The following is a 144,179-nucleotide window of genomic DNA, read 5'->3' as shown; positions in this document are numbered from 1 at the left end:
CCTTAGATCTCTCTGGTTTTTTCAGCCTTCTTAGAAGTCAGACCTGTCATAAAGTCTACCTGTGAGAGCAACTTACCTTTGAGTTGTTTCTTTGGCAAATTTCGAAGTGCTTGTTGATTGAGTATTGAATTCCATTTTACAAAAAGAACAAAAAGATTTGAGTTTTGTTTTGACTAGTCTTTTGATTCTGCATTGGCTGGTCCTTGACTTGATTTTGGTCAAGTAAAACATCTTAGAATCATCTTTGTAGGCTTTTGCCTCGTTAGGTTTGCTTAGAGTAAATTTCTTTTTGGCTTGCTTATGAGTCAAGTTTTCATAGATTTTATAGTTTTTTAAGATTGATTTTCGTTAAAATAGATTAATATGCTTTATTTAAAAAGAGAAAATACAAAAACATCTCCTTTGAAAAGTTTTGTTTCAAGTAGCTTTGAAGAGTTTTGAAAGAAAAAGAGTTTTTCGTGCACGTAAGGAGTGGTTTTGTTTGTATGCTTGAAAAGAAAAAGAGAATTGTTTCTTTGATTGTCTTTCCTAAGAAAGTTGTTTTCTATAAAATTTGCATCTCTCAACTCTCTTAGTTAAGAATTTCATTGAAAAAAGGAAAGTAGCATAAATCATCTTAGGTGCATCTTTGTAGTGGTTTGAGTCGAGTCTACACATCATTGGTTTCACTTCCGCTACCTTTTGTCTTTAATAAAAACCATAAAATTAACGCTTAAAGTAAAAACAACATAGTAACTTTTATTTACTAGGGCTCTGAAACACCAATTTAGATCAGGCTAGTGTCTTGGAGTAGGTGAGTAATTAACTCTCCAAGACAACAAAACCAAACAAGTAGCTTATCTTGTGATAGAATAAATCCAATTGTCTCATTTGTACTCTGGGAAATCTCCTCTTAAAGGAGAAGCACGAGCTCGTGTCCAAACCAGTGAGGGGATCAACCCCCCCTCGTTGGGAACGACGCCAGACATGCACGTATTACAAATGGTAAACCTCGGATTAACCATTGTCGAGGAACCAGGGGTCACTTGTTGGTAAACCTTGGATTATTGTCAAGGAGCCGGCAAGGGGATTGAGCTTGATACTCTTCCCTTGCGTGCTGTCGGAGTGTAGACTATTCCCCCACGTGCATTTGTTGCGGTTGGTAACCTTAGTGACCATTATCTTTAGGATTCTACCGAGGTGACGGTGGAGGGAAGATCCCACTGTACCTGGAGCAGACGTCGGCTAGACTCACTTGGATTTTCCGGGGGGTTCACTTCACTCGAGACGGTTAAAGTGGAGGAACTTATGCCGGTCTATTCATTAAGCAGGTTGCCAGGGTAACTGTTCCACCCGCCACTTCTGTACTGAATCCGGCGATGTTGGGCTTCATCACCAACTAGCGCTTTCAGTCTGGAAGGCTACTGTTTGTGCTTGGTTTGACGCCCTAGATTCTTTAGGCGTGTGATTCAAATTTGTTTGGTTCTTTAGAGACTTTAGGTGGTTTGATTTGAAATTTTACTTTGTTTTCGTGTGTAGTAGTTAAAAGTTTTTAACTGTGGCGGAATTACCGAGACAGTCCCATAGACTTCGGGGCCAGTCTCCTGAAGTTGTTTCTGTGGCCGAATTGTTGAGAAGATCCCGTAGACTTAGGGGATCACCTCCTCGATACGACCCCAGTAATCTAGAGGGTTTGAAGGTCCTTGTAACTCCTCCTAGTGGCAGTAGAGTAGGTTCACCTGAAGAAGGAGAATCTTCCTTGGTAGTCCATTCAGATTACCAAGGCTTAGAGACAGGTTATAATCTCGAAGCTGTTACAGTTTCTGAGCTTGTTGGTAGTTTTTCGTCTACTAGTGATACAGGCGAAGAACCTGAAATATCTGAACCTGTTACTCCGACTTCTAGTGTTCCAGATTCACCAAGAGTAGAACGAGTTATCACCAAAAATCTTCCTACTGGTCTGATTGCTATTGAAGAACTTGCTCCAGAGGAAGAAATAGGCGTCTCTAACCTTGAAGATCAACTTACTATTGAACTCAGGGAGCGTGAATCTATCTTTTACAGTCCTCCTAGGAGTACTACTTGGTACCTTTCGTTAACCAATTTGTTAGACAACTCAGGGGTAGGTTTTTCTACACCTCGTACTCCATTTCCACCTGGAGGTATTTATACTCCTGTCAATATGCCTGGTCCGTCGTCCGTGTTTACTCAAAGTTCTGAATCTTTCTTACATGGCGGTCCTTCTGTTCCCACTGGGTATGAATCACTTTCTGGTACCTTTGCGGGGGCATCTCCTCAACCCATTGATCATGGGTTATTAGCTGGAAACAGTGGTAATGTACCATTGGGTGTAGGTGACATTTACATGATGTCAAGTTCAGTTCCTGTGTCCCAACCTCAAGGTGGCCAATTACCGCCTGGGGGGCAGCCTCAGTTAACGCCTGGGGGGCAACCTCAAGGTACACCATTCGTGTCTGGGGGGCCACCTCAAGGTCAGTATGTACCTATGGTGCAATACATGCCTCAAGGTCAACCCTAGCCTCAATATGTACCCCAGGGTCAACCTCAGTATCAATATCAACCTCAAGGATGGCAACCTCAAGGGTATCAACCCCAAGGGTATCAACCTCAAGGGTATCAACCTCAAGGTCAAGGTCAACCCCAGTATCCGTATTTACCTCAAGGTTATCAACCTCAAGGTCAATACTCAAGTCAAGGTTATCAACCACCTCAAGGTCAATCATATGTTCAAGGTATGGGAACTGCACCTTACAATTATCAATCCTATCCTCAATCCGGTTATGGCTCTCAGTATCCTCAACCTGTTACAGGTCAATACCCCGGAATGTTAGTGTGGGATCCATCACAGGGTCAACGGGTGTCGCAGCCAAGTTTACAGTTGGTACCTCAAGCCGGACAACCCGTAGTTTCTGGTCCACCCCAGCAACCACAACCTGTCCAGTCAAATGTTCAAACTTCTGTAACTTCAGTATTTACTCAGCCGCCAATTGCACCTAGTGCTCCATCTCAAACGGCTGCTGCAACTACCGCTACGTCTGCCACACTTACTTCTGGAGTATCGACGGCTCCGGTTTCTACTGTCTCTGTAACCACTCCTCAGACATCTTTACCGTTGTCCGGATCTACGATTCAAACCACGGTCCAGATGCCTATAGGTCAGCCTGGTATAAGTACGGTTGTCACTACTCAACCTCAATTTGTTCAACCACCGTACCAGGGACAGTACCAACTTGGGCAAGCTGTCCAACAGCCAGTTTACCAGTATCAACCATATCCTGGGTACACTTATCAACAACCTCAACAACCCCAGTACGGTCCGGTTAATCCTGGTTTTCCAGGAGGATATAATATCCCTAATGCAACTCCTGTTCCTAGTTATCCTGGATATCCTCCTCCTGGGACTGGTCTTGTGACCCAGAGTTTTAGAGATCCTAACCAGCAGTTACCGTTTATCGCAACTTTGGATTTACCAGACTTGACGCGCCTAACGAACGATCCAATTCAATATCTTCCGTTCTGGCCGCCAATGCCAAATAAGTTGCCCAGCGATATACCTAAGTTCGAAGGTAAGTCAGGAGAGGATCCGTCCAATCATGTGATGACTTACCACCTCTGGTGTGCTTCAAATTCTATCTCAGATGATTCGATCCGTTTACATCTTTTCCAGCGTACGCTCATTGGTCTCGCGGCCAAGTGGTACATTGAGTTACCACGGGCCTCTTTTTACAATTTTAGCCAGTTAGCTACCTCTTTCTTAACTCACTTTCAGTTGCCGGTCAGATACGATAACGACACGGAGTTATTAACTTCACTAAAACAATCAACGTCCATGTATATTTCTGATCACATTCATGAGTGGAGACGTCGAAGAAGGCTAGTGAAAGTTTTTATCCCGGACCAAATCTTAGCTGAATGGTTTGTTAAATCATTATTACCGAAGATTACTGAAGATGTAGCTAAGGCCGGAGTAGTTACTGAGGATCAAGTCATTGCTCAGGCGCAATACCTTGACTTAGTTTATACTCAGTCGGGTACGTTACACGAGAAGATTCCAGATCTTCCAAAGTCGAATCAAATCGCTGCTGCTCCTTCGGGATCTCATGCCGCTGATGGTATGATTGGTATCGTGAATACAAAGAGCAAGAAGAAGTCTTCCAAGGCTACAACTGCTCCTATTATCACTTTACCTGATTCCCCGATAGGAGAGTCTTCTCCCGAAATTTCCGCCGATATTCATGCTGTAGAGTCATCTACGGCCAAATCAAAAAATGGTGGGAAGAAGAAAGGAAATAAGAAGGCTAAAGCAGACAAGGCTCCGAAGGAGAAAACGGAAAAGTCGGAAACCAATGACGAAAAGCGCAAACCTCGATATCCTTGTCTTATTTGTGAAGAGGATCATTTTATGTGAGATTGCCCTCATCGGGCCGAGGTTGTGAAAATAGTTAAAGGTTCTCCTACTCCTGCTGTGCTAAAAGATCCATTTCCTAAGCAGGAAAGCAAGATGATAGGTTCTTCCTCGACTGCCAGTGAAGAACCCATTTTGATGATGTCTCATGTGAGGATTGCGACTCGATCGCAAGATTATGGTAGTAAGGCTCCTGTTGATGGTAAGGAAGCAGAATCTTCTCATTCTATTCCGTCAACCTCAGCTCCTGGTTCCGATCCACTACAGATCGAAAAACCTAACCCAGACTTAGTAATCAAACCGCCTGCCAAGGGTGTACTTCGAAGGTCTGCTTTCAATCCACATGCGAGAGCGGCCCAGAATTACAACATTGTTGAGGACTTAGCTGTTTCACCCTCAGCAATGTCGGCTTTAGAAGTGCTGCAATCATGCCCAGCACAGCGAAAATTACTTTTGTCGGCTATCGGAGCTGTTGATGTTCAGGACCCGAACCTGATAATCTTCGATCTAGAAAATAGTACACCGCGTCTACCCCATCAAATGTCTTTCCAAATTCCAGTGATAGTAAAAAACAGGCCTATTCATCGGACTGTGATTGATGAGGGAGCTTCTACGTGTATTATGTCGATTCAATGTTGGAGATCGCTTGGTTCTCCTTCGTTGAACCAATCCCCGACCATCCTTAAGGCCTTTGATGGCCGTGGGTTCTGTCCGTTTGGTATTCTACAGGAATTACCTATAGGGGTAGAAGGCAAAACTGTTAGTCTGGATGTGGAAGTGGTTGATGCCCCTCTAGACTACAACCTTCTTTTGGGTCGAAGTTGGTCATATGCTATGACAGCAGTCGTTTCATCGGTCTTCAGAGTGATTAAGTTTCCATATAACGGTAAGATCGTGACCATTGATCAGTTGTCATACTTTTCATCCGACCTAGCCTCTTCAGAGAGTATCCAGCATGTCGGTAAGACGACAATCCCTTATAGGGACGTTGGCGTAGGTTTAGTTAAAGATTCCGGTTTACTGGGAACTTTTCCTTTCCCTCCAATCAACGTAGACCCTTCATTCGCATCAATTCATATGATTACATCAGAAAACATTATTTATGATGATCCTTGGATCGTCCCATCTGAATCTGAGATAGACTCGTTCAGTGATGCTATGCCTTTGAGTCCATATGAAATTGCTTATGAAGCTGTCATGTCTTTTACCGACTCGCGTTCAACCGAAAGCGACCAGATGAATGTGGTCAGTGAAGAGTCACTTTTCACATCAACCTTGGAACGGATAGCGTTTCCCGAAGTCGTGTCATCTGATGAACAACTTCGCGAAATCCTAAGTGTAGATGATCTACCATGGGAAGATCTTCATCACAGATCTTCATTTTTACCTAAGGATGATGCTTTTGCAAATGATTTTTCATCTATCTTTACCGCTGAATATGTCAAAGACGCTCAGAATCCAACGAAACATTCTGATTCAGAGTTGAATTTAGGAATATTTCTCGTACTATTCCCATTGATATTTCAGTGAAGCCCGGAATTGAGGAGAACATTCATATAAGTGCCTCATGTACAGAAGATGAAATCCAAACTTACAAGGCCCTACTCTAGGAATTTCGCGATGTGTTTGCCTGGTCTTACGAGGAAATGTCGGGAATCGACCCTGCCATTGTTGTTCATGAAATAAAAACCTACCCGGATGCTAAAGCCGTCCGGCAACGGTTGCGTCAGATTCACCCTCGGAAAGCGGCTGCGATTAAAGCAGAAGTCGAAAAGTTGTTGAAAGCAGGTTTCATTTATCCAATACCGTTAACGGATTGGGTATCGAATATTGTTCCGGTCAACAAGAAACAAGGAACAATAAGAATCTGTATCGACTATAGGGATATAAATCGAGCTTGTCCAAAAGACAACTATCCTACGCCTTATATCGATCAAATTATTGATGATTGTGCCGAAAGTGAAATGTTTTCCTTTATGGATGGTTTTTCAGGCTATAATCAAATCAATATTCTACCTGCCGACCAACCAAAAACGACATTCATTTGTCCATGGGGGACATTTGCTTATTGCAAATTACCTTTTGGGCTTAAGAATGCCGGGGCCACTTTTCAACGGGCGATGTCTTATGCATTTCATGACATCAAGCACATTGTGCAACCGTATCTCGATGATTTGCCTGCTCATTCTTTACATCGAGCTGATCACCTTGTCCACTTACGAGCAATCTTTATGAGGTGTAGACATTATCAAATTCGGTTGAATCCCCACAAGTGTGTTTTCTGTATAGAGACAGGTCGATTGCTGGGATTTGTTGTTTCAAAAGCTGGCATTCACGTCGATCCCTCGAAGGTTGAAGCTATCATCAAATTGCCTCCTCCTTCGAGTTTGCGCCAACTCCAAAGTTTGCAAGGGAAAGCGAACTTTTTATGCCGATTCATTGCAAACTACGCCGAGGTCACTAAAGGTTTTACATGGTTGTTGAAACAGAACGCTCAATTCTTTTGGGATGAGATTGCCCAACAATCTTTTGATGCACTTAAAAACGCGTTGACCCATGCACCGTTGTTGCATCCTCCCAACTACAACCAGGACTACTTTTTATACTTCGCAGCTTCGCATTCCACCATTGGAATGGTGTTAGTTCAAGAAGATGAATTCGGAGCAGAACATGCGATATATTATCTTAGTAGGACCTTAAATCCCACTGAGCTAAAATATTCGCATGTGGAGAAGTTGGCCCTGGCAGCCGTTCAAGCTGTCCAGCGTTTTCGTCACTACATCCTTCTCCGTAAAACTACAGTCATTTCGGATTGCAACCCTATGATTTATATTTTGACAAAACAATTGCTAGGGAGCAAGTACTCTAAATGGATTGTTATCCTGCAAGAGTTCGACTTGGAGTTCGAGAAGTCCAAGTCTAAGAAATCTTTAGTTTTTGCGGATTTGATGTGTGATTTCTCGCATGCTGACACAGAGACTGTGGCAGAGGAGTCCATTGCGGACGAATCTTTGTTTCTTATCAGTACATTAGATCCGTGGTACGGGGATATAATCATCTATCTCCAAACCCAAACCTTTCGGCCTGAAGCTTCAAAGTCGGAATGTCGAAAAATTCGGTTTCAATCCCAGCAATACAAGATTATTGGAGATACACTTTATCGCTGGGGGGCAGACTTAGTTTTTCGACGTTGTTTAACTCACGAAGAGGCTGAAAAGGTTTTGAATGATTGTCGCTATGGAGCATGTGGCGGTAATATGTCTGGGTATGCCACAGCTCAGAAGGTGTTGCGCGCTGGCTACTTCTGGCCATCTATGTTTAAAGATTGTATCATTGCAGTCCGGAAGTGCCACAACTGTCAAGTGTTTGATCGCAAGATGCGCGCACCACCTGCTCCTCTCCACCCTATAATTGTCGTTGGTCCATTCGCCAAATGGGGTATCGATTTTATTACTTGTAACCCTCACTCGGCCGGGGGGCATGCGTATATCATCCTCGCGGTTGATTATTTTACTAAATGGGCCGAGGCGATGCCTACATTCGACGCAAGCGGCAAAACAGCTGCAGTTTTCGTATTCAATCATATTATAACTAGGTTTGGTGTCCCACAAGCAATCATTACTGACCATGGGAGCCATTTTCGAAACATCATGATGACTGAGCTTACAAGCCAGCTTGGTTTGCGCCACGATAGCTCTAGTCCTTATTATCCGCAAGCCAACGGTTTGGTTGAGTCTATCAACAAAGTTCTGGTTATCATGATCCGACGAACCATTGGTATTCATCGGTCAAATTGGCATAACATGTTATTTTCGGTGCTATGGGCATACCGAACCTCAGTGAAAACTTCAACAGGGTTCACTCCTTTCCAGCTAGTTTATGGCTTGGAAGCTGTGTTACCCATTGAATGCAAAATCCCATCACTTCAAATGGCTGTCGAATTACTTCCAGCTACTTCCGAAGAGGAGAAGCGTTTATTATACTTAGCTAAATTAGATGAGACTCGACGTGACGCTACATTGGCAATCGAGACTCACGCGAAGTGAATGAAAGCTCAGTATGATAGAAATGTGACCCCTCGAAGTTTTTCAGAGGGAGACCTAGTGCTATTATATGATCAAGCTAACGATAAGCTAGGTGCTGGAAAATTCGTTCCTATGTGGCATGGACCCTATATTGTAAAGCGAAAGCTAGCAAAAGGGGCTTATGAGCTAGTAGATTTTGATGGGGACTCTTTGAGTAAACCCAGAAATGGACTTTACCTAAAGAGGTATTATGCTTAAATGCTGGGTATGGAGAATTTTTAGTTAGGTTAAGTTTTCTTTCTAGCTAGTGTGTTTGTTAGTTTAGTCAGTGTGCTTAGCTTAAAGAGTGTGTTTTTCGTCGTTATTCTGGCTTATCTTGGTTTTACTCTTGATATTGCAGATGTCGACGCCTCTCCAAACATACATCGGATTTGCTGATGGTGCTTGTCGTAGTACACGGAATATCTCTTCCGCAGCCTGGGTTATTTATTCGCCCTCTGACGAGTTAGTTTCTATGCATGGGGTAAGCCTCGGTCAAACAACGAACAACATTGCAGAATACAGTGCAGTGGTTGAGTTATTATCCGAATCTATTTCATTTGGAATTCGACGTTTGATAGTGAGGTTAGATTCTGAACTTGTTGTATTACAGCTTAATAGAGTATATGCCATTAGAAATCCTGTGTTATTAAGGTTGTTTTTGAGAGTTCGTCTCTTGGAACGTGAATTTGATTACATTGAGTATCAGCATATTCCAAGGTCTTTAAATACATTAGCAGATGCAATTGGTTCTCGAATGTTGGACAGACATTTACGATAATCATGCAAGTAAATTTAAAAACATTTCATCACATATGTTAAACAAGATAGGCCGGTAATAGTGATATATATATAGATTGGAGTGTGTCAAAAAATATACATCGTCTTCGATCATAGGTTGAAAAACACCTTATGATCGGCAAAATGATAAGTACAAAAAGTCAAAAATGTCACATGTGTCTACAAAAGTGGCTAGCCAATCACTGGTGGTGCTCCCTATACGACACCACTGCACGGGCTACCTTACACAAAAATCTCCTAAACGGTCCAGGGACTGCGACTACATAGCGCTGAAGTCTGATAGGAATCTCATCTATGGTAGTCTCAGGTATATCCACCGTCAGACGCTCTAGATCCTGCTCCAACTCAGCTAGTGACTCTACAACCGCGTCCTGTGGGGCCGGTACCGGTGCAACTGGATGTCTCCTCTCAAAAGGCCGGAGGTTCGCTGGCCGCCGTGGACCAACATCTGCATTTTGAAAATTTTTACTGTCATTTTTGAGACGATATATATAAAAACAAAAAAAAATACATAATTTGAAAACTTGTGAAAAATAAAGTACCTCTGTCATCCCATTGTTCTCCTTGTGGAAGAACCATGTCCGGATCACCTCGAAAATCTACTCCGGCATACGGAAAGTCCTGAATCGAGAAAACCTGGTCCTCTAACCAGTGAAAATAACTATCAGGGAATCGAACAACCGTCGCGCCCTCGTCAGGATGCCGGGCCATCACCGTAACCCATCGTATCAGCTTTGGCTCCCGAGGACCCAAGATTTCAACAGTGAGTTGCTGAGGGATCAGCATCGGAACTCTCTCTAAGGCAAAGCTCACAACTAGAGGCCCATATCCAAAGGTCTTTAGTTGTCCGTTCTTTGCCCTAGTCAGTTGGCCCTTCATATTGGCCGACACAGCATCACACCAGTTGAAAATGGTGCCTTGGAAACAGTCAATCACCATCTGCATTTGGGACCCGGTGGCAATATGTAAAGTGGCTGCACCGCAAATTCTGGTAACCGTGAAAGCTATAACCTTGAGTTCACGCAGAGAGATGTGCTTGATTTCCACGCCTTTCGCATGGTGTGCATTAGGTGTGCACCAATCTGCCCAGAGACTAGCAAGGGATTGGCCACCCGGCCTAGTCCCCGCTAGATTGAGTTGCTCACCCCTATTTGGCAAGCCAGTGAGAAAGTATATATCAGAGGGCTCTATCTCGAGCTGGTGTCCTCCGATGTAAAAGCATTGCTCATTAATATTCCATCTCTCAACCAGCCACTCCAAGAATCTCACCTGAGCCCTCATGCCAGGTATGGCCCAGTATTTATATAGTCCGCATGCTTTTAGGACATTAACGGAAGGTTGATGATTAATTGCGGCTCTAAATCAACGTCCTCGTGCTCTCTTTCTCTCCAATCCAACATGGTGAGTGCCCTACACACCAACAAACAAAGATTAGAATTGATTTGGGAAATTTTAAATGGTTTTTTGTGGAGTTTGGGGTTTCAAATTCCGCCTTTTGCGGGGGACGCACCCTGCATTCAGGACACAGAGCGTCGGGACGCAGCTGGCCTGAAGGTGAGCTGCGTACCCTGACCTTTTTCCTGTGTGGAAAAAAGTCGGGGGACGCAGGTTACCTTAAGGGCGCCTGCGTACCCCGCAGAGCGTTTTTTGAAACCCAAAACCCCCCAAAAATCAAAACTAAAACCTTAATCAAACTTTTAATCGGATGAAATTGAAGAGGAGGATGTTGTAAAATACCTGGAAGAGACGGCGTTCGATTCTGACGGTCGGATTCTCCGCAGCGACCACGGGAAGTTTCTTGCCAAAAGCCCTTTTTTCCACCTCAACAGTAAAATGGTAAAATGACATGGTAAAAAGTCTTTTTATAGGTTTTTTGGATGAATGAATGCTAGGTTTGTTCATTTTTCACCATGGAAGGATATTTTTCAATGTATTTTTGCCTATCTTAAACAGGTATGAGTAATGTGTCGTTTTTGTGCAGGACAAAGGGATTTAGAGGGAAAATTGTCATTTTTCACGAACCAAAATATCAGAGTCATCTTTTAAGCCCTTTTCTGACTCCTAAAATATGAAAAGATTGCCGAGCGTTTCTTTTACACTCGTTAAAACGGAATTAAAAGACGGTCCCCTTATAACTCTTTTCTGACCGTAAAATCAGGAAAAGATTGCCGGGTTTTTGTCGTTTCAAACTTGATATGGAAATAAAAAGACGTGTCCTTGATCGCTTTTTACTTTTCAGGTCAGTGGCACTAATTATGAAAGTACTCCTTGGTCGCAAGATCAAGCGGTTCCCCCAGGTATTATTTTATACTTTTTCGGGCTTGAGGGACACAAATCTACGAAAAAGTTCAACTTGGAGTCTTTCTAAGTTTTTCAGACTCTCTAAAATTGAAAAACGCCGAGTTTCTCCTATACTGGACTCGTTAAAATTTCACAGTAAAGGACCTGTTCAATTACAAACAGGAACGAACCACTCCTTCCTAGGGTTCGAATCAAAACAAGGTTGGACTCATCCAAAGGATGAGCTTATAATCAAGCATATGTTATCCTCCTCAAGCTTGTTAAAAATAAAGAGGTACTTGCCAGAAATGGTGGGGGAAAAGAGAGAAGAATGAGCCTATTTGTTATCTTTTGTCTCAGAAGAAACTTTATTACCACTCTTGGACACGACACTTTTCATTCACCTGGGTTGGGAAATCCTTTACCTCACAGTTGATCAAACCACTTTGAATGTCTTCAGCCGGGTTCCGGGGATTAACTTTGAGTTATTCATCACCAAGCCATCTGTCGTGTCGTTATGTGTTCAAGAGGTCTGCAAGCAAAACTTTCATCTGCAAAATACTTATCATCCATTTGACCATCCCTGATTCAGTCCTTACAGCAACATTTATTCAACTTGAACAATGATTTCGTGTTGTGGGCTTGCCTGCAACGGGTCGCTTTCTATCGACATCAACATGTTATCTAGAGAGATGACTTAGAAATCGTCAGTACCTTGAAGTCTGCATGCATCAATGGCAGGTTTCTCGCCTTTGACGTCAGTTTACATCATTGACTTTCGATCGAAGGACTCCGTGAAATGTTCGACATCAACTCATTCATTCACATCTCATGGATTGTACTGGGTACTTTCAGAACCATTGACATTACTGGTGGTTTCTCTCACACTTGTTAACAGTTTACATCATCGACTGGTAATCAAGTGGTTTCTACCATGTTCGACATCAGCTCATTTATTCGCATGGCTAGAATCGTACCAATTCGGGAAGTAGAAATGAAGACCCTGGATCTAGTTTCCACCATCCAGGCTGCGAGGAGATTTGTATTCATTATCTAAGTAGACTAATCATAAACAGATGGTTGCGCCCATACTGTGTCTACAAAAGTCTATGATTATGATGTACTGCAAGATCATTCCTGTATCAGAGTAGTTAGTCTGTTAGTTAAAGTTTTAATCTGAGTATGGGAATGCCTACCTCAGTGATGATATAATCTTATACATGTATTTTGTGTTGAAAATTGCAGGTTCTGACCAGGCTCTCCACGAGATAATCCTTGAAATGATAAAGCGCTTCACCCTTCCTAGATGATACAAAACCCTAATCTATTTCAAACTTCGCACTTTAGGGGGCAATCTGTTACACTAAAAAATGTCACCATGACTATTTACAGTTAGTATGGCTCTATCAACAGTCATGCTATCCTCTTAGGCAAGTCTTATGCCTCTGCTCTCCATGTCAAACTCCAAAAAGAGAGAAAGTCTATGTAAATGTATTTATCTCTGGGTACGCAGGTTCTCTCAACCTTACCTGCGGGTACGCATCCAATGTTCACAAAAACTGCGTCTTTGGACGCTCTGTATGTAAAGGGGCAGGTGCGTCCCCTTGTAAAGGTCAAAATGCGCAAGTTTCATCTTTAAAAAGTTACTTGTGGTCATTTCTAGAGCATTCTAGAAGGTTGTTCGACGTGTATTGAGCGCCTCCAGATGGTTCATGTACCCCTACCAAAGAGGAACTTATCCCATCAATAAGGGAGCTATCCCATCCAAAGAGGGGATTATCCCATTGATGGTGGACCTGATTAACTTCCTCTTGAACACTATAAATACAGGCATTGGGCCAGAAGGAGGGGAGGTTGGAAGCTATACATTTGTAAGGGTAAATGCTGCAGGAATTAGGACTCCCATTTAGAAGCTTGTGAGGAGAGATTGCCATCTTTGCTTGTTCTATTTGGAAGTGGGTGAGCTTTGTCAAAGTAAAGGAGAACTCTTGATGGACCCTGGGAGGGACTTGCACAACACCAAGGCTCAGGTTGTATTTGTTCCTTTTGTTACCTATTAATGCAAATGAGTCCATTCTTCTCAATAACTTGTTATTTATGAGTTGTTTCCTGTAATCCTTGGTCTATGTGTTAAATATGTTTTATTCTATGAGATTATCAAGTGATATTTAATCGTTTGATTGTTAGTGGACGCAGGTTTCAAAGTGAAGGAGGAGCTCACCTGGATCAGTTGAGCTGGACTGCTACAACAGCGCTGGACTACAGGTAGGATCTAAACACTTGATTTCCCATATAGTAAATGCATGTTTAGAGAAGGATTGCTCTTGTTTGTCTTGTTTGTCACTAGAGAGTCTTAGGCTCCTAGGGAGGTTGGTTGTGTCCACCCAATCGACTCTTTCCGCCTGACAAGGAGCAAACTTGAATTCCTGAAACAAAGGTCACTGTGAAAGATATATTCTGAAAGTGTAGCAATTAAGAATTACACTTATCAAGATTATAACTGAGGAAAACATTCATTAACAACATAGATTGAGCCCAGGGTATTCCATGAATAAATCCTGAAGGCTATTCTTTGTCTTTGCTGCTAAATACTTAGAACTTAGAAACATTTATGGGTTGTAAAATATTGAAACACAAAACGAAGAGAGTTACAAAAAACTTATTGTATATGAGATGCACAGGGATCCTGCAAACTTCAACAAAACACCATGAACGCATTCAAACAACTTAGAACTTCAGAAATTCCATCAGTTCTGTTATTAAACTCTGCAAAGATTACAGCATAGGAAATTTCTTCAAAAGAAATCAACAACAACCCCTGCAAGCTTCTGCGAGGGGAAAATATATACAAACGGAAATACAAAATATCTAAGGCGTTGAGTCATCTGAGAAATAAATATTTCACCAACTTTGTACAGAACAACAGATAAAAATTTATTGCTGCCTTTAATACAACATAAATGCTCATTTATATCAGTCAGAAGATATTTTGGCCTTTGGAGGCCATTGAGTCGGTTGGAATGATCTGCTTTAAATGCTGGAAAATGCGCTGATGTGGCTGCTCTGCTGTGACTTTTCGGTCCTGTCACCTGTAGCTGTCCATCTTGACCTGCTGGCCGAGAGTTCTACTGAGTTTGCTCAGCTTTCACCTTTTATGCATGTTGATTTTATTAACTTTTCCTGTGCATGCCACCTTGTATATTTGATGAAAAAAGTTAGTGAATGGCTTCCTGGTCTATAGGATTATCTGTATTGCCTTTGTCCACCATTCCTGTGTGGGTAGTTGATGCCTAAGAATTGCATCCATAGTCTCATCTGCCTCTGTGTATTTATAGAATTTAGGAGGCACTTCAAACAGGTGTGTAATTTCATTCATTATAAAGAATAGATTCTCCACTCTGTTGTAGAGACTTTGCCCTGTAGCTGGCCCTGTTTCTTCTGAGGTGTTGGGCCTTTCAGTGATCTGACTTGTGGCGAATGTATTGACCTTCTTGGCATACTGCTCATGGGTAAGCAGTCTTCCTACACTATTCAGTAAGCTAGGGAGACCTTTGTTCTGTAATACCACAAATTTGTCCATAAATCTGTTCACCTCGGTCTGCATGTCTTGGGTCCTTCTCTCTAATGTTTGCACTAAGCTTCTCAGTGTAAGGACCCTCTTTATCAACAAAATAGTCTCAGTCCTGTTAGAAATTCCCATAGTTGCTAACTGAGCACTTGTTCTATTATTGAGCACATTGATCATCCTGGTGGCAATTTCAGGCATATTGCCTAGAGCTGCCCTTGATCTCTTAATTTCCTTCTGTGCTTTTGCAATGAGCTCCAACTGCTCATGGATTGTCTCAATATACTGCCATTGGTCAGTAATAGACTGGCCAATATTGGCCCATAGCATTGTCTTGATCTCAGCCACTACTTTATCCAGTTGGAGCTCCTTCTCTAGCTCCTTTATCCTGTCTTTGAGGGCTTTTATTTCCTTGCCCTTTTCTGCCACAGTCTGCTTGGATTTGTCATATCTTTCATTTACCTTGGCTAATTTCTCCCTGGCCTCATTTAGTTCTGTCATTTGTGCTTCCAAGGCCTGAATCTCATTTCTCAGCTTTTGCATGTCCAGGCTTTGGGCCTGCTCTGTTGTTGGTGGTGGTGCTGAGGTGGATGGTGTTGCCTGTTCTGTTTGTTGAGGAGGAGGAACAATAGTTGGAGCAGCTTCCTCAAGGTTTATTATTTCAGGAGGAGGCTGGGAGGTCTGACCTTCTTCTTTTTGCTTCAAAGCTGCCTGTAATGCTGCCTATGCAGCCTCCGATTCTCCCAGCTTTTTTTGAGTCTGGATTAGCTGCTTATATAGAGATACCAGCAAAGCTGTGGCATCCTGATCATGCCTCTGCTGGGCAACTTCATCTGTTTGAGGGTGAATTGTGGCTGGAATTTTGATCTTTCTCCTCAAAGCTGCCATGTCTGCATCCCTCAACTTCAATATTTCTTGTATGCCCTTGATATCCTTGGGATCATGCCCAATCTCTATGATTATATCTTCTAAGGACCTAATTTTGTTGTCCTTTGCTTGAGAGGAGGCTCTCTCCAACTCAAGTTGGGCAGCTGGATTGTTAAGGCTATTTTCTAGCCTATAATTATCCAATGTCTTGTCTGCCAAGGAGGCATACACCATCTCGCCCGTTTGCTTATGTAATTCAATTTTGTCCATTGGGTGGATGTCCTTGGCAAGGACCTCAAGATTGGTCCTTATATAATCTACAGGGGACTGGGGCTGTGCTACAACTGGCATAAAATGACTCATGTTCATTTTCCCTCCTGTACATCATAGGCAGACATTAGTCTTTGCTGGTTGGTAGGAGCCATTTTCAGCAGATGATTGTAGAGCTGTATTTTAAGTGGCTCATTTTTCCTTTTAATATCAATAAACTGCTATTTGATTCCTCCTTCAGCTTCTCTTTGGTGGCTTGAGGAGCTGACTTCTCCTCCTATTGTTCTGTCTTGTCCCTGCTGGAAGGAGCTAGCAGATGCTTCTCTACTAGGTGGGCCCATGCCCAGATACTGCCCTATTGGCATTTCCTCCTCAGAGAAGGGATTCATTCTGTGCCTTTTCTCACCATGACTTATTGATGTGGTTAAGGGAGTCTCTCTATCCCTTTTCCTGCTTATATCCTCCTTTTGTGGAGTTTGGAGGACCGAGGCTTCGGTAGTAACTTCTTTCCTAGGAGGCACCATGTTTTGTGCCTGCTGCTCAGTGAAAATTGGGGCCTCAACTGCCCCTTCTTGCTGTGGGGGCTGCTCTTTGTCATGTTGCCCTTCTTCTTGCTGTAATTCCTGTTGTTGTTGTTGTTCTACCTGCTGCTGTTGTTGCTGCACCTTCTCATGAGGTGGCTGTTCGGTTTCCATTTCCTTTTCCTGGCCTTTGCTTGATATATTCTCAGTGGCTTTGGCTGCTTGCTGATTTGCAGTCGAGGAGGATGCAACTGCTCCCACTTGTGTGCTTGGAAGGGAAAACACCTATGAACAAAGTTCAAGGTCAGCCATCTTATTTAGATTCCTCACCGCTCTTTGATTCAGCTCTTCTTGTGTAACATGCTCTTCTAAGGTTCCTCTCCTCCATTTTACTTGGTTTGCATATTTTTCAATGTGAGGAATCTTCACATGATCATAGCCAGACAGCTTATATTTGAGCCTTCTCAAAGTTATGAAGTGGTTGGGGTCATAAGGTTTCCAAAAGAAACTGGTTTGAAGGCCAAGGGATTCTAACATGTTATCCGCCTCCTTCCAACCTTCCTCCCTCTTATTATAGACAAAGTGGCCAAGTTGGTTCCTGACCTTCAACTGTGCTTTCTTGCCTCTGCCTGAAAAGTGAAGCACATCAACATTGCCAAACTGCCTGAAGTATTCTAGGGCAAACAACCTCATAAGCACATATTTGGGTAGTCTGTAGGGAGGCAATTCACACCCATAGATCCTGATGACTGTGTGGTTCTGGTAGAAGTACCAGTCCCCAATGCTGTATGATTTGGATAACTGAAGGATCCTTTGCATGTCATCAGTGAGCCTTGGAGGAGGTGAGCTCATCAACATAGACATGGCTGGGTGGATGAAGAGATCTATGAACTTACAGTAAGTGTATGGAGAGTGAGATCTGTAGTGGAAGGTAGAGGACCAATAGACCACTGATCTTGGATTGCCTTGGGCATCCACTCTTTTGATTGGAAAAGAGAACTTCTGATGTTGATGATATAAGATTAAGTGGTAAATGTAAGAGGTGTATCTGAACACCCTTTCTCTTGCCAGGTTCATCAATTGCTCATGTATTTTGTCTGATATATAGGTGGCATAGTCATAGCAGATAGGAGACTTGCCAGGGGCAAACATAAGCATCATTACTAGTACAGTTTCATCAAAAAACTCAATTGAATTGTAGCCCAAAGTGGGACTAATCATGTCTGCAAGATCTCTGCCCAATTGGTTGAGGTATACTTGATTGATAGGAGGATACTTCACAGAGTCAGAGTCAATGTACAGCTAATTTAATTTGGTGACCTGAGCATCTGTCAATCTGGCTCCTTGATTTATCAAGTCTATGAGTGATAGAGGGACCAGCTTCTTCTCAGTCCTGAAGTAGAGCATCTCTTTGATAGCTTCTGGAGTGATATAGAACACAACTGAGCCTGAAGGGTCAAGAACTGCCCTCTGAGTAGGGTCATAGTTTTCAGCACATAAGTGGATCAAATCAGGGAACTGATTGACCTGAGGAAGCTTGAATATAGGGAGAAAAGAGTCCCATATGCCCAACACATCTGTTCCAGTCTCATGTTTGGCCTTCAATTCATTGAGCAGGTGGATGTGGAACTTGGTTCTCATTAGCATTTCCTCTGAGATTTGATAGTCCATGTCTGCCAGAGGTTGCCACTCCAATTCTCTCTGAGGGGAATTCAATGGAGCAATGTTCAATGCTACAGGAGCTACTGGTGGATCCATGGTTTCTTCTAGGATTATAGATGGGAGTTGCTATGCAGAGCAACACAAAGGAGTTTTCTTTAACAGAGAAATGTGAATTATTCAGGGATAAAGGATAAATGATCAGCTGCAGCAATTGAAATACTGCTTTAAAGTGCGGATAAGACTAATGTCTGGTCTTAATCTCTCTCTTATAGCAAGTAGGTACAGTTTGAGTAACAGGTTCGCGATTGCGCGAACAGAGTGCAGTTTTTTGGTGAAAATTTAGGCAAACAAGGCTTAGCTGATGATTTTCGACCTTACAGTTGCAAATGGGGACTAGGCACAGGGATTTTGCCGGTGAATTGCAAGTTTCTTTGTCTCTTAAGCTTTTTGAGGGAATTTACAGACAAATCAGGTGTATGAAGGATTTACGAGGATAAATACCTGGTATATAGCGAGCAACGGTCATGAATGCAGGTAGAAATGACACGCCGAAGGTCTCCAGGTCGAATTCGGCAAGGTGGTACACGTTTGAACGTAAAAACCATGCATAGAAAGCAACAACGTTTTGGCAAAAAAAAAGTATAAAAAACGCACAAATTCGGCCAAAATGTGGATTTTTTGGACATTGGCGCCTTTTTTTGGATGACGTCAGCATGACGTCATCGGGTGGGGTCAAGGCCGGATGACGTCAGCATGACGTCATCGGGTGATGTGGCGAGCTGTGATTGGTCCACGGGGATAATGAGGTGGCAGGCATATTAGCGCAGGGGCGGACAAGGGTCCTGACGCGACGGCGGGGTGGCACTGACGTGGGTCTGACGTGGTGATGACGTTGGCCGGGCGGATCAACCGAAACCGGAAGTGGTTAGCGGTTTCTCATCGCACTGCTTTTGATACGGAAGCAGAATTGTCAGGCGTACCTCCGATACGCTGTGGGGGTGACGCGTGGCAGAGGCCTGACGTCACCCTTTGACAGATATCGGAAGGTATCTGTCGGATGTCGGGGCCGGTCCAATATGGATGAGGGCCGTCGGATCAAAGGGGTCCGATCCGACGGTTTACAGATCAGTGAGGTGATCGGACAATACGGAAGGGGGGCGGGATTAAATTAATATTTCTTTCGGGATTTGTGCTCGGCGGAAACCTTTGGGATGTGGCGGATTGTAATGGTTTTTCAATGAATTTTAAAATAAAAATAATATGGCACCGATACTTTGGATAAGTCAAAAAAGTGGGTTTTTGTGCGCTTTTTGCAAATGAAGCGGGTTATGGGAAAAAAGGGTTTTTCATAAGGTTTTCTTAGCAAATAAAGGGTTTAATGGGTCAAATGGATTCAGAAGGGGGAAGGGGGGTAAGCCTTAGGTTTCTCAAGCTGACCAGATGTCAATTTGATCCCTGACAGAGAACATATGGCTATAATGCCAAGGGGAGGGATATGTATACCATGTTTGGGATTTATACACCATGGTGTTATAATAGTAGGGAAAGGGTAACATAGGGGAATTATATAATAGATGTTAGGGGTTAATATAGATGAAAAGGGTGGATGGGGAGTGATAACACTAAGTTTATTTGAAAATCACTTAGCTTAGGGAGTAGATCAAAATGAAAAGAATTTTAGACAAGAAATGTGGCTTTTAAAGGACTAAGAACCACCATAAAACCACCAATTCTTCCATGAATCTCAACTGATGAGGGGATGTTAGTAATGAATGGAAAAGGGGAAAATTGGGAAGTTAGACATGCTTCTTTGCTTTGCTGCAACCTGATAGAGAAGAAGAACTTCTCAATCCATTGATTTTGCTTTGTGAAATAGGTTAGCACACCTTCAATTGTAAGGAATGACACTTCTACAACCCCATCTGCCTACCCATCTATTTGCCTAGCATTCTTTTGTTTCTTCTTGGAGGGTGCACTTAGACTTGCAGACCCTTATTTGCCTTTTCTTTTCTCTGGCTTTTTCCTTTTGATTTTCTATCTAATGCTACCCTTATTGCTTCCAAGGTCCCAGATTAAGCAGTTGGGAGCCTTACTTCTCTACCTAAGCCACTTGCATGCCAAGATTAAACAATTTGGACAGACTTCTTTCTCTATTCTACAACTGAAAATTTAAAACATGGCATGATCCAGATTAGGCTATTGGACCATCCATCAAAATTGAGTCTATATCAAGCTATATGCACAGCTTGTCTTCTCTTGGAAATATGGGATCTTTGCATCATCAAAGCAGAGCATATTTGGAACTTTCCTTGCCAATCATGAAATATGAAACCTATTGGTATAGGTAGCTAACATAAGGGATCTCATTTCCTCCATCAATAGAGCAGGTACAGGACAAGGGCAAGCGGAAATTACATGATGAGGGGCCTTCAGGAGGGCAGGAGATAGATTTTATTCTTATTCAGGATGATGACACCTATTTGGCCTCAAAAAGCTCAAAGCTTAGAGAGATCATTCAGGAGCAAAAAGATGAAATTTAGCATTTGTCTCTCAACCTAGAAAGAGCCAAGTGGATCATCAAATATCTAGAGCAAAGAAACAAACAACCAGAGGATCAGCAAACCATAATTGAGCTACAAAACATACAAGAACACTGACAAGCTGCCAAAAGGAGGAAAGTCAAGCTCACAACACTTGAACAAGAAATCAATGTTGATCGTGAATCTTGGTTGGAGAGGGAAAATATCCACTTGGAAAAGATGCTAGAGAAGGCCAACTGAGAGAAAAATATGTTGAGGCACATGGCCCATCATTACTTGGCGAGAAACAAAGTGTGCAAGGCAAGAATCAGAAACTTGAAGGCCAAGTTGAAGAAGGCATCAAAGAGGCGAAAAGAGAAAGATAGACTTCAGATCTTGGTTGAAGCTTTTTTGGCCCAACACAGCTCTTGATGGAGGACACTCAGCCCAAATTTCAAGAAATTTGGGACACTTTTTGCAATTTTGGAATTTTTTCCTTAAAAAATAGGTTTTTCTGCCCGATGTGCCGCGCTGCCTGGCACACACTTTTGATGGGGACCTCCTCTTGAGGAAAGCTCAAAATTTTTGGATTTTTCATGGAAACATATGCATGTTCACACATGGCCAAGAAATTTTGACAGCTTTTGAGCTTCCAAAAAGGTCAAAAACACCTCAAAAATGACCTTTCTGCCCCTTTTTGGGCACACAGGAAGTAGTGTTGGGAGAACTCAATTTTAGAGGGTAAAATTGAGGCCAAATTCAAAAATTCCACTTGCAATAGAAATTACACAGGTAGACCTTTCCAACAAGCCCACTTGGAGAAAATTTGGACACTAGGAAGGCCTCCAAAATCAGCTACAAAAAGGTGCTATGCATAGGGAAATCAGTGTGGCGCATTGGAGGAATTTTGCTCATTTTTGGCCAAAAACTCTGTTTTTCACCTAGTTTTTTCACAGTTTGACTTTTCTCCTTATAATTGTCAAACTCATGATGTAATTTAATGTGACATGATGGATTTTGATGTAAGTATTCTAAATTTTCACTCATAGAGGTATATTCATCCATGAAAAGGTAGTTTGTAACTTAATGAATTAGTTCCCTAGTTTTTAGAGGCAAGTTGTTCCACTGCCTACTTTTTAGTTCTCAATTTAGACTTTGTTGGAACAAATCCTAATATTATGATCTTGGCCCCTAGAGGCTAGGATGAATTTTTGGTTGCCTATATCTTGTAATTTTTCAGTCATTAGCATGGTTGGACTTTTGGGAAAGCTTGGAGCTTCATTGTATATTCATTTCAGTAGTTTGGCAAAGGAATAGACTAGGGTTTGCAGCACTTTATGGGATTCATGTGGCATCTTGCTTTGTTATTGTGTTTTCTTCTGTAATTGTAAGCTTACATGTGTTTTTTGTATGCCATTATCTCTCTTTGCTTCATCTTAACTAAATCAAACAAGGATACATGTAGAATAAATTGAAAGTGCAGTGCTCTACCTAGGGTTTGTATAGTTATCTATGTTTTCAGCTGTTTGAAATGTATCCCTGAGTTTTTCATGCATTTATCAACTCCTCACCTGTCTAAAAGCTCTCCATATCACTCAATTTGAAGTACCAAATCAATTGCCTACCTTGCCCCATAGAGATCTCTGCAAAACTGAGCCTCATTCTTTGGACCCAAATCTGCCTTTCACATTTGAGCCAATGAAACATCATCAAATTCAATCAAACACCTTTGTACACAAACCTAGCCTAAAAATCAGTCATTACATCAGCCATCTCAAGCTTTCATTGGCCATCTTTTCTGAGATTGACAAGGGAAGAGCCATCTCCCGACCTGGTAGGGCTAGCTACCAAGTGAAGCATGGTTTGATGTTACCCTAGATCCTACTTTTCTCAACCTAAGGTAGATTTAGGCCCTAACACTAGAAAGAATACATCTAATAAACACTGTTTTGAGCCATACTTGTGTACTTTTGGATCTATCTTTACTTATGAAATTTATGTATATTTGCTTTGTTATTCTATATTTTTATATAGTAATGCTTAATTGATGCGTGAAAGTAGCATATATGCTTATTTACTTACTATTATGAACATTTGAAGCATTTCATGAAGGGTTAGATTTTGTTTCTATGAGTTTCTGCAATGATCTATATTTTAGGGTTTAGGGTTTACGAAGATTGGAAGAAGCCTTAGGAATTGGAGGAACGCATCACACTAATTGTTGGCTTGTTGGGGCTAACCCAGGTTCAAAGTTAGTTGCGCCAACCAAAAAACCCCTATATTGTTGGCCCTTTCGGCAACAAACCATGTAGCGTATGCTATAGTCTCACCTGAAGCAGTATTGGGGGGTGACAGAACTAGGTTTTTGTATCCAAAGGCCTATGTGATAGGTTCCTATGACCCCTAGGGCTTAGCTCTGTCTTCTTGAACCCTAACCCTTACGAAATAGATAATTATAGTAATTCATTTAAATAGCCTCTATACCTTCGTGAAGGTCATGCAACATTCATAACACGTATAAATTGTACAAATCCACCACTTTTGTGTATAAGATAAGCATTCATTCATATAATTTGTAATACAGAGCTAAAATAAAGAAAACTACAGAACTAAAAATAGATACTCAGATGCAAAATTATTTGATCAAATTTGCCTTTATTAGATGTATTCGTTCATGTACATACTATTTTTCCGTACGAACTCAATTGCAGGGGGCCACACACTCAGCCTACAGACTTACCAAGGTCTCTGTGCACTCAGTTGCAGGAGCCTTCCCCTTCGCCTAATTACAAGAAACATACATTTCCTACATTATCTTACTTGCCCAATAATGATCTTCTATCAATCGATGATCCCTTAGACTCGCTATGAAAATTCTATTGATATCCTTTTCTTTTACAATACCATGGTCCACAAACCATGGGTGGGTCTCAAAACCTTCGTAACACCTAAGCACCTAAGGGACTAAAGTCCCTTTGACTCTTACCATCTTCACGCTCTGCTTCCATAAATCACAAAGACTTTACATCTTTACAACAAAAAATTACAAATTTTGACAAAAGTTAACCCAAGGGTCCCAACACAATTTAGTGACTCATCCTTGAGTCACTTAGCCAGTGCTACAATCTTTGCTTAGAGTTTGTGGAAATCTAACTTAAAAAACCTGTAGATTAGTTGTGTCCCGCATAGCTGCCTACTGTACTTCCTCGATCAAATTCTCTTTAGTGGGCACTTCGACCACGAGGCCCATGGTACTTTGAGTTGTTGCATGACATTGAGCTTGCTCTACACTGACAGTGTTAGTTAGTTGGCCTCCTCTATCCAAGGCTATGTTCTTTCCATAAGAATGGCCTCTTTCCAGTGCAACTCTTCAAGTTCAGTCTAAAGCTACTTCCCTTCTTGTAATCTCGTGAACCGTTGTACTAGCACCAAAGTGCATAAAGTCAACCCGATCTCATCAAATTGTTGTTGTTTTTTTCTAAGGTCAATGTCAATACTCTATAGAGTGGTCTACTTCTACAGAGACGTTCATAGCTCCATGGACTGCTCAAACAATTTTTTGCAGTCCTTGAGTGCTGCATCTAGAGTGGCCATTCCGTCCTTGATAGCAACTTCACGCTACTCTCGAACCTCTGGCAGAGTCGTCAGATTCAACTTCAATTGTAGCTCTGAAATTTGTAGTTGTAACTCAAATCGAACTTGGCTGATTTCATATTTGGACTCCTTGACCACCACAACCAGCTTCTGGATCTTTTCTGTGGGCTCCACATCAACTGCAATATTAAATTTAGGTAGCATATTACATGCCTTTGTAATCGTTGCTTCTAAGTGCTAACTATGCGTAGAAATTTCTTCCTTTTCCTTCAGTACACGTGCCTTTTCTTCAAATATTTCCATGTTTTTGGTTTTAACTTCATTAATTACCAACAACACACTCTTCTCCTTGACCTTCATCTCGTCCGATACCCCTTGGTGTAACTCATGCAGGGTTTGGATAGGGAGTGTCGCGAGGTTGATATCCAAATTTTTAATCTATGAAAGCTAGGCATGGGCCTCTTCTAAGTCGACACGTAGGGCCCCTTCTAGTAACTAAATCACACAGTGATCCATAGTTCGATCCATGTCCAATACTATCATGCTTGCTTGATGTAGGCTCGCCTTGATTCCACTCGCTTGACCAACGCTCGCTTGCAATCGGCTTGTCTGGATCTATAGATTGTGCAGATCCTTCTACAAATTTCCCAATGCGTGCTGGTACTACTACTAAAACTAGGTCCATAGGTCAGTTGTAGTGTCCTAGACCTTATCACCTATTCTGTTTAAGTCCCCTTTAGTGATGACTAATGGATCCACAAGGAAAAAGAACTTAAAGTCGATTCTCAAAATGAAAAGTGTTCTAATGCAAGGTGGCATGCCATATTTATAGGTGAATTTGAATTTGAATCTAGTTGTTCCATCCAAATTTCTATCATTAATGCATCTTTGGCGACAAATATCCAAAGTTTTTCCCTAGAAATGTGACTTCCCTACTCCTCCTAACGGAAAATTTGTGATCCAATCATCTACATTGCATCAAAATGCTACTTTTTGACCAGGCTATGTGGAAACAACCACTGTGGCACAACCATCTTGGCGCCCTAATTTCATCCATCACGCAACTTTCTTACTTCATCTGTCTGATTTTTGGGCAGTGCAGTTTATAGTCTCGAACTTCCTTACAGCTCCCTAGAGTACTAAGACTATCTCACCATCATATAGTCATTGCACAGGGGTGGGATCACCCTTATATAACTTCAATCGACTTCCATTCACTCTTCCTGGAAACAATTCTCCATTCAGCTTTGTGAATTGAATTGCGCTACCATCTATAATTTCTTTTACTACATAGGGTTCAAGCCAATGAATTTGAAAATTTCTAGGAAATTTCGTAGATTTTTTTTCATATAATAGGACAAAATCATTAACCTGGAAGCTGTGTTGTTTTATATGTCAATCGTGCCATGATTTTTGGCTCTCCTTTTGCAGTTGTTGGTGAAATCCTGCTAAAACCGGGTCCTCCTCCAATTCTATCAGCTACATGAGGCACTACTCCATAGAATCGTTATGAGCTAGATCGGTCAGTGCTGCAATCCGTAGACTTGGCACAATATATTCCATGGGCATCATAGCCTCCTTCCCATAGACCAACCTAAAAGGGGTTTGGCTTATCAAATTTTTACAAGTGGTTCTATACACCCACATGACAGCTGGTATGTGCACATCCCAGTCATTCCGCTTTGCATTGCAAACCTTTGTTAAAGTGATTTCCAGGATTTTATTGAAATCTTCTATGGTTCCATTAGCTTGAGGGTGGTAGGGTGTACTCTTCTGATGATAAACCTGGAATTCTTCAAGAATCATGGAAATCGTCTCATTTAAGAAATGTGTGCCCTTGTCATTCATTAATATCTTAGGGCAACCAAATAGGGGCAAGACAAATTTAAAACTAAAATTTGTAGTGGTAGTTGCGCTACAATCCTTTACTAGTTGAGCCTCCAGCCATCACATCGAGTATTCAGTTGTTGTGATTATATATCGCGCTTTAGTCTTTTTCCCTGGTGGCTAGATTGGACCCACAAAATCAATCGCCCACTTATCAAACACTTGTAAAGTTATCTGTGGATTTAAAGTAAATGCATCCCTCCATGATGGTTTCCCCATCATTTGGCAAGAATCACATGCCCTACAATACTCTTTTGAATCCTTATGCCCAGTTGGCCACAAAATTCATGTGTGCAAGATCTTTAGCGCAGTCACTCTTCCAACATAGTGGCCTCCCACTACTCCTCCATGTGCTTCTACAAGGATTCTTGGTCGTTCAAACTCTAGGAAATGTCAGCGTAGTATCTCATCGAAGCCAATTTAATATAGGTTTCCAATGATCACAGAAAAGTCAGTCGCACGAACCACCAACTCCTTCCTCTGCTGTGTAGAATATCCATCTAGGGTTATGTTAGTTGTTAAGAACTGGATTATATTAGCAAAGTGATTGTCTGCAACATGAACAACAAATAGTTATGCATTAGGAAACCCTTCTCAATATGATAACACTTTTCATTAGGAAACCAATCTCAATATGAGAGAGATGATTAGGAGGAGCATTCAATCATTTGGGCTTCACAATCACCTCAAAATCGTACTCCTAAAAGAGCAATAACCATCTGAAAATCTTGCTTCCCAACACAAGCTTATTGACCAAGTATTTTAGAGCAGAATGGTATGTGTACATTTTGAAGTGCGCGACCCACAGATAGTGTCAGAATTTCTGTAGTGCATACACCATTTCCAGTCCTTTGCACTCTGTAGTCGAATAGTTATTCTCCAACTTTCACAATTTCCTACTTGCAAACGCTATAGGATGATCAATATCGCCTTCACCTAGTTGAATCAGAACCACACCTTGTGCAATATAAGAAGCGTCCACATGAACATGAAACTCCTTTTTCCAATATGGGAACACCAAAATGGGTGTGGTGACCATTTTATCCTTTAGAATGTCTAAATTATTCTGACACTCTTCATCCCAATATAATGTCGCGTCCTTTTTCAATAGTTTCTCCACTAGTGTTGTGACTTTATGCATATGCCTTGATAAACTTTCTATAATACCCCGTATGGCCCAGTGGCGCGCTTAGATGTTTTACATTCTTCGGGGTTTCCAAATTGATAATAATAACTATCTTCAAGGGGTCTACCATCAATCCTTGATTGCAATCCACATGACCCAACAATATTCCAAAAGGCACACAAAAAATTCACAACATGAGGCGTAGACTTGAAACATGGCATTTGACCAAACCAAATACAGTATAGTCATCAAATTAGACTTCTAAGAACTTATGGATAAATTCCTTAAAATTACAATTATCACATGTGAGAAGATCGTAGGTGCATTCTTCAATCCAAATGGCATTACCGTGTATTGAAAACATCCCCATTTCGTCACAAAGGTGGTCTTGTTGCGATCCTCTGGTGCAATATTGATTTGATGGTACCTCGAGAACCCATCAGTGAATGAATAGTCTTCCTGCCCTCCAACATTCTCCAGGACTTCATTGGTAAATGGTGTATGGAACGGGTCATGGATGCACACATCATTGAGTTTACTCAGATCTACACATATCTAGATTTCATCTTGTTTCTTCTTTTCCTGGACTACGATAGGACTTACCCAGTTTGACTCCACCGTCTCAATGATCCCAGCTTCTAGAATTTTGTCTAACTCCTTGCATGCCTTTTCCTTATATTTGGGATTCAAATTCTAGGGTCATTTTTTTACAAGCTTCACTTTTAGCTTCAAAGTAATTTTCATCATGCCCAGGGCCCCTACTATCCCCTTCAGATCTGAGAACTTAGTGGGAAACAAGTCTTGCTATTCACGCAATAGTTTTGTGACCTTATCAATTGTATCCCAAACCCAATAGTCACCTATCTTCGTAAACTTCAGTTGTGTGTCTGATCCAATGTTTACCTGTTTGGTCTTCAAAGACTCTATTATGTTAGGGATTGCTGATTTTGGTCCTTCAACTTTGCATTGTCCCTTAGACTCCAGAGTGTTGATATTCCTAGGGTCATCCTCTTCTTCTCCTGCGGCCATGTTATATAAGTCTAGCACATGGCACAACTGCATTTTCCAGTTTGGTTGAACCCATTCTACTAGTTCCTTAGGCATTCAAAAGGTTTCAAACTTAATTTCTTGGAGCGCTTTATCAATATATTCAAATCCATCCTCAAAGATGAAAGTCAACAGAAAATTTTCCTTGAGGATATCCCACTCGTCTGCCCCATGGCGTAGCTCAATTTCCAGGTACCAATATATCGGAATGGTATCCAAGGTATGATAAAAGATGTTCACCCATTCAAGTTGAGGTTCATCTCCCCAAGCTTTCGTCCACATCGCCAAATGTTCACACAGATCGTATTTTATATTGTATTTCTCTATCATACGAGTATTGGCATACTCGAACCTTAGCTTAGTCATTCATCAGTATTCCTTCTAGTCAGCGAAACTGGCCTTATGTGTACCCCACCAACAAGCAGGCGTAGCACACAATGCCAGATCTAGTGCCTCGAACGGATGTTCTTCTGGAACCTCCCTTTCAAAGTTATTCAAAAGAAAATTAACATCATCTAAACCATCATAATGAGGTAGAGTTCATACCTCTATGGATATGCAGTGAAGCGATTTTATCGACATGTTGCAGCATGACGTGGAGACTTCGTCTAATATGTTCTGCCAATGCTTAGGATATTCATCAGAATCTCAGGTGCAAGAACTATCTCTATCCCATGTAATTCATCTATCTGTTGTAGGATTGATCCAATCCTCATCTCACACAGTGATCTTATATATCTTGTCCACATCGTCTTCTTGTTCTTCATAATCATGGACTCATTCTGTGTATCGCACACCTTCATTTAGATCCAATGGAACAATAACTTAGAGAGCCTTTCTCTCAATTGTCATATTGCGCTTCTTAAGATTAATGGTCAAATTCATGTAAAAGGCCCAATCAATGCCTAATAGTGCAGGGTAGGGATTACTATTGTCCACTTTCTTGATCACTTCAAAGTCAGCTACGACGCTCACTCCTTCAATATCCACCGTAACCCCATATAGGCATCCCATAAGAATGAGCTTCTGTTGATTTTCCATACGTAGCTGGATAGGAGACCACTGTAGTGTAGGTCTTCCCATTCTTTCCCAAGTTTGTTTTTCTAGTACATTCGCGTAATATCCTAGATGAAGAATTACTTGATCCATTCCATATTCTCCAATCTATGCAATTAGCCTCATTTCACGACCTGCTCATTTCTTTCTTTTGCCCACTTTTCATACAATGCACTATTATGGAGGAATCTTGACCTTACCTGTACAATTATCAATCAACTCTTGGAGCCCTTCTACCACTTTTCTATCCCGTAACAGATTCAGAAAACTCTTTAGAAAGGTAGCTAATAGTGAAGGATCTACATCCTATGCTTCGTTGTTTCTTCCTGACTTCTCCTGACTTTCAGAGGTAGAGGCCTTAGCAAAGCTCTTTTTGGCTTCCATAAAGGTTTCCTTTTCCCAAGTTAGATCATATCCAATTTCCTTCTCATCAGCCTTGCGTACCCATCTGTCAATTTTCGGTTGCCTTCCTTTATCTTCTCCTATGGAAATGCCACTTCACGTTATGATATTAATACTAGGCTCTTATTCGTGAGGCTCTGCTCTCAATATATCAATATTCTGCTAAGTTTTTTGAGCCTTCTTCTCCACCATCTTGGCTATTAGTACCAGGCAATCTTCTATAACATGATTAGACTATCGGAAATACTGATAGGAGGGATGCATTGGGTTCTAGCAGTCATGTGCAAAATGAGCTAGTTCTCCAAAATTATAACAAATGACTTTTCCATGACCCTTTCCAACCCCTCCTCCTTGTCATCTTCCTTGGCCCTGAAACCCTCCATGCACTACACTTGCACCCTAATCCTAAGTTCGATTTTACACCTACATTCTATATGTAAGGGTTTGCTCCATCATCGCTTCGTAGCTTTGACAATTGTGCTCATCATGCCCTATTGATTTACAAAAATTACAAAAAAATTGTTGCAGAGTTTGTCCGAACTTCTGTTGAAGATGACAGTTGTCAGTCACATGTTTCCCAACTATTTGACAGATAGTGCACCACAAGGCTACTGCTATGCTTGGTGTGATGATGTTTTCTAGTTTTAGGGGAACATGACCTCCCCCTATTAGGTAATTTCGATAAACAGGATAGTGGTCCTTGTCATCACACTCGCCTTTGCACTTCAGGAACCAAAATTCTCTGTGCACCTCAGCCTCGACTTCCTTTCCCTTCTTCAAGCTCTATAATTTGATGTGCAAGCTTACTAGCTACAATTGAATCTGTTGTACCCCTACATTTTTGTCCTGCACTGGTGAAGCTTCTAGCCTCATGGTGATCTCCACGACTTCTTCTTATGTTCCTATTTTACGTTGTGACAATGGTAATCTCAGATGAAGTAGGAGTGAAGCAATGTACCAGTCTCTATGTTGAGTATTTGCAATGTTCATATGAGCCTGTTGAATCAGATAATTTAATATTTGATCAAAGTCCCATGTAGACTCATTTACCCTCTGTTTAATCTATGACTAATTGCGCTTTCTTCATGTTATCATCATAGATTTGTTGTGCCTTCCATACAACATTTGCGACGAACCAAAATTTTTCAAGGTCTTCAGTTCCCACACCCTTAAACACAAGCATTTTCATTGTATTCACCATGTTAAATGATGGAGGTGGAGGTGGAGGCAGAGGTGTAGGTGGAGGTGGAGGTGTAGGTGTGTGAGGCAGAGGTGGAGTTAGAGGTGGAGTGGATGGATGAGGTATCCCTGCGATACCTTGACTTACGATCTATAGTGCACTTTGTGATGTTCTCAGAATATTAACTTAGTCATCGCTATTAGATGATCTTAACAGAGGACTGTATTGAAAGCTTGATTCTTCGTTCCTTCTTAATTCTCTCCCACTTTGCATAGTCCCAAACATAAATTTAAGGGCATAACCCATTTTTCGCACAATAGCATTTTAATCTGGGTCTTCAAATATTTCAGGTACATACCTCTTGGTCCCTTGAAGAACCTTCTCTCTGCTTCACTGTAGCTGGAGTACATATCAATCATGAACTTAGTGATGAATCCTCCTAAAATACAATTGATCTAGTGGTCGACAGCTCGTGCGATGTTATTTTCTGAAGCCTCCAAGCGCTTCACTATTTCTAGTGTACACATAATAGGGTCATCAACCTTCCACGTACCCTAACTATCTTCAAATTTAAATAGCCACTCATGCAATTTATAGGGGAAGGCGCAGAATAATATTTCATGTTCATCTGTGAATAGGTACCTATTCATCCACTCTTCCTTCGATAAAGGTGGATTTCTGTTCTGCTGAGATGAAAACACGTGCAAATTCTGATCGATCCACTTTTCGATCACTTTCTTTGTGGGGAACAACTTATCACACATTCCTCAGCAAAATCCTAGTTCCGGCAATGGAACCATTTGTTGGCTTTTTGGGGCTTGACCTAGGTTCAAAGTTAGTTGTGCCAACCAACAGAACTCTAAACTGCTAGCCCTTCTGGCAACAACTTGCATAGCACATGCTGTAGTCTCACCCGAAGAATTATGGGGGATGACAGAACCAAGCTTCTACATCCAGAGGCCTGTGTGATAGGTTCCTCTAGCTCCTAAGGCTTAGCTCTGTCTTCGTGAACCCTAACCCTTCTGAAATAACAATAATTCACTTAAACAGCCTCTATACCTTCTTGAAGGTCATGCAACATTAATAAAACATACAAATTGTACAAATCCACCACTTTCACACATAAGATAAGAATTCATTCATATAATTTGGAATATAGAGCTAAAATATAGAAAACTGGAGAAGTAAAAATAGAGACTCAGATGCACAATTATTGGATCAAAATTGTCTTTATTATATGTATTCATTCAAGTACAGACCCGTTTTCCCTGCGCACTCATCTATAGGGGCTCGTTCACTCAGGCTACAAACTTACCAAGGTCTCCAAGCACTCAGCTATAGATGCCTTCCCCTTCACCTAAGTATAGGAAACAGACCTTTCTTGCCTTAGATTACCTGCCCAATAATGATCTTCTACCAATTGATGATCCCTTAGACTCATTATGACTCTTCTATTTATAGCTTTTTCTTTTACAATATTGTGGTCCATGGATGATGGGTGGGTCTCAAAACCTTCCTAACACCTAACCACCTAAGGGACTAAAGTCCCTTTGACTCTTACTATCTTCACACTCCACTTCGAAAAATCGTGGAGACTTTACATATTTACAAAAAGGAATTACAAAATTTGACAAAGTTAACCCCAGTGATCCCATCCCAACATTGACCTTTGGATGCACAAAACCTAGTTATGTCATCCCCAAATACTGCTTCGGGTGAGACCGCAGCTTGCGCTACGTGGGTTGTTGCTGAAAGGACCGACAGTTAGGGTTTTGCTAGTTGGTGCAACTAAATTTGAACCTGGGTTAGGACTCCTCAAGCCAATAAATGGTTATGTTTCAGGGACCAGGAACTATATAAGGAATGTGTGAAAAGTTGTTCCCCACTAAGAAAGAGATCGAAAAGTGGATAGATCAGAAACTACACACATTTACAGCCTAGGAAAATAGAAATTTTCACCTGTCAAAGGAAGAGTGTTTGAATAGATACATATTCACAAACGAACACGATATATTCTTCTGCTCTTTTCTATGCGAATTACAAAAGTGGTTATCTAAATTGGCGGTGTCAGCACAGTTCTAGGCTAAGTCATGATTAGGTTTTAAAATTTTTATTTTTTAAGATTAATGTTGTAAAATAAAAAAAAATAAAAAAAAAACACTACAAGAATTTTCGGTAGTGCCCGATTTTCCTATTCAGATAGTCTCCCCTATTTTTCAGACAGTCTTGTCATTCCTGTTTTATTTCCTATTTTTTTTTTTTTTTTTTTCCGATGGTACCAGAATTTCCGGTAGTGTTTCCCGTTTCAAAAAATAAAGTTGAAAATGCAACTGTTTTCAATTGTTCACATGTCATAATGGTGAAATATTTAATGGAAATCATGAGATTTCGTGATTGGATAGGTCACAAACTTTGGGTCAAGTCAAGTGGTAGTGGTTAATCGATTTGGTTGATCGTATTAGCTAGGTGTCAGTCATAGCCATAGCCATCCATTTCTTACCCCATTGATCTTAAATAAACCCATGTTTCCAATGTTAAAACGTGTTTGCAATTCAATCCTAACCATATGTTTAAATTTCAATGCTCGTTCTTTCTGTTTCGTGTAATGCGCTACCAGAATTTCCTTTAGCACCTATTTTAACAGAAATATACAGATGTCAGCAGAAACCTCCAGGCCAGTTTTGGAAAGACAATAACCCATAACAATATGGATAAGGAATATGATAGATATGAGATAACTATGACGTTTTTGAAGGTTGTATTTAATGAAGCTATATGGTCATTTAATAGTCAAGACCACAAAGAGAAAAATCAGCAGCAAAAGGGGCAGCGAGTCGGTTTTTCCAGCAACAAAGTGTCATTTTTCCTCTTGTTCTCATCTACACTTGTACTTTTGGTTGCAATTTGATGGGAGATCTTTTTAATATCTAAAAGACACCCATGTAACAAGGAAATAGTATAACCACCAATTTAGGAGAGTTGGAGTTGGTGCCTCTCTCTCTATATATATATCTTTTGTAAATATCATTTCATGGTTGGATTTTGGTTCATCTGAAGACTCAGCTTAATAAAATAGCTTTTTTTGCACTTCATGCTAGAGGATTTTTTGATTCATGTTATATCTAATGTGTGGTTTTTCTATTTCCTTATTCCAATTTTCTGAATTATAAATTTGCAGTAGCTAGTATAGTATGAATGAGAATCATTAAGAGGATCTGATGATGACTTATCTACTATCCAGTTTCTTGTAAATTGTAATATAGGTTCAAGTAGAACCTGTGAGTGAAGGTTTCACAAAGGATTTGTGAGATACTTTATACATGTTTTTACTTTCTAGTTGTGTTACGATATTCCAACACATAGGAAATAGTTAAGCATAACTTGGTCTAGTGTAGAGTTAAGTAAAGTGTGTTTCCTTACTATGTACTTTTGTAACTTACAATCCGACGGTTCATTCTCTCCTCGATATTACCAACACTTGATCCGTGCCTTAACACCCGATTGGTCCATGATCTCTATTTAAAGAGCATGGAGGGTCATTTGTAGGGTAACCATTCATGAGAGAAGCTTATCTAAATTTTCATTCTTTCATTAATAAATTTCCTGAAGTGGCTGCATTGGCTCAGGTTGTGGACTGCTTCCCTCTTTGAGGGTTTTCACCACGTCAAGAATACTGGTGTATTGATCTGTGATCTGTTTGTGAGTAGTGTCCTTTGGTGTTTTTTCTAAGGAACTTACCTTGTAAATTCCTACATGGTATCAGAGCGATTTGAGGGCTGCATCCGTTGGTGATCCAAATCAGAAGCCGGTAGAACTGCATCCCACTTTCATTTCTTAGATCTACTATTATTGACTGCTTTCGGGCCAATAGGACTGCTCTATTGTTTTAGGAGCATCTGTTCCAGTGAGGAACCCCTTTCGTTTGACGTGAAAAGGTTTTGGTATCCCTATCTATGTCATTTTTAAGATCTGGAGGTATACAATTTTTATTTGTAGTTTTTAGTTATTCTCTCTCTGATTATTTCAGTTTATTTAGCTCTCTATTTTTTATTAATAGATCTGTACTTTCATTTCTACATATGCTCTTTTCTACATGACTCTGTGTGATCTAGGAAAATTAGAAACAGAATGGAATGATTTTTCTCATGCGTATTCTCTTTTCGCCGCACCTTAGTGTGATCTCAGAAAATCAGAAACATGGAGGAAAATCGTTAGTTTCCAGGTAAATCTAACTTCAAACCATAAGGTTTTTATTTGTATGTCCATTTTGGGTTTTGTGGTTTTTGTTTTGTATGCAAAAAGAGATTTCTCAAGTAAGCACACAGCCCAAAGCTTCGGTGATTTAAAAAAAAAATACCCTTCCTCTTTTCCAAAAATTACTAACCTTCTAAACTAGTTCATTTGGTCCAAAGTTACTTTATGAGAATAGAGGTCTTGAGTTCAAGTCTTTCTTTTTTTTGAGCTAATTAGATTAAGTTTGGAAAGGGAGCAGTTTTTTTTTTTTAAATATAACATTATTATTCATTTCCGCACATTCTCGCACTTCGTCGACTTCTTCAACAATGTTTCTTCAAAAAGCCATAACTTCTTCATCCAAAAGCTGGTTTTATAGCTATTTTTTTTAATCAACCTAATTTTTTGAGATCCTTCCATTGGAACACTTAGTTTTAGTATCTATATCTTCAACTTCTGTTAAAATGGAAAGTCCATGCCAAGTTATTATTGATAGCACCAACTACTTCCAATGGTGGTCCTACGTTGTGGATTTACTTAGAAGTAAAGGTTTTTACAGAATAGCCTCAGGCCAAGAAACCAAACCGAAAGATGAAGATAAGGCAGCCAAATGGGAAAATAGGAAAGATCAAGCACGTGGGTTGATAGGGATGTCTATTTCTCCAGACCTTAGACTCCATATCAAAAAACTTGATACTCCTATTGAAGCAATGAAACATATCACTAAAGTTTTTGGAATTAAAAATGAACTTAGAGCCCATCAACTTGAAAATGAGTTGGTTACATTGGACCCCAATAATTTTTCTTATCAAGCCCATTTTAATCTTTTAAATGATAAATTATAGCAGTTAGTGTAGTATGAGTGAGAAATCATTAAGAGGATCTAATGATGACTTATCTATTATCCAATATTCTGTAAATCATAATATCAGTTCAAGTAGAAATTGTTAGTGAAGGTTTCATAGAGCATTTGTGAAATACTTTATACATTTTCTTACTTTCTAACTATTATTTTCCTTGCCAAGAAACAAAGTTTGTTACAAGGAAACAGAGTTTGTTACAAGGTTGTTTATGTAGTTGAAGTGACTGTCTTAAGATACTTAGTTTTCTTGTGATATTTATCAGCTACCTGTTATCTTTCTTCTACTCCCCTATATTACTCACTTAACCATGTAATTTATTCTTGCCAAAACTTTCCAAATGCATGAAATTTAAAGAAGAACACAATCATTTCAAACTCCTTCAGAAGCCATCCCACCACTAAAAAACCCTTTTAAATTTTGAAATGAAATCATGATATGTAAGGCTTACTCCCTTTGCAGTCTAGGAGTAACTCCTTGTGCTAACATGTGGATAGTTAGGGTAATTGGAAGCTTGACGACCCTATTGTGTGGAACCTAGAGCTAGTGAAGCACTTAGAGGCTTCAGAAAACAAAATCGCATGGGTTTTATATTATTGGATCAATAGTATTTTGCGAGTACTCATTACCGAATTCAAAATCGATATGTCCACTAGCTATACTGAAGCAGAGTGTAGGTTTTTCAAGAGGCCAAGAGGTAAGTACTGTTGGAAATAATACTGAGAGGGGGGGTGAATCAGTATTATCACATTAATAAAACTTTTTCATTTCCATAATCAGATTCATATATGCTACTTCCACAACTTCTTATGATTAAGTTAATTGATCTTCAATGAGTGCATTAGAACATTATCAACCATATTATCAGATAACAGATGCCGTAATAGAGAATAGATCATCACACATAAGGCACACACATGAACACCATGATATAAGGTGGAAACCCAATGCGGGAGAAAAACCACCTGCTGCAAGTCATCTCAATCTTCTTCTTAATAAGAAAATCTTTTTACAATATTTGTACTGGTGCAGTCTTATACCAGTACGGGAGCTACAACCCCCTTTGCTCTTGTACTAGCCGATCCATTTACTAGTACGCAGGCTGCTACCTGCTACAATGCTCCAAAGATCTCCCTTAGCTTTTTTACTAGCTTAGATACTAGTACATAGGCACTGGCCTACAATATTCTCTCCTCCAGGTACCACGTTTCATCAATTTTCAGACTGGATACACTGAAGCACAACACATAATCTGAAAGGCCACTTTTCATCCAATTTTCATACTGGACCCAACAACAACATTGAAGCTCATAATCAAACAACCTTCTGAATCACCCAATCACTAGATCCATACATATACAATGATATTATGAGAGTTATCAACCAGATATAGTACATAAAGATAAGTCATTAATCATGCTGTTATCTAAACTCAATACCAGTAACCAAACATCAGTTATGCACCCAAAACCCTGCAGCATAGTCAAAGGCAATTAAAACAAATTTTAAGCAGGGATCACAACTTCACTGGTATAGATCTGCGGATATCTGTACTACATCCGCACCTGTGCCTTTTGTGGTGCGCGACCACCGCACCTGCGCCTTCTGTGGCGCCTCCGCACTGCGCCTTCTATGGCGCCTCTGTGGCGTCTCCGCACTGCGCCTTCTGTGGTGCCTCCGCACTGCGCCTTCTGTGGTGCCTCCGCACTGCGCCTTCTGTGGCGCCTCTATGGCGTCTCCGAACTGCGCCTTCTGTGGCGCCTCTGCACTGCGCCTTCTGTGGCGCCTCCGAACTGCGCCTTCTGTGGCGCCTCTGCATTGCAGCCTTCTGTGGCGCCTCTGCACTGCGCCTTCTGTGGCGCCTCTGCACTGCGCCTTCTGTGGCGCCTCCGCACTGCGCCTTCGGTGGTGCCTTTGTGGCGTCTCCGCACTGCGCCTTCTGTGGCACCTCCGCACTGCGCCTTCTGTGGCGCCTCCTCACTGCGCCTTCTGTGGCGCCTCTGTGGCGTCTCCACACTGGGCCTTCTGTGGTGCCTCCGCACTGCACCTTCTGTGGCGCCTCCGCACTTCCGCAGCTGCAGCGCTCGAGAGATCACCCTTCACATATTCGCTTTCAACTTCACTTTCATAGATCAAACTTTCAAAACAATAACCCAATATTTCAGATCTTAAGATATTCAATTGCAAGGATGAATTAGCCAAGTGATCTCCTTTGCTTTATATAGGCTTAGGCCTTTCACAATACCACGGGCCAAAACCATAGGATCAAAAAACTGTTGGAATAATACCATGAACCAACCATGAAATTACGTGAGATCAACACTTTTGACGAAGTACCATGGTCCAAAACCATAGGTTCAAATACCAAGGACTAACTAACATGGACCAAAGGTAAGATCTCCAACATATACATGCTTTTCCTCATAGGTTCAAATACCAAGGACTAACTACCATGGACCAAAGGTAAGTTCTCCAACATATACGTGCTTTTCCTCATAGGTTCAAATACCAAGGACTAACTACCATGGACCAAAGGTAAGTTCTCCAAAATATACGCGCTTTTCCTTGCATGAAAGTGCGTGAACTTTTTCTCTACACTATAATTTATTATCTGAGATGAGTGGGTTGCCATCAAGTACAACATATGTATCATAAGGGTTGCCATCAAGTACAACATATGTATGATAATGCCAACAATCTCCCCCTTTGGACTTGATGGCAACAACAACCAATCACTCTCCCCTTTTGACATCAAGGGCAAAGGGTTATGCTCCCCCTAAGAACATGCTCCCCCTGACTATAAACCAGATCTGCAAAGAAGAAACATAATCCACCAAACACCATAAATGACCATGAAAGAGATAGATTGCAGCAATAATCAGACCAGCATCCAAGATCTCCTTTTGTACGTCCTCCATAATGCCAACAATGCATTATAAGCTCCCCCTGAGTACCTGTTGAAATCTCTGAATGAGCTCCCCCTTTGTATATGTCATGGTGCACCAATCTGATCATGCTCTTTCTGAGAACAAGCTGAAATGTCTTCTCTGCTATATAGTGTTGTTCATGCTCAGGCTCCCCCTGACTGTAAGCAACGTCTGCAAAAGGATGTTCTACATCATAAATGACCTTCCTAAAAGATTCAATACATACATCCATCAACCAACCAAGTGGGGATATATCAGAAAAATGAAAACCAAATACATTACATCTTCATCCCAGGCATAGTGGGGAAACCAACATAGGTCGTTACATGACCTGAAGAGAAGACACTATTACATCATGAGTCTTGATATGACATCACCTAAATAAGATGAACATCAGCAACAACACTTTATGATCTGCTCCATAGTATCTGTCAACAGCAACTAGACCAGCAACTTGTATTAGTGCATGAATCATCAAGGTATGTCCGCATCAACAGAATTTCACATTCTATGTGAGAAACATCATAGCCATCCAGATCTACATGAATCAAGTATCATCAATTGGGAATATCTGCATTAATCAACATATGTATGAAACAATCCTATCATCATATAGATAAGAGCTCATTATCATCATGTCTCCAACAATGCAACTTTGAATAATCATCCCTGTATCCAGCCAACAATCTTCATCCATTTGTGCCAAGAATGAAAGGAATCATAATTGTAATATATGATCTTTATGCATATGACGACAACAACATATGAGTGACTCAACATCAAGAAGATGTGAATTCAAGCTAAGTGCTTCCCATGCAAGCATCATTAGAGAATCAACCATAAATCTGATCCAAGAACCATGTGAACAACTCATAACCATAGCAAGATGAATCATTTATCCATATAAGTATCATCACCAAGGACTATTAACCATAATGCCAATAATGCATTAAGTCCATATTCTCCCTCTAAACCTGTGCCATCTGTCTGATCATGCATATCAATAAGAAGTATGAAGACATCATCAATATCAAGTTAGAACCAAAACACTTCTAACCATCATATCCACACATCATTATTATTAACTAGAGCAAAATTGATCCTTCTCTTGAATCTGTCCCTACTGACTTTCTTCAAACAATCATATATGCGACTGTGCAGTAACTAACTCGCGTATATATGCAACTTTCTTTTATGGAGTTTGCATATGAGATTCAGGACACTGAAGTTTTGTACTTTCAGCTCCCTCTGATTCTGGTATGTCTGTACATTGTGCAGTGCCGCCTTTTTTTGACTGTACTTCCTTTTTCCTCCATATCTTCAAGCGTGATGATGACATTTTCTCCTTTTGATATGGTGCCCACACTTTGTTCCTGCATTCCTTAGCTATATGTCCAAGCTTGTTACATGCATAACATCTTACATGTTTCATATTCCTCTTGTAACAATCAGCAGCTTTGTGACCAAACATATTGCAAGTAAAGCAATATCCATAAAAGTACCTTGAATGTGATGATCTTTCTGCATAATGGTATTGAACCCTTCTTCTTCTACATCTAGCTACAACATGTCCAAGATTATGACATACATAACATTCAACATTATTCATAGGAGGAGTAAAGGATTTTCTTTGAGGAATCTCTTTTCTTGGTTGATGATGACATTGATCTTTCATTTCTTCGTTGATCACTTTAGATTTCTCTTTAGAGTTCCTTGCCTCACCTTGTGAACTAGATTCACCTTCAACAGATTCATGGAAACCAAGACCAGTCTTTATAGCAGGAGACCTTTGACTACTAAGAATATCATCCAAGACTTTAGAACTATCTTGAAATCGTAAAAGCTTATCCTTTTCTTCTAGTTTACCTTTCAAGATATTTACCTCAACCTGAAGCTGTTCTTCCTTTTCAAGAGATTGATTTTTCAAATCTTCTTCAGCTTTCCTTCCTTCTTCCATTTGTTCCTGTCAGGCCAGGGTAACTCCAGCAATTAATGAGCGCAAGAGAGAACTCGTTCATTTTATTCATTAGCCAACTATTATTTATACATACACAAAACGGATCAGTTCATCTTCTAGATGACTGTCCAGCTTCACCTCATCCGTTTCGGATTAGGTGTCAACATTCCCCCCCTTAATCTGAAGGGATGTTGGTGAGTCCAAGCATAGTTCTGAATCTTTCATGCTTTTCTCTTCCAAGCGCTTTGGTGAAGATGTCTGCAATTTGCTCGTTTGTGGAACAATGACGGAGATGGATTGTTTTGGCCTCAACATGATGTCGGATCAGATGATATTTAGTATTGATGTGCTTAGTACGATCATGGAACTTTGGGTTCTTGGCCAACTTTATTGCAGAGGTGTTATCAATCATGAGTGGAGTTGATTGTATTTGTTTTACCTGCAAATCTTTAAGAATTTTCCTGAGCCACACAATTTCTTTCATTGCTTCAGCTGCTGCCACATATTCTGCTTCTGTTGTGGAATCTGCTGGTACTGATTGTTTGCGTGATCTCCAGGAGACAGCTCCCGATCCAAGACTCATAGCATATCCTGAAGTAGATACCCCAGTTTCTTTGTCTCCATCGAAGTCTGAATCAGAGTATCCAATCAAGTTGAATTCGTCCACCTGTGTATACCTGATTCCAAGGTCTTGAGTTCCCTTCAAGTACCTTAGAACTCTTTTTGCAGCAGATCAATGTCCCTCACAAGGCTTTTGCATAAACCTGGAGAGGATTCCAACAGCAAATGAAATGTTTGGTCTGGTAGTAGTGAGGTAGATGAGACTTCCTACAAGCTGTCTATACTTTGTTGCATCCTCAAATTCCTTTCCTTCAATAGATGTGAGCTTCAAGTTTTGTTCCATTGGAGTAGAAAGGGGATTGCACTTTGTCATGCCAAATCTGTTTAACAAATCTCCAATGTATTTCTTTTGAGAAAGAAATATGGACTTTGGGTGTTGGGTTACTTCAATTCCAAGATAATAATGAACATAGCCCAAATCAGTCATTTCAAAAAATTTTCCTAATTCTTTCTTTATGGATGCAATATAGCTTTCATTGTTCCCTGTCATTAAAAGATCATCTACATATACCACAAGATATACAGCTGTTTTGCCAACTTTCTTGACAAATAAAGTTGCATCATCAAGATCAAAATGATTGAAGTTGAGTTTCAGAAGATGCTCAGTTAGTTTTTCATACCGGGCTCGTGGTGCTTGTTTGAGGGCATACAAGGACTTCACAAGTTTGCATACTTTGTGTTCATGTCCTTTCACAGCAAATCCTTCAGGCTGGGTCATAAAAACATTCTCTTTTAGATCTCCATTCAAGAATGCAGTTTTTACATCCATTTGATGGACTTTCCAACCGTTCTGAGCAGCTAGTGCAAAGAGTGTCTGGATGGTGGCCCATTTTGCTGTGGGAGCAAAAGTTTCCTCATAATCGACCCCTTCCTTCTGTGCAAAACCTTTTGCCACAAGCCTAGCTTTGTGCTTGTCAAGTGAGCCATCAGCTTTGTACTTGTTCTTGTAGACCCACTTGCAGCCAATTGGTTTGGTTCCAAATGGAGGATCAACCAGCTTCCAAGTGCCATTCTTTATGAGGGCATCATAATCTTTCTGCATCGCTTCTTTCAATTTATCATGAGAAGCAGCTTCTTTGAAGGAAGTTGGTTCAAAATCTGTAGACAAGTTCAATTCACAATCATAAGTAACATCCATATCAACAGGTGAATTAGAGTTATCTACATCACCTCCATCTTGTCGGTTTGAATTTCGGGTTCCTGTTTTTCCAATTTCATCAGGATGAACACTTTCAAGTGTCTTTGTCAGCCACTTTGGGAGACCTTTCTGAGATGGTCCAGGCTGTTCTGTTGATTGAGTTGGGTCTGAATCAAGATTGAGTCTCCCAATTCTATCAATTACATCACTTAAAGCATCATCCGTTGTTGGAGTGTCATGCAGGGGAGATTGTTCTTCAAAAGAAGATTCCACATGTTGATCTAGTATAGGAATCCCCCCTTCAAGATGTGGAATCTGATTATCAAACTCTTGGAATGATTTCGGTTTTGTGAATCTATCCAAGCGATCAAGTTGCCGCTCAACAACACTGTCAGATTTGGATGATTCAAGAAAAATGACATCTCTAGATAAAACAAACTTTTTATTTACTTCATCATAAAGGCGTTATGCTTTAGATGTGTTTGAATACCCCAGGAAGATACACTTACGACTTCTAGCACCAAGTTTGTTTCTATGTACCTTTGGTATTAAAGCATAACAGGTGGAACCAAATATCCTGAGATGTTTTACCGAAGGAACATGTCCATACCACAATTCATAAGGAGTCTTGTTTCTTATAGCACTAGATGGACATCTATTCTTTATATATGTAGCACATAGAACAACATCAGCCCAAAACATTGTCTTTACATTTTTGAAGAAAAGCATGGATCGTACCATATTCAAAATTGTTCTGTTCATTCTTTCAGCTACACCATTCTGTTGAGGATTATAAGGCACAGTTGTTTGATGTTTAATCCCATGTTGGCGAAGATAGTGTTCAAATTCATTTGATGTATATTCTTTTCCATTATCAGTGCGAATAGACCCAATATGAGATTGTGCATCATTTTCAATCCATTTATGAAAATTCTTGAATGTTTGAAAAGCATCAGATTTGTTCTTCAAAAAATAAACCCAACACATTCTGGTGTAATCATCAATAAATGTCATGATATATTTATTTCCATTTGCAGAAGGAATAGGCATTGGACCACATAAATCTGAATGAATAAGTTCAAGCTTCCTATGTGCTCTTGAATGTGAATCATGAAAAGACTGTTTGCTATGCTTTCCTAGAATGCAAGCATCACATTGTTTATGTTTTCTAGGAATTGTAGGCAAACCAACAACACCATTTTTCTTCAACAAGCGGAGACTATCATAGTTTAAATGTCCAAATCTAGCATGCCATAATAAACTTGATGGAAGTGCACCTTCTTCATGATGAGAAATATATGAGAAATGTTGTGCATGAGCAGAGGTTCCTTGCAGTTTAAGGAGTCTTTCTTCTTCTATACCCCTCATGACAAGAGAGTGTTCAGATGCCTTTCTTACCTCAAGCTTTCCATCAAACATGTGAATGGAGTGACCTTGCTGGCGGATGTGGACCAGGGACATCAAGTTTCTCTTCAGCTGTGGGAGATATAGAACATGATCCAGAAGAAAGTCTGGAAGACCAGGCAGTTTAAGCCTGATTGTGCCAAGCCCTGATGGCTTGATTTTTGACTGATCTGCAAAGTATACTGCTCCATCAACATTGTCAGTGAAATCTTCAAAGAAATCTCTCCTATGAGTCATATGACAGGTTGCTCCTGAATCAAGCAACCAGTCATTTTTCGAAGAAGCAAGTGAAGCATTAAACAAATCTTCATTTACTCCAATGTTACATTGTGCTTCAATATAGTGAGCGGATTCAGGTGCTTTACCTTTGTCTGTGTCATCAGTTTTACCTTTCTGCTGATTTCTTCTCTGCTCAACCTTGTCCCATGGTAGCTTGCATGTAGAAGCATCATGTGATCCATTTCGTTTGCAGCGAATGCAATGCAGATCTGCCTTTTCTGCTTGAGGATGTCTGCCCCCCCTGCCTCTGAAGTATCTTCCTCTTCCTCTTCGTCCACCTCTTCCTCTTGTAGAATCTTGAGCAGGCTGCTTTTCTTTATGAGCAAGGAAAACAGTCTCTTCAGAAGATTCAGGGACTGTTTTCTTTCCAAAGGCTTTCTCTCTTTCAGCAAACTTTTTCACAAGAGTTTCAAAGGTTATATCTTTAAGATTTCCATTTGCTTGTAAAGACTCAAGATAGTTAGAGTAGGTAGGATAGAGTGCTTTGAGAAAGGCAATAAGAGAGATATCCAGCTCAACCTTAGTGGATTTAATATCATGCACTATACACTTTATTTCAGATGCAAGAGTAAGAGGATCATTATTTTTCAGTTCAAGAGTGAAGAGTTTAATCATGAGCTGAACAACTTCAAGTGCAGAGTGTGTATCATAGAGTTCTTTTAGCTTTTGTAAAGCTTCAAAGGCAGTGGAATAGGATGAAATATGACGACTTAATTCCTCATTTACAGATGCTGCGATCAATGCAAAGGCTTTGCTGTTCTTTTTTTCCCAAATGGCGAGTTCTTTATCTGATGTGGGCTGCACAAGGTCTTTGTCTTCTTCACCGACACACACTCCTTTCCGTAGCTCATTGTAGATAAGGGTGTGTTTTACCATCCGGGACCATTCAGAATAGTTCTCCTTGCCAGTGAGAACTATTTCGACCATAGAAATGATTGAATGCATTCTGTAAAAAAAATCTCTGCTAAAAAAAAGCTTCTGTTGATAAAAGACTTCTACTGGAAAAAAAATTCTTATGCCACAGCTTTATGCACTTTATGCCACAGCCTTATGTAACTTCTGTATGTAACAATGCATCAGTTATTAAAAACAATCTTTTACTTGAGAACAGATTCAATGGTGTTCCATTTTCCTTCATACATCAAAGGCTCTAAAACATTTCATAGAGCACTACTGGAAAAACATTGAAATAGTGAACTAATGTATGAACAGCGCATTCAAAAACTCAAGCGCATTCAAAGAACACTATTTGGACAGGTTTTGATAATTGCTCAACTTCATTAACTCACACAGTCTCCGACACACAACTTTTACCAACGCATAACCACCATTCAAAACTGCATGCAACATTCCGCTACACATACAAAGTAAGGGAGCATTCAACTTTCGCAAAAATTAGTTTCTGGCAACAACTGATGCTGAGAGCAGAAATATGTCAGAAACGCAGTCACCATTTCAAGCTTTAATAAAAAACGCAGTCACCATTTCAGTCTTCAATAAAAAACACAGTCTTCAAATCCACGGTCACAACACCAATGTATATACCATGTCAGTCTAAAAAAAAACGCAGTCTTCAAATCCACGGTCACAGCACCAATGTATATACCATGTCAGTCTTCAATAAAAAAAACGCAGTCCACAGCACCAATGTATATACCATGTCAGTCTTCAATAAAAGAACGCAGTCCACAACACCGATGTATATACCATGTCAGTTTCTATACAATACAACGCAACGTTTCTTCAATATAACGCAGACTTCAAAACAATATAACGCAGGCTTACTTCTATACAATACAACGCAGCGTTTCTTCAATATAATGCAGACTTCAAAACAATATAACGCAGCTTCAATACAATACAACGCTTATGTATAAACATTTGTATATACTGATGACAATACTCTGCTCATATACCAACCATGTTACAGCAATTCCATGCAAAACGCAGCGATACCACAGTTCTGAAGTGGGAAATCTTGAGTATTACGATACCAATAGATACAGAAGCATGCGCTTCAATAGAATCTCATCAAAAACGCAGCGATACCACAGTTCAAAAAATGCAGTCTATGCCACAGTCTTTACAAAAAAACGATACCATGTCACCATTACAAAAAACGATACCTCAGTTTTCAACGCAGCCACCATTGCAGTTACCATTAAAAACGCAGTCATGGTTCGACAGCAGAGCTTCAACGCAGCGTTCCAGGGAATACATGAACGCATCAGGCTCAAAAACGCATCAACGCTCAAAACGCATCAACACTCAGGTAAAAACGCACATCAATTACTCATGGTCAGAGGGCGCAGTCTTCAGAGGCACTCAGGACAGAGGTTTCATGAGGCCGCAGAAACCTGGCAGAGGCAGGAGTTATTTCTGGGACCTGTGCTCTAATACCATGTCAGGCCAGGGTAACTCCAGTAATTAATGAGCGCAAGACAGAACTCGTTCATTTTATTCATTAGCCAACTATTATTTATACATACACAAAACGGATCAGTTCATCTTCTAGATGACTGTCCAGCTTCACCTCATCCGTTTCGGATTAGGTGTCAACAGTTCCCTTAGTTTGAGAATATCCTTTTCTTGTTCTTCATTCAGATCCTGCTGCATTTGACGAACTCGGAAGGCACATTCTAGTTGAGATTTTAAGCTGGTGACTTTGTTTTCTTGTTTTGCAATAGCTTGGAGTAGATCTGTATTCTGCTTCTTTGATTCTTCAAGATCTCCTTTTAGTGAGAGGATTGTAGCTTCAAGATTTTCATAGTAGCTGGATCTATCTTTGAGTTTCTTGATGGTTGTGCTTCTTTCGTTGACTTCTTTTCTTAATGATGTCACTTCATGCTACAATTTTTGACATTGGTATTCCTTGTCCTTGAGTAGCTTTCTTACCTTGTTTCCTTCTTCTAGTTGGGCCTTTAGTTTGGTAGCTTCTTTTTTGAAATCACATTCCCTTTTGTTCAATAGATCTTGTTGATCTCTAATTTTGTCTGTCAGCCTTTTAAATTCTGCCTCTATTTGATATCTTTCTTGTTCACCCATAAGAGCAAATTCAGTAGTTTCGCTATCACTTTCATCTCTTCCAAAAGGAAAGATAGCTGGAACATCAGAGGATAATATATTCATACCTGATAATGATTCTGAATCTGATTCTGAATCTGAAGAGATTCTTATACCTAATCCCCAATCGATTCTCCCACTGTCATAGTTCTTCTGAGATGACTTCTTTTTCTTAGGTGCTTTCTTCTTAAGCTTCTTTCCTATTGTTCCATGGATCTCCTTCAAGTGATCAAGCTTCTATCAAAGGACCTGCTCTGATACCAATTGTTGGAAATAATACTGAGAGGGGGGGGGGGGTGAATCAATATTATCACATTAATAAAACTTTTTCATTTCCATAATCAGATTCATATATGCTACTTCCACAACTTCTTATGATTAAGTTAATTGATCTTCAATGAGTGCATTAGAACATTATCAACCATATTATCAGATAACAGATGTCGTAATAGAGAATAGATCATCACACATAAGGCACACACATGAACACCATGATATAAGGTGGAAACCCAATGCGGGAGAAAAACCACCTGCTGCAAGTCATCTCAATCTTCTTCTTAATAAGAAAATCCTTTTACAATATTTGTACTGGTGCAGTCTTATACCAGTACGGGAGCTACAACCCCCTTTGCTCTTGTACTAGCCGATCCATTTACTAGTATGCAGGCTGCTACCTGCTACAATGCTCCAAAGATCTCCCTTAGCTTTTGTACTAGCTTAGATACTAGTACATAGGCACTGGCCTACAATCTTCTCTCCTCCAGGTACCACGTTTCATCAATTTTCAGACTGGATACACTGAAGCACAACACATAATCTGAAAGGCCACTTTTCATCCAATTTTCATACTAGACCCAACAACAACATTGAATTTCATAATCAAACAACCTTCTGAATCACCCAATCACCAGATCCATACATATACAATGATATTATGAGAGTTATCAACCAGATCTAGTACATAAAGATAAGTCATTAATCATGCTGTTATCTGAACTCAATACCAGTAACCAAACATCAGTTATGCACCCAAAACCCTGCAGCATAGTCAAAGGCAGTTAAAACAAATTTTAAGCAGGGATCGCAACTTCACTGGTATAGATCTGCGGATATATGTACTACATCCACACCTGCGCCTTTTGTGGCGCCGCAACGACTGTACCTGCGCCTTCTGTGGCGCCTCTGCACTGCGCCTTCTAGGGCACCTCTGTGGCGTCTCCGCACTGCACCTTCTGTGGCGCCTCCGCACTGCGCCTTCTGTGGCGTCTCCGCACTGCGCCTTCTGTGGCGCCTCTGCACTGCGCCTTCTGTGGCGCCTCCGCACTGCGCCTTCTGTGGTGCCTTTGCACTGCGCCTTCTATGGCGCCTCCACACTGCGCCTTCTGTGGCGCCTCTGCACTGCGCCTTTTGTGGCGCCTCCGCACTGCGCCTTCTGTGGCGCCTCTGCACTGCGCCTTCTGTGGCGCCTCTGTGGCGTCTCCGCACTACGTCTTCTGTGGCGCCTCCGTACTGCGCCTTTTGTGGCGCCTCCGCACTGCGGCTTTTGTGGTGCCTCCGCACTGCGCCTTCTGTGGCGCCTTTGTGGCGTCTCCGCACTGCGCCTTCTATGGCGCCTCTGTGGCGTCTTCGCACTGCGCCTTCTGTGGTGCCTCCGCACTGTGCCTTCTGTGGCGCCTCTGCACTGTGCCTTCTGTGGCGCCTCCGCACTTCCGCAGTTGCAGCGCTCAAGAGATCACCCTTCACAGATTCGCTTTCAACTTCACTTTCATAGATAAAACTTTCAAAACAATAACCCAATATTTCAGATCTTAAGATATTCAATTGCAAGGATGAATTAGCCAAGTGATCTCCTTTGCTTTATATAGGCTTAGGCCTTTCACAATACCACGGGCCAACACCATAGGATCAAAAAACTGTTGGATTAATACCATGAACCAACCATGAAATTACGTGAGATCAACACTTTTAACGAAGTACCATGGTCCAAAACCATAGGTTCAAATACCAAGGACTAACTACCATGGACCAAAGGTAAGATCTCCAACATATACGCGCTTTTCCTCATAGGTTCAAATACCAAGGACTAACTACCATGGACCAAAGGTAAGTTCTCCAACATATACGCGCTTTTCCTCATAGGTTCAAATACCAAGGACTAACTACCATGGACCAAAGGTAAGTTCTCCAACATATACGCGCTTTTCCTTGCATGAAAGTGCATGAATTTTTTCTCTACACTATAATTTATTATCTGAGATGAGTGGGTTGCCATCAAGTACAACATATGTATCATAAGGGTTGCCATCAAGTACAACATATGTATGATAATGCCAACAAGTACCTGAAATCCTTGAAGACCTGGATTAAAATTTTATTGTGTGAAAAGTGGGTTATGCCTTTGAATTGATGTTTGGGACTACGTGAAGTGGAAGAGAATTCAGAAGGAACCTAAATTCTGGTGTTGATTATAGTCTGTTGTTAGGATTGTCAGATAGCAACGATGAAAGAAATATTTTGAAGACACTGTGAGGTGCACCAGAGACTGTGAGTTATGGTATCACAGGGATACCACATCCATCCACCCCACCTCTGTCTCACACACCTACACCTCTATCTCCAATTCCATCTCCATCATTCAATATGGCAAACACGATGAAGATGCATGTGTTTAAGGGTCTGGGGATTGAAGACCCTGAACAATTTGGTTTGTATCAGATGTTGCATGGAAGGAACAACAAATTACAAATGATGGCATGAATAAAGCTCAATTGGTTACAACTCTACAAGGCAGAGCGCTAAGCTGGTATATCAGTTTTTATTTGGGTAAACCCAATGCAACTATGTTGGAAACACAACAAGCATTGAACAATGAGTTTAAGAAGCCTAAATCACAAGGCCAGTCAGTGAAGGAGTTTAAATAGATCCAATAGAGGGTAAATTGTAGGTTTTAACCCTATACAGAAATTACCTACATAAAAATTCTAAAAAATAGAAAATAAACAATGGGAGAGAATAACACATAAAACATATATACATAGAGATTTTCCCCTAGATCCCAAAACCGGGACTACCAACTTGATTTTTCATATGTTCCTTTCAATGTTGCAATACATATATATGCATCCCGAAGTATCCAATACCATGGACCGAAAACCATCGTGCCCAAAACCATGTGTGAAAACCACGCACAAAACCATAGGTAGGTTCACCCCACCTAATATAGGGTCCAAAAATGTTTTCCTCAGGGCGCTGCCTCGAACCCCATAGAAACGGACTACCCACCACCCTCAAACCCCCTGAACAAGGGGTGTTTCCACCCCCGTGCTGCGTAATCGATACAATGAAGGGGGGGCTCACCCCCCTCTAACCCCTCGGTAAACTAGGTTGGATAGTAGTGGAAAGAATATAACACAACCCAACATAAATCAGTCCACGTGGGAATTTGATCAAAGATTGAAGTGTTTGATTCAATAGGCTAATATGAGGATCATGGATGATCAACACAGAGACTAGTACATTGCATCATTATTGCCTTACCTGAGATTGCCACCATCGCAATAGAAAATAGGAATGCAAGTTGAAGCCTTGGAGATTTCCATGAGATTGGAGGCTTCACCTGTGGAGGATACAAATATGGGAGCGCAATAGATTAAGTCATAGTTGGCCAGCTTACATATGGAGTTACAGAACCTCAAGAAGGGAAAGGAAGTCCAATCAGAGGTGTGCATAGAAGTTTGGTGCCTGAAATGCAAAGGCCATGGTCAGGATAAGGACCATTTCCCGGTCTATCAGAATTATCTTATAGGGAGAGGCCTTGTCCCCAAGAAGCCATAAAATTATCGTTGGGAAAAGTATATGAGTAGCATTATGATATTCTATTTATCAAATTTCTCGGAAACACGCGACGAATAACTGACATCTTCTACAAAAAATTGTACAGACCTTGCAGAAGTTGTTTTTCACTTTCTTTAAATCAGTAGGACATAATGAGAGCAACTGCGGGAGTTATGAATTGATGATGGAGAGGACCCTTATGTATAGGATGCAAGAATAAAATTAGCCTGAAGATCAGGGTGTAACTGTGGTACATGGAGGATTTCAAGGCTGAGGAAGAGGGCAAGGAGTCAGATCATCTGTTACAATTGTGGAAAAGTAGGTCATTTCGCACGTGACTGTCAGAATCCAACACATCCCTCTTGTCAGTATTGTAGGTAGTTTGACCATGTCATTAAAAATTTCCCAATACTTATAGTGAATATGCAAGAAACAAAGACTCATACCAAACAACCTATGCAGAATATGTAGATGATGAGGTTGGAGCCTTGCGAAGATGAACCTAGTGTTAATATTGTTACGCAAAGTGGTATCACCATTGGAGAAGACAAGGGGAAGCAACCATAAGTTGATGGATGGGTACACAAGACTGTTGAAAAATAAGTTGGGTTTGATATAATAAAAGTGAAGGAAAACTTTATGGAGACTAAGAAGAGCTTCATGGAAGCTTCTACATGTGGAAGTGAGGGAAAATCCAAAGGAAGCTATACTGCGCAAAACGTAGACCCTTTGTTGTTAGCAACATTTCCAAGACTTGCATGAAGCTTCTAAGGGATAAGAAGGCTATAAAAGGGCTATAGGAACTAATAGATAATGATATGAGTAAAAGTAAACCTCTGCTAGAACAACATGAAATATGCAAAATGGGAAAAAGCAAGAAGCAAACTGGTCGCGATATTAGATTGACCATGCAAATTGGAGAGTACGAAATGGATCAAGCAATTATTGACCTAAGATCTGATTTCAACGTTTTTCCAAATAAAACTTCTAAAATAATGGGGATACCTACATTACAGTGGTCTTGTATCTAGATATGAATGGCGAACCAACAAAATATCATTCCTATGGGCTGCCTATATGAGGTAACGGTAGATATTGAAGGAGCAAGTGAGCTAGTTGATTTTCAAGTGATCGAGATAGTTGATGATAATAACCCTTACCCTGCACTGCTTTACATCAATTTTTCATTTGATATGGATGTGCTCATTAATCTCAAAAAGCGTTGAAAGATGTTTGAAAGGGAGGAGCTCAGGGTTATTGTTCCATTGGATCTGACTAAGGGTGCGTGATATACTGAACTAGTCTGTGACTGTGAATAAGAGGATGATATTGATCATATCTATAAGATCATCATGCATGATGAGGACTAGATCAACCCTACTATGGATGGACATATCGCATGGGATAAGGATAGTTCCTCACTTCAGATTTTGATGTGGATCTTGAGCATTGGTAGAAGTGACTACATGGAGTATCTTTGCTACGCTATAATAGGCTTACAAAGTCACTTCGATGCTTATCCACTGAGGTATAATATTTACCTTATTATGATGGTTTAGAAGATGTTAATTTGTTTTTGGATAAGTTTGAAAGAGATTTCCTCGAGGAACATCGGCTCCAAGCTCTAGATATTGCGGTGCGAGCAACGCATGTCTGCTGGTGGGGTATGCATAAGGACAAATTTTCCGATTGGAAGGAGTATCAAAGAATGATGAAGTTGTGGTTTGGGTATGCCAATACCCTCTTCATGGAGAAATACACATGGATGGATGATCTACGTGAGCATTTGGTGCTGTTAGAACTCTATAATTTTCTGAGGTTGCATAAGAAAATCACAAAGGTAACCACAAACCAACTTTAGAAGCTGGGATCTAGCCTTGCCAGCTTGAAAGAGGGCTCTCTCTATAAGATTTAACTTTGTTGGATTGAATATTAGGCTAGTTATGAAGTTTAAGGTTTGATTTGTATTTGAATGGTTGGATGACAACTAGACTACCATTGGGCTATGGAGTCTATTACATAAAATACATATTGACTGCAGTGTCTATAGATAGATCTCACAGGGCGGGGTAGCCAAACCAAATGAATTATTTAAGGACTGTGACATGGGGAAGCAGAACAGATTTAATGTTCAGTTCAAATATAGAGCATTGTTACCTGAATTCTAAATTTAAAGATCAAAAGAAAACATTGAAATTATTCGTAGCCTGGTGCAGAGTGTAGATTTAAAAAACTTTTTCCCTTTACTTATCTATTGAATAATTTAGATTTGAAAACAAACATGTGCTATAAATAGAGAAATATAAATACATAAGATGGTATATGCACTTCACCAACAACTTTGACACAAGAATCCTATGAAAGAGCTTATGTATTACTAGTAAATCTGATGATGCTTCAACAATATACAATAGTGTTCTTCGTACAAAAACCAACCTGTACTACTTCAACATTTGAAGTATTTATAACTAGTTTACAAAAAATATATTATCATGATGACGAGGATGTATATACAAAATAATAGGACTGAATTAAGCTAACTTATTACAATGAAATGAAGAAAATTGAACTGTTTGAAGTGTTGGCACTGAAATGAAGGAATAGTTGGCTGTCTGGCGCTAAAAAACTAGATTTGTTGTAACACTGATTTGTGCCACTAAAATATATTTTACTCTAGTAATTAACATATTTTATCCCAACATTGCTCGCTTGGGATAGTCATATTCACTAATTTCCTGTACACTTCATCAACTTCAATATAACTGGAAAATGTCGGTTGGGTGATGAACAAGTTTTGAATTGCATACTGGATGTCAAGATCAAATTATAGTGCTTCCAGGAACGCCCTTCCTGTTGAAATATGGCAACAAGAATATTCCAATTTAATTTGTCCTTTAACTAAATTGTGAACTAAAATCGAATTTAGTCTTAATAGCTACTTGGAAATCATTAATTAATTTATTTTAAATTAATTAGTTGGTTAAATTCAAGTTAGAAGTATTTATAAAGTCATGCGAGAGTTATTCCTTAAACTAAGAAGATAAGAGTGAGTTATATTAGAGTTATAATTAGTTAACTCAGTTTACTAAGTTAAGTCTAGTTAAATTAGTTCCAAACTGTTTGAGGAACTAATAGTGAGTTAATAGTCAGTTGATGCATTAATGCACTCAACTAGTGCTACTCATTTAACTAAATATTCCCTCATTAGAAACTCATGCATTTCTATTTTGAGAAAGACCCAGTTGAGATTAATGTTCAAGGAAATTTTACTATCAGTTGCATGTGTTTTCTCATGGAGAAAACTCATGCATGCAGTCAAGGATTCATCCTTGAGGATTGCACAGTTTTAAAGGTTTGGTTTTCCACTTGGTAATAGGCTAATCATCCACAAGGAACAATGCAAGGAAATAGGAGCTTGGAGGCTAGAGAGGAAGCATGGAGTGAAGCCAAGATTTTCTGTGAGCATCTATGAAGATTGTACTAAGAGTTGGCTAGCTGTGAGAGCTAAGGCTTTGTATAATTCCTATGTATTTCCACTATGTATGATAACACAGAAGTGTTGGGTTTTTAGCTGAGGCTTTCCCCAAAGTATTTTCATGTGTATTGTGCCATTGATTCTTCTTCTTCTGGTTATATTGTTCATCTCAATCTTTAAGCTTCCGCAAATTGATAGTAGAAGTAGGTTATAGTATTCTGTTTTGATTTATATTGCATTATCGGGTTAACCTATCACACATTTTCTACATAGTATCAGAGCTGTGAACATTATACTGAGAAGAGAATTCGAAGTTTGAAGTTCAAGGTTGTAGGTGCAAATCGAATTCATATCATACTTCAAGGTTGGCCAATGGCATTCTATGGATTGAGACTCGAGCATGCTTTGGAAGGTAGCTCGAATTACATAGCATGGAAAGATAGAATGGAGGTTGTATTAGAAGACAATGGCTTGAACAAATTCATTGATCAACAAATCCCAAATCTAGCTTCAACTAATGCAGAAGAGTTGGCTGAGTGGAAGAAGTGTTTGGCAAAGGTGAGACAGATCATCCTTGAGGGAGTTTGATACCATATTTTCTTGAGTCTCTGTGGGAAGGATACTCCATTTTCAATGTGGAAGACATTGAAGTACCTCTACCAGAACAGTAGAAACTAGAGGAAATTGGCCCTCAAAGATAAGCTTCAAAGAATCAAGATGGAGAAGGGCAATACTATTTGCACATTTCTGGACAAGCTCACCACATGTAGAGATGAGCTTGGCAGTGTCAGTATAATTACTGTCTATGATGATATGGTGAGCCTTGCTCTCCTTGGCCTACCAAAGAGTTGGAATAGCTACCAAGACTCTGTGAATGGAAGGGAGAAACTATCAGATTAGGAACGACTATGGTCGGATCTTATGTAGAAGGAGATCAGGATGAGCACACAAGATGGTTCTTCATCCAAGAATGATGATGAAGAAAATTTGGCCTTAGCAAGTAAGGCAAGGAAAGGGAAGGGGAAGGCTTCTCATTTCAAATCGAATTCTTCTCATGGAGGAAAGAAGGGTGACATGTGCAAAGTAAGATGCTTTAATTGTCACAAGATGGGACATTATGTGACTAATTTCCCATCGAAGAAGTCCAAGAAGGGATCCTCGGAAGGATCAAAAGGTGAGGCATTAGCCACTTAGTTTGAAATTGAATTTACCCTCATTGCATGCATGATGTCATTGATGATGGGTTGTGTCTGGTATCTTGATAGTGGAGCCTCATTCCACATGACCGGGGACAAAAATTTATTCAGTGCCTTGGAGGAGAAAGACCTCAAGATGCGCATAGAGATGGGTGATGACGGAAGGTATAGTGTTTCAGGAGTGGTCACAGTTGCTTTTCAGAGGGAGCATGGAGCTCCTCTCACCTTGACATATGTGATGTATGTGCCTAGACTGAAGAAGAACTTGGTATCGGTCATGATGTTGGAGGATAAAGGCTACGATGTTGTCTTCAGTAAATGAAAGGTGTTCCTAAGACACATAGCCACGGGTCAAACCAAGAGGATATGGATTCGGGTGAAGAATCTCTATAAAATAGAGGTAAATGATTGTGTAGCATTGAGTACGAAAGCAGAATTGGTGAAAATCCAATACATTGGCGAGTTGTGGCATGGGTGGTTGGGCCATTTTCATCATGGGGCTTTGAAGATAATGCAGCAGATATCTACAGGACTTCCCAAAGGTAAACTTGAGTAAGTTGACACATGCAAAGGTTGTACCTTGGGAAAGTACACCAAGTCTTCCTTTCATGATCAAGACAGTCAAGAAGAGGCTATCTTAGAGCAAGTTCATACTGATTTGTGTGGACCATTCTCGTCGACATCCAAAATGAAGCAAAGGTAGTATGTGATTTTCATTGATGACTATTCTCGTAAATGTTGGATTTATTTCATGTAGAGGAAGGACCAAACTTTCACAAAGTTTTCTAAGTTCAAAGCTTTGGTCAAGAAAGAGACAGGGAAGAAGATCAAGGCCTTGAGAAGCAACAACGATGGATAATATGTATCTCGAGAGTTTAAGGACTTCTATGTAGTGGAAGGAATTAAATGAGAGGTGATGACACCTCATAACCCACAGTAGAATGGGGTGGCCGAGAGGAAGAACACAACTATTATAGGGGAAACATAGGAAATGATGCATGACCAAGGCCTACCACTTCACTTGTGGGCTGAGGCATGAGACACAACAATCTATTTGCATAATAGAAGCCCATGTCACATACTTGGGATGAAGACACCAGAAGAACCTTTCTCTGGTAAGAGACTAGATGTGGGTCACTTCACAATCTTTGGCTCATCGGTATATTTGCATGTGACAAAGGATGCATGGAAGAAGCTTGAGCCGACAATAGAGTTGGGGATAGTTTTGGGGTACACTAATAAAAGTCACAACTATCGGGTGTACTTTCCTACCAGTCAGAGGATAGTGGTTGGCAGAGATCTCAAGTTTGATGAGAAGAAGGTCATGTGAGTTTCCCTTGAGAGGGAGCTCCAACTAGAGGCTGTGGAGGAACTGTTAGTTCCTAAGGAGAAGGAGCCTCAAAGTGATGTAGCATAGCCAAATGTAGAGGTTCTAGCAATGGAGACATCCACTGAAGCAGAGTATTTCAGAGATGGATGGAAGCGCATAAGAGAAGCTGACAGATTGTTGGAGGATGTGAGAGAGAATGTGGGAGCACCATCTTCTTAGAGTAGACAGAGGAGGTCACCTAAGAGGTACACTGGATACATAGCCCTTGCTAGGAATGTGTTGAGACTGAGCCATCTTCCTTTGAGGAAGCAGTGTAGTAGCCAATTTGGGTTGATGCTATGGTGGAGGAGTATGACTCCATAGTTCATACCAATGTTTGGGACATGGTTCCGAGACCAGAGAACAAGTTAGTTGTGAGTTCCCGTTAGCTTTACAAGGTAAAGAAAGCTGCTGATGGTAGTGTGGAGAAGAATAAGGCAAGATTTGTTGCCCGTGGATTTTCACAGATCATGTAGCTACAATATATTTCGACAAAGGAGCAAGATGCTGACATTTTGACAAAGGCATTATCAAAGTGTAAATTCGAGTTCCATAGAGATAGGATCGGGGTGGTAGATAATCCCTTTCTTGTTGAGAGGGAGTGTTGAAATATGGAAACAAGAATATTCCAATTTAATTTCTCCTTGAATTAAATTGTGAATTAAAATTGAATTTAGTCTTAACAGCTACTTGGAAATAGTTAATTAGTTTATTTTAAATTAATTAGTTGGAGAAATTCAAGTTAGAAGTCTTTCTGCAGTCATGCAAGAGTTATCCCTTAAATTAAGGAGATAAGATTGAGCTATATTTGAGTTGTAATTAGTTAACTTAGTTTATTGAGTTAAGTCCAGTTAAATTATTTCTAAACTGTTTGAGGAACTAATAGTGAGTTAAGAGTCATTGATGCATTAATGCACTCAACTAGTGCTACTCCAGTTAACTAAAGTTTTCCTCATCAGAAACTCATGCATGTCTATTATGAGAAAGAACCAGTTGAGATTAATGTTCAAGGACAATGTACTATTAGTTGTGTGTGTTTTCTCATGGAGAAAACTCATGCATGCAGTCAAGGATTCATCCTTGAGGATTGAGCAGTTTTGAAGGTTTGGTTTTCCACTTGGTAATAGGCTAATCATCCACAAGGAAAAACGCAAGGAAATAGGAGCTTGGAGGGTAGAGAGGAAGGCTGGAGAGAAGCCAAGATTTCCTATGAGCATCTGTAAGGATTGTACTAAGAGATGGCTAGCTGTGAGAGATAAGGCTTTTTATAATTCCTATGTATTCCCACCATGTATGATAATACAATAGTGTGGGGTTTTTAGCTGAGGCTTTCCCCAAAGTATTTTCATGTGTATTGTGCCATTGATTCTTCTTCTTTTGGTTATATTGTTCAACTCAATCTTTAAGCTTCTTCAAATTGATAGCATAAGTAGGTTATAGTATTCTTCTTTGATTTATATTGCATTATCGGGTTAACCTATCAAAGACTTTCTACACTTCCTGTCATGTTGAGTCTTTTAGTTGTGAATTTCCAACTATCTCTCTCCTTATTCATAATCTCTGCACTGTAATATAGCCACGTACTAAGCTTGTCATTAATCACTAACAGGTTTGGAAGTCCTTTCTCGTATAGAGGCTCCATCTTGGAAATAATCTTTGTATACCTATGGTCATGTTTTGACCCTTCTCTTCAAGTTGTTTCATCAAGTTCCTTTTAGTTATCACTTTCCCAACTTCCAAGATTGTTTCAATCATGTCTTCAATTTCTAATTCTTCCAACTCTTAACTACTCTTGGAATTTAGAAATTTAATAAGCTTAGTGGCTTCATTTGGTTTATCTCCTAGCTTCTTTCTAACCAGCTCAATGGCTTCAGTTGAGCTTTCAAAAAGTTCCTTCTATTAAAAAATGATTTGTATTGAAGGCCAAACTTCTCCCATGTCTTCATTAATTTTTTTCCAAATATTTTCTTTCACCGATGCCAATGTTTTTCCCATGGCATAGTCTTCTTCCATTTTCTTCACTCTTTGGGACAATGTCTGGGTCTTCTATGTTTCTGTTAAATAAAAATTTCAAACCTTAGACTCTGCTTCTGTAAAACCTTTATCTATAGTTTTAGTTTCTTTAGCTCTTCCTCCTGTATAGTCATGTTTTCCATATACTGAGCTAACTTAACTGAATCACCCACAACTGATGTGGGAATCACTATTGAGGATGATGTTCCTGTTATAGTAATTGTTGTAGGGAAACTTGTCTGTAGCAGAGATGCAATTGGAACTGCATCAAGAGGAACAACTGCAAGCTGTGAATTATTCTCCTTTTCCCTTATAAGCTTATCCATTTCTACTTCCATTTCTTTAATCTGGGAACCTTTCTCCACTAGAAGCTTTAACATCTCTTCCTTTTGTAGCTCTATCTCTCCAAGTTATTTAACCTGGGGGTGTTCTGTTGCTGGCAGCTTCAATTTCTTCTTTAATGTTGCAATATCAACATTCTTCTTTCTGATTATTTTTTCTTTTGATTTGGAATTGTTTGGATCAAGGCTGACTTTGACCACCATTTCATCCAAGTTTTTGATTATGGTATCTTTGGCAAGTGAGGAGATTTTTTCCAATTTGAGTTAAGACTACACATTATTTAGAGTAAGTTGTAGTTTTGAGGTAGTGATAGCAGTCGGAGTGAAAGTCGAGTACACCATCTATCTTGCATGCATGTGCATATCTATTTGATCCAAAGGATGGAAATATTTTGCCTCAAATTCAAAAGTGGTCCATTTGAAATTTGTTGTTGACTTTGGTTGAGAAACTTGCGCCTACAATAATTCCATATGCATTCTTCCCTTCTCTGTATCATATGCTAAAATGAGTTTGTGTTGAATGGAGGAGCAGTGCTTTCTGAACTAAGTGGATATTTTATCATGAATGACCTCATTCGTCTCCTTGATTTCCTTGTATCTTTGAAAAATGTCCAACTGTCTCTGCTCTGTAGATGTTTCAGGTGTCTGAGAGAGAATAGCTGGAATATCTTTTGTAGCTGAGGAAGATGATGAAGATTTTGTAGTTCCATTGTCCAACTTCAAAGTCTTCAAACCTTAGAACAAAATAGTGCCTTGTGTGTCCTCCAGTGATGGAAATTCTATCTTAGAACCGGAGCCACATTTAAGATTCTTAGTATATATTTTAAATTCCTTAGCTAATACTTCAATGACTGGAGAATCATCATCTCTTACTCTCTTATCTGTTTTCTATGTAGGTATTGGAGTCTCTGAATATTTCCTTGAAAGTACATGCTCGTCGGCCTCCTGTAACATGTTTTCCACCCAAGTGTGCTGGTTCATATACTTTTCTATTTTAGGCCTCTGAGTGTGCACATATGGGGTAGACTTTTGTTCTACTCTGAACTTCGAAATTACCCTAATGGGGTGATAAGACCAAGTAAAACTGAGAAGAAAGTTCATTTTTTTCAGCAGGAGGTTTGCTTCCTCTCCTGCTACTCTACTATTGCAAATAAAGGGTCAAGATTGTGTCTTGATCCTGAGCTGGGATTTATTTTTGGCTACCACAAAATGAATATTATCAGAATGAATTATCTGCCTAATATATTCTAAGGAAAATATCCTCATGGGCACATATTGGGGCAGTTTGTATGGTGGCAGCTCTGAACCATAAACTCTAATCTCTGTGAATGATTGGTAAAGGTACCAATCCCCTGTTTTGACCTATTCACTAAGATGTAAGACCTTCTAAATTTCTTGTTGATCGAGTTTTTGCACTGATAATGAAAACTTATTAGATTGGAAAAATATAAACATATACATAAGAATAGATGAATATATGAACATCCCTTCAATTAAAAACTGAAGGAATTGTTCATGAATTATAGTTGATAAGAAGTGATCACAGTCAAAGGTGATTGATGGTACTTCTTCTAAAGAAAGGATGGACAAAAAACCTAGAATAAGCTCATCTACCCACTCATCTAAATAGTAACCGAGAATGGAAGACAAAACAGAAATAATATGTCTTTTCCTTTGAGGGAACATAGAAGAGGGATATGGGTACTTTTCTTAGGGAGTTTTGAGTCTTTAGGCAGGAATATTTCAAAGGTGGCAGCTCTCTAGGTGAAAGTTAACTTCTGGTAGATTTCTCTGAGAGCTTCAATGGACAAATGGGAGAGTGAATTGCAGTGGGGAACCTGGAGCATTTGTTAATTTTGTCAGTTGTGATGGTGAAGAGAATTTCACCATTTTGGGAGATAATTTGTTTGGTTTTATTATATTCTTTGGACCGTATATTAGGTGGGTGAACCCTACCTCTGGTTTTGTGCATGGATTTCACACATGCTTTTGGACGTGATCATTTTTGGTCCATGGTATTTTGTAGATCTGCTCAAGGGAACTACGGTTATGTTCTAATACAAGGTTAATGGATTGGGGTTTATGGATGCTTCGACATGTATATATATGTATTGTAACATTGAAAGGAACATAAAGAAAAATCAATCTGGTAGTCCAGGTTTTGGGATCTAGGGGAAAATCTCTATGTATATTTGTTTTATGTGTTATTCTCTCGCCATTGTTTATTTTCTGTTTTTAGAATTCATATGTAGGTAATTTCTATACGGGGTAAAATCCTACATTTGGTATCAAAGTTGTTGTGGCTTGAAGGGGATGGCTTTGTTGCTAAGAGGTTTTTCTCAGGCTTGTGTTACACACTATTCAATGGGAGATCTACAGGATTGGTTCTTGTCGTGAGAGAAGATGGGGAGTAGTGGAATGATATAGATTGAGAAATTTAATGGTTAGATTTTTTAGTTGTGAAAACTCAAGATGGATGATCTGTTGGTGGATAAATATCAGTGGATCGCATAGATCCAGGTACTAAACCAATGACATTTTCTGATGAAGAATGGAAGAAGTTGGATCGGAAGGCAAAAAGCACAATATGATTGTGTGTCTCAGATTCGGTATTGCTGAATGTATCAAGGGAATCTATGGTGAAGGCTTTGTGGGACAGGTTAGGGACTTTGTACCAATCTAAGTCTCTAGTGAATAAACTGTTCCTATTGAAAAAGTTGTACAACCTGAGGATGAAAGATGGAGACTCGGTGACAGAGAATCTGAACACATTTTATAATGTGGTAGGCAAGTTATTATCTGTTTATATTAAAATTTTAGATGAAGATAAGTGCATTAGTTTGTGGTGTTCTCTACTAGATTCATGGGATACTCTGATTGTTACAATAGGTAGCATTACAACTTCCTTGCAAATTGATGAAATGGTATCATTCTTCCTGGCGGAGGAGATGAGATGGAAAAATATGGAGAGCCAGAATGGTGATGCCTTGTCTTTACGGGGACGGTCCTAGAATAGATATAAAAATAAGTCCTTGAGTGGGAGATCTAAATCTAGAGGGAGATCTAAATCTCTAGGAAAACCTGTAAAGGTGTGCTAGAAATGTGGTAAGGAAGGGCACTACAAAAGGGACTATAAATCTAAAGCTCCTGAGAAAGGAAAGGGATATGATGATGCTCCTTTTACAGAGGCAAAATCCACCTCAAATGAGGGTGGGGATGTGTACTTGGCTTCTTCTTCAAGTACACATGTAGATCATTAGGCATGGTTGATTGACTTAGGTGCATCCTTTCACTTCACTCCCCATAGAGAGTGGTTCTGCAAGTATGAGAAATATGATGGTAGTGATGTCTTCTTGGGGGATGGCAGGAAGGCTAGAATCATTGGTCACGGAAAGGTGAAGTTGAAGTTGCAAGGTGGAAGGATTAGAACACTTCTGGGTGTTCTGCATATTCCTGCATTAGCCATAAATATGATTTTTGTAAGCAAGATGGATGATGCAAGTGTAAAAATAGTGTTCGAGAAAGATACCTGCAAGATGGTTCGGGGAGCATTGTTTTTGATGTGGGAAGTTCAGATTGGAACTTTGTACAAGCTGCAAGGTAGCACTATTATTGATGGGTGCAACAGTTATGTGGTTCCTCAAAGTGGAGCATAAAATCTAGTGGTCTTTGGAGAAAATACCATGTTATGGCATAAAGGCTTAGACATATTGGAGAGAAGGGCCTTTGAATACTTCAATCTTCTGACATGATTTTGATCTGGTGCTAACCTCAAAATTTGTCTATAAAAGAGTAAGCTTATTGACCACCAACTTTTTCCAAGACTTCATCTAAGAAATACGTAGGAAAAGGATCATGTAACAAGCATCATTCAACTTCCTTAGATCTACACAGATTTTGGTTTTTCCCTTTGTCTTCTTCTCCTGAACCACCATAGGGCTAACCCAATTTGAATCTTCTACAAGTTCAATAATTCTTGCTGCAAGCATCTTATCCATTTCGTCGCACACTTTTTCTTTGTATTTACGATTCAACTGGTATGGGTGCTACTTTACTGGCTTTGCATCTAGATTTAGATTGATCTGCATAACACCTAGGTCACCTACTAGCCCCTTCATAACAAAGAATTGTATTGGAAAGAAGTCCTGATATTCCTGCAATAACTCCGTGACTTTGTCATTTGTGTCCTTATCCTTGTAATCACCTACATTGATGAAGTTCGGTTGCACTTCTGACACAATGTTCACTTGCTTGGTTTTCAATGGTTCTGAAATGTTAGGAACTTCTAACTTAGGCTAAAATACTTTGTGTTGTCCCTCTGACTCAGGGATACTGATATTCCTGGGGTCTTCCTTGCCTTCTTTTGTGGTAACATTGTAGCCCTCTAGAGCATGGCACATCTACATATTCCAGCCTGGTTGTGCCCACATGATAGGCTCTATACGTGTTCTGAATATCGCAACCCTAATTTCTGTTAATGCTTCATCAATACACTCAAATCCATCATCAAAACTAAATGTTAACACAAAGATTTCCTTCAAAACACCCCATTCCGCAGTTCTGTGTCGCAACTCTGTTTCTAAATACTAGTTCATTGGAATAGTATCCAAAGTGTGGTAGAATATATGCACCCATTTAGGTTGTGGTTCCTCTCCCCATTCTTTCATCGAATGATTTAGATGCTCGCATGGATCATCCTTAACTGTATATCTTTCAGTAATGTGGGTATTAGCATATCCAAACTACAGCTTCATCATCCTTTGGTACTCCTTCCAGTCTGCAAAATTTTTCTTATGCGTGCCCCACCATCTAGTAAGCATAGCTCTTAGTGTGATGTCCAATGCCTGGAACCGATGCTCCTCCGATACATTCCTTTCAAATTTATCAAGAAACAAATGTACATCTTCTAAACCATCATAATATGGTAAATTTTGTACCTTAGTAGACATATACCAGAGTGATTTAGTAAGTGTGTTCTATCACAGTGTTGACACTTCATGCAATCTATTCGTCCAATGCTCAATATTCTCATCTAAATCTAGGTTGCAATAGTTGTCATTTTCCAAAGTAATTCGTGCATCCACTATATGGGTGATCCAATCCTCATCATGTGCAGTAATCTTATAGATATTCTCAATATCATCCTCATCATAGTAATCTTAGACCGGTTCAGTATACCGCGCAACCTTGCCTAGATCCAACAGAAAAATGACTCTCAATTCATTCTTCTCAAATGTCATGCTGTGCTTCTTCAAGTTGATGACCGCATTCGTATCAAACACCTAATAAATTCCAAGCAGTGCTGGGTAGGGATTACTATCATCCACTATTTCGATTACTTAAATTCGGCTATAGCACATGCCCCTTCAATGTCTACAGTCACTTTATGTAAGTGCCCAATATGAATAATCTTCTATTGGTTTTCCATTCGCAGCTGAATTAGAGAACACTCTAGTGCTGACTTTCCCATTCTTTCCCAAGTCTATTTAGGCAAAACATTCACATGAAATCCCAAATCTAGGATCACATGGTCCATTTCAAAGTCTCTGCTTTGTGTAGTCAATCTCATATCTCGACCAGTCCTTTTCTTATCTTTGTGTACTTTGTGCACTTTTAGCCAGTGGCTTACCCTTTCCAGCACAGTTTTCTATTAATTCTTGTAGTGCCACTTGTTATCCTCCATAATGTCCTAGGATGAGAGGAATCGATGGAGGTAACCACATACCAAGCTTTCAGTTTGGTAACTATCCCTACCAAACTAGAGAGGGCTCTCTCTATGAGATCACAGCCAAAGAATTGAGTAGAATATAAAACGATTTTAGGCTAGTTATGATAGGCTCAAATAGGTTTTGAAAATTTAGGGTTTTGATGTTGGACAAGGGATGAAAACTGGGTAACTAGGTAAAAGGATCAAAAGGGTAACAACAACAAAGATATAAAGGAGAAAGGTAGCAATAGTTTTGTGATGGTTTAAGGTTTGTTAGTGTAATGAAGTGTTGAGAAGAAATAAGATGTATTAATGAGCATATATATCATGAATTCATTCAGCAAGAAAAAAAATAACAAATAATGATATTCGCATCAAAACAGAGCTTTATGAAAAGAATTATGCTTATAAACTTAAGGAAAACCCACTGAAGAAATGATTAATGGAAAAAGAAGATGAATATATTTCATATGAAACTATAGTAGATAAAATACAATATCACAAACTCACTTCACATGAATTCCTAGATAATAGCTGCAATTGTTCCTTTGATTTCCTGAAAATGCTCAAGAACAAGCTACAAGACTTCTCTCCTCAAATGTCCAACCCTTCTCTTTGACTAAGAAAATGATACATATAGACCAAAATAAATAGTTTCCCCACCCTCAGGGGTCGAATCCATGAGTGGTAGAATAGTTCCCAAGAATATCTCAACCAACAAGTGAGACTGAGAAGTTTTAATACAAACTCTTCATTTAGACCTTGATTTCAGTTTTTCCTTATTAATGAGGCCTAAGTTAACATAAAAAAAAAAAATTATTAATAGTAATTTCCCAATATAACATCATATTTATAGTAATATTAATCAAATACATCATTCTTTTTACTTTTACCAAAGTTGAACTAAGAATTACAAAATATTACACAGTGAAAATTTTACAAAAATCTCAGAAATTCCCAGGTGCACAGCACGTTGTTGGAGGCCATTTTTTACTACCTTTCTGAAGTCCAAATCCGGATCTGAAGCCTGTTCTAGAAATATGTGAGAGTTTATATGTTGTTAGAGTATTTTTTCACTCAGCATGACCCATTTTTTCCTGATATATGGCCATTCTCCCAAGGTGTCTCTAAGTGCGCAACAAAATGGGAAAAGGGGTAGAAAGATGATTTTTGGCCTCTTTCTTGCAAATGTTTAAAAAAATGATCCATCAACCAAGAAATTGGGAAAATGGGTTTTGAGAGAAGGTCATAATATTTCCAAAAATTTTGAGTTTCCATCATTTGGAGGCCTGAGGAAGAAGTGCAACGTGATCTCGCCACGCTCCTAGATAGAAATTGCCAAAAATTGCAAGTTTACACTAGTCTGCACCAAAACACAATTTTTTCTTCAAATCCTCCCAAAATTTGTCCAGATATGCCTGATGTGGTATGTTATGAAATCATGGATGCATCAGAAATAAAATCTAACTTACCCTTCTCCTCTTGGATGATTAGGGTTTCATCTAGTTTTGCCTTCATTTGCTTGACTTTGAGCTTTAAAATTTGATTTATTGTGTAGTAGTGGATGGCCATTTTCCTTTGCAACTTGTTATCCATATTTCCCTTTTCAAGGAACTTCTCAAGGTGACAATTGATTTTTTCAAGCCAAAACTCCATGTTCTCATTTATTTCCATGGTAATCCTCTCCTCAAAGGTAAATTCTTCCATTGGTGGATTTTGTTCTCTTCTAGGTCTAGGTTCATGCCTTTGAACCCGTTTTCACCATGGTTTGGTATGCCTCTAGATTGAGAGATGGCCTCCAATGAAAACATGAAATCAGTCCCTGCAATGGTGATCTTGTCTTCCTTCAACGTGAGGGAAAATATACTTGTGAGATTCTCATGGTAACCTACTTCCTGCACTCTTTGACAAAACCCTAAACAATTGACATCTTCAAAGAATTTCATGAAAAATAGGGAGGAGGTGATTTCATTGAAATTAGAGGGCTCAAACCTCAATATATTTCCCCCCTTTTTTTACCTCCTCTCCTCTGATGTTGATGAGTCAAGCTCCATACTTCAAACCCTAGGTGAAAGGAAAGCAAAAACAGTGAAATTTGTTACTGAGGGAATTATATGGTATGATGGACTTAGGAGTTGCCTAAATTTGTAACGCAATTTAGGAGGGTAGGGGATAATTTCAGTGAGTAGGGGGAGAATATATTTTTTGAAGTTAGTGAGGGGACCAGGTGGAAAAGACCAAAACATAGGCCTACGCTAGAAAGAGATAGGGTAGACTAGGATTTAGAGGAAAATGATAGAAAATGAGGGGAAAAGGCTTTGTGATGGATGGAGATGGTGTATTAGCCACAAATAGAGGTGTATGGATAAGTAATATACGGTTTGGGGTAGAAATTTATCATTTTAATATCAAAACCATGAAAATCATGTAAACCCTAGGAGAAGAAGTATTTGATCAATTTCTTGACATATGAGGCAAAGGAGGGCATGAAAATGATTAAGCTTACTTGTTATAGAGCCTGGAGGATGAAATGACCAAAGAGGAGATTTGAAAAATGGATTTTTCTGATCAAGCACCAATTTTGGAAAACTATGCCCCATGCGCAGTGAAGGCCTCCTATGCACAACATGTTGTCGAGGTGCGTAGCATGGGCTCTCTATGCGCAGCAAGGGCCAATTTTTGCCAGTGAGGGCTATGGAATCACGATTTTTTGCAAAGGAGAGGGGGGAGCTCAATGCTAGGATGATAGAAAAGCGAAAATGAGTGTGAATGAGCTCCTCCATGTGCTTTTATAATTTTCTTTTGGTGTCTAAGTGATTAACGAGGTAGGATGGCTGACCTCACCAATTCACTTTCTTTTTGAGTTTTGTAGCCTTAGGACCTCTTCTTGTAACTTTATAACCTTAGGAACATGATTACATATAATAAAATAAATCACATTTTAAATCAAGTGTTATTGAACAAATTTACCTATTGCCACTCCTCATTTTCCAGATTTATACATGAAATGATTGATTTTGTAACCTTAACCCTAATGACCTAATGGTGACATTGAGCTGAATGGAGACCATGATGATGTTACTAAAGTGATGTTAATGAATTTTTCATGATGGTAGACTCAACTAAGCGATGAAAGTGATCGAAACATGAAAATCTTAAGAGAGTGGAAATTGCCCTAGACACACTAGCTAGTGACCAAATTTTTATTGAAAAGCTATTTGAAACCATAAAAATTTGGCCTAAGACCCTAGTAAAAAAAAAAAAAAGAGCACATTTGACCATCGATGACTGACATGACTGGCAGGCACTAACATTGGCTCAACTAGGGATGGCAGCTCCTTGGAGGTGTCAAGAACACCATAGACCAAGTAGCCTTATTCATTGGGCATGGAGTCAAAATGCAAAATACCAAACTAAAATTGAAAACTAACTGACTAATTTACTTTGAAAAACAATAAACAAAACTAATTGAATGAACTTACTTATGGCAGTAGACAATCGATATCATAGGGAATTCACCTCGGACTTTAAATTGTGATGATAACTGCCCACCTACTGAAGATATATATAAAATCATGTGAAATGATCCCTCAAGTGTAACCAATCTAGAAAATGGCAACTTATTTGAATCATGCTCGTACTTTCCTTGAGTAGGCAGAAAAAACAAAAGATTGACCACTCCAAGTGTCCACTGAACATGTGCTCATGATCCATAAATACAAGAAAATTCATCTTCCCAGATGGCTACAACAAATTGACAATAGGGTCTATAATAATCTGGAACATTACCATACCTTGAAAGTCAGAAGAAATACAAGCACACTCTTCATTTTCTAAATCTAGAGGAAGACCATCATGTGCAAGAGGGTCTAAAACAACCTCTTCTTTATCGCTGTTGTCCTCTTCATAATCTTCTTGCAATGTTTGATGATTATTCTCTGTCATAATTACATTGTCTGAAACCTTTACACATGCCAATTCAAAATTATGATTTGCATGAATCTGCCCTTGAAATAGTGCTTCACAAAATGGATGAGATAGAAAGAGATCCTTGTTGATACATTTCATCAGAAACCTCATCATGGTCTTCACAAACTAATCTTGAAATAAAAACTCAGAGAAAGAACAATCTGAAAAAAAAAGTGAATGACTATCTTCATACCTCTCATCCAAAATACAAGGTTTTGGATGCTCATGGAAAACTTTAAGTGCAACAACCACTTCAAGTATATTTGATTCCTCATGTGATTCAATAGGAAGAATATCAATTTGACTGTCACAAGAATCAAGGAAAACAACTGCTTGTTCATTATTTCCTTGAAAAAGTAGATCATCATTGTCATAAGATGGTTCACTGCTTAAGTTTTTGTACATGCAATTTCAGAATTCTGACTTGGACCAATTTCTTCCTAACTATTAGGATGCAGATATGTTTCATCTTCAATAAAAGAAGGAGTTGATGTGTGTTGTGAATTATCCTTTGTATCAAAGTAGCTAATATCTATTATTTTTTGTTGGGAATAATATTCATAAAGGGCCTCCATGATCTCATAATATAGACATTTTTCATCACCAAAAGTATCTTCAAGGTATTGAATGAAATTTTCACAGGATTCACAACAATCTTCAAACAAAAAGAACGAGTGATGGTACTTTCCATAAAATTCAAAAAATGTTGTGTGGAATTTTTTAAGAGAGAATAAGCTACTTGGCTTCAATCCTTCATACCATGATCTTTATTTTCCTTCTAGGGTAGCCATAAACATTTTCATCAAACAATCCACATGAAACCTAATCCCGAGCTTATGTATATGCCAATGAAACTTGATTAGATGAAAAATAGCCTCATTCTCGTTTCCATCTCTGAATTTGGGTAAATTAGTTTGTCAATATATGCAAAGAATTCGATTTGGAAAACCAGGAATATGAGATCGATTTATAGGAGCATAGGTTCGAGAAGTTGAATACATCTTGAAATAGTTAAGTCACCAAGAAGTTCTTCAAACTACCGGTTTTTGAACAATGGAATCACCATGAAAATTCTAAACCTTTGGATTCTTTGACACTAGAGTCGCCAAGTGAAAGATGCATAACCTCTCTTGTGTATGATCACTATTAACCATCAGCAATCATATCTGATCCTTTTCATTCTTTCTCAGTGAAGATATAATCTTTTTTTTTCCCAGCAACGATGCTAAAATGTTATCCTCCACAATGTCCAAGGCTGAGAGGAATCGACGAAGGTAACCACAGACCAAGCTTTCAGTTTGGTAGCTAGCCCTACCATACCATAGAGGGCTCTCACTATGAGATCAAAATCAAAGAATTGACTGGAATATAAAAGGATTTTAGGCTAGTTATGATAGGCTCATATACATTTTAAAAATTTAGTCTTTTGATGTTGGCCAAGGGATGAAAACTGTGTAACTAGGTCAAAGGATCAAAAGGGTAACAACAAAAAAGAAATAAAGGAGCAAGGCAGCAATAGTTTTGTGATGGTTTAGGGTTTGTCAGTGTATTGTAGTGTTTAGACGAAATAAGAAGTCTTAATGAGCATATATATCATGAATTCATTAATCAGGAAAGAAAATAAAACATAATGATATTCCCATCAAAACAAAGCTTTATGAAAATAATTATTCTTATAAACTTAAGGAAAAACCAGTGAAGAAATGATAAATGGAAAGAGAAGATGAATATATTTCATATGAAACTATAACATAGAAAATAAAAGATTACAAACTCATTTCACATGAATTGCTAGATAATAGTTGCAATTGTTCCTTTGATTTCCTGAAAATGCTCAAGCACAGGCACAAGCTACAAGACTTCTCTCCTCAAATGTCCAACCCTTCTATCTAACTAAGAAAATGATACATATAGACCAAAATAAAAATTGTCCCCACCCTCAGGGGTCAAACCCATGAGTGGTGGAACATTTCCCAAGAATATCTCAACCATCAAGTGAGACTGACAAGGTTGAATACAAACTCTTCATTTATACTTTAATCTGAGTGTTTCCTCATTAATGAGGAGTAAGTTAACATAAAAACAACTTCCTAAGACTAATTACCCACTATAACATCATATTTATAGTAATATTACTCAATTACATCATTCTTTTTACCTTTACCAAAGTCAAACTAGGAATTACAAAAAATTACAGAGTGAAAATTCTACAAAAATCTCAAATTTTCAAGTGCACAGCGCGCTGTTGGAGGCCATTTTTGAGTGCCTTACTGAAGTCAAAAGCCAGATTTGAAGCTTGTTTTGGAGGTCTGGGAGATTGTATATGTATTTAGAGTATTTCTTCACTCAAAATGACCCATTTTTGGATGAGATATGGCCATTCTCCTAAAGTGTCTCCAGGTGCGCAATGAAATGGAAAAAGAGGGGAAAAAGGTGATTTTTGGCCTCTTTTTTGGAAAAAATTCAAAAAATGAGCCCTGGACCAAGAAAGTGGGAAAATGTATTTTGATAAGCGGTAATAATGTTTCCAAAAATTATGATTTTTCATCATTTGGAGGCCTGACGAAGAAGCACAACATGAGCTCACTGCTCTCCTAGACAAAAATTGTCAAAAAATTGCAAGTCTGGACCAGTCTGCACCAAAACACAAATTTTCCTCCAAATCCTCCAAAAATTTGTGTAGATATGCCTAATGAGGTATTTTATGAAATCATGGATACATTAGCAAGAAAATATGACTTGCCCTTCTCCTCTTGGTTGATTAGGGTTTCATATAGTTTTCCTTCATTTGCTTGACTTTGATCTTTACAATCTGATTTCTTATGTAGTAATGGATGGTCATTTTCCTTTGCAAATTCTTTTCCCTGTTGGCCTTCTCAATGAGATTCTCAAAATGGAAATTTAATTTTTCAATCCAAAACTCCCTATCCTCATTTATTTCCATGGTAATCCTCTCCTCAAAGGTCAATTCTTCCATTGGTGGCTTTTGTTCTCTTCTAGGTCTAGGTCCATGCTTTTGAACCAGATTTCACCATGCTTTGGTATGACTATAGCTTTATATATCACCTCCATTAAAAACATTATATCATTCCTTGCAATGGTGATCTTGTATTCCTTTAAGGTGAGGGAAATATACTTGTCAGATGCTCATGGTAACCTACTTCCTACACTCTTTGACAAAACCCTAAACAATTGACATCTTCAAAGCATTTCATGACAAATGGGGAGGAGGTGATTTCAGTGCAATTAGAGGGATCAAACCTCAATATCTTTACCCCCTTTTTTTACCTCCTCTTCTCTAATGTCGATGACTCGGGCTACATACTTCAAACGTTAGGTGAAAGGAAAGCAAAAATAGTGAAATCTGCTACTGTGAGGGAATGAGGCTGTATGATGGACTTAGGAGTTGCCTAAGTTATTAAGGAAATTTAAAACGGTAGGGGATGATGTTAGTGAGTAGGGGAAGAAGGAATTTTGGCAAACGAGTGAGGTGAGGGGGTGGAAAAGACCAAAACACAGGCCTACCATAGAAAGAGATAGGGAAAACTAGGGTTTAGAGGAAATTGATAGAAAATGAGGGGAAAAGGGTTTTTGATGGATGGAGATGGTGTATTAGCTTCAAATAGAGGTTTAGGGATAAGAAATATATGCTTTAGGGTAGAAATTCATGATTTTAATATCAAAACCATGAAAATCATGTAAACCCTAGGAGAAGAAGTATTTGATAATTTTCTTGACATATGAGGCAAAGGAGGGCATGGAAATGATTAAACTTACTTGTTATAGAGCCTAGAGGATGAAATGATTGAAGAGGAGCTTTGAAAAATGGATTTTAGTGATCAAACACCAATTTTTGACAACTATGCCCAGTGCGAAGCGAAGGCCTCGTGTGCACAGTGTGTTATCTAGGTGCGTAGAGTGGGCTCTTTGTACGCAGCAAGGGCCAATTTTTGCCTGTGAGGGATATGGAATCACAATTTTTTGCAAAGGAGACGAAGGATCTCGATGCTAGGATGATAGACAACTACAAATGAGTGTGAATGAGCTCCTCCATGTGCTTTCATAATTTTTTTTGGTGTCTAAGTGATTAATGAGGTAGATGGCCCACCTCACCAATTCACTTTATTTTAGAGTTTTGTAGCATTAGGACCTCTTCTTGTAACTTTAGAAACTTAGGAACATTATTACATATAAAAACATAAATTACATTTGAAATCAAGTGTTATTGAACAAATTTACATATTGCCACTCCTCATTTGCCAGATTTATACATGAAATGACTAAATCTGTGACCTTAACCCTAATGACCTAATGGTGACACTGAGTTGGATGGAGACCATGATGATGTGACTGAAGTGATGTTAATGATTTTTTCATGATGGTAGAATAAACTGAGTTATGAAAGTGTCCAACATATGAAAATATTGAGAGAGTGGAAAGAGCCCTAGACACAATAGCCAGTGACCAAATTTCTATTTAAAAGCTATTTGAAACCATAAAAATTTGACCAAAGACCTTAGTAAAAAAAATTGTAAGAGAACATTTGACGACCGGTGACTGATGTGACTAACAAGCACTAACACCTCCACTGCTTTCTGGTCCCTTAGGAGCTTCATGCAAGTCTGTAAGAAGGATGTCAATGCTGAAGGATCTATTTCCTACGTAGCCAAGACCTCTTCAGGCTTCTGCATTCATGTACTCTAAGTTTTTGATGTGGAAGCTCCTGAATCCGTAAAACTCTTTTTCGCCTCTTGAAAAGATTCATTTGCCTTATGTAAATCAAATTCAGCATCCTTGTTAGTAGCCTTACACACCCATATATTTTCTTCTAGCCTTTTTCCTACTGATTTATCTTTCCCGATAGTTGTACCGATTTACGTAATGATATTAACACTAGGTCCACCTTCACGTGGTTCTGATTTCATCATTTGGATGTTCTAAGTGGGTTACTGGTTCTTCTTCTCTTACATCTTTGCGAGTACGAGACAATCTTCTATGACGTGGTCAAACTATTGGAAATATTGGCAAGAGGAGTGTGTCGAGTTCTAAAAATCCCATGCAAAGTGGCATGGTTCCCCACAATTGTAACAAAAATCTGTCTGCGACCTCTTCCAGCTCCTCCCCCTTGTCCTCTTTCTTGTCCTTGGAATCCTTCGCTCACTGCAGGTGCACCTTGATTGTTGAGGACGTGTCTCACCCTATACTCTATATGTCAGAGTTTTTTGTTATGCTCTTAACCTGCAAAGCAATACCCAAGCGAAGAAAAGATACCGAGAACTCAAAATATGCAAAGAAAGAGCAATGATTTTATTATTCAGAGAGAAATGTTCACAGGTCTCTTCGAGGGGGCAACCTCCAATAGAGCAGAGCTCGATTACAAAACAAGACACAATGCTCCTCGCAGGGAGTCTCTATCCTTTATATATGACTCATACATGCAATACCACGAGCCAATATCGTGGGTTTTATTAATACCATCTATCTAATACTACCGCCTATTTACCATCTATCTAATACTTCCGCCCATTTGCAACTAACTGTGGTCCCGTCATTAATTGCGGGTTAACCACTTACAAATATTAATATGGGCTTTATTGACTCTTGACTATGACGTGATCCCAAGACATAAATAAGGGGGTTAGGGTGGGACCCTAACATTTTTTCCATCATTAACTCATATCTTTGGTAATTGCACTCTTCATGGCCTATAGACTTACAGAAATTGTAGAACAATTGTTGTGGATTCTGTACAAAATTCTACAACATATGGTAGTTTCCTTTCGAATATTTTCCTGTTATTCGGAAGATAGCGCACCGTGGTACCACACTGTTACTTGATCTAGCGGAATTTTTTGGCTTCAGAGGGATAGGACCTCTCCCAATTAGATAGTCCTGATATACTGGGAAATGATCCTTGTCATGACCATGCCCTTTTCACTTTAAGCACCATACTTCAGCATGAATCTCATTTTGGACCTCTTTCCCCTTTTTGAGATCATGTAACTCCATATGCAGGCTAGAAAACTGCGACTGAATCTTCTGCACTCCCAGATTTGTATCCTGAATAGGTGAAGCCTCCAACTTCATAGAAATTTCTAGTGCTTTAGCTTGTAATCAACCTTCTACTGTGACAATGGTAATCTCAAATAAGGTAACAACGAAGCAATATACCAATCCTTATGTTTCTCTTCTGAGATCTGTAGATTAGCTTGTTGTAGAAAACATTTCAACCTTTGATAAAAATCCCATGTAGATTCATTCACCTTCTGCTTAATTTCTTTGACCTTAGTCACAGACTGGGCTTGAGACTTAGGCTTTTTGAATTCATTATTTAACGCATCTTTTATGTCTTTCAATGACGCAGCTGGATGAGTTGTAATGTACTTAATATACCAACTTAGCACCCTATCTTGTAATGTTGTGACCAGCTACGCTTTCCTCAGATCATCATCCATTATCTGTTGTGACTTCCACACAACATTTGCTACAAACCAAAATTGATCAGGGTCTTCTATCCTTGGACCCTTGAATATAGGCATATTCATAGTGTTTTCCATACTGAATAACGAAGGTGGAGGTGGAGGTGGAGTGGATGGATGTGGTATTCCCGCAATACCCTGATCTATCATCTGTGGCGCACCTTGAGGCGTCTTCAAACTATTACTTTCTTCATCGCTATCAGATGCTCCAAACAAAGGACTGGACTCAACACTTGTATCTTGATATCTTCTTAATGGTTTCCCACTTCACATATCTCCCGTCAAGTCTCGTCTAAACATCAATTTAGTGGCATAACCCATTTCTCACACAATAGCATTTTAATCCAATTTTTCAGAGACTTCATATACTTACCTCTTGGTCCTTTGAAAAACTGACATTCATCTTTGTTATAACTAGCAGACGAATAAATCGTGAACTCAATAATAAGACCACCCAAAATACTAGAGATCCAATAATCCACAACCTTTGCAACCTTGCTTTCTGATCTTTCCAGGCACTTCACTAACTATGGAGTCCACACAATAGGATTATCCAACTTCTAGGTAGTTGGCCATCCTGTAATTTAGCCAACTATTCGTATAATTCACATGGAAAAGAGTAGAAGAAAACTTTGTGTTCCTCTATATACAGGTATCTCTGCAACCACTTTTCTTTTGACAGGTGTAGATTCCTGTCTTTTTAGGCTACAAACTCATGCAGCTTCCGATCTATCCATTTTTCAATCTCCTTCTTAGTTGATATCCACTTATGCCACATCACACATTCCTTAGATATATCTCAGTCCTGGAAATGAAACCATTTTTTGGCTTCAGGGGGCTTGGACCCAAGTTCAAAGTTAGTTGTGCTAACCAACAAAACCCTACACTACCGGCCCTTTCGGCAAAATCCTGCATAGTGTAGGTTGTTGTTACAGGGAAAAGTGTCTATTTAGAACTGCTCTATCCCACTAAGGTGTGACAGCTGCCTTAGAAACAAACAGAGAAAAACTACTTTTGTTTTTCCTTTATGAATTATAGATAGAGAGGAACAGAAAGACCAACCACTGTCTTGTGCTAATCCTTCAATTCGATCCCACTCTTCTTTGATAGTCCTCAGCTACCTGCTCCCTTGCATGCCCAGCTTCACAAAGCACCTGTAAAATCATAGAAGAATAGCACTATACAAAGACATGGATCTATAATCATAAACAATCTAGGATCGGATGTAAATTGACCATACAAATGTAACAAGCATCAATGATACAAAAGCATGGAGGAAAACTCAAATAGTTTTTATTGATAAACAAGAAAAGAGCCAGGAGGAGTTACAACCAGTTGTTCTGACCTAGCATCAACCTCCCAGCAAAGAAGCCCCTCTTCACCTCAAACAAAGCTTAGATCACCCAGCAATCTGATGTTTGTCTCAGAAAACCAACAGCAATTCCTCACAATATGCAAAATTCCAGCCTCTGGATCTCTGAGATGAGGGATCCATATATAGATATCTGTAAGGGGGATGAGTCAACTTGTGTTTTTATTAGTGTCTTATCTCTGATAGTTCTTGCTTCCACTTGGAGACTGAGGGCCTCTTACTCATCCTTGGTCGAATTCAGTGAGGCAAGTGTCACAGGAGAAGATTCTGGAAGCTTCCATTGCCTCTCCACCTCACGGAATGACACTGCCATTTGTCATTTCTCACCCATCGCACCCCACAGAAGGGACTTTTGAAATGCAACGCACCCTCACAGTGTATTTGGGTGAGATGCAACGCACCTAGCCAGTGGAGCAGCTGCAATGATCCTGTTTTAACCAATTCTGAGCAGTTTCTCATGGAGAACTTCTGGGAGAAGTTATAATCTGTTGACCTTGTTCCTTTAGGGGTTAGAACAACACTTTTAGGGACTTAGGAGCCCTTGGTTTATGGAAATTTCATGCTTGGGGTTGTAGGGCCCAAAAATGTCTATAACAGTTGCCCCCTAAAGTATGAGGCCGTTAATCTTTTGGTGTCGGGTGAAATGTTGTATTATGAGGATCCGAAGTTCTTTCAATGCTGGGAGCAATACAATACATTATCTTCATACTTTTTTCATGATTTAGCTGAGGCGGGCATTCCCATGCTCAGCTTTATAAATTCATTTTCATGTACATAGGACAGACAATCGTCTTAGTGTAGACTGATGATTCTAGTAGAGCCATCATCCTTTTGATAGGATGATTATCTGTGTTGCAATGATGTACATTTAATGTCTTTATTTCCTTGAATATATATCACAGCCCGGATGGATGAAACTAGATCCGGGGTCTTCAATCTCGTCCGATCTTCACTCAAAGTACAAGTCGATCCATGTGAGAAATGTTGTGAAGTCGAACATGGAAAGACATCGCTTGATTACCAGTCAATGATGTAAATTGTTAACAAGCGCGAGAGGGATCACCGATAATGATAATGACCCTCAAGGTACTGTAGTACAATTCACATGGTGTGAATAAAGGACTTGGCGTCGAACACCACGCAAAATCTTTCGGTCGAAGGCCATTGATGTAAACCTGTCGTCAGAAGTGAGAAACTTGCCATTGAGGCATGCAAGCTTCAATGTACTGAATGGGGTGTTCCTAGATCAACTTCTTGGATAATGAGCTGATGTCGACAAGAAGTGATCCATCACAGGAGGGCCTTAATGAATCCCACATCAATGACACGGAATGGAGAAAATGATTTTAATGGAGGTGAAAACGATCTGGTGATATAAGGTTCAAGGTGGCGATCATGAAAGAATGGAGTATAATGTATGGTAGTGGGTGAGACACCGGTGAATTCTCTGAATGACTTCTCTTGAACATATCGGCGACACTGATGTGATGGATTGGTAGCATTAACCCCAAATGTGGATGGTATGGTGTGACCATGGTGATGTGACCGGTGAATGAAACAACCCAACCCGACTCGGACACGGAGCAGAAGTGTCATGTTCAAGAGCGACTTGCTACCAACAAAGTTTCTTTAAGTTTTCTTCCCAATTTTCCCCAGTAATTGCTGACCAGTACCTCTTTATTTTTGTCAAGATTGAGGAGGATAACATATGCTTGTTCTATAATTTTCCCTTCGGGCAAACCCATCGTTATGTTTTAACGAGCCTAGCGATAGTGAAACTCGTTCTCGTCTATATACAAGTTTGTCGCTATTAATCTTTTTAACGAGTTTAATGACAAAGATAACTCGGTCCTTTCAATTTTAGAGAGTCTGAAAAGGAACGTAAAGGTAACTCCAAAATTCCTTTTTCGTCATCTAATCCCTTAAGTCCGAAAAAGTATAAAACAATATAGAAGGGATGGATTTTCGATACTTTTAACGAGCCGAACAAAACACGCGCTCGATTTTTTTGTGTAATAATCCTTCAAGTCCAAAAATATTAAAATCTAGAGGAGGGATAGCACTTCCTGTCCCTTTAACGAGCTGGAGAGGCCAATGGCTCGACAATCTTTTCATTTTTTACAAGTCAGTTGAAAAAAGTTTAAAGGAGACTCGTCTTTTGAGGAACGAGTGATAAAACGAGTAGCAACTGATTCCAGGTAAGTTTGGAATTTTCCAATCACAGCAGTGTCACAAGGATGGCTAGTGAAATCACTCTTCGCAGCTGTTCCTCAAAATGGGTAAATAATCAAATGGAGGTGAATGATCGGCCAATGAAAAAGTGGAGGTGACGGTGCAAACACGACCAAGGCTTTAACGGCTGAAGTACTACATTCACGATGGTTATTTACCGGTGAATAGTTCATTTTTCAATGAGCTTAAATGCGGGTGGAAACATTTTCTCATGTCTTATGTTTATTTTTTAACGAGCTTGAACTATGTGCTAAAACTGCTCGATTAATCCAGTCGTGTGATAAGAATGTCTCATATAAAATGACAACTTTTAGAGTTTTGCTCCACATCCTTTCTTTATGCAAGTTAGGAGATGACCAATCATACAAGTTTAAAGGGTTAGAGGTCCTAAAAATTTAAAAAAATAAATAGTCGCTCTTCGCTTGCATGCCAAAAGGCTTGCATGCCCCCAGGTATAAAATAGAGTTTCAAGGTTACCCCTTCTTTAGTCCGTTAAAACATTTGTTCTACCAAGAGAGGCCTACCTCTTACAGGTTACCAAAGATTGTTCTATTTACAGCGCAAACAAAACACTTCCTCGGCGATGTCTACCGAAATAGACAAAGGTGAGTGAAGGAGGCTACTCCACTCACATAACTTTGACAAGAGAATCTTGTTCTAGAATAACCCCCTCTTCCAATCACGGACGGGGGTATAGACTAGTCATATTCTCTCGCAGAAACCTACCCTACACCCAAAGTTTTCCTGCCGAAGCAAACCAGGGTGCATGCCCCCTGGGTTTCAGTCATGTCCCCTCGAATCACACGCACTCATCGGGTGGACGGACTGGAGATTGAGACATTTCTTGCATGAAAAGACCATTCAGGGATGGTATATGACTATTTGCTTGGCGTGATCCGGGAAATGAAAGCTGGTCTACAAGCTTGACCACTCTTCCTTCGTGTGGAAAACACATTACTCTAAAGAGTGAGGAGACAATTACCCCCATGCAATAAATATAGTCTCGTCCAAGGAGTAGATTGTAATCCAGGGGTCCTTGAACTACCATCACGTTCATGTGAATAGTTTTCCCTCTCAATGTTATGGGCACATTGGGAAGGATCCCTAACGGTCGACTGGTTCCTTTATCAAAGCCTGTTAGATTTCTCATCTTAGGCAAAAGCGATGGTGAGCCAAGCGCTTTCCAAGCAGTTGAGGAAAGGATACTCACAGAAGCCCCTTCATCTATGATGGTACCAGCCATAACCATTCTATATATTTGAACAATAATTCAGAATGGTATACTAGCTGGTAAACAGGGTCTGCTTAGTTGATTCCAGTCGAAGGAAACAACTAGGTTGCTTGGAGGTGGGATCGAATAGACCGCCGGGTATGACCGGGTCAACTGCCACCTTGACCTTTTGAATTTCATATGGTATGGATTCAGATGGTTTATCTTCAATGATAGATGCTTCGGCCAACCACCTGAGCGGGCCAGCCGGATTTTCAACTAGTGATGGACTCGGCAAGAGTTTTTTATATCCAGGAGGAAGTCGTAACGGTGAAACCTGACGATCATCCAAAACTCTTTTAGCTTCGTCTAAGAAGGGACAACGGTGGACGGCATGATCGCCTTCGCACAGTTTACAAGGAAATCTATATTTTCCTTTTTGTCCTGGGGCTTCACTTTCACTAGTTGACGGTGTGTTTTCAACATGATCATCAGAGGTTGACGACATTGGGTTGTGCAAACGAGGAGACCAGTCCCTTAAGATCTGAGGGATACAAGGACAATCTCTGTGATATTTGTCTCCCTTGCAAATGACACATGGCGATTTAGGCTTGGTCGGTGCAGTGTGTGGATTTTCGCTAGATGACACTCGTTTGCCCCCATTCACTTTTGGCTCCTTCTTCTTCTTCTCTTTCTTCTTCTTTTCCTTCTTCTTCTTAGGTACTTGATTTTTGGCTTTACCAGCCCCATCAAGCGAAGAGGAAGGAGGAGAGGGAGAATTAGAGGAAGTAGAAGGTTGGTGGGTAACTCTGGACTCATCTAATCGCTGATTCGATTGTTCAGGAATTATGGTTTTCTGAACGACAGAGGTTGAGAAGAGCCATACCGGCAAACCAATTGTCAGTCCTGGAAGCGACAATGTGGCCATATGGGGTGCACCAACATCTCCCCAAGAGGAGAAGGGACTAGGATTTCCTCCAAGGGGAATTCCTTGGTTGGTGGATTCCATTTTCTCAACCCAAGATCAACGTAGGAAAGGGTTAATGAATATTCTGTTTAAAATAAATTTTAGACGCTTTGACACAACTTGTTTTTTTAGTTTTTAAGAGTCGAGAAAAAACAAAAGATGACTCTAGTCTCCTTCGATTTTTAATGAGCCTGAAGTGACAAGTGCTCAGATGGACCTTTTCTGTTAAGGAGTCTGAAAAGGAACGAAAGGGACTGCTCTGGAAATCTAGGTAGAGGGAGTACCAAACCAATCGCAAAACTGCAGAATACTTTTTATGGTATGGTAGTCAATCTTCTCGAATGCTATGTTCAGTGCATTGCGATCGATAGGGCGGCAGACATGGCTTCCTATGGATAAAGGATTAAGCCTATTGGGGTCTCCCAAAATATACTCGACGGTACGTGGGAGCACAAGTCCGTACTGGCACTTATCGTCTCAAAGTGGAGGAATCACCCAACCATCAGTGAGAACAACAGTTACCAGGCTTTACAACACCGGAATACGTCTCTAGCCTAGACTTCTAAATGTTGTGCATTAAGTTCCAAAGCGTTGTTAGATTCATTGAATTTATTTTAAGTTGATCTTGTTTATGAAGTTTGCCTTTCGGGTTCACCACGAGATGTAGATTTAATTCCTAAAATGCAATCTAAGATGATAAACAAGCTTTTTATCTCCTTTATGCAATTAAAATCCTAGCTACTAGGGAAAAGAAAGACAGAATCTTTTCACAAAGAGCAAAGAGCACACTCTAAATGCACTTTCCTAAATCAAGCCAATCAGACTGTCTATATGCAAATGCACATGCATGTATTTGTTTTTCGACTTTCTTAGTTTATGAATGCTAAAAGGAAAGTTGATGCACAAATTTGAATTTCTTTTCAAGCGACAAATATAAACAAGTTTCTTTTCTAAATAAAAAAAAAATCGAGACGATTACAACACCTTACGATTTTGAAATGGATACTTGTTTTTGACACTAGAAAATTACAAATTCAGACCAAAAGCAATAGTAACAGGATAATCGACCATCAACAGCAATCAAACTCTTTCCTAGGACTGAAATCGACACTTGCGACAGTTTCAAATCAAAGGGCGACAATACGATTATGCTACTTTTGCAAAGGAGAACTGTAAACGACTCAACAAACACACAAAAACATCTACAGTTCTTTTGTACAAAGGAAGCGGAATAACAGTAAGGAAGAGGGGTTTCAAACAGACATATACTGATCACAGGCAGCAAAATTCAGGAATATAACTGGAAAGAATGAATCACAGAAGCCACAACTACACATAGCTAGTCTGATCAGCGCACCTGTAACACAGAGAATCTGAAATGCAGCGCAGGTTGTCCACTCGGGAAGTGCGCTGATCTTCAGAATATCTTAACAGTACCTGCACTGGGACAGAAACGAGACTCTGTTCGGGTTCCAGGTCACAGTTTGTAGTTCAGTTCTTAGGTTTTGGCCGAGTAAAAAGCAATCAGTAATGCAACAATCAGGGGTAGATCTAAGGAGGATCTAAGAGCTATCACAAGGGCAATCAGATAGTTTGTGAATCAGTTGTTTAAATCATAAACAAACCCAGTAGATGGATTGAAGTAGCAGTTTTCTACTTTGCATTTGTTATGGCAAATGCAGTTCGAATGCTATTCGTAAGTTTATGAAACAAACAACAAAGAATGATAAACAAACAAACTAATTAGCTCCCTAGCGGAGTCGCCATTTTGTTACAGGGAAAAGTGTCTATTTAGAACTGCTCTATCCCACTAAGGTGTGACAGCTGCCTTAGAAACAAATAGAGAAAAACTACTTTTTATTTTTCCTTTATGAATTATAGATAGAGAGGAACAGAAAGACCAACCTCTGTCTTGCGTTAATCCTTCAATTTGATCCCTCTCTTCTTTGATAGTCCTCAGCGACCTGCTCCCTTGCACGCCCAGCTTCACAAAGCACCTGTAAAATCACAGAAGCATAGCACTATACAAAGACATGGATCTATAATCATAAACAATCTAGGATCGGATATAAATTGACCATACAAATGTAACAAGCATCAATGATAGAAAAGCATGGAGGAAAACTCAAATAGTTTTTATTGATAAACAAGAAAAGAGCCAGGAGGAGTTACAACCAGTTGTTCCGACCCAGCATCAACCTCCCAGCAAAGAAGCCCCTCTTCACCTCAAACAAAGATTAGATCACCCAACAATCTGATGTTTGTCTCAGAAAACCAACAGCAATTCCTCACAATATGCAAAATTCCAGCCTCTGGATCTCTAAGATGAGGGATCCATATATAGATATCTGTAAGGGGGATAAGTCAACTTGTGCTTTGATTAGTGTCTTCTCTCTGATAGTTCTTGCTTCCACATGGAGACTGAGGGCCTCTTACTCATCCTTGGTCGAATTCAATGAGGCAAGTGTCACAGGAGAAGATTCTAGAAGCTTCCATTGCCTCTCCACCTCACAGAATGACACTACCATTTGTCATTTCTCACCCATCGCACCCCACAGAAGGGAATTTTGAAATGCAACGCACCCTCACAGTGTATTTGGGTGAGATGCAACGCACCTAGCCAGTGGAGCAGCTACAATGATCCTGTTTTGACCAATTCTGAGAAATTTCTCATGGAGAACTTCTGGGAGAAGCTGTAATCTATTGACCTTGTTCCTTTAGGGGTTAGAACAACACTTGTAGGGACTTAGGAGCCCTTGGTTTATGGACATTTCATGCTTGGGGTTGTAGGGCCCAAAAATGTCTATAACAGTTGTAGTCTCACCCGAGGCAGTATTAGGGGATGCCAGAATCAGGTTTTTGCATCGAGAGGACTATGTGATGTGTTTCTTCCAAACTTAAGGCTTTATCTTGACCTTCGCTAACCCTTAACCCCTGAAACCCAAGAGTTACAACAATTAACAGTTAGCAGATTTATGCCCTTCTTCGATTGCACTAAACATGCATAGAATCATATAAATAAATAGATCTACATCTTCGCAAATCTATTAAGTACTTTTCCTCATTAATTGCATTCAACATATCAGAAATATAGTGAATTCAGAGAGAAAACAATGATACACAAATACACAGATAGTTCTTCAAAACAAGCCTTTATTATGCTTTAGATCTTCAATTATATTCTTTCTAACCCTTCACACATAGCTGCAGAGGCCCAGGCACTCAGTTATGGACTTAGGAAGGTCTATGCGCACACAACTATAGGATCCGTCCCCTTCGACAAGTACAAAACAGACTCAAAGCATGCACTTATATGCTCTTCATAGCTATCTATATGACTCTTCTATGGCTTCCTTTTATATTCTTCTCCATTACAATACCATGGTCTGCGAACCATGGGCGGCTCTCAAAATAGCTTGACTCTTAACAAAATAAGGGGCTTTGATCTTCTAAAAGCCCCTTTGACTCCTATCGACTTGCACTGCTCACCCTCCGCTCCTCAAAATGCGAAGACTACAATTTTTAACAAAACATTTACAAAATATAACCTAGGGGACCCTGTCCCAACAAAGTAGAAGCTTGGAAGGCTATGAATTTGGATAAGTATTAGACAAAGGCAGTCAACCAGGAAGAGGATAGAAAATACTTGTGCAGGTTGAGATCAAGGTTGAGAAGAGAATATTGTATTCATCCATATTATTTGACTAATGTAATATACAGATATCAAGGGTTTTTAGTTGTGGCTTTCCCCGTAAAATCATTGTGGCATGTGTGGTTGAATTCTTTCTCTTATATGCTTTGTGATTTCATTGATCAGTTATTGTTTCCACTGATGAGTAGAGTAGATTCAATTCAATTTTTTTAGCATATTACAATTTGGAGTTTGAATCTACAAGGAATTTCTACATTGTATCAAAGCTAGATTCATAGAAATTTCTACATGGTATTAGAGCTAGATTTATATAAATTTCTACATGGTATCAGAGATAGACTTGTAGAAATTTCTACATGGTATCAGAGCTGAAATAAAAATAGAAGAGAAGAATTCAAAGTTGTCCTTGCAATTTGATGGAGCTCTATCTTAGAGCAGATCCAGAAGACCTTATGAACAAACTTCTTAATGGAGCAAGAAGGTTTCTAGTGGGAAGATCAACAAGCCAATGTTTAGTGACACAAAAAGGAGTTTTTATCATTAATATTGGTAGATTTAGGATCAAGGATATTTTCCATAGGGAGATCGAAATTCATAAGGAGTCTACATTCAGAGAGAGAAACCCTATGGAAGCTAGTACTTCAGGATTTGGGGAGATTAGACTCATTATTGCGGTGGTTGTAGCAGTAGAGTGGAAGCACTAGTAGAGTAGTAGCAATAATAGTATGAGTAGATTTGATTTAGCTCATGCATGAAAAGCCTTGAGGATCAAGGCTAAGGTTAGAGACTTGGTGGTTTATAGGGAGCATGAATTACCTCTCAACATGGAGTCTTAGAAGCAACCCCATAAGAATCCTTAGCAAGTTGTGGAGTAGCCACAATTGGAGAAGCAAAGAGGAGACTTAGTGGAGACAACCACTCAAGTAGAGACCTCTAGTAAGGTGAAATTTTGAGCTAAGTGGGTAGAGGGAGAGCATGCAACCATACCTCTAGGTGAGAGGTGGGGCAATATGAAACCTTAGTCCAAGAGTTTCAGAAATTGGGTAGGATCCTTTGAGGTGTTTTTTGTCTCATAGATCATTACCTTACTACAGGGTCTCACAATATTCAATAGCAATAGGATCAGTTTCAGAGCAGTGTTGATTTCAAAGTAGGAGGCTCTGTAGTAGTGTCAACAATAACACAGTTTTCCTAGTAGAGAGTTGCAAACACAGTTGATTCAATTTATTTTGTTCACGGGGGCTTCATTGGGGGAGCAATACCATACCACATGGGTTCATATTGGGGGATATATATTGAAGAAAAAATGACACATTATATTGAGAATATAATAAGGGGTAAAGGGTTTTAATATTGGTAGGTATAAAAAATGGAGCTCAAAGTTAATGAAAAAATATAAAGGGGTATAAGAAATGCTAATGAAAAAATGGAAACCTACAATATCTAGTGAAAGTAGGGGTTTTTTAAATTGAGGTGGTGTATTTGGTTCATATTGGTGGGGGGTTAAATAATTTGCTATTTAGAAGTATTTTCCAATATGTAGTCAAATTAAGGGTATTGTTTAGTATGCCATGAATGCACGTGCTATGTTATAGGTTCATTGAGTTAAGCCCCCATGATTTTGTTTGGATGCTTTTTAGTTACAGATGTTGTAGTAGCAACATGATCTGAACTTAAACAAGAATGCAGCAACTTACATATATAATCATAAACATAGAGATGCAGCAGAAAAACACTTCATTTCATTAATGGAAAAATATTGAACTATGCTTACAAACATAATGGAAATAAGATAGCTTAGGGAATGGTAGCTTATCTCTGAGAAGAGATGTGGCAGCTACATGCCTTTGAACTATATTAGAATGAGGCTTGAGGAACTATTTATAATTCGAAAGCATGGGAAAACCCTAAACAACCAAAACCCTAACCCTGGGAGATGTAACACCAAGAGTTTGTGGGCCCTGTTGGGGTTTGTTGGGCAACCAAATTCCTCAAGTCATAACTTGGTCATATTATCTCTGTTTGGTGTTTAAGATATCTTGTTGGAAAGGTCTCTCTAAGTACTACAAGTTTCACTAAAAACGCTTCCCTAAAACATTAGGCATGTCGCAGACCCCAAAAAAGTGTCGTTTAGGGTGTCAAAAATGCTCCAGAAGTTTAGGACCTGAAAAACTACTAAAAATAGTAAATTTTGAAATGAACAAGGAAATAGATGAAAGTGACTGAGGGGTCTAGGTGGAATAGGCGAGTAGCCACCAATATCTACCTCGATCATTCATACCCCCTTAGGAAGAAATGGTTCCCATTGCGTGTAGAGCCTCCATGAGGTGAGGAAGTTTCTGTTGAACCTGGTCCCTAGTGAACCACTAGCCCTGGTGAAGGAGTTGGTCTACTTTGATAACTCGATATAGTTGCATCCTCTTTTGGTGAGTGTTCTTGATTTGTGTGTCCATGATTTGATTAGTTGTGACCTATTCCATGTAGTCTGGGTTAATCTCTGTTGGTTGGCGTGAGTTGTTCTGCAATGTCAGATGTTTCCAACAATGGTGGAAAGTATAGCTGAAGGCGATCTACATTGAACACTGTGTGCGGACCAAGGAATAGTGGGATTCTGAGCTTGAAGGAATTGTCACCGAAAGCCTTGGGGATGTTATATGGCCCCTATTGGAGTGGGCGAATCTTGCGGTGGGGTCCAGCAAGGTGCTCCTTATGCAAATGTAGCCAAACTTTGTCGCCCACCTGGAACTTGTACGACACTCGATGTTGATCATGGCACTACTTGTACTTAGCATTGGCTCTATCCAATATATCATGGAATTGCTGGTGGATGTGTTGAATGAGCTCAATGAAGTTGTTAGCCCTTTTAGCTATGGACTGAACATGAGATGAATCTACTTGAGTGGCTGCAAATGGTATGGACACATCAATGGGGAATAATGGTTGAAATAACAGCCCTACCTGAAAGGGGTTGTGGCATGTTGAGCTATGGAGAGCTTTGTTGTAGCTATGTTGGACATAGGGGACACTTTCATCCCACATGCACGGATGCATCAAGTTGTACATACACAGAATGTGTACTATCATGCTATTGACAACCTCTGTTTGGCCATCAGTTTGGGGATGGAAAGTCGTGGACTTAGTAAGTTGTGTATCCAACATCAACCAAAGACTTGACCAAAATGCACTTAGGAACCTGTTGTCCCGATCTGAGACAATGGACTATGGGATCCTAAAGTGTACCTATACTCACTCAAAGAAGAGCTTAGTAGTGGCCTCTGTTGTGATACTCTTCTTGTAGGTCGCCATGATGGCCATCTTAGAGAATCTGTCGACGACTGTGAAAATGCAATCATTGTCATGCTTAGTAGAAGGAATTCCCGAAATGTAACCCATGGAGACAGATTCCAAAGGTCGCCTAGGAGCAGGTAGATGAGTATACAGGCCTTGCTTCTTGATGGTTGGTTTGGTAATGTGGCAGGTGGTGCATGATCTAATGTACTTCCGAACATCCTGACGAAGTTTCGGCCAATAAAAATAATTCTTCAATAGTGCCACTATTTTCTCTACTCCGAAATCTCCAGCAACCGACTGTAGTGTGCCTCCCAAATCATCTTGGCATGCTCACTTGAAGGAACATAGATGTGTCCCAGGTGGCATAAAAGTGCATCTTGAAGGTGAAAATTTAGAACTTTCTTCCCTTCTAGAAGTATTTTGTATATGCTGTCGAATTCTGTATCATGCTCATAAATATGAAGCCACCCCGATGTCTTGTGTCCACACGAGTCGAGCACAGTGATCAGCGCCATGACTAGTGGTCAGCTGAGGCAATCAAAAAAAGTATTGGTGTTGTCCTTCTTATACTTAATTTTCAAATGGAACTGTTGCAAATAGGTGGACCATTTCTGATGGCGATCGTTGTGCAACTTTCCTTTTGTTTGTATGAATTGTAGAGGTCAGTGATCTATGTGGATGATTGTTTCCTTCCCCAGAATGTAATGCTTCCATTCATGGAATACCTGCACAATGAAATAAACTTATTTGTCATAAGTGGCGTACTTTCGGACTGTGTCTGAAAGTTTCTCACTGTGGTGAGCCACTGGATGCCCATGTTGAGTAAGAACTGCAACAATAGCATAGTCGGAGGCATCTGTCCCAACCTCAAATGGTTTTTACAGGTCTGTTAATGTGAGAACAGGTGCAGAAAAGAGGCGATTCTTTAACTTAAAGAACACTTGTTGTTGGGTTTCAGACCAAAAAAAAAAATCTTTTGCTTCACCCTTGATGACTTGACTTAAAAGCGAATTGATACGAGAAAACCGCAACATGAGCCTACGGTAGAAATTGACAAGACCCAAAAAGCTACAGAGCTCTGTTAGAGTGGTTGTGGCTAGCCAATACCAAATGACTTTTATCTTGGATGGGTCCACATGTACACCATACTCATCAATGATGTACCTCATATATTGAACCCTGGGTCAGGTGAAAGGTGCATCTCTCCAAGTTAGCACACAACTTGTGTTGGCGCAAGGTTTGAAGGTCATGTCGAATATGGTGGAGGTGCTCTTCCCAACTCTGGTTGGAGATCAAGATGTCATCTAAATACACTACCACAAATGCATTGATGAAGGTTCGTAAGATGTTTTCCATCAGTCTCATGAAGGTTTCATGGGTGTCTGTCAATCCGAATGGCATGACCAACCATTCAAAAATGCCCTCTTTGGATTTGAAGGCAGTCTTCCACACATTAGAGGGTTCGATAGGAACCTGGTGATAACCTAACTTTAAGTCAATCTTGCTAAAATATTTGGCCCCCTTGAGCTGGTTCAGAAGGTCATCAATCCACAAGATTGGGTACCTATTTGAGACAGTGATCTTATTCAATGACCGATAGTCAATACAGAGCCTCTAGGTCCCATCCTTCTTCTGTACCAATATAATCGGGCTCCCACAAGGTGATGAACTTGGCTTGATGTGCCCTTTTTGCAATAGTTGATGAATGTGCCTCTTGATCTCATCATTCTCCATAACGAAGTGTTGATAGATCGGTTCATTGGACAGTGATGCGCCCAGGGTTAGATTGATGGAGTGCTTTACCAAACAACGTAGAGGTACCCCTGCGGGTGAGGCAAAAATATCCTTGTACTCCTTCACAACCTCATGCATCTGCTGCTACTGTGCAGAGGAGCCCTGCCTGGAACCTATGGCCACAACCTTCTTCTTGTCCTCGAGGTGAATCATTAGGAAAACAAATTTCTTGGTCTAGGAAATGATCTTACTGCATTGCTTTATAGTGATCAAAGATATGGCGGTAGGCGGGGCTACCTCTGATATCCTATACAAATTATCACAAAGAGGGGTCTAGACTCATATAGAGCATGTCACTTCCACAAGTGTGGTTTTCCTAACAATACATCACAAACTTCAAGAGAAGAAACATCACACAATACCTCATCCATGAAGGGCTTGATGTTGTAGGGAAGATGGCACTGTTGGCTAACAGGAAGATCTCGTCCTTGGTGAAGCCACCAATGGTGTATGGCTATGGATGTGCTATAGTATTTAGACCTAGCCACTTCATGACCTCTACTGAAATGAGGTTCTTTTGGCTGCCGCTAACAACAATGAACTTCAGTGGGGAACCCTTCACCAACATCCGTGAGTGGAAGAGGTGTTCCCTCTCCTATGGATCTTGAGGATCAATATTGTGGATCTTGGTGGTGGCCATGGTGGAACTGGGCTCTGCATCAATGCTCTGCTTCCCTTTGTTAGTTCCCTTATCGTGTTTTGATTCAGATTCAGAACCTATGTCTGATTCAGAATACTTCAGCTTGGCCACCAATGACTACTTGTTCCGACCCTCACTTTTATTGTGAGTGGAGCTCTTATGGAACTCACACCATTTTCCCATGTCCTTCTTCATCTTCAGGGTGTTTTTCTTTTCTTGCATCTTCGGTGGGTTGTCCTAGGTAGCACCGCCTTGGCTTAGTTCTTTGTTCTGTGGTTTTGGGGTGCCTTTTACTTGCTTTGGATTCACAGATCCAAAGACCTGCTTCTTCTGTTTAAACTTCTTCTTAATCTTGACAACGTACTGATATGTCATGCCAAGCGAGGAAAGGTCCAGGAGCTCCATCTCATCCTGCATGTACTTGTGTAAATAGCTGCAGTACTTGAGCACCAAATACTGATCAATATCCTTGATACCTAGCCTCATGTGAAGGGTATAGAAAGTATTTATGAACTCTGGCACATCCTGGTCCCTTCCTTGTCGTAGCATGGTCCACTTTATGTATTTGTCTTCATAGCTCCCGACAGGGTAATATTGTTCCTTGATGACGTCTCGAAAAGAATTCCAAGTGGGTGTGGCTGAAAATAGCAAGGGTTCACTCTCGTCTTTTTGTTCATAGCAGGTTTCCCACCAATCCTTGACACGTGGCGTGACCTTAAGAAGTGAAAAAGTAATCTTTTCTCGATTGGAAAGGTCATGAATTGAAAAATATCCTTCCAATAGATTTAACCATTTATCTATGTCATCTGCATCTATCATGCCTTCAAATATCGGATTATCAAAGTTAACTTATACCTTAAAAGGAGTGGTGCCTCCGGAGTGGCTGCTGGATAAATATGCATCACCTATGGGTAGCTGTCGAAGGATCTAGGCAAATTTATCCATCATCGCATTCCTCTATTGCTCGAGGGATTCCTCGAGCAACATTTTGAAAGGATCTCCTGCTCCCTCGTATTTATTTTTTTCCACCATGGGAGGTTGTCGAGTTTTTAGAGGCTGATATTGCAATGGTTTAACCAAATCAAGCCCTAACTCCTTATACCCTAACCTCATTGAGTACATGAAAAGAAAAACAAAAAAAGAACAGACCACTCTGATACCACTAATTTGAACTTAAATAGGAACACAAAAACTTATAAATATAATCATAAAGACAAACATACAATAGAAAAACCCTTCATTTCATCAATGGAAAAATATTGAACTATTCTTACAAATAGAATGGAAATAAGATAGCTTAGGCGATGGTAGCTTATCTCTGAGAAGAGATGTGGTAGCTACATGCCTCTGAACTGTGTTAAAATGAGCCTCAAGGGCCCATTTATTATTGGAAAACATGAGAAAACCATAAACAACCAAAACCCTAACCCCAGGAGATGTAACACCAAGAGTTTGTGGGCCTCGTTCGAGTTAGTTGTGCAGCCAACTTCCCGGGGATCGTAACATGGTCATATTATCTATGTTTGGTTCATACGATACCTTGTTGGAAAGGTCTCTTTGAGTAATACAGGTTTCACTCTATGTCCTTACCTACGACTATGGGCCTTCCGTGGACCCCAGGAAAACATAGTTTAGGGGGTCAAAATTGCTCCAGAAGTTCACGACCCCAAAAATTACTAAAAATAGTAAATGTTGAAATGAACAAGGAAACATATAAAACTGATTAGGGGTTCTAGGTGGAATATGTGGGTGGCCACCAATATCTACTTGGATCACGATAACAACAGAGACAAGATTTTCGTGCAGAACATTCCAAAGGTACCGGATCGTGATAGAGTTGAGATCCTTTCTTGTTGATAGGGAGTGTTGAAATTAACAACAAGAAATGTTAAAAATAACATCAAGAAAACAAATATTGATTTAATTTTTCCATGAATTAAATTGGGAATTATACTGTAAATCCACATCTCATGACAACTTGTAATAGTTAACTAAGTTAATCTGACTTATTTAGCTTAGTTAATTCGAGGTGAGGGTCTAACTAGAGTCATATAGATTGTATCCTACAAGTAGGAGAGCTAGTTGATTTTATTTTTAGTTGCAATTATTTAATTGAGTCTAACTGATTCAAAGTCAGTTAAACTAGTTCCAACTAATGGTAGAATTAGTGGGAGGTCCAGTGGTGGGGTGTAACTTGCAATAGTGGGTTGTAACTTGCAATAATGGGGTGTAACATGTAGTAGTGGGCTGTTTCTTGCAGTAGTGGGGTGTTTCCTATCGAAACGGGGGGTGCTTGCTGAAGTGCAGTGTGGTGTTGCCAGAAATGATCAACGAGTAAACTGAAGATTCACTAATAATTAACTCATGCATGTTAGATTAAAGAAAGATCCAATTGAGATTGGAGTTCAAGGATAGTGTGCTATCAGTTGTACAATCATCTAAATTAAACCGATGGTGCATGCAATCAAAAGAAGGACTAAAATTAATCATTTCTTAATTAGAAGACTCATTAATTTTAACGATTCAAATTTCCTTTAAAAGGAGGAATGAAGGCACAATTTTAATGATTGTTTTGGTGAGCACAAGTTGGTGATACCAAGCAATAGGAAGCACAAGATTATGTGTGGAGCTTGTGAGTGAAAGGAAGTACGAGCTTGGAAGGATAGGAATTTGGCTAAGTATTGGCCAAAGGCAGTCACTAGGGCAAAGGATAGAAAATACTTGTGCAAGTTGAGCTAAAGGTTGTACAAATCATATTTTATTCATCCAGATTCTCTATCTAATGCAATATATAGAGAGAATAAGTTTTAAGTTGTGGCTTTCCCTAGAAAATCATTATGTTATGTGTGATTGAATTATTTCTCTTATATGCTTCATGATTTCATCGATCATTTTTTGTTTCTGCTGATGAGTAGAGTAAATTCAAGTCAATTGTTTTAGCATATTACAATCTATAGTTTGAATCTACAAGGAATTTCCACATGGTATCAGAGCTAGATTTGTAGAAATTTCTACACTCATAAATAAAAATATGTTGAGGTTTTTCATCAACTTCAATTCCTAAATAATAATGAAGTAAACATTGATCTTCCATATAAAAACCTTTTGTAGCTCATTCTTAACAAACACCTTGTAATCATAATTGTTCATTGTGATCATCAAATCATCAACATAGACAACTAGATATGCAACTAAACTTCCAATTTTCTTGAAAAATAAAGTTATGCCATCTAGATCAAAATGCTTATAATTCAACTTGAGAAGATGCTCATTTAGTTTTCTATACCATGCTTGGGGTGCTTGTTTCAAACCATAGAAAGACTTCACCAATTTTCATACCTTCCTCTCTTTTCCTTTAACAAACACCCTCTGGTTAAAACATGTAGACATCTTCTTTCAAATCATCATTTGAGAATGCAGTTTTTACATCCATATCATGTATTTTCCATCCTTTTTGAGTGACAAGAGAAAATAAAGTTTTAATGGTGCCCAATTTAGCTGTAGGAGAAAATGTTTATGTATAATCAACACCTTATTTTTGTGCATACCCCTTTGTTACAAGTCTTTCTTTGTGTTTTTAAAGTGAACCATCTGCCTTAATTTTATAAACACATTTATAGACAATAGGTTTAATGCCAACAGGAGGATCCACCAACCTCCAAGTTCCATTTTTAATGAGCCTTATACTCCATTTGCATTACATCCTTCCATTCATTACATCGAGCAGATTCTTAAAATGAAGTAGGTTCACTAACAACAGAAAAATTAAATTCACAATCACGAGGACCGTTGCCTGAACTTGAAGTAACATTTTCATCATTTTCTTTATTTTTTTTAGAAGAAATCCTTGATTCCAATTCACTATACCTTCTTGGAAATGTTCTTATGCGTGTTGATCTTCATAACAATTGTTGTGGTGGTTGCTCATCTTGAAGAACAGGCTCTTCACAAGTGGCTTTGGTCTTGAAGAAACATTACTACTGGCCAATTTTTCTTCAACAAAAACATTATCATTATCCATTGTTAAAGATGGAAAAAATATTGAAGCAAAGTCCATAAATTAATCTAGAAAGGGAATCACCCCTTCACGATATGGAATATTTTTATCTCATTCATAATAAAACTTCTTAGAAGTGAATTTATCCAAATGTTTGAGTTGTTTAGCAATAGTGTAACCATATTTAGCATATTCAAGAAAATCTACATCTCGTGAAATAATAATTTTTTATTCTCCTCATCATACAACCTGTAAGCTTTGGAAATAGTATAATATCCTAAGAAAATACATTTGTAGCTCGTGGAACCCAATTTGTTGCATTGATGTTTAGGAATCAATGTGTAGCATAAAGAATCAAAAACTCTAAAATGTTGAAGAGGAATCTGATTATACCACATTTCATAAGGATACTTATTTTTTATGGTAGAAGAAGGATAATGATTGCAAATATAAGCTACACAAATCATTTCTTCTCACAAAAAAATAAACTTAACATTCTTAAAAAGCATCATTGATCTCACCACATTTAGCAATGTTATTTTCATATGTTTTACAACACCTTTTTGTTACAGATTATAAGGAATTGTAGTTTCATGTTTGATGCCATTGTCTTGACAATACTTTTCAAAGTCATGAGATGTGTATTCACCACCGTTATCAAATCATAGAGTGTCAATGTTAAGTTGAGTTTCATTATGAATCAATAAATGATTTTTTTTTTAAGTTTCAAAAAAATGTGATTTCTCTTTCAAAGATAAACCTAACACATCCTTGAGTAGTCATCAATAAAAGTTAGCATATATTTATTACCATTGGCGGATGGAATAGGTGTAGGCCCACATAAATCATAATGTATGATACCTAACTTCCTCAAAGCTCTAAAAGTAGATTTATAAAAAGGCTTCTTACAGTGCTTTCCTAAGCATCACATGGTGTAAGTTTTCTTGGAATAGTAGAAATCCCTTTAATGCCTTGTTGTCTCATAATCCTAATACTATCATAATTTACATGACCAAAACGAGCATGCCATAATGAACTGGAAGACAAAATATCACTTTGTTGAGTTAAATGAGCATAATTTAATGTAGAAGATGAACTGCCTTTGAGTGTCAATAGTTTGTCTTCTTCAACACTAGTCATAACAATGCTCTATATATTTCAACTATACCATCAAACATATGAATAGAATGCCCTTGTTGCCTAATATGTATGAGAGATATCAAATTTCTTTGAAATTGAGGAATGTAAAGAACATCTTGTAAAATATAATTTGCAAGTCTTGGTATTTTCTGTTGAATAGATCCAATCCCTGAAGGCTTTACTTCTAGTTTATCTACAAAAGGAACTATTCCATCAATATTATCACTGAAAGTTTAAAAAAATTCTCTTCTAAAGGTTATATGACAAGTGACTCTAGTATCCAATATCCAAGTATCTTTCCAATCAAATATAGTGCTAGAGACATCGTTTATGCTAAAATTACAATGTGCAATAATATAGTGGGTAGATTCTAGTACTTTTCCTTTGTCTAGAGGTAGTTTTTCTTTGTTTTTTCACTAAATTTCTCACACTTTTCGCTGATATTTTCCCAATTAGTGCGACAATCATTTTTTATTTTGTTTCATGTCACCTTGATGGTTATCATCCCTTTGCCTCTAAGGTTATTACCCCTCTGCCTCTAAAAGATTCCTTACCACAACCTTTGCTACTTTTGTCATATTTAGCAATTTCTCCTTGAGAATTTTTGCTCTTTCCATGCAAGGCACAAAGTCTCAACATTGGGATTGGGAGATGACTCCTTCTTCCAAAATGGCTTTCTCTTTCTCTTTGCAATTCTCTCTACAAGTTTATCAAATGTTATTCCTTTCATTTGTTCACTAGATTGAAGAGGTTCTAAGTTGTGAGAATAGGTAGGATATAGGGCTTTAATAAAAGTAGTAAGTTGTAAATCAACTTTTACACAAGTCGAATTAATATCATGGTAGATAGATTTAATTTATGAAGCCAACTTCATTGGACCATTATCTTTTATTCCAAGTTAAATAATTTCATCAACAATTATACGATTTCCATCTTTGAGTGACAATCAAAAGGTTCTTTTAATTTCTTTAATGCTTCAAATGTTGAAGTGCTGAAAATAATATGTTGACTTACCTATTTTGTCACAGAAAAAGAAATCAAAGCATATATATATATTTTTTATCTTTACTCTTCCAAATTGCAAGTTGTTTCTCTTCTTTTAGGGATTTTGGTTCACTACCACCCTTTCCTTCACAAATATCTTCCCATAAATCTTTTCCACTGAGAACAACACCTTGAGATCAATGAAATCATATTTGTAGAAGTACTTTAGAAACCACACTATACTTCTGGATAGACTAAAAAAATATGACTTTTCGAGAGCTCACCGAAGGACAATTTTCAATGTATAATACCTTTGTCCGCAGTCGGTTTATAGGATCCACTATTGTGGGCAGGGGTCTTAGTGCGCTAACAGATGTGCGTACAAAAGTGGGCAGGGTTGTATGAACAAACAACAATCTTTGAAAGCACTAACAACAAACATAGTTGTGGACAGATGAATTAGCAGAGGTGGATATCAAGAAAAGTGAGTAGTCATATAATGAGTTCATACCAAACACATAGAATGTTGTGGTGGTAATTGGGTCCCACGTTTCATCAATAGTCAACAACAAACAATGGCAAGTCGACAAACAAACAACAATGCTGAATTGGTGGTGTGGGTCTGAAAATATCTACAAACGCACAAACGGGTAGCGCAGTGTGGGTCCTTAGAGTTGACAAACAAACGGTTTTGTTGAGTTAGCAAATGACAGTCCCGTATACTTGCAGGTTTCTAAAACCCAAAATTGTTTTGCTAATTACTTTGGTGCAACTTCTTTTAGATCTCCGACTTGTGCACTTGATAATGACCGAGGAAAACACCATTGATGTTGCAAACACAATTATACAGGTATCCTCGAGACCATATCCTCCATGGTTCCTCAAAACATAGAGTCCAACCAATACAAACCCGACCATCTTTCAGATCATGGAGTTTGTAAACTCAACGTGGCTCTGATACCATTAGAGACAAGCCCGAGAATAAAATCCACGAAAATTGAGATTATATTATTCATTTCAAAATCTAATATTTATACAAAAGAAAACCAAAGGGAGATAGTTATATTTTAATAAATTCTCCATAATGAGAAATGAAAGATAAAAAGTAATTAATTAATATTAATTAATATATAATGTGATTGCCAAGGATTAGATAACATTATTTTCATTGTGTAATTTTTATTTTACAAATTCTTAATCTATATGTCTATCAAATCCATAATATTCTAATGACAAAGATGAGTTTTCTTCTCACTTTCTTGAAAGAATTTAAAAAAAAACTCTTAAAATACTCTTAAAAACTCCCTTAACAATCTCAAAATACACACCATTCCTATAAATTAAATGAAATACTCTGTTTATCTTTATAAAAATGACAATTATTCTAAATTCCTTATATATTATCTAATTAAACATATTTTTTCCATTTTCAAATTCTTAAATTTCAAATTAGTCACATCTTCATTACAAACTTAAAAGAATTTTCCTTCTATATAACCACAATAATTAAAAATCTACTCCATAAAATATGACCTGCAAGGAAATAAATTCTCGAAAAAAAAAATCAAATAAAAAACTCATAATTATTCATTTGGATTTCATCTTTAATATCATCGAGTACAAATATATTTCTCCAATCGATTATCTTAATTAGCAGTGTGGAACACTAACATTGCAATCTATGTTTTGATATAATGATGTGTAAATGTTTTGATATAATGATGTGTAAATTATACCTTTTGTTTACAAAACTTAAATGGTTTCAACCCATTCACTTGTCTTGATGTCAAAAAAAACAAATAAATGTATAAAATTCATAGTTTTTTTAAAATTTTAAAATAAAGCTGAAAACTAAAAATCATTAATAAAAAAAACAAAAACACAATACGGAAATTTTATTTAATCATTTTCTAATTCTATAAATATAACAAACAGAAGGAATATTTTCAATATTAAAATCAATATTTATAATAAAAATTAACACCTAAACTGGTATAAAATATTTTTATAATTAACGAATTTACATGAAATTTATTATATATAATATTCCCAAATTTTATACTTAATTATTTTCTAACGTTTTCTTGTTACTTATTCACTTATTACACTTCTAAAGTATATATAATTTAACTTTCTTCCTTTATCATATATAAATTTGATTATTTAAACGATAATATTAAATTTATTAGTATAGCAGATCATATTAAGATACTCTAAATAACAAAAAACATTTATGTGAATATTATGACAAAATCGTTGAAAACGTAAATTTCAACTCCAGGTTTTTATAAATCGATATAAATATAATAAGAAAGAAAACTTCACTTGCTTATGTTTTCGAACAAACTTATGTAAAGTTCAACTAGTCCGTTACTGGCTTCATAAAACTAATGTCAGAGCATTCACTGAAATCTGTGTCTAATTTGAACCGCATATTTTGCATTACCTAGGTACCAACTCACTAATTATGGAATCAGTGGCGTTTGATGCGGTAGCAGTCCAAGTACTGTAAGCGGCTGACACAGAAGATGCGGTAGCAGACCCAGAACTCACAAAAGCAGGTCTTGTGGGATCCGGCAAGGGTGTCACTGAATCAGTTGAAAGCATCAAATTGACGGTAGACATTGGGGGACGAAGTGATGATTCCGCTTGTGTACACAACAGACCAACCTGAATGCATCTCAACGCTTGCTTTTCATCGCACCTTTCAATTATTTCTGGATCAATCAGTTGCGTATGATCTCCATACCTGCATCAACACAGCCGGTTCGTCATATCCACAAGATGGATTGTGAAATCCGTGATAGCGTACTTCCCTAAACGGTTTATAGATAAACTAAACAACATGTTGAGTTCGGGATGCAACGGTATCTCAATTCCGAAAGGATCTGCATTTCAGGTGACAAATTGTAATCAATATTTTTCTTCCAACAATAACTTCCAGGACAAGAACGCCAAAGCTATAGACATCAGCTTTTACAGATAATTGTCCCCGCATAGCATACTCTGGTGCCATATACCCGCTGCATAGCCAATCCACAATGTCAAATATTGCATAATAAGGATAAAAAAAATAACTAAAGTAAAAACATAAAACTGGGTAATGATAAGTTATTTGCATAGGTTGTTTATCTTAAAAAATAGAAGCTTAATGGAAAATGTAAGTCTCCAAGAGCAATACAAAGATGGCATTAAGTACAGTTACAGCACTCTCAATGCTCTTGAAACGGAATCAGCAGAGAGCACAATATTTGCATTGAGTGTGTGAGAACGATGATTGTATTGAAATCTTACAAGGTTCCAGCGACTCTTGTGCTGACGTGAGTTTCATCCTCAGGGAAAAGTCTTGCTAGCCCGAAATCTGTTATCTTTGGATTCAGTTGTTCGTCCAATAATACATTGCTTGCTTTAATGTCCCGATGAATAATTCGCAGCGGAGAGTCGTGATGAAGATAGAGAAGCCCACGAGCTACTCCCATTATGATGTTGTAACGCTTCGGCCAATCAAGCCTTTTGCGTTTGTTTGGATCTGTATCCGTGAATGAGATTTAATTACATGTATTCTTGGAACAATATTAATGTTTAATATTTAGATAGATAATAAAATGGCATCGACTCACCAAATAGGACTTTATCAAGGCTCTTATTGGGTAAGTAGTCGTAAACAAGCAACCTTTCTAACCCCTCTGCGCAACAGCCTAGTAGATTCATAAGATTTTTATGTTGAATTCTGGCCATGAGGTTAATTTCATTGAGAAATTCCTTTCTTCCTTGCATAGATTTTAAAGACAGCCTTTTCACAACTATTTCTTTTCCATGCTGAGTAGTTCCCTGAGAGATTCAAATCAAAATTTCCATATGAAACTTTTGTAGAGTATTTGAGCCTAATTTTCTTACAAAATAATTGCTATTAACCTACTACTCTACATCCAACGGTCATGGGTGCTAACCTATGTTACCTTGTATACAGGGCCAAAGCCTGCTTCACCGAACTTGTTATCAACATGAAAGTTTCTTGCAGCAATTTGTAATGTTTCCATTGTAAATACCATTTATATTTATTGATAATCACTTAGCTATGTACTTTCCTCTTGATCATCTATACAATAAAAACACATACCTTGTATACAGGGCCAAAGCCTCCCTCTCCCAACTTGTTATCAACATGAAAGTTTCTCGTAGCAATTTGTAATGTTTCCATGGTAAATACCATTTGTTCATAATCACTGAGCAATGTAATTTCCTCCTGATCATCTATTCAATAAAAAACAAAATTAAAAGTTATATTATAAAATATAAAAATAAATATTCATCCACAACATATATTATATTATATATATTACAACATCATCCACCCACCTCTGTATGTAAAGGTTTGATAAATCTAAAAATGCATTGAACATTCCTACGGGTTCATATAATCATGTGGCGGTAATACCTTCGTATCCCCTTCGAAATGTGGCAGGCTTCAGTCTTCTCCCCATTGCGAATGCGCATATGATTAACACGAGAACCAAGCCACCCACAACACCTAAAATTATGTACGTTTTTCTGTCCGAAGACGTGTTCTGTGGACTATTAGCTGCCTCCACTGGAGGGGCTGGTAGAAGCACAGACGAATTATAGAAAAAATATATTTCATAACGGAGGATGCAGCTTTGACTCCAATACTGAACTCCTGCAGTCGTATCAGATGTGAATATTGCATTGATTGAGTATGATAGACACGCGTTGCAGTCGGCTGTGCTTAGATCTCTGGTGCACTGGACCAGACCGTAAATCGTTTGAGACAAGGAGTCCATAGATGTTCCGAAAGCAGATCGTTTCGTGTCAGTCGCTGCTTTACCTGACAGGCTATTTAAGAGATTCTTGGCAGTCACTTGAAAGTCACCGGGGAGGAAGACCCCCGTGTCCCCTCCGAATTCCTCCTGGAAATTCCACCCTAAATCTGTGTCCACTTTGCCGATGAAATTATAGTTTTCATAACGTAAGAAGCAGTGAAAAGGCCAAGTACTAGCCCCAATGGTATTCCCACATTGTTGGCGTATGCTATTCGTTGCCCATTGCCAACAAGCGTCGCATTGGTGGACTGTCAGGTCTGCCCTGCACTGGAAGAGGCCATATACTCCGCCAGAAACAGAGATGTTAAACCCACTTTGATTTGCGGCTTGGCCAAGAGTATCAAGTACTCTATTCAGATTGCTCGCAAACCGACTGCCTGCTGTATAGTTCATGCTATTGCAATTGGTTGTCGGAATCGGTGTGACTGGGTTGCAACGATCAAAGAGAATATTAAAATTGCGCTCAAACGTACGGCCTACTGTATAGTTTCCTTGAATGCACTTTGTCACTGCGTTGCAAGTCTGTCCATGAAGAGTAATGTTGACGAAGACCGGAAGAAGAATAATAAAGAAGAAGAGCGTAATAGTTTGGCCGATCAGGGGAGAGGTTGCAGAATCCCTTCCGTGAAAGTTCATATTCGTTACGATTCTGAATGCCATCACACAGTGGAGAACCTGTGCATAGAGATACCAGTGATCCTACAGAAATTTATTCTATTCTGCTAATATGGTTAATCGGTTAATCAATAAGAAACTCATACTGTGCTGGCCATGAAAATATCTTGGTCTGACGTCACCTGACTCGCAATCTTCAGTCACCCAATTTTAGTCTATTCTGCTAATATGGTGAATCAATAAGAACCTCATAGTGTGCTGTGCTGTGCTGTCCATGAATACATATAATTGAAATATCTTGGTCTGACGTCACCTGACTCGCAATCTTAGTCACCCAAAGCCATGGATTAACTTGTATCCACACTTTAAATTTGGTTATTATTAATAAAACTAAATTACAATTTTTTAATCGGGTTATTATTAATAAAATTAAATTCCGATTTTTAATTGAGATGAAAAAAATCATTTAGCATCATCACGACTAACATCTATTAAGATTAATATGGTTAATAGGATTTTTAAAAAGTAAGAAATTAATTGAGATTTTTTAATCTTTTATTTTTATAATAAAAAATGAGAGAAGCTATTCTAGAATGTTTCAATGATTTAATAAGTCAAGAAGGTTGGTAGTGTGGCAAAGATTTTGAAAATTATAAGAGATATAGTAAGAGTTGTAAAGTTCATGAGAAAGTGCTTTTCATCTTCAACTCTAGTTTGTCTCGAGGTCTTTCGGGAATTAACAATTAGAGCTCAAGAGAATTAGTTCTTATCTTGGCAATGTTCAAGTTTTTTTTAATACTGGTCAAGACAAAAATATAATTCTAGTTATCAAGATTTGTGTTGATCACCTTCTTATAATAGTTTAGCTTCGGTTTTCCCTCTAACTCATTATCCTCCCACAACTTATCCTTAAATTTGGAAGTAATAATATTTTTAATACTATTCTTATTCTCCAAGATGATCTAGGCATCCTTATGTCACTCTTGCTTGAGCCAAAGGTGGGGGTTTTGACTAGATTTAGAAGCAATTTTGGAGAAGCTCTTGATTTCTATGTTGTATAGCGTTGGAGGTGGAGGTTTATGCTAGATTTAGAGGCAAGGGCAACATATTGACTTCTATGTTGTATAGAGCCGAAGGTGGAGGTTTATGCTATAGTTAGAAGCAATTTTGGGGAACCTCTTTGTTTCCATGTTGTATAGCTTCTTCTTATACATGAGACACCTAATCATAGCTATGCTTTCAATGGGGAAAATGCTAGCTTCAATAAAGAGAATAGGGAAAGAAGTATTTCCTTTAATTTTGAAATTGTAAGTTATAAATTGCTTTTGGATCAACTCAATTTTTCTTCATGATTCTCACCTTAAATCTCACATTTGCATAAAACTATAAATATTAATTATTTATAAATATTTAAAATAAATTATACATATGAACAAATATTTAAAACAAATTATAATAAATTTAAACCGGGTATTTGGAAAAAATTAAATGAAACAAGCTCAAATGCATTGCTCAGAAATTTAATGAAACAATTTTGATCTACAAAGCATGGATTTATTCAGTGTTGTTTATTGAAACAATAAATTTCCTAGAGAGTCAAAACCTGACCATTCTTTTCCTAAAATATCTTATGATAAGAGTTCCTGAATTTTGTTTTTAATGGTGGAAATGGATTCAACACCATCAAATACCTTTAAACACCCAAAATTTTAAAATTTAACAACTATAACCAAGATTGCCAAAAAAAATTCAATTTTTTTTTTTCGAAAATTATCTCAAATGTATATCTTGAATACACTACATAATTAATTAAATATGTAACACACATTTATTCTATTTTAGTTATAAACTTTTAAATCAGCCGGTACTAGGTCCACAGATTAGGGATCAATTTCCAACCCCCGACAAGGTATACCGTAATTTCAAAATGTTTCATCACGAACTTGATTTGTCCATTGAATATGGACGCATTCCATTTAATTGTCAACTTCCAACTAACCATTAAATAATTGTATACTAAGAAATTACTTTGAATATGATTGATTATAAATTCGATCATTACCTTATTTCTTTTTCATGTTTCATTACCGTTACTTTTTTCCCATCTTCCAGAGTATGGACGCACGGCATTTAATTGTCAATTTCCAACTAACAAGGTCATTTCAAAGATGCTAGTTTAGTCCATAGAGTAGGGACGCATTGCATTTAATTGTCAATATCCAACTAACGAGGTCTTTTCAAATATGTTTTTTCATGAATAATTAATTAATGGTCAACTCAGACATTATTTTGAAAAAGATGGATTATAAATTTATTTAATTATTTTTCATTTTGTAAGTAAAATAAAAACAAATTCTAATATAGTATTTAGTAACTGATGCTCATGTTTAATTTAAATATAGTTTAATTAAATAAAAAAATAACAAAAATAAAAATTTTACCAAAAAATAAAACAATTAATAAAATATTGTATTGTTAAATGTGGTCACAAAAAATTGAGAAATATGATTAATTAATATTTTTATATTAACTTAAATATATCTGTGTTTTATTTTTCTTCATATATATAATTGTTTATTATTAAATTTATTAAAATATGTTTTTAATATAATAAGTCATTTTAAATTGAAAATATTGTGATAAAAATACAATTCATGAAAATAGAAATAATAGAAAAAAATAAAATAAAAAATAAAAAAGTTAAATAAAAATGAAATAAAACAAAAAATTAGTAACTAACAGAAATGGAAGTTACTAAACAACTCATAATAAGACCTCAACCAATCACCTTACAAATAAATAAATTTAAATAGTTATCAAAAATAAAAATAAAATTAATTCCTAATGTTAAACTATGGATAAGTGCCATAAATTTGAAAAAACTGAATGCATTATACCATGCATGTGTTAGGTATAATAATATTACATTTGTGACTGGATGACAACCTAATAGTTACCATTAATTTTTTCCCATGTTCCAATTACCATTCCATTTACCATGCGGGAATAGAAAATACTCATTTCCAATTTTACGACTTGTAATTCAATCATTAATTTTATTAGAATTATTACATGCAGTTTAATATTTCCCTTAAGGTAAATATTAAGCACCATGCACTAAGCCAATTATTGGCTCATTGTTGTCCATTGAATGTCACCCTATTCTCATCCAAGGGAAAAGATGAAAAGACATTGAACCAATGATTGACTTAGTGCATACTCATTAATATTTGTCTTTCCCCTAGCTTATAGAAATCGATCATTAACTTGAGTAGACTTATTACATATAACTCAATATTTTCCATAACTTATGTAACAATGAAGACAATTCGACCATGTCCCTATACACAGTAATGGGAGGAACTCCTCTCCAATTTTGGTGGGAGGAACTTCAAATTCCATCCATTTCTAATCATTTTCACCTTAATCGATACATTAAGTGGGATGTACGCGCATGCTATCCTTTATTTTTCACTGTGATTCACAACATGTTATGTCTCCAATTTTCACTTTGTAATACATGTGTTTGACTTTGTATTTTTTTTTCTATGTAAGTCTAAAATCTATTACTTTAACAAAATAATACAAGGAGGCTCTGGCCTCTGCAGTTCCTAGCCAGAGTTCATGGCATATTGTAGTACAAACAAAATGAGGACTGCCCAGAGATGGGAAACCAGTCCAAACCGTAATAAGTTTGCTGCCCTCGCAGGGGAAACTAGCATATAAGCATATGATGATGTTTGCATGAAAGCATTTTCAAAATTAATTGTTCTCTTTAAAAAATCAAAATGAAACCTGGAACCTAGAACCATATGACGCATGGAACCTAATGACACATGGAGCCTAGAGCCTGATGACGCGTGTAGTGCTAATTGTCATTTGCTGCGGTCGGTTGCTCTTCGACGATGAAACATCTGTATTCGTCAATGTCCTCCTCATCTTCCTGCATCCGACCCATGTCTTCCTGCATTTGACGTGCCTGAATATGCTCTACAGTGGAAGGCTCGCCTTGTGCAGTATCGCTGTTCTTCATCACTTGAGTGGGAGGACCTCCATTGCTGGAGGGCTCCTCCTGAAATAGAATTGTGATGGTCGCCCTGATAATGGGTCAATTCAAAGTGCTTTGGTAGGTGATTTGGGATGAATGAGGAGTCGGCTATGAACTGGAAGGGGAAGCTATGGCAGAAGGATGAGAATGCGGGGATAGGGAACAAACAGCTTGAGTGCGGCCTCTGCGGCTTCTACCACTACGCGTATCAGGATTTTGGCCTGAGATGGGAGTTGATGAAGGGGAAGAGACCGGGGAAGGCGAGGAGCGTTGCAGTCTCCCTCTATTGCTACCTCCTCGGCTGCTCACTCTCTGGCGTAGTCTCGGCATGATGCCTCGGGGAGGAGGGGATTTCCTGAATGAGGTCTGCTTTGTGCGGAGATTGGGGGTGAAAGGCTCAGTGGTCTCAAAGGCGAGAATGAAATTGCAGAGTAGGCTATGACAGTGATGGATGCTTGTTCCAAAATTAATGCAGCATAGGAGATTGCAACGCCTGCTTGTTGCAGTGCATATGCTAGGCTTCACAACATCCAGAGGGAAATTGTAGTTCAAAGGCAGAGGAGCTAAAACAGAGGAGGTGGGCAAATTATTACCTAAGGCCTCCATGGTGTAGAGCCGAGGCAGGACGACACTGTTGAATTGGTTTCGAGTGCCACATTGAATGGCAATTACGTTGGCTGTAAGATGGATCAATTGTTATCTATGCAAGCTTACAAGTGGCTTTGTGGCAGTGCGACTTGCCTACCCATCCCTCTATTGTCTTGTCAATCGTTGTATACACCCACATCCAGAAGTGTTTGACTTTGTATTATATGTGATGAGGGATGGAATTTCATGGGAAAGGTATGATTAGTCTATAAATACATTCAAAATATTCTTTTTACATAAACATTTTGTGTTAAAATGATCAAAATTGATACTAGAATTCAAAAAATTATTTGCCCATTAACATTTCATGTTAAAATATTAATGGGCGGGGAACTTTTTGAATTCTAATGTCTATTTTTATAATTTTAACACAAAATGTCTATTTTGTGTTAAAATCCCTGATGGGGGTGTAAAATTAAAGGGAAATTAATGGCAAATGTGGTTGTGGTTTCCCACTTATCTGTTTCTAAACGCGATGTGGCATAAGGTGGCTATTTTGCATTCATAGATCAACCTATGTCCTTTCATTTTAAATACACGCATGATTCACGAGTGAGGTTGTGGATAGGTGTAGTACAAAGAAGTGCAGGTGAGGCATTCTCCTCACCTTCCTGCCCTGGTTTCTTGTTGAGGTAATTCATGTGAGTCGAGGTGCGAGAGGCCTTAGAGTGGAAGGAGGTGTTCATAATCCCTGTTGCATCGAGGTTGTTGGTGAAATTCTATTTGGGGAATTGAGGGTGAAAGGCATTCACTCTGTGAACGATAGTTTCTTTCTTTGGTGGGGAGTGGCGAGTCTTCGCTCCTGCTTTGGGGTGACAAGGGAATCCTTCCTTGGATTTATAGTTATGCTATTGTTAGTGATTTGTCCATTTTTTTGTGTTATTATTGCACAATTGTGAATTCGGGCCAGTCTTCTAACTGGTGGTGGTTCTTTTCGAATCAACCCTCCAAGCTCATGTATCAACATGTATCTCACTTCCCTGTCCTATCTTGGTATGTGGTTTTTGGTACCTTGGAAATTTCTCAATATGGTACTAGTGAAATGGTTTTAGAGATTTTTTTATTGGTGTTCCATCAAATTTGGCTATTAGGCATAGCTCCCTTCTGCAAGTCTGAGTTATATATTTTTCTAGGGAATTAGGTGTCTACTACCATCATTTCAATCTCATTTAGTTATTTTTTATATCGAGTTACAATGTTAATTCATCAATAGGATATTTTCTCTAGGAATTGTTCAAGGGCTAGGTGGATTTTATGGATTGTAAGTGTCTTGTATTGGGAATGTACTGTCATTGGGGTTATTAGGGTTACACCTCTTCTATTTGATGAATAATCCACTCTCTTAAATATAAATCCCTATATTAATGATTTGAAATGATCATATGTTGATACTGATGTAGAATTGATTATGCCATTAATGAAAAGAATGTTAACTGAAAGTGTTGAAAGTGTGAGAACTACTCGAGAAGAAGAATTTTATGCCATATGATAAAACATAAGTACGATGCAAAAAAGAAGTGAAAACAACTAAAAAACAGCAATACCAGACAACAATATTGATTACAGAGTTCGTCCCTGATGGACTACATCATCGAGTTCGCTTTCAAGATGGACGACCACTTTATTAAAATTGAAATAGAAGAGGTTGATTACACAAATATTTGACCAAACTAAATATGTACGCAGGCACTTCTAGTCATTGTCAAAGGATAACTCTCTGAACTAGCTTTCCAATGCCTATCACGATGTTGGAGGGAAATGTTCCCCTAGGGCTTTTTGGGTTGAAACCCTAGCAGACTCACAGTTATCCATACAGAGAAACACACATTCACACAACCATTATGCTATTATAAGCAAATTCTATTGTAAATGGGACGTACCTTAGGTCCTACATTTGAGAAGGCCCTTAGTGTCCAAACCCTTCTTGGAGTTCCCTTCTTCTCTTTTGCCTTGCAAAACAACCAATTCCAAAGAACACAACAGTATATGGACAAAAACTTATAAAGAAACCATCTTCATGTTATAAATAAAGGTAATTAGTTATGAAATCCAATCAACCGTTTACATATATATTCCAACATGAATATCATAAACATAAACAAGATTTATATCGGGAACCAAGACATGTGTTTCTTTTATTATAAACAAATAAAGTACATAAAAGGAATAATTTCACCTGTGTCACCTTCAGCAGGCTCCAAGCAAATCTTCCTTCCGAATCTATTCCAGCCTCAAGCCTTTAACAAACTCCTTCCATGACTCACTCCATGATGTCATAAATGGTGGATGAACATCAACACACAAGGAAACAAGGGTTTCCTGTACAAATGGGGGAAGTGCAGAAGGCACAAGGGACTTCAGACCTGGTCAGGGGAAAAATCTCAGCATAATAACCTTTCTCTCCCTTCTCTCCTCCCTTAGGCCTTCCCTTTGAGGTCTTTTTAGACCCCTCCCAAAGTATTTTTTTAGTTGGGAGTTGGTTGGGAACAGTTGGGCCACGGGCACTAACAGGTGATCAGCAGGTAAAACCCGCGATCTCCGCCCGAAAATAAGGAGTTTTATATTTTTTAAAGTGTTTTAATACATATACACGGGTTGGGTATACGCAGACCCACATATACATGTGTTTAACTCAGGGCAATGTCGCGTATAAGGGATAAAACACTGTTTTTTTTAATTTTAGGACCAGGTCTAGAAGGAGGGGTTGCCCTAGGCCATGAGTGCAGCATCAAAAACCATAAGAATGAGATTTAGAGCTATAACATGGAAGAATACATTGTTCTTTAAGATCATTTTGAACAACCAGAATGTTATGAGAATCATCAAACTAATCATGTCTTTTTTAACCATATAGCCGATTACATTGAAAAGATTTACTGTTTAGATTTCCAGTTATATTTTCATCTCGAAGATCAGTTACATCTCATGCTGCCTTGGTTATTTCAGTATCATGTTTATTTTTGCTTCAAGCACAGTCAAGAGATTCAACTGTCAGATCAGATCAATGACTGGCTTCATTGGAAGTTTCATGTTCATTGAGCTACGAATGGAGATTGCAGTTGATAGGGTAGGTAGGAGTATGTGAATAAGCTCAAAGTTGACTGAGCATCCTTTCACTAGATACAGTTTTGTTTCTTCTGTAGTGATCATCAAGCTTGAGCCCGAGGTGAAGGCCATTAAAGCTTGAGGAGAAGCTTGGCAAAATTTCAAATTTTTATTCTAAAGGATGCATAGCAGCACTAGAGCTACCGGTTCTTAGTGTACCACTGGGGCACACTATCCCTAGTGGAGCCACTGTTATCACCCAAAAATTCTCAAAACATCATTGTGTCAACTCTACTTCTGGTCATGATTTAAAGGAGGTCTAAAGGTCATTTTAGTCTTGATAAAAGGGTAAGTGATAGGGTTTGAAGTCTTAAAATGTCATCTTTCATATCCATATAAAGTCCTTTAGGTTCATTTCATGGTCAAATAGGTCACATTTTCCATTTATAAGTCATTACATTAAGTTTAGGGTTAAATTTTTTTCAATCACACAGGAATCCATAGTTTCGTAGCATAGCTAGTTCAAAAAAGGTGATTTGTGCTATGAAACTGTTGTGTATGCTCTTTTTTTTTTTTCGGTTTTTAGTAGTCAACTTCAAAGGGGGTTCCTGAGCAATAGAGAACTCGTTTTTTAAAAATAAAAAAGGTTTTTCTTAATAACATACATAAATAGGAAAACCTCTCTCATTTTCTTTAAATTCATTATGAGGTGGGAGAAATTGATGACCCAACTTGCGCTACAAAACTGATGAAAGTCATTGAGAGAAAAACTTTGTTTTCTAGTTTTAGTAGTTCACTTCATGATCAGTTTATGGTAAAATTAAAACGTTTTTTAGAATTATGAAAGACGTTTCTCTTCATAAACTATCCCGATACAATAACCTCTCTCACTTTCCTTAAAAGTGTTACCAGTTGAGAGAAACAAGGCTTTCTTTGAAGCCATATTTTCAGAAATCAGAATTTTCCAATTTTACACATGTTGTTCAAAGACAGTTTCTGGACAGGTAGGTCACGAATCAGCAGGGTTGGTAACAATGTTGGAGGCATGATAAAGGTCAAAGACATGGATTAGTAGCTATCAAAGAATGTATTTAAGTCTTAGATAAGGTTGTTGAAACATGTTTTAGGAGTTTCACTCCTATTTGTATTAGGACTCCTAAAGATAGTTAGCTGTCAGCTTGTAATTAAGAGTTTGTTTTATGAGTAGATAAGTGTGAATTTTAGAAATTCGAATTCTCCTAAGGATGGATCATAGAATCCAAGGTTGTAAAGACTCTATATGAAGGATGAGGTCGAATTCCTAAAGGGGGGCATTGGTATTAGCAAAAGAAGTTGTGTTATGGGAGAAGACTGTGTGTTTTTCAACTTAATACAGAGATCAGTTTTACTACTCAAGATTCACAAGGGGTTTATGTGTTAGATGTTTCAATGGCCTTTTCCAATTACTTATTTGCAGTGGTATGAGCATGTGTTACTTAGAATTCATTGGAATATGCTCTAACTTCCTTCACATGCTTGTAGGCTGTGTTTATTCACTATGTTACTATGTCACTTATAAACCTAAACTCCAAGTGCCTTGACTTCCATGTTTAGCTGATTATGATGTTTTGTTGAAGACTACTTTGACTCCATGGCCCAATAGATGTTTTCTAATCTGTAATTCAACCAATAATACATTTTTGTCCATTTTTATGTAAATGCTAGGAAGGGACTGATGTATACAGAGCCAGTTTATCTTTTTTGAAGCTTAGAGTTCTTAGTGTACTTCAGTGAGCTTTATCTTTAATCTTTGATATATTTTACTTCCATAGTCTTAACGCTTATTACTTAGAATTCATGGAGGAATATTCTCTGACTTCCTTTAAGTGTTAAACTATGGTGAATTGAGTTCTTGGGTCTTATCTTGGGATGTTTTTCTTCAATGTTTTAATACTTATTACTTATAATTCATGGTTATTCATGCTCTGACTTCCTTTAAGTATTAAACTTTGATGAATCACTTTTAATACTTTCCTTTTGAATACCTTGATGTATCATTACTTAGAATTCATGCACTCATGCTCTAGCTTCTATGAACTTCAAGTTATTGAGACTTTCCTGAATGTGTTACTCTTTCATTGAAGTATATACAAGCCTCAATTTTATAAGAAGAGCTATTTTTTATCTTTATCTCTGTCACTGACTCCATAGCCCAATGGTAGAAAGTCTCCATCTTTCAAACTATAAACATATAAAATCACAAACCATAGAGTTAGCCATCTATCTATATCTTGAATCAATATCATTAACCCTTGAGAGAGCCCTCTTAGGGTGAGGAGGCTAAGCCTTAGCCAAAAGATTGGTTTAAATAGTTACACTGAGATTGAATTGATGAGAAGCCTATCAGGGTCATATTTTGGTGATAACATTTTGGTGCGTCTACCGAGAGTCTGAAGATTACTCATTCCTGAAATCAAGAAGCTGAACTTCTGAAGGTAGTAGGAGCTCAAGAATCTTTTCGAGGCTGCAAAACTACCTTGGTGACTCCATTATTGAAGTATTCAAATTTCATAGATTTATGGTGATTCTATTGAACTTATGAAGAACTCAGATGTTTCCATTCTTGCTTCAAGGTATGCATGTATAAATTTTTCAGAAATTCATCGTTTCCCAAATCATTTTCCCAAGGATACATATTTTTTACGGAATGGCCCAAAATTCAATGGAGAAGATTTGAGTTTAACTTTGAAGCATATGTCAGATTTCTGTGATTTTACCAAGCTTCTTAAAGTCAAACATGAGGATGTTTGCATTATGTTGTTCTATGATTCATTTCAAGGGAAATGTAAACAGTGGATTGAAAGTTTTCCTGTCAAATCTATTAAGTCATTTGCAGAATTTTGGCTTATGTTTTTGGAGGAATGGATAGACAGAACATAGTTGGTGGCAAACTCTCCTTCAATTCAAGGTTTCAAACAATGGAATGCTGATCATATTAATGAAGAAATAGATGAAAATATTTCTTTGTTCTTATCTTCTTATCTAAAAAAAATTGAGTGCAAGACAAAAGATAAGATGAAATTTTTGGATGAAGTTGCTAAGAACATTGAGAAAAACATTCAGGGTTTACAAGGTCAAATTCAATCATATAGTCTTCATGATCATGATCATTCTTTTCAAAAGATTTCTATGGAAGAACACAAAGAGAGGGTGTTGCTTCCTTTCTTTTTTGTGATTAAGGAAGAATACATTGTTTTTGAAGATCCATTTGAATAACCAAAATGTTATGGGAATAATCAAACTAATCATGTCTTTTTTGACCCTATAGCTGATTACATGGAAAAGATTTGTTGTTCAGATTTCCAGTTATATTTTCATCTTGAAGATTAATTACATCTCATGCCGCCTCGATTATTTCAGTATCATGTTTATTTTTTCTTCAAGCACAGTCAAGAGATTCAAGTATCAGATCAGATCAATGACTGGTTTCATTGGAAGTTTCATGTTCCTTGAGCTACAAATGGAGATTGCAGCTGATAGGGTAGGTAGGAGTATGTGAATAAGATCAAAGTTGAGTGAGCATCCTTTCACTAGATATAGTTTTGTTTCTTCTGCAATGATCATCAAGCTTGAGCCTAAGGTGAAGGCCATTAAAGCTTGAGGAGAAGCTTGGCAAAATTTCAGAGTTTTATTCTAAAGGATGCATAGCAGCATTGGAGCTACTAGTTCTTAGTGTACCACTGGGGCACACTATCCCTAGTGGATCCACTATTATCACCCAAAAAATTCTCAAAACATCATTGTGTCAAATCTACTTCTGGTCATGATTTAAAGGAGGTCTAAAGGTCATTTTAGTCTTGATAAAAGGGTAAGTGATAGGGTTTGAAGTCTTAACATGTCATCTTTCATTTCCATATAAAGTCCTTTAGGTTCACTTCATGGTCAAATAGGTCACATTTTCCATTTATAAGTCATTATATTAAGTTTAGGGTTAAATTTTTGCAATCACACAGGAATCCGTAGTTCCGTAGTGCAGCTAGTTCAAAAAAGGTGAGTTGCGCTACAAAATTGTTGTGTATGCTCTTTTTTTTTTTTTTTTTTTTTTTTTTTTTTTAGTAGTCAACTTCCAAGAGCGTTCCTGAGCAATAGAGAAATCATTTTTTAAAAATTAAAGAGGTTTTTCTTCCCAACATACTTAGATACAAAAACCTCTCTCAGTTTCTTTAAATTCTTTATTAGGTGGGAGAAAGTGATGACCCAACTTGCGCTACAAAACTACTAAAGTCATTGTGAGAAAAACTTTGTTTTTTTTTGTTTTAATAGTTCACTTCATGATCCGTTTCTGGCCAAATTAAAATGTATTTTAGAATTATGAAAGAGGTTTATCTTCCTAAAATCTTAGGCTATAATAACCTCTTTTAGTTTCTTCAAAAGAGTTACCAGTTGAGAGAAACAAGGCTTTCTTTGAAGCCATATTTTCAGAAATCAGAATTTTCCAATTTTACATGTTGTTCAAAGACAGTTTCTGGATAGGTAGGTCACGGATCAGCAGGATTGGTAACAATGTTGGAGGCATCATAAAGGTTGAATACATGGATTAACAGCTATTGAATAATGTATTTAAGTCTTAGATAAGGTTGTTGAAACATGTTTTATGAGTTTCATTCCTATTTGTCTTAGGACTCCTAAAAGACAGTTAGCTGTCAGCTTGTAATTAAGAATTTGTTTTATGAGTAGATAGGTGTTAGAAATTCGAATTCTCCTAAGGATGGATCAAATAATCCAAGGTTGTAAAGAATCTATATGAAGCACGAGGTCGAATCCTAAAGGGGGGCATTGGCATTAGCAAAATAAGTTGTGTTATGGGAGCAGACTCCATGTTTTTCAACTTAATACAGAGATCGGTTTTACTACTCAAGGTTCACAAGGGGTTTATGTGTTAGATGTTTCTATGGCCCTCTATAATTACTTACTTGCAGTGGTATGGGCATGTGTTACTTATAATTCATTGGAAAATGCTCTAACTTCCTTCACATGCTTGTACACTGTGTTTATTCACTGTGTTACTGTTTCACTTATTAACCTAAACTCCAAGTGCCTTGACTTCCATGTTTAGCTGATTATGATGTTTTGTTAAAGACTACTTTGAATCCATGGCCAAATAGATGTTTTCTAATTTTTAATTCAATCAGTTATACATTTTTGTCCATTTTTATGTAAATGCTAGGAAGGGACTAATGTATACATAGGCAATTTATCTTTTTTGAAGCTGAGATTTCTTAGTGTACTTCAGTGAGCTTTATCTTTTATCTTTGATATATTTTACTTCCATATTATTAACACTTATTTCCTAGAATTCATGGAGGAACATGCTCTGACTTCCTTTAAGTGTTAAACTACGGTGAATTGATTTCTTGGGTCCTATCTTGGGATATTTTTCTTCAATGTTTTAATACTTATTACTCAGAATTCATGGTAATTCATGCTCTGACTTCCTTTAAGTCTTAAACTTTGATGAATCACTTGTAATACTTTCCTTTTGAATACCTTGATGTATCATCACTCAGAATTCATGCCCACATGGCAACTCTGACTTCTATGAACTTCAAGTTATTGAGACTTTCCTGAATGTGTTACTTTTTCATTGAAGTATATACAAGCCTCAGTTTTATAAGAAAATATATTTGTTATCTTTATCTCTATCACTGACTCGATAACCCAATGGTAGCAAGTCTCCATCATTCAACCTATAAACATATAAAATCACAAACCATAGAGTTAGCCATCTATCTATATCTTTAATCAATATCATTAACCCTCGAGAGAGCCCTCTCAAGCTGAGGAAGCTAAGCCTCAGCCAAAAGATTGGTTTCAAAGAGTTACACTAAGATTGACTTGATGAGCAGCCTATTAGGGTCATATTTTGGTGATAACAAAATGCCAGATCAAGACTTTCCGGACTGCAGTCCAATTGGGGCTAGATCTCTCTGAGCACAGCAATAGTGCCTTCTATAATTGAACGAGTTAGATGAAATTCAAAGGGATGTTGTTCAACAGAACATCATGGTTCAACAATAGCACAAGAAGTGGCATGACAAGTCTATTCAAAAAACACAATTCCAACCAGGTGATTGGGTGCTCCTTTACAATTCAAGATTCAAACATTTTAATTGAAAATTCCATACATGCTAGATGGGACCCTATGAGGTGGTCAAAGTTCTCAAAAATGGAGTGGTAGAAATCAAAACTATTGATGGATGGGATTTTGTGTTCCTAGTAAACGAGCATAGATTGAAGGTATATTTTCAGCCCCTTACTAAAGTAGATTTTATGAAGCAAGTCCAATAGCCATTTTAAAAGGTGTTGGTAGGTGATAGAACTAACCTGTTGAAGAATTGATTCCTTCTTGTCCTTATTTAAAAATAAAAAAAAAAAGAAAAAGAAAAAAATGACAAAAGATAAAAGTATAAAAATAATTATTTTTTTTTCCTGTAATTGTGAAAATCAGTTGACTGACATAGTTGCAGAAGGATCAACCTAAAAATGAGCATGCTATTAGGAAGATCAATATTTTCATAAAAAGGGAATGTTACTTGATTTTTAGATATGCTTAGTTGCCACCAAGAATAAGTAGGTTCATGAAACCGAGCACTTACCAAAGTTTGGGGTAACTAGCATGGACATTTTTATCCAAGTAAACCTTACTTCCCGCTGTATTTATTTTTCCTACACCTGTGCAGGCAAATTTCAAGGTAAAAATATTGTTCTATTTCCCATTTCAAAATTTCCCACTAGTTCTTTTCTAAATTCCCCAATAAATTACCTTCCTCTTTCTTCCAAGAAACTACCCTTACCCAATTCGTAAAATCCCTCTTTTCCCTTGAATTGTTTCCCACATCCCATTTCGTTTATCCCCCTTGGTGATATTGTTCTGAAATCCCTGCTATAATATTCCTTCCCATTTTGATTTTTTTTACCCCTTTCCCACTTGTTTATTCCCTCATAAGTTGATTGAAGAATTTGATGTAGTCATTCAAAAGGCATGTCGAGAAGCACCAAAGTATGGTGAATACATTTTTCTTGTATAATAAGGCAAAATTTTTAAAGTCTAGCTACAAAAGTATGTCCTATCAAAATTTCTATTTGGTAAAAATCTCTGTTGCAAGCACAGTGCAGTGCAAGCATAGTAGTGCAAGAACGTCTGGTACAGAAATACAATTGAATTTGGAAGAAATTTACACAATCCTGAAATGGTTTATCAAAGATTTATGGGCCTGTATTTTTTGTACATGTGTTTATATGGTAACTCATTCCATGTTTTATTTGATGCTTTGTTTCATTAATTACTAATCTAGGGACAAATATTTAAAATGAAAGATGTGTAAGGCTGAAATCTATTTTTTCTTAATAAATGCTAAAAATAAATCTGATTAAATTATGATGCTGACTGTGGAAGGGTACTCTATCCGATAACCTAAACTCATCCTCTTTGCAATCATTCCACACTATCCGACCATCTTTAACCTACCTATGATCTGATCATTCTAGTTGTTGCGTCACCGCTGCCTATACCGCCACTGCATCAATCATCATGACTCACCTATAATGAACTGACTGGAATTTACACCCAAAGTGGAAGGACTGTTCCATCATAGCCGGGTAAGTAGGTCCACAAAGATGGAAGTTGAGGAACCTCTGGCATAGAATTCTCGGTGAATGTTGGAGTTACCCTGAAATTCTTTCGAGGGTGTGATCAGTGAAGTGGAAGAGGTTTGAAATGGCACCCATGAGGAGTGAACCACTGTCGCTACAGGAGATTGAACAAACTGCCAAATACAGGAACAATCTTGCACTATTTTTAGAATCTGGATTCTTGCCATTTCTCCAAAAGTTTGATGGATTCGACATGGGTGTAGTGCTATAGTTTGCAAGAACGTTCGAGGAAGGCCGAGTTAGGGTCGGGTCGTTAAAATTTAAAATCAATAAAGAGTTCATTTCTCAAGCCACGGGCCTGCCACTTACAGGTGAGAATTGGTTTAAGAAAAAGTGGTTGACAAAGAAGCGTTGAGAGTGGTTCATGGTTGATAAGAGGATTGAGGTTGATTAGCAAAATGGACTGCCACAAACCGCCTTAGTTAGGAAATGGTGAGATTTACTATTTATATTACAGAATTTTTTCAACAGGCTAAGGAGTAGGAAAACGATGTCGACACCAAACACCGGTGAAGTCCAAGTAGAGGAGGATAGAGAAGAACAACATGAAGAGCCTCCTAATAATTTTAGTGAACCAGATGTGGAGACCCTTAATGATTTCATGGACTAGGGCATTGAATACCCTATATTTTTTGAAGGCCATTGAAGACCCTGCAAACTGTGATGATCGGGGTACTGAAGACCCTACGATTTCTGAAGATCGGGGCATTGAAGACCCTACGGTGTTCGAAGGATAGGGTACTAAAGTCCCTGTGGTGGTAGAGGAACGAGGAATCGAAACCTCTACTAATTTGGAAGTACAAGCTGTGGAATTCCCTGAGAAGCTGGGAGAGCAAGTTGTTAAGAGCCCGAAGGAATTAGGCACACAGGGTACTGAAACCCCTGGCATAGAGATTGGTGAGGGTATCCAAACCCTCAGTGACAGCAAAACCCCAAGCATAGAAACCCTCGGCGATGTCTTACGACTGGCTTTTGATAGTCTTGACTTTGATGTTGAGTCCGTGGCAGAAAAGGTGTCACACCCGTAGATCTCAGTACAACACTGTCCACTCTCTTCCTTAATAGCATAATAGTGGACTTGGAGCAACAAGTCCATGACTTGGAAGTTTTAGACTAGGTCATGAAAGATCAGAGTTGATAGAAACAGAATGAGGTGGAATTACTGGCAGAAGTAAAAAAGTAGAAGCAGCAAGTAAAGGTGTGGAAATACCGGGCTTCCAGATTCTATAGACACCTAAAGAAGGTAACTAAGCAGCTACGAAAAGGCTGAGACAAGAAGCGAAATATAGTAAGCACAGGAATAAACATTGAAGTACAGAACTGAGGAGCAACCACTCATTTTTTTGAAGGTTTTTTTCAGAGTTAAAACGTTGTGTGAGGACACATAAGCATGTAGGGATGGGAGGATTTTGGTATCCTAAATTGCCCTATTTTTTACCCCATTTCCATCAATATCAACCTCTGTTTTACCTTAATATAAGACCCTTCTTTCCTGCACTAGTACAAGATGGTTACCCTTTTCCTACACATGCTCATAGTTTATATTAAGATTTGTTACAACGATTTATTAATATTTTTATATAGATTTTGCGTTATTTACATATTTCTTGCAACTCATATTTATTTCCTAGAAGTAATTGGGGAACATAGTGTTAATAATGTATGAGTTGACTAATGCAGGAAGATTCCTACACTGCCACTGTCTAAGATTTCCGAGATCTATCTTCAACGAGGACGGATCTCGATCTTCAACTCCAAGTCTAACTGTTGATGAACTGAAGCAGGTGGTGTGCATCCAAGGATTTTTCTCCAAAGACAGATTATATCCCAACAAAGCTCGTGTGTGTTATAACCACTGGCCAAGTTTGTAATTCGGTTTTCTAAGTCTGTTCAGCCGAGAGGCTTGAACAAGAATTATCTGTAATTAGTGTAAATAGCCTAGAGCCGAAGGATATATATGATGTAGATTGTAGATAGGAAGTTAGAGAACCATTGGTTATTATTTTGGTTTATGTAATCTAGTTATTTCCTTGCTCTGGGGCTGCACTGCTCTGTAATGTAATTTTCCGAATCATGTAAATACAAGAGAATCATTATGGTTTGCACACGCGGTGTTTAATTTCATTTTTGATGTATTATTTGAAGTGCTGATCAATATCATTCCTTAGAAGGGGAACAAGCTGGTTGGCCAGGGCCTGGCCAACCCAACTCGTTGCCCCCCTCGCTTTCGTTATTTGGAAAGACGGTGTGGTTATTTCTTTGCATCTGTGTGATGTAATCGTTTAATCACTAATATTTAATTTCTAGATTAAATTATCTTTTGTAGCCTATGTGTGGAACGGATCCATGGTTTTCAAAGTAGTTTTGTTTACTTTTGTTTATAAGATATCTTTCACGCATTTACTTTACTCTTGTTTTCTGTCTTAATTCATTTTTGAAGTGGATCACGCAAGGAACTCTTTCCTGCACCAGTTCATGATGTTGGTTGCACCTTGGCTTAGTCATTCATTGCAACAAATAGCGAATTACTTACCTGCATCTTATTTCCCATTATTTCGCAAGTGAATGGATCGATTAATCAGGTAACTATTTTTTGGTATTAAAAGTTCATATCTAAAAGATCTAGAAGCAATTATATTAAACTGCCATATTATACTTGCAAAGAATATCATTATTATGGGTGAAGAAACAAAAATGGTTGACACATGCAAAGTGCTTATGCTATTGATTAATTCTTTTGTAAGTGTTTTTATCTCATGAAGTTTATTTCCCATTTGAAATTTAATGAGTTGAAGAATTTTCCTTTTCGCAGCTATTTTACTTCAGAATTTCATTTACAGTTGCAATTCTTTTTCGGCACATCTTTCAACTTTCGAAAGTAATTCAGAAACTGAGTGAAGGGGACTCTGCTTCGGTGCAAGAGCAAGTCTCTTGACATAGGAACATAGTGCTCCAAGACCTGCAACCTAGAGAACCTTCATTCAAACATAAGTCTTCAGTAAGGAAGATTGAATATACTCTTAAATAGAAATATTGTACCTACAGTAGTGCCAGCAGATTACAACCGTGTAAGGGCAGGTTGTTTGTGTGGGAGAAATATCAAAAGGAAGGCAGAATTCTATAAGGGACCACTTGTTAGACTGTTTACCATCCATCTGAAGATGAACATAGCATTTCATTCCAGCATTTAATATTGTTTTTGTTGTGTGGAATTTCTTTACTTGATTTACTTGCAAATTGTCATTCACATTCCAGTGCTAGAGTTTCCTTGGTGTTAGTTTCCTTTCCAATTGTTTTCTATCTAATTCTACAAAGAATTTCCTTTAATAACTAGGATTAGAAATAGGAAAAGTTCATACCATTTCTGTCATTGCCTATGCTTCGTCTCTAAGTTTACGAAACCTCGGGTTGACAATTAAGTGTTGAGGAGTTTGCTCAAGTGCAATTCCTACACCCAACACTTAACAAATTGAAACATTACCAGAACCTACTCCTTAAAGAACTCAAAGCAGTACCTACTGCACCTCTTCTTGCCACCAGGATCTCACAAGCCACCCAAGAAATGGGAAGGCCCCCTAGCACCTCTTTAAACAAAATTGATCCAACTGACATCACTTTGATTGGAGGAAGATCTAAATATCATACTCCTCCATTCCTCCTTACTTTCAAAGTTTTTAATAAGAATTTACGCAACTGTTTAGTTGATTCAAGAGCTTCATCTAACATATTACCTAGAATAGTTCGTGCAAAGTTGAATGTTCATCCCCAAAAATTTGTTGTACATATAGTATAGTTAGATCGATCTCAAGTCAAAGTTGTTGGGGAACTTAATCAAGTAACCATCAGACTTTTGTCAAACCCTAAATTTTGTCATGTCATTGACATTATTGTGGCTAATATTTGTGAGTTCTATGGCTTAATCCCTAGTAGAGATTGATCAAAAAACTTCATGGTTATTTTGCAACTGACTGGTCTCACATGTGGCTTCCCTATAATGGAAAGCCAAATAAAATAAGGGTTAATCACGAAAAAAATAAAAAGTACATAGCCAAAGAGATAAAAGGAGAAAATGAACCAGTCATGTATAGTAACAATATCATTGGTAATTACTCAGTAGAATCATTTCTAGAAAGTTCAATGCTTACACTTCACCTTTCCTGGAAAAATCTGTTGTATCCCAAGTCAAAATTTTTTCCCTAGTAGACACTTCTAAATGGGTAGATTTTGTAGCTAAACCTGTAGTTAGCTCTTTAATTTGGAAATTATTTTTTGATGGATCTAAATCCAATGATGGAGCAGGAGCATGATGCATATTAGTTAGCCCTGAAGGAGAAAAGACTATGTTAGCATGTCGACTTGAATTTGATTGCAAAAATAACACTACAAAATATGAAGCATTAGTTCAAGGTTTTTATAAAGCCACTGGCCTTAATATCAAACACCTCAAAGTGTTTGGAGCTTCAGAAATTGTGATAAAATAGGTAAGAAATACTATACACTATCTGTCAGGACATTTGAAACACTATCAGTTGTTGGTCCAAGACCTGACTTCCCACTTTACAACGTTTAATATTTCCCCTATTCCAAGACTCCAAAATGCCAATGTCGATCTCCTAGCTAATGTTGCTTCCAAGCTTATTCCACCAGAAGATTATAGCCCTGATCACTTTTCTATTGAATTGATTTTTAGGCCTTCTATTCCCAATAATATCACCAACTGGAGAGTCTTTAATAACGACCCATATATCATAAGATTTTTGACATCAGAAGGCTCTAATGATGACCAAATAGCTGACGAAGACCAGAATTATAACCAACTTAAACAAGAAACAACCAATAATTCTATACCAAACTCTATAGTTAAGTTGGAATATTTATATGACCTCAAAGACAGATTTTAAAAAACCACCAATTCAAAACTTCAGAGTTCTACTCTGAGGCTTGAATTGATTAACCTTGGAACCGACCTGAAATCTCAAAATATTAATTTAGGTCTCGAGCTTACATCAGATGAAAAAACAACCTTTACATGGTTGTTGAAGAGATACAAGAATTTCTTCGCATGGAACTATGAAGATCTTAAAACATACAACACTTCTATTATTCAACATATTATCCCCATGACATCTAATGAGAAACCTGTTCAGAAGGAATTAAGAAAAATCCATCCTAATTTAGAAAACCAGATTAAATCTGAATTAAACAAATTGTTGAAAGCCAAGATTATTTTCCCTGTCAGACATTCCTGGTGGATCTCTAATCTTGTCCTAGTCAAAAAGAAGAATGACGATATTTGGATATGTATAGAATTTTGCATCCTCAACAAAGCTTTCCAAAAGGACAATTTCCCATTTCCTCCTATGGAGCATATATTACAATCAGTTGCAGGCGCAGAACTAATGCCTTTCCTGGATTCTCAGGTTATAATCAAATCGTAGTACGTCCAAATGACCAGCTGAAAACTACATTCAAAACAAAATGGGGCACTTATGCTTATCAAAAGATTCCATTTGAACTAATTAATGCTGGTGCTACTTTAAAGAGAGCCATGGACACAGCCTTCAAAGGTTTAGTAAACAAATCAGTAGTGATCTACTTAGATGACATAATTGTATATGCCAAAAAGTGCAACAATCATCTAAGAGATTTAAAACAAATATTTTAGCGTTGCCAAAGGTATGGAATTTCTCTTAACCCTAAGAAATCTTTCTTCACGTTAAGTGAAGGAAAGCTTCTAGGATTCATTGTGTCCAAAGCAGGGATTCACATAGACCCTGATAGAATAAGAGAAATTTCTGAAATACCTTTACCTCATAACAAAAAATAAATGCAATCTTTCCTAGGTCAGATAAATTTTGTTAAAATATTTGTTCTTGACTTCTCAAGAATTGTTTTGCCTCTTCAATCTATGATAAAGAAAAATTCTTTGTTTAAATGGGGATACTCAGAATCTTTTAACTTGATCAAACAAGCAATCATAAATTTTCCATCTTTAGCAACCCCGAATTTTTCAAATCATTTCATTTTATATACTTTTTCTTCCGAGAAATCATATGCAACCATATTGACACAAGTCAGTGAAGAAAAAGTTGAAGCCACAAGCTCTTTCTTTAGCTCCAATTTACAGGGGACTGAATTGAATTACTTAGATGTTGAAAAACAAGCTTTTGTTGTTGTCAAATCAATAAAACACTTTAGACCTTTTCTCCTAAAAACCCACACCAAAGTAATAGTGCTATTCTCAACAGTGAGAAATCTGTTAATACAAGGGGATGTAGGTGAGAAGAGAGAAAATTTGGTAACAACTCAGTAAGAATATGACATTGAAATCAGACCAACAAAAATTATAAAAGGTCAAGGTTTTTTCAAGATGTTAGCAGGAGCATCTAATCTATTAGCACTACAAGACTCAGGTGATGATGTACAAGTCTATGAGGTAAGCCTTATTGACACTGAGTCAAGATATGCTAATATCATATTTTACTTAAAAAAAAGGATATGCCCCAACGTAATTAAATTACAAGAAGAGAAGGGCCTTGAGGCTAAAATCTAGACAATATCAAATCGTCAATGATGTGCTATTTAGAATAAATTATGATTCTATTTTACTTAGATGTTTTGAAAAATCTGAAGAAGACAAGGTTTTGCAGAAACTTTATGATGGACCAGTTGGTGGACATTTTGGAGGAGATACCACCGCACATAAATTCATACATGCCGGATATTACTAGCCAACATTATTCAAAGATACACATAGTTATGTAAGAAGATGTAAAGTTTGTCAGAAAACTGCTGGGAGACAAAGGAAACCCACATTACCATTACAACCAGTCAATATTGAACAACCTTTTCAGCAATGGGGATTGGACATAATAGGTGAGATCGTTCCTCATTTTTCTAAGCAGCATAGATACATCCTTACAGCAACTAATTACTTTACAAAATGGGTGGAAGCAATTCCACTCAAGGTAGCCAATTCTGAAAACATTATTGAATTCATCGATCAATTTATCATAACTAGATTTGGTCTACCATCTGCCATGATGTTTGATAACACGTCTTATTTTTCAGGCAATGCCATGACATAATTTTTTCTCAAAAGAGGTTTTAATTGAATAATTGAGGCTTTTGGGATCCAAAACAATTTTATGAAAAAATATCAGAGATAATCACATCAAAATTCATTTGTCGACACTTTTTGAACCAGCAAATGTGGTTCATCGATACCACACTTGCTGGTTCGAAACGCGTCGACAAATGAATTTTTTTGTGATTATCTCCGAAATTTGTTCATAAAAAAGAGATTTTAATCTTAATTACTCTGCTAACTATTATCCCCATGGAAATGGGTTAGATGAATCTACAAACAAAAATCTCATAAGGATTATTAAACGAACTGTTGACCAAAGTCAAAAGAACTGGCATAAGTCTTTGATATTTTATCTGTGGGTAGATCGAATAACTCAAAAAGCCACCATTGGAACTTATCCTTTCAATTTGGTCTATGGGAAAGAATCTATCTTACCTACAAATGTAGATATTCCCTCTTTAGCCTTAGTTTATTTCATTGAAGAAACTCCCTCCTCTTCTATGCAAGTTAGACAGTTACAAATCCTTAAGCTTGAAGAGGAAAGGGAAAAGGGCAGAATCACACATGCACATCATCAACAGTTACTCAAGACTTCCTTTGATTCAAATTCTATAAGTTCAAAATCTTTTCAAATCAGAGACCTAATATTGTAATGGGATAAAGCCCACGAAGAAAAATGTAAGCATACCAATTTCCAACAAATTTGGCTTGGCCCATTTCAAATTGTGGAACAAATAGGCCCATCAACCTTTTTATTGCAGGATTTATCAGGTAAGAGAGAATCTCTACCTATTAATGGGTAGATCCTAAAGACATATTTTCCATAGAAGATGATTTCTTCTATTCATTGTGTATTATTACCTTTATTTTATTTTTATAGAAAGAATAATACAAGTTGAAAAACATTTACTTTTGGCTTTACAAATGATAGTCTCTTTTTAATTTTGACTTTTCGCTTGTATAAGTACAGACTATTATGAAAGTGATCTTCACATATGAAACATAACTACAACAAAGCCATGTGATTAACATCCCTTTTTGCTTCCTTTTTTGCATCTATAACCCATTTTTGGTGCTATTTGTGTCCATTTATCAAATATGGTGGAAAACTTGATGCAAAGTTTGCACTAAATTTTGCACCAAGTCTTACACCAAGTTTAGCACCAAGTATTGTAATAGTTTTCGCACCAACTTTTACACCATTTTTTATGCTAGGTTTTGTGCCAAGTTGTGTGCCATCCTTTGCACCATGTTTTGCATCAAGTTTGGAACCTAATTTTGTTTCACCAACTTTTGCATCCTCTATTGCATCCACTTTTTGTGCCTACACTTGCATCAACTTTCACATCATCTCTTGCATCCTCTTTTGCATAATTTTTTAAATCATTTTTTCCATCCATTTTTCCAGCATTGTTTGCATCTCCTTTATGCCAAGTGTTGCATCGAGGTTTGTGTCTAGTTTTGCTTCTAATTTTGCATTTTTTTTTACATCCACTTTTACATCTTGTTTTGCATCCATAGTTACATCCTCTTTTTTTACGCCCCTATACTACTAGTGTAACTCCTTATTGTTATTAGTACAACCCACTTATTATATTGATGTACACATGTAGAAGCCCACTATTGTTATTATTGGTGCCCTTACATTATTATTGTTATGTCGGCTCTGATTATGTTATGACCCCTTAGACTCCTATATATAGAAAGGAGGTCTTTTCATTTGTATCATCCAAGAATTGTTCATTTATGTAATGTAAAGGAGGTTTCCCCCTCGAAGAGACTGAATTCTAAGGCGTTGATCTATCTTTTCTATATTTTCTTGAGCTGGTTTCATAACATTTGGTATCAGAGCTTTGGATTCTAGGGTTTCGCTGCTCCAAACAGGTCATTGTGGCATTTTCGCTATAACTTTTTTACCTGCAAAGTTTCAGAAGTTGCAAAAAAAACCCATTTGAGAAGAAATTGTGCTAAACATCGGGTCCGAATTTCAGAACTTTTGGCCCTATATTTGCGGAGATATGATCTGAGGAAGTTGGTTTTTTTGCAGACTCCTGAATTACATTCCAAACAGGTGACCTGGGGAAAATCTTCATAAATTTCTCTCTGGGGATTGGATTGAAATTGTTAGCGTTCGAATTTGCCTCAGGCTGAAGAAGGCAAAACTCGAGGCAACCACGCTCAGCCTCGTAGCTAGCCCTACGAGGACAGGAGAGGGCTCTCTCCGGGTCTATCTCGGCAGACAAGTTTTCAAAGGGGCTGAGATGACCGATAAAGAATACTGATTTTAGGCTAGTAAAGAGATATGAAATGAGGTTTTAAATAAATGTTTGGGTTTTCTGGGCTGCATGGGCAAAGACAACTTGAACAGAGAAATATAATAAAAAACACAGATTATCTCCTGAGGCAAGATAGGCAAGAAATTTAACAATTAAATTGATATAAATGGAATGGCAAGAATGCTGAGAAGTCGACAAGGGCATAGAAGATGGATCCTTGTCAAACAAAAGAAAACATTAAATATGAACACTTCCTCAAGACAGAGCAAATAAATTGAATTCTGCCTTTCTCACTTAAAAGTATTCAACAGAAATGATTATGATATTAAATGTAAAACATTACAAGCTACACATGAAACATAGGAAAAGACAAATGTTAAATTTCATACCACAGGAATCTCAGAAGCCAGAGCTATGTATTTTCATTAAAATCTCTGTCAAAAAGCTCTACAATGAAACTCAGTTTTTTTTTTCCCACGCACACCTCTCAGATTTTTTTTTTCTCACTCCAACCCTTACAAATCATATACAATACAATAAAAATCCCTCATGTTTTGGAAACAGGTCGATCCAAAATTAGGAGATGTTTCAACTAAAGTTAAAAATAGAACAGAGAACAACCTTCTCCTTGAAATTCTCTAATGACTAACCAAAAAGACTAAAATTGGAGTGCAGACCCCATTTGTATTACTAACTGAAGTCATAAATAGATACGAATCCTATTCTTCTGCTGTGATGAATATCTCCATTTCAAATTAGCCTTTCGATCTCTGATTGCCACGTTACATTTGTGATTTGAATAAAACGGATAGGGAAACACTAGTTACAACAATAATATAGTCTGCTATGCCAGATGTAAGAGCATCTATAACAACGAGAGGGATGCTTGCATGTCTACTTGCTGAAATAAAGTAACATCTGGCACAGCGCTTGGACAATCCATTTCGATCTTCTATTTCTCAGCTTCTGTGCGCTCTGAATGCACCGTGCACAAAAATAATCGCCATACCAAACATGAGGGAAGAAATAAGCATGGACCCAACATCCGTCAAGAACACAATCACGATACTGAGGACTGACAGAATCCCCAGAATTTCTCTCTCGCTGAACCTTCTGCCATACAACACCAGAGACTCTGTGCAGAAAAAGTATAGAAAAGACCAACCGCCCAACAAGACCAGGAGCAAGAAGAGTGAAACAAGATGCGAAAGCAGGCTGAAGGCTACCACGGAACAGAGCATAATCACATAATTAATGCGGAAATAGGTCCAGTTTCTCCGAATTCTGGATGTTGCCTCAACGAGGGACTTAGGTTTGGAGAAGGCGTTGTGATCCATGAGTTCCAGCCATGGCCGACGATGGTACATTGCATTTTTAATCCCTTCTGAGACTTTGGACAGGAAAACTCGGGCCACAGGGCTGGAGAGTAGAGGTTGAGATATGGGAAGGATTGGAGTTGAAGCTGACGTCGAAGGGAATTTTGAAGCTGCCATTCTGCAGTCCCTCTTGCCGCACGTAACGGATCTTTAATCAAATTCTTGGACAAGTTCTTCAACGGTTCTGTTACAAGTTCAACGGTATTTTTCAAATGCAACACCTGATCTCTCAGCAAAACGCTCTAACTTATTAAGGATCTTTTATCCTCTTCCGTCCAATTCGATTGCAAATCCTCTTCAGTGCGAATGTAATGGCATGAGCAAAATTTTTGGTGTTGTGACTGAGTGCATAGCGCGGAAGCCAACGCGTAGCGCACACCTCAGTGCGTAGCGCACGTTTCCAGCTCTGCTCCACAGTTTTGAAAACCACGATTTCGCCCTTAAAACCTGCAATTTCGCCCTTGTAACCTGTAACAAATTCTTGAACAATCCCCCAAACCCTGCTCAAGTTTGATATAACCTTTACTGAGCCTTTTCATCTAAAAGTCTGTCATCCAGTTTATGATGGCCGAGCTATTGTCAACGTGACACAACTTGAATAATTTCACATGTATACACGTCCTACCTAGTTGTTGGGATGACAAAACATTGAGTGTAACAAACTTGCCATAACAGAAGTTTCATCTTTTCAAAATTGGCCAGCACCTGTTGCAAAATCTTTGGAAGTTTTACTAACATATATAATTCACCTCGTGGTCCATCACTGTATTGGAATCTTTAATTTGATGACTTATTAAAATAACATGTGAATCTTGACAGTACTTGAATTCCTTGAGCTGGTTTCATAGACTTGTACTTGATATACCTTCATAGGAAACTGTACCAAGTTCCATCCCTTCTCAATGTAGTGAACATTTTAGTGACACCAAATCATTCTTATCGAAACCTACTCATTGTAGATACTTTGTTACTTTGGTAGCACCAAAGACTTCTTCATTGTATCAAGACCTTGTACCAAAAACTAATTCATAGAGATAGCACCGAGATCTCACGGTTTCATTGCTGCAGACATACCAAGATCCTTTACCATTGTAATTAGACCGATACTTGTGATAATATTTGAGACTATAATGACATCGAACTAGCCCGAAACTTCTAAGATTGTAATAGCTCGAAAATTCAAATGATTAACCCGTCCAGATCGAGTTTGACATTTCTCTTCTGTCCCTGCTTTAAATCATATGATCGGATGCCATTAGAACTCCGTTTTTGGTGAACTTTAGAAGCGGTGGCACAATTTAAGAGGAACCAAAACTGAACTGCCTGCAACTTATTTGATGAAGTTATCACTTGTTTCAACTGTTCGCTTTGTCGTTCTGAAAGAAAATCCAGCAACGAATTTAACAACATTTTTATGCTATGGCGCTGATCTGAAACAGAATCAGGTGTTGATGCGGAATCAGATCCCTTTGTCAAACTCTGGACTCAAGAATTAGAATGACTCTTTTCTGAACCAGAGTAACATCAGTGACTGCGCATAACAAGGAAATAACTTTTGAGAATCTGACTGCAGCGAGCAAGACGGAGTCTAATAGAAATTTCGTAAGAAGGTACAAAAAGAGGACGGACTGTAGTTTCTTGTATGCATTTTTCAGATCCAAAGGTCAAAACAGTGACTCGTGGCATATCGTACAAGTTCGCTCTACTGAACTAGTCTATAATCAACTTACTGTGGGAGATTTCACATAACTCTTCCTTGGAGAATCCAATTTGGGTCAGACTTGTGGCATTGGAAAGCGGACACAAGGTCTACTATAGGTTGCAATTTCAAAACTTAAAGATCTGAAAGTACAGATTTATAGTCGTTTCAAGATCGAGCTCCTAAAATCAAGAAGAAGCAAGATGAGGAAGTTCGATGGCAAGGATCCAGTAAATTGGATACTTCAGATGGAGCAATATTTTGATCTACATGTTGTACCACTGTTACAAAAGGTATGTATTCAACCTTCATATTTAGAACCAGATTAATTTTTATGGTATGAAGGGCTTTGTTCTCGTAAAAAACTTGTGACGTGGTCAGTTTTCACGGAGGAAATGATAGCACATTATGAGGATACAAAGAGCAACACCTTCTTTAGAGTAACACCACAGCAATTGGAAAGAGTAAAAGGGCTTTGTGACACAGTGGAAAGAAAAATTATGGAAACCAGGAAGCATACCCCTCACAACTATAAAGATGGAAGTGTTTTTTCTCCTAGCCTTCCACAACCTACAAGGGTTACACCACAACAATTGGAAGAAAAAAGAGCAAAAGGGATTTGTTACAGTTGTGATAGCAAATACACTAAAGGTCATAAGTGTGCTGAGAAGAAATTATTTTTCATAGAATATGAAGAGGAGGAAGAAAAGGATCAAGAAACATCAAAAGAAGAAGATATACGCCAAGACCCTACCCTAGAGAAAGAAGAAATGAATTAGACCATATCTTGTAAAGCATTGGCAAGAACTACCACTCCTCAAACTCTGAAGATAGAAGGACATATCAAGAAGAAAAAGGTGCAAGAAGTGAAAGCTCAAATCGAGAAAGAAGAAATGAATCCAACCATATCTTTTAATTCATTGGTCGAAATTACCACTCCTCAAACTATCAAGATAGAAGGACATATCAAGAAGAAAAATGTTCAAGAAGTGAAAGATCACATCGAGCATCAAGAAATTAATCTGACCATATCTTGTAAAGGATTAGAAGAAATTACCACTCCTAAAACTCTAGAGATAGAAGGACATATCAAGAAGAAAAAGGTTCAAGCAGTGAAAGATCACATTGAGCATCAACAACAAGTTCTCCAACTTTTAAAGGATAACGCCACTTCGGTGCAAAATCAAATGAAACAACAGGTAGATCAACATCATAGTGAAAAATGTTTTGATGTAGGTGATTGGGTATTTTTACTACTACATCTCAAGCAAGCTATTTATGAAAAGGAAATGTTGGCAATACTACATGCACTTAAAAAATGGCGACCTTACCGAATGGGAAGACTCTTCAAGGAGGAGGATGTGGAAGCATTTTTTTGTGCTATTTCTATTATCCAACCAGATTGGATAAACGAAGCAAGGGATGAATGGAAGAAGGACGAAGAAGTATGCCCACTTATTCAAAAGTTTCAAAAGATCCCAATTCAAACAATATTTCCAGAAATTGAAGAGGAAGGAAAAATCATATTGGAACCTGGAGCAGTCACAAAAAAAAGAACCCGAAAGCTATGAAATCGATCAATTTCAGAGTATCTCATCAAGTTGAAGAACTTACCTACTCAAGATTCCACATGGGAGGACAAGAATTTTATACAGAAGCATCAAGAACTACTCAAGCGTTGAGGACAACGATTTTTGAAGGAGAGGGGCATGTTAGGCCCCTATACTACTAGTGTAACCCCTTATTGTTATTAGTACAACCCACTTATTATATTGATGTACCCATGTAGAAGCCCACTATTGTTATTATTGTGCCCTTACATTATTATTGTTATGTCGGATCTGATTATGTTATGACCCCTTAGACTCCTATATATAGAAAGGAGGTCTTTTCATTTGTATCATCCAAGAATTGTTCATTTATGTAATGTAAAGGGGGTTGCCCCCTTGAAGAGGCTGAATTCTAAGGCATTGATCTATCTTTTCTATCTTTTCTTGAGCTGGTTTCATAACACTTTTTCATCTATTATTGGTCCACTATTGCATCCAATTTTCTTGTGCCATAATTTGCACCTATTTTGGCACCTCCCTTTGCACCCATTTTTTCTTCTAAATTTGCAGCCACGATTGCATCCTCATATACATCTAGGTTTTCATGGAAATTTACATCTACTTTTGCATCCCTTTTTGTATTCACTTTTGCGTCAAGATTTGCATTAGGTTTTGTGTCTCATTTTGCATCTACTTTTGCATCAAATTTTGTTGCATCAACTTTTGCATTCTATTTTTCATCCATCGTTGCACCCATGTTTACGTCCACTTTTGCATCCCTTTTTGCATATTATTTTTCTTCTTTTTTTGCATCTATCATTACATCCACTTTTGTTGTGACACAATTTGTGGCATGTTTTGTACTTACTGTTGTACCCACATTTGCTTCCAATTTTGCGTCCATCTTTGCATCCTCTTTTGCATCAAATATTGCATCTATTTTTGGATCCACTTTTGTGTTGGGTTTTTCATTTCATTTTGTATCTTGTTTTGCATCTAATTCGATTACATCCATATTTTGCATCCAGTTTTGTTTCTCCTATTGCACCCATGTTTGCATCCACTTTTACATCCATTATTGCATATTGTCTTGCTTCTAAGTTTGCATCTTTTTTTGTATCTGTTATTGCATCCACTTTCTCATCCACTTTTGTTGCGGCAAAATTTTCACCTATCATTACAACCCACATTTTATTCCACTTTTGCATCCACATTTGCATCCTCTTTTGTGTCCAAGTTTTCATAAAATATTGTTTATGTTTCTTGAATCCCATTCTGCATCTGCTTTTACATCCACTTCTGATACGTCCAATTTTGCATATAATTTTGTGTCCACTAATGCACCCATGTTTACATCCATTTTTGCGTCCAAGTTTTCCTCCTTTTGCATCCAAGTTTGTGTCATTTTTTGCATTCGTTGTTGTATCCACATTAGTTTCACCAAAATTCATGGTAAGTTTTATGCCTACTATTTCACCCATGGTTTCTTCCACTTTTTCATCCATGTTTGCATCCTATTTTGTGTCCAAGTTGCATAAGCTATTGCATCTATTTTTTCATCCACTTTTGTGCCATTTTTTTTGTCTTCTTTTGCATCTACTTATGTTGTGTCCACTCTTCATCCAATTTTACGTCTATTGTTGCCCACATTTTTTTGTTCACTTTTGCATCCCTTTTCCAACACTCATAATATTTTTTGCATTGATGATATTTCTTATGACATTGAAAATTATGAACAATTGATGAAAATGCCAATAATTATGACGATGATGATAATGAACATGATGAAGATGACATGAATTGTTATTATTATGATAATGAACATGTTGATAAAGATGATGGGGGTTACAGTTACAATGATGATGACGATGCTAATGACCTTGGCCAATGTTCTCAATTTTTAAATGTTGTCATGGTCATAATCATAATCATTATCTTTGGTGTCATCTTACAAGTCATCATCATTTGATCATCATTATCATTATTTTCATCTCAATCATCATCAACAACAATAATGGAATCAATGATTATTATGATGTTCATGACGAAGATGACAACAATGATGATAGAAATCACATTAATTACGATGACGGGGATGATGAAAATTATAATGACGATGATATTGGTAGTGATGATGATTATCATCGATCATCTCTCAAAAATAAAGTTGTTATTTATCTTGCATATATCATGTCTGCTAACAACCCTTTTCGATCACCTGTAACATTTTTTAGGTTGATGATATTTCTTATGACACCTATAATTATGAACAATTGACTAAAATGTCCATAATCACGATGATGATGATGACAACATGAATGGTGATTATGATGATAATGCAATTATGACAATAATGATGACGATGATGGTGGTGATGATGACGATAATGAAGATGATGACAATCTCTCTAAACTAGGGAGGTTCTCATAATGAGACAAAAGTACTCTCAAGTTGAAATATTCATATAAGAAGGGATCTGCATTGATAAGCATCAATGATGATTTACATCATCATAGCCAACATTGTAAAAATGGTAAGGCCTTGACTAACAAGTTATATATCTCTATTAGATCAAAGAAAAATGTTAGGAGGAATAAATTTGGACACCACTGCCTCTCTAGGCACTTACCCCACCAGGATGTTCACTGGGTATGTCCTCACATGGTCATTTCCTAATCCATTGTCATAATATTTGACACCAATAAATGTCGATCCTCATGACTATTATTATCTTGGATTAATGTACTTGACTTATGGCGGTTAGTCCTAGTCAAAGTACAAATTCTGAAAGAATGTTGGTCCTAGATGTTTATCCAATCCACCATTCTCCCTACTGGTGTCTTTACTAGGCTTACGATTTTTAGTCCTAGCCATAGTACATGACACATGGATAATATGGTGTCCACCCTCACTACCTATCAACTAGGGAGGAGACATCCACAAGCATAAGATTCTCTCGAGAATACCCATCATTTTCATAGAGAATAACATCATTAATTTGTTTTCATCGCATGGCGCATTTATAAATAAGAATTCATATATTTTTGGCAAAATATAACCCACTTTTGTCATTTGTGATGAAAGAAAATCAAAAAGTGAAAGCCAAAATCATTAAAGATATACTATAATGATTTATCTAATTCTAAACTCTAAGGTTGAATTGAAAATTCATGTAAATGTTATATCTATGAGTTGTGCCAAACTTATGAAAACCTTTTTCCCTAAGTAATATATATATATAAGAAAAAGAAAAAGAAAGAAAAATAAGGCCCAATGAATGGTAACTCATGTATTCACTCCCTCTTTGGAAAACATATGAATATATACACTCCTAGTCACACTTGATCACATGTTTGTGATGGTTAAATCATGAAGTCCTCTTTTCCCCTTACATTTGCACTTCATCATTTAAGCTCCTAATTGAGGATCTAGGGAATGTTTGTTGCCTAAGGTTTTCATGTATACTCTTGGTTTACTTATGTCACACTGCGATCATTTTATGTGACAAAGTGAAGTGATTAAGTTTGTGGTGTTATTAGAATAGTGTATTAAGTTAGTCACCACACACACATGTATTACATCTCATTTATCCACATGTGTGGGTTGGAGACTCATTTCTTGAGAACTTTAATGTAGACTACTTTAGGGTTTTGATGGTATAGATTACAAAATCTCTTGGTAAACATTGTGATTCATCCTGTATTTTCCTTGAGACAATTGATAATATTGAAGTCACTCCCAATAATCTATGGAGATGGGGACCATAAATTACTTGTGCTGGAAATAGAATCGAGAAATAGAGGTTTTGCATTTGCGATATTGGAGTCATAGACATTGGATACATGGTAGTAGTCCTCAATGTAATTTAACTAAAATTGTATTATCATAATGTAAAAAGAGGTCAACATATTGGTAACCTTGATGTCCTTATCATTCCAAATAATAGCCATTCCATCCAAGTATCTATACGCATCGATCACTACTACTTGAAAATTCCTCCTCCATTTGCTAATTATATGTGGTAGAACCTCACTTAATATTTTTGTTTCTTATATAAACATTATTGATGGGTGCTTTGCATACCATTTTTCTTTTATGAATCTTTGTTTTCATTTACTATTGAGGTCCCTCACGTTCTATGAGACTATTTTTATGGAGAATTTACACAGAAAGGAAGTATAATGTGACTAAAAAAACATGTTTCAAGATTTAAGTGCTTGAACAATGCCACTTCATGAATCCTATATTTCCTTAACCTGTACCGAATGGTGAACTTGATGGCCTTAAGGTAAATTGACCAAGGAAAATCTCAAAAAGAGGTGACTTTTGACTTTATCACATACAAGTTAATCATATAAAAAAAATCCAAAATAATTTCATCAAGCAATGAATCATAAAAAAAAAAAAAATCTAAAACAATTTCATCAAGAAATGAATCATTACATTATAAAATACAATCTATAAACCTTTTGGAGCTTTTTGCTAAACCATGCTCAAAACCAACATATTTAATATTTATATTTAACAATAATATGGACAATAGCACATTTCATAAATTAAGTAACATATTATCAAGCCTAGGAAATGTCACTAACAAAAAACTAAAAAAACGTGCAACTAATGGGAGTGACCACTCAAGACCACCATAAGACAATTAATCTATTAAGACCAAGATTAATGGGGGCAAAGATCTACAAAGGACAAAGGAAAACCTATTTTAACTTTATTGTTTGATTAGGTGCAAGTTGAACATCTCAGGATATAATGAAGAGAAGAATTAATTTTATTGCATTAAGAAAACCCAAGCACATTCTATAACTTAGAAATGAAGAGATGTATAATAGCCATCTTAGCGACACAACACATGGAATTAAGTTAGATTTTTATATATAATTTAAAATTCTATCATAAAATCACAAATTTAGCATGAATGGAATATTTAAAATCCATTTTTATAAAAACAAAATATAATTTTTGTTATAAAAAAACAAAACTAAATATATTTTTTTAGAAGATAAAAAATATTAAAACTAAATATATATTAAAAAAAACTAAAACATAATAAAATAATTTATTTTTTAATTTAAAATAATTTTTAGAAATTTTGTAAACACTTCCCTCCATTTTAAGAAGTAAAAATAATAATAGAAATAAGGATGAACCAAAAATCTTCGTTTCTCTAGTAAGTGTTTCCCACCATTCATTCCACTCACTCGAGTGATTTCATAAAATAGAGAAGTGTTATTTCACACTCTTTTGGAAAAGCCTATTGAGCTTCACTTGTGATATATCGAGTCATTGATATATAGTTTTGATTCCTTGGAGATAAATTAGAGCAAAGAAAACATGGGTACTCTTAATTCTAAGTTCAATGCCTCTGATGGTGGACACGAGGCAAGGGAGGGGTTGTTATTGTGGTCATAACTCCAAGTTCACTATCAATGATGGTGGACGAGGCAAGGGAGGGGGTTGTGGTCATGGTCGTGATCGTGGATTTTCTCTTTTACATTATATTTAATGAGTTCAAAGCAATTTGAATGGAATCATTGTCGTCACTAGGTATAATGGATTAAGTGTGATAATGGATAAAATGAAGTAATTATTTGTGAGCATTTGTTCGTGAATGAACATTAGGATCACTTTTATCAAAGAGAAAAGTACATGCATTAAAACAACTCAATACTTCATGTGACATTCTTTTTTTGTTAAAATTTAATCTATTTCTAATCTGAATTACAATTGTAATTTGAAATAAAGCTTGTAGTAACTCTTAATTTTACCAATCGTGCATGGACATCATAATAAACATTCACAATATAATATGGAGAGCAAATGGGTACCTACTTCACATGCATTAAAAAATGCTTCTACTACTTAATGTGAATTACAAGTGTAATATTAGTTGGATCTCCAATATATTTTAAACCATATTTTCATTTTATTTTGTAGTATTATTAAATGTTATAATGTCCTACCTCATTTTATGGTTAGCATTGAAATAAAAATATGCATTGTGTTATTGAATTAGTACTAACATGTAATATTGATTTTTTTCTAGAACGCTACAGTAATGACCACGAAAATGATGATATAGACTATGTTTAGATTACATCATATATCATAGACTATGATGGTGAGGATGGTGACGATGTCGGTGATGATTATGTGAATGATATTATTAGGATGGTCAGGATGATCTTGAATATGGTTTTCGTGGTGCTAGCTAGTCACGTGTTGTTTTTTTATATTTAGTTTGGATGTCTTGATATGGTAATCATACATTTGAATTTTAGTTGATTAGAATAATGGTGATGATACTATAGGTATTGTCTTGTCACCTAATGAATATGTTGAAAATTGTTTACTTTTTTTTTATGAAGAATTATTGTGTATGATGAGATTCCTATTTTTTTATGGATGTTTTGAATTTACCTTAGAATAATGATATCTATGAAACATTTTTATTTGGTAATCATACATTGACTTTTAGTTGATTTGATTAAATATGATGATGATATTATCATTTTTATATTGTTATTTTATGCATATATTGAAAATTATCAACATTATTTTGATGGAGAATTATTATGTATGATGATATTACAATCTTTTGATGGATGTTGTGAATTTACCATAGAATAACGGTGTTCATGAAAGATTTTGATCTGATAATCACACATTTGAATCTTAGTTGATTTGATTAAAGATGATGAAGATATTATTAGTATTATCTTGTTACATTATATATGTGTTGAAAATTATCAATGCTTTTTGATGGAGAATCACTATGTATGATGATATTACTATTTTTTGACGTAATGTCGTGAGTTTACCTTGGAATAATGATATCCATGATAAGTGTTTATTTAGTAGCCATATATCTATATTGAAAATTGTCAATGTTTTTTAAATGGAGAATTGTTATATATGAGGATACTGCTATCTTTTTTATGAATGTTGTAAATTACCCTTAAATTTGTTTACAAATATTAACTTATCAATTTGAATTGTGATATCTTCTTAAACGTGGTATGCATGAAAATAACTCCTCATCATCTTTGAGGAGAATACTATGTTGTTGGTTGAAATACCCCTTTCTCCTATATGGTATAAGACTCTAATACAAGTTATGTACCACGAGGACCACGTTATCCTAGTATATAACAAGTTGTCCCCTTCATATAACTTTTGTTACCAAAATTCTCACTCATTCATGAGGAAAAAAGCTTGAGTTAACTAGAATTTGACACTATTGTTCACTTTCAGAAACTCATATGGTGGAATGTGATCTCTTTATCCTCATATTTAGCTTTTTCCTAAAAAATAAAAGCATACAAAAGTAGGAAAGAACCATAAAGCACGGGGAAGCTTTTTCCTAAGCATGAAAGCATCTAAAAAGTGGAAAAGGCCATTTTTATATGAGTAAACATTATTCACCCAAAAGCTTTTTCCCAAATCGAACTAATGAGGAATTTGGGAAATATTCATATGTTGGGTTGTTTTATATTCTTTCCATGACTAGCCCATGTAGTTAACCAGGGGGTTAGCTCTAAGAAGTTCTCTTGGTGTGGAGAAAAAATGGGCGTTGTAAGGCTGGATAAATGAATAAGCTCTCTTGTGGCCCTCTGTGGAAAGAAAACAACAAGTGGGAGAATGTTGGGATGTGTTATATTCTTTCCACGACTATCCCATGTAGTTAACCGAGGGGTTAGAGGGGGGGAAAAGCCCCCCCCTTCGTTGCGCCAATTGTGTAGAGGGGGGGGGGGGGGGGGGGGTCACAAGGGATTTGAGGGGTGTAGGTAACTCCACTATATGGGGTACAGGGCAACACCCCAAATTTTTTCGTTTTGGACCCTATGTTAGGTTGGGCGGACCTACCTATGGTTTTGTGCATAATTTTCGCACATGGTTTTGGACGCGATGGTTTTCGGTCCATGGTTTTGGACGTGATGGTTTTCGGTCCATGTTATTGGATGCTTGGGAATGTAGAAATATGTATTTTAACATTGAAAGGAACATAATGAAAAATCAAGCTGGTAGTCCCAGTTTTGGGATCCAGGGGAAAATCTCTGTGTATATGTGTTTTATGTGTTATTCTCTCGCATTGTTTATTTTCTGTGTTTTAGAATTCCTATGCAGGTAATTTTTGTATGGGGTTAAAGCCTACATCATATCCTTCACTTTCCTATATATTGTAAGCCTGGCCATTGAGTAAAGGATGTGAATTTTTGTATTGTCACGCTACTGAAATTTATCTTAAGAGGAAGAGTTTTGGAACTAGGAGTTCGAAGAGGTGTTGTTGCAACTGCATCTGATGGTTGTAACTTTCCTCCAACTCCTTTATTAATATAGATCAGTTGTTCTTCCTTCCATATGATGCTATTCATTATTTACTTATTCTATTTAACTATTGAATGTATGGGATTTTGGTTTATATTTATTTATTCAGTAATATTTATATGTTTCTGATAGTTTTGATTATCAAGATATTATGTTGTGAAGGTTGATTTTTCCTCTCTCTTATGTGTAGGACAAAGCTACGAAGATAGATAGGAGTGCTTCCTAGCTACACTAAAAACTCCAACTAGACCTACATGCGAGGACTCACAAGAATTCCTTCTCTTTTTCTTGATCTATACTCTACATCTTGATCTACTAAGAATCCTAAGCCTTAGAACAACCTTTCTCTTAATTGGGTTTTCCTAGGTTTCTACGATAAACTGAGAGGGTTTTACGTTCATCTAACTGTGCATTAAATCCTATAGTAAAATGATATTTAGAAACTGTAATATATTTCACTACGTAATTGAAATTAGTAAAATGAACCCATAAAGGGGGTCATAAATGGGAATAAAAGTAAAACTTTAAACAAGAAGCCAAAAGTGGATTTAGCCATGGATGAATCCCAAGGAAGGGAGCACAATAAGGAATACAAAAGGATAACAAATTGGGCACAAACAAGGATGCAAAAATGGACACCAAAATGAGGATGCAAAGAATGGTGTAAAATTAGGATGCGAAATTGGGTGCAAAAAGGATGTAAAAAAAGAAACAAAACAAGATGCAAAATGGGACTAAAAAAGGGTGAAACCAAAGATGCCAAAAATGATGCATAAATAAATGAAATTCAAACTAAAATCTAGGTGCAAAATTAGACACCAGAAAGGATTGAAAATGGGACATAAAAAATGGTGCAAAAATGGGCATACAAATGGCTCAAATTTGGATGCAAATTGAGATGCAATATTGGATTCAAAATGAGGTGCAATAAATGATTCAAAACTTGGTGCAAAAACAAATGCAAATGTAGTTGAAAAAAATGTCTCAAAATTGAACATAACATTAGACAAAAAATGGGATGCAAAGGTGGATGCAACACATGTTCAACATAGCATGCAAAAGGATTCAAAATTGGGTGCAAGATTTGGTGTTAAAAATGATGCTAAATTGGATGCAACAAATGATGCAAAATTAAATGCAAAATATGGTGCAAAATAGGATGCAAACGTTTTTTTCCAAAGAAAAAAAACAGTAACCTTTTATTTGAAAAATGAAAAGTTACACTAGCAGATGCATTTAAGCATTCCATAAGTTGCCCATATGGGCTCGAGTGCATTTGCACCCCACGCAACGTTAGCAGAACTAACGTGCATAAAAAGAATAAGAAAAGAGAAGAGAAAGAGGAGAGAGAAAAAGGCAGAAAAACTGAATGCCGGCAGTGAGTAAAAACTCACGCTTCAAGTTTTTCTCCCCTTTTTCTTTTCGACCTTACGCCACTCTCCTTGAGTGGGTTCGATCGTAGCTATGACTAACTGTGTTTCTGCATTTGGTGGTGCTGTATCCTTGTCTGAGTCTGAAGTATCTGAGTGATGATGCCGTTTGATCCCTCCCATGCTTTGATCCTTGTCTGCCTGATTTTGATGGAGCTTTGTGATCTTGTTTTCTGTTGCAGTTTCCTTCTGTGTCTCCATTTCTTGGGCTACCCCTACATTCTCTGCGTGGGTGTCATCCTCTTCTGCTTCTGATTCTTCATCATCTGAGTCAGGGGGAGGAAATTGCCATCCTTTCCTCTGCTTCCCTTTCTGCTTCTTTTTGTTGTTTGCTTTTTTTGCTTCTGGGCATGTGCTTTGCAGGTGTCCTGTCTGTCTGCAGAGCCTGCATCTGAAGGCAGTATTTTCATAGTCTAGTGCTTGCAACCAGTTTTGTTGTTTATAGATCAGCCTTATGTTGTCTGGCAGCCCTTTGCTTAGATCTGCTTCTACACAAATGCGTGCAAAAGTGTAAATCCTTTCATCAGTCCTCTCCAGATCTGTTTTGATGTATTTCCCTATGCTGTTCCCAATTCCTTCCAAGACTGGTTCACTCCAAAAGTGGAGGGGAAGGTTGTATAGGCGGACCCAAACCGGTACTTTGGATACCGTCATGTTATTTGGATCGAAATCTGGGAACCATGGGGTCATGAACAGCCCCGATGTTCCCCAGAACCATGGCCCCTCTCTAATGATTTTTCTCTGATTTCCAAAGATGCAAATCTAACTATAAAAAAACCCTTGGAGCATAAATGTATATCACATTCCATGGTCCAAGAGGTGAAGATCCAATGGAATAGATCCATTGGTTTTGGCCAGAAGCTGTTAAAACGGCAGATTAGGGCCTGTGTTTCATAGGACTGTACGAAACCATCAAGCCCTGTAGCGTCAAAATTTAGGGCTGGGGTTTGCCCTAACTGATCTACTATGTATGGCCTAGGAGTATACCTGCCTTGATCTGGAGAGGACCCTGTGTCTTTGTTACCCTGAAGAATGTTCTTGTAGGAGGAGCCTCCTTTGGGAGGCTGCTGAGATGCTGGTTTTTTCCCCTTGTCCCCTCCTGAGGAGTTTTTGTCTCCCCCTGAGCTGCTTGGCTGGCCCTGAGGAGGGGCTCCTCCTCTCAGTCTGAGGTTCAAAAGAATGGTTTCCCCTGGGTTAATTCCATAGCTTCCCATGGTTCTGTTGTCTTGGAGAGACCATCTGCCATTGACTAGGTGTTGGATCTGGCTGGGGTATCCAGTCAATGCACAGATTTTCTGCTTCAGCTGCAACACAGTGTTTTCTGCATGTACCCATACTAAAGAGGATTGCATCTCTGGGGTTTTAATAAAGATCTGAAAGGGAGTTACCTGATGTCTGCAATTTTGCTGAGTTCCTGCTTTGCCTGAGACGGTGACGTTGCTGGTTTCCTTGTGATCTATCTGTCGGCGATCTTCCAGATCTGGTCTTCTAATGCGACATTCTACCCTTTGCTTGTCGCGATCTGCCAGCTCTCTGTTGGATCGATGTATATAGTCACCGATCAACTGCCTAACCTCCTGGAGGTCTTGCATCTTTTTCATATTTGTGATATCCGTCCTGGATCTACAAGAAAAGGGCCATGCAAAAGGGTCCGTAGTCGGATCTGCCCCATGCAACCCTACTACTTTGCATGCATAACCAGGGTTGGCAGATTCGGAATATGCCAGGCCGATTTCTGTCAAAAATCCGCCCCCAAACTGAGTTCTGAACCCAAAAACGAAGACCGACTGCAGATCTCTGGTCTCGGACGGATTTGTTTTCTTCTCCTTCAGATCGGCCCCAGTTTCATTTGGCCCATCATGCATTGGGCGGTATGGGCGAAGGGTAAACACTGTACCCACAACCTCCGGTAACTTCCAGGTATTTTGCCGCCTAATCGAGGCTGCTTCAGGGGTTTGAGGAGGGTCATAAAACTCCCGCAGTGCGTTCTTGCTTTCGATCCTGTGGGGGGCTACGTCCTTGCCCCCCACGCCGCCTCCGACGATCATCTTGCCAAGGGTTCCATTCCTTGCCTAGGTCGAAAACGCAGCGAAGGCCATCTCTCGTCTCCTCGGCGCCCAATAGGATGCAAACTAGGGA

The 144,179-nt window shown here is 38.1% G+C and overlaps 2 pseudogenes; both read right to left on the bottom strand.

Annotated features, from left to right (window-relative positions):
* Nucleotides 1-24,572: 24,572 nt before the first annotated feature.
* Nucleotides 24,573-102,867, bottom strand: LOC149174815 (cysteine-rich receptor-like protein kinase 27; annotated as a pseudogene).
* Nucleotides 102,868-128,604: 25,737 nt separating this feature from the next.
* LOC149174814 (PRA1 family protein B3 pseudogene) lies at nt 128,605-129,327 on the bottom strand (annotated as a pseudogene).
* Between the last annotated feature and the right edge of the window lie 14,852 nt (nt 129,328-144,179).

Source organism: Pinus tabuliformis, chromosome 4_1 (genome assembly GCF_031772625.1).
Source record: "Pinus tabuliformis cultivar Carrire ecotype Pingquan chromosome 4_1, CPIR1, whole genome shotgun sequence".
Taxonomy (NCBI): Eukaryota; Viridiplantae; Streptophyta; class Pinopsida; order Pinales; family Pinaceae; genus Pinus; species Pinus tabuliformis.
The sequence above is the reverse complement of the archived record's forward strand: the minus strand, read 5'-3'. Positions and strand labels throughout refer to the sequence as shown.